At 46.4% G+C, this 139,865-nt stretch overlaps 3 protein-coding genes across 6 annotated transcripts; 2 read left to right on the top strand and 1 right to left on the bottom strand.

Annotated features, from left to right (window-relative positions):
* Nucleotides 1-20,053: 20,053 nt before the first annotated feature.
* Lnx2 (ligand of numb-protein X 2) lies at nt 20,054-90,141 on the bottom strand. Of its 3 annotated transcripts, none has more exons than XM_076923917.1 (10): nt 90,004-90,141; nt 50,760-51,228; nt 42,959-43,200; nt 41,842-42,041; nt 37,269-37,637; nt 35,561-35,695; nt 34,400-34,577; nt 30,467-30,698; nt 26,512-26,670; nt 20,054-25,547 (listed from the first exon to the last, which is right to left on the bottom strand). In XM_076923917.1, the coding sequence occupies exons 2-10, from the start codon at nt 51,167-51,169 to the stop codon at nt 25,412-25,414; spliced, it is 2,061 nt and encodes a 686-aa protein (XP_076780032.1). In that variant the 5' UTR covers nt 51,170-51,228; nt 90,004-90,141; the 3' UTR covers nt 20,054-25,411. The 3 variants fall into 3 exon arrangements, with proteins under 3 accessions (XP_076780032.1, XP_076780031.1, XP_076780030.1); XM_076923916.1 differs by lacking the exon at nt 90,004-90,141 and adding an exon at nt 89,799-89,980; XM_076923915.1 differs by lacking the exon at nt 90,004-90,141 and adding an exon at nt 89,818-89,980.
* A 26-nt stretch (nt 90,142-90,167) lies between these two features.
* On the top strand, nt 90,168-92,464 carry LOC143438231 (DNA-directed RNA polymerases I and III subunit RPAC2). The gene is made up of 3 exons (XM_076923918.1): nt 90,168-90,311; nt 90,637-91,114; nt 91,920-92,464. Exons 2-3 carry the CDS (start codon nt 91,089-91,091, stop codon nt 92,293-92,295), a joined length of 402 nt encoding a protein of 133 aa, XP_076780033.1. The 5' UTR covers nt 90,168-90,311; nt 90,637-91,088; the 3' UTR covers nt 92,296-92,464.
* A 21,815-nt stretch (nt 92,465-114,279) lies between these two features.
* On the top strand, nt 114,280-125,996 carry LOC143438232 (protein POLR1D-like). 2 transcript variants are annotated; one of them, XM_076923920.1, is made up of 2 exons: nt 114,280-114,353; nt 125,240-125,996. In XM_076923920.1, the coding sequence occupies exons 1-2, from the start codon at nt 114,337-114,339 to the stop codon at nt 125,508-125,510; spliced, it is 288 nt and encodes a 95-aa protein (XP_076780035.1). In that variant the 5' UTR covers nt 114,280-114,336; the 3' UTR covers nt 125,511-125,996. The 2 variants fall into 2 exon arrangements, with proteins under 2 accessions (XP_076780035.1, XP_076780034.1); XM_076923919.1 differs by having other exon boundaries at nt 114,338-114,420.
* The last annotated feature ends 13,869 nt before the right edge of the window (nt 125,997-139,865 follow it).

The raw sequence follows: 139,865 nt of genomic DNA, 5'->3' as shown, positions 1-139,865 counted from the left end.
AGCTCTGGGAGACGGCATGACACAGTGGCTGCCACTCCAAGTTCTCACCTGATGTGGCTTTCAGGCGTCTCCTATGCACGCTGTGCCCATTTTTGCTTGTTTGTTTGGTTTTCCTCTTTAGTTCTGTCACGCTAACTCCTTGATACTCTGAGACCTTTGAGGTTCTCATCTGTAAGCTTCCTGTCTCCTGAGAGTCATGGACTGAGAGCAGAGGTAGGTGACAAGGGCTGCTGTTCACACATCCCAGCCTGGAGGGCAGCTGCACGCCACCGTGAGACGTTTTGTGAGCCCCATTTCTTATATCAGAACGGCATCCGCAGCTCCAGGGCAGAGTGTGTCCTGACACACATCAACTACTGTGCCTCAGTACTGTGATTCTGTGACCACCTTTGCTCAACCAACCTCTCACGGGATAGCCAGACACACACACACACACAGACACACACACACACATAGACACACAGACACACACACACACACACACACACACACACACACACACACACGATTCTTTCCCACTGATCTCTGATCTGTGCTGTTGACAGTCCCTGAATAACCTCACAATAATTTGGCCCCAAGGCAGTGACTAGGGACCACAGACAGCACAACCCTGCTCCAGACCTGGACTCTCCCCTAGCCAAACCCTAAGTGACTCAGCCTTGTCCCAAGATGGTAGGCCTGCCAGGTCCAACTCTCAATAGGAATTCTTGGCACCTCTGGATGGCTCTGTTCCAGCCCACTCTTCTGGTGCTGGGTCATCCTGATGTGACAGATCCCTGGACGGAGGGTAGAGCAGGATTGCTCACTGTGGAGCTCGTGAGCATCCCCAGATTGGGGGAATTCTGTGCAGGGCCCTTCACCTGTCTGGCTGATTACCCTGTTTGTATCTTTTTAAATGAAGACAATCCCCACCATTGTCCCTCCGCTCTGTTTACTCCCAGCCCCCTTTAGGAAGAAGAAAGGCTGGAAACTACATCCTAATGGCCCAATTAGTCCTAATGCTGCTTGGTGTTGACTGTTTAGTTACCGCCATATTGTGTACAGAACTAATTGTGGGGAAAGCAAATGAATGGCCAGGAAACAAACAGACTACTAGAATATAATTACGTGGAGTGTCTGTCTTTAGTACCTGTGTGGTGGGTTTCATTATCGTCAACAGTCCCTAAGTTGCTCCAGAGAGTGGTATTTGTCATTTTCATAGAAACTTGATAATGACATTAATTTATCTTAATGGCCTGTTCTATTGTTATAAATAGTAAAATTAGCTTAAATTGTCTTGCTTTTGCTGGTTTTGGATGGCTGTAGAGGACCCCGCAGCAGCCGATGAGTAGATAATTTGGTGAGTTTGAGAGATTTCCAATAATCTGCTATGTGGGAACACGAGTAATGCCAGGGCCATTAATGTTCATTTTCCTCTAAATTCATTACTGCCCTTTTCCCTTTTATCTTTTTTAATGTCTGGGCCATTTTTCTATATTTCAAGTGGAGCCACAGAGCTATTCATGTTCAGCCGGCTATTAACATTCTGCGCATAGCGAGCGTCCTGGAGAAAAACAAGTCTTTATGGGGCGAGGAGCCTGCCTCTTCCATCCACCAGAAAAGCAGGCAAAATGGGGGCCCTCACAGTATCGGGGCCCAGGTGTAATTAAGTCGAATATAATTTTAAAGAAATTTAAATGTTTTCATTTGTGGCCAAGGTAAAACACTCATGGGAGAGCCTAAGACTGTGCAGGCGTGTTACTGACAGTCACTTCTTCCCCGTCCCCCCTGTCCATGGTGTTTGGTGGAGTTATTTAATGTTCTCTCTAAATCCAGGTCTAATTAATCTTTAAAGATATTATGGTTAATTTCATTTCGGTAAGTGAACATGTTGTCATAGCACCTCCAGCCAGCAGGGTTATTTCTCATTAAAAACAACAACAATAATCCTTAAAGTTTAGTATTTTTTTGTGTTTGGCTTCAAATCTTTATTTTGCCACAGGTCCACAAAACTGATGGCTTCAGCCTTCCAAAATTTGTCTAAGTACTTCTGCCCCAGATAACAAAGCTACCAAATAATAACAGAGGTGAGAAGAGATTTGTGTTTGGATAATGTACATCCTTTGGCTTGTAACCACGAAAAAGCACAACATATGTCATGTATGGACAGGCCATTGCAACACAAAGCAAGTTTTTCTTGGCAGTTAGAGCAGGGTGACACTGGCAGTTGAGGTTTCAAACATGCTGGGTGCTCCATCTACCCCCCATCCACCCCTCCCACTCCCGCCTCCAGTCTCCCCCCTCCAGTCTTCTCCCCCAGTGTCCCCCCCCCACTCCTACTACTGAGTTAAAACATCCACAAGATGAGGGGGATTGAGACACAGCATATTTGGTTTTTAAAAAATAAGGCTTGCATATTACAAGTTACATCCTTTAAAAATAAGAACTCAGAAAGATAGAGCTAGGTCTGATACATGCCTAGAATCTCAGCACTGGAAAGGCTGAGGCAGGAGGATTATAAACTCAAGGCCACCCTTGGCTACATAGAGAGACCCTGTCAGGGGAGATAGAGTCTTTTAGAAAAAATCCTGAGTGTTTCTGACAGTGAGCAAGATTCTCCCTCATGGTTTGTAAGCCTTGTTGGGTGGCCCCGTGTGCCAGGAAGAAACATTCAGTAAGCTGATGTCTTTTTTAAAGAGTAGACCATAAACCAGACAAAAAAGTCTCTGAAGACAGATTTCACAGTGAAAGAGCCAAACATCATTTAAAGAACTTTTCCTTTTGATGATATGAAGTTATTTTCCCCCCAACAGATACAGATTTTAAAAGCAGCGTGTTCAATAATATCACCCAAATGTAGTCCTGAGTGTGCGCGTTGCTCTTCTCGGCTCAGGAGGGATGAGGGATAATGTACTGATAATGTAATGTATCGTATCGGAGGGGCGATTCATCAAATATTTATCTCAAAGCAGAAAATGTGTCTGCCTTGTTCATTTATAAAATTATGGTTGAGGAGAATTAGGTGCCAGCCAAGTCCCTCCGTCTATGTGGGTGTTGTCACCCAGAGTGCATTAGTGTAGGCTGTGTACCTGTCGAGGAAGACACAGCCTGTTGGGGGCACATAATGGACCGCAAAAGATAAATGGAATTAGGCCATGGAATAATTAGAGTGGTGCCCACGGAGAGGCTCTAAGTAAAAGGCTCAGGGTTTCCATTAGAAACCTCCACTTCCGTGGCTGGGACTGGAGAGTTAGTGCCAGCTGGGGAGCCGAGCGGGGGTGTGGATCTCTAGGAGGCTCCTTGGGAAGAAAGGTGGGTGCCTTATGGGTCATCAAACAGAGGAACTTGAGCCCACCTGAGTCTCCACCAATCAGAACAGAATCTGAGCACTTCCGGGTAGGAGGAATGACATCTGACTGGAATTCGGTCTTCAGGTTTGGGGTGCTTGGAGATGTCTTGGGTGAGGCTGTGCTGTGAGTGGTTCCCGGAGGCCCACGACGCCATTTATGAAACCAGGCTTAGCTACCGTTCGGGTGTCGCATGCACCCTCAATACTCAGATGCCAGTCTTCTCTAAAAAAACGTCCTTGCAGATTCTCCCACAATGAGTGCTTTATGAATTCTTTAGCATCCCTTAATACAGTCAATCTGGCTTAAAAAAAATCAGCCTTGCCATGTGTCTGGTAAGTGGTTCCACACACAGGCTCCATTATCAGATCTCGTCCTCTCTCCTCCCCATGGATGACTGTTCTTATTGCCTCCGGGATTATACTAAACTTACTTCTGACTAGTCTGCTTCGGGATACACTTAGGTGGGGGCTGGGGCAGGGCGAAGACTGGAGAGATGGCTCAGCTCTTAAGAGCACTTCTTGTTCGTGCAGAGACCCCTGATCAGTTCCAAGTACCCTGCACAACAGCTGCACAACAGCCTGTAACACAAGTTTCAGAGGTTCTGACGCCCTCTTCTGGCCTCTGTGGGCACTGCATGCATATGCTGCCCATCCATACCGGCAAAGCACTCATACACATAAAAATAAAAATAATTTTTAAAAAGATATGCTTAATTGGACTGTGTGATGGTTTAGCATAGAAAGACCTTGCCACCGAGCCTGACGAGTTCAATACCCAGCCCATGTGGATGGAAGGAGAAAACCGAGTCCCACAATTTGCCTGGTAGCAACATTCCCCCAATTAAATAAATATAAAACAATATTATAGTGATTGTAGCTCAGTCCTAATTGCTTGAAAATGATTTTTCAAACCATTCTGTTGATCTGAACCTCCTACCTTGACTTGGTAATTCCCAAAGATAACTGTTTTTTTTTTTTTTTTTTTTTTGAGTGGCCAAACTTTCTACCCACATTCACTGGGGTAGGGATGCACTTTGGCTAAATTGTCATGGCTGTTGTGTTAGCACCGTGGCTTGTCCGGACAGGTCACACCAGGCCAGCATAGTTCCACGGGAGAGGTTTATTGGGGGAAAAGGACAAAAGGGGTCGACAAAGACCAAGAGGGAGAGAGAGGGGAAGGTCAGAGGACTCTGTCTCTCATCTGGACTGTAACATAACAGCACGGGTGAAGCACAGGTAAAGGTGGGCAGGTGGATGCTCGGAATGTATGGTGATTGCCATGGCAACAGCTGTACCGGTCCCTGTTGCCTATGGGTGTCTTTAAAGTCATCGCTGGATTCTGAGGTGATGTGCGACCTTAAAGCTGGTTTCTGACTGTAAAGCCAGTTCCTGATGCCAACAATGGCCGCCTACTCTGTCCCCAGCCTGTCTTCAGGGCCCCCATTAAATTCTGAGCCATCCCTTCCCCTCCTCCTTGCTTCTCCCCCAGTGTTCCCATAGCACATCTGTCCACCTCACTTATGCATTCCTCCTCCCTCCCCATCCCACATGCCCTCCCCATCCCACATGCCCTCCCCATCCCACATGCCCTCCCCCATCCCACATGCCCTCCCCCATCCCACATGCCCTCCCCCATCCCACATGCCCTCCCCTCATCCCACATGCCCTCCCTCCCCCATCCCACATGCCCTCCCTCCCCATCCCACATGCCCTCCCTCATCCCACATGCCCTCCCCCATCCCACATGCCCTCCCCCATCCCACATGCCCTCCCCATCCCACATGCCCTCCCCATCCCACATGCCCTCCCCCATCCCACATGCCCTCCCTCCCCATCCCACATGCCCTCCCTCCCCATCCCACATGCCCTCCCTCATCCCACATGCCCTCCCCCATCCCACATGCCCTCCCCATCCCACATGCCCTCCCCATCCCACATGCCCTCCCCATCCCACATGCCCTCCCCCATCCCACATGCCCTCCCTCCCCCATCCCACATGCCCTCCCCATCCCACATGCCCTCCCCCATCCCACATGCCCTCCCCCATCCCACATGTCCTCCCCCATCCCACATGCCCTCCCCCATCCCACATGCCCTCCCCATCCCACATGCCCTCCCCATCCCACATGCCCTCCCCCATCCTACATGCCCTCCCCCATCCCACATGCCCTCCCTCCCCCATCCCACATGCCCTCCCCATCCCACATGCCCTCCCCATCCCACATGCCCTCTGTGGCTCCACCACAGCTTCACCCCTGCAAGCACAGGCTCCATACCGACTCTGAAGCTGACACTGTTGGGCGCGCAGCCATTCCCTCACTGAGACAGGGTATCCCAGCAAGCCTCAGAGAACCCTCGTGTCTCTCATCAGGCACAGATTGTTGCTAGGTGTTGTTGTTGTTTGGCTGGTGTGAATAAAGATGACATAAATACCTCTTCTGAGAAGGATCTGCACTTACTCTCTTGGGTATATACCTCAGACTGGAGTTGCTGGGTCACACTATGTGTCTATAGCTTTAGCCACCGCCATGTCTAAGTCGCTGCATGTTCCCAGTGTTGGTACCATGGTGTTTTGATGTCTGTCATTGTGCTGCTGGGACTAGCCTTTTGTTTTTAAAATACTATTTTGAATTTATTCTTTGATAATTCCACATATGTGTACAATGTGTCCTGGTCACACCCACACTCAAATCTCCCTGCCACTCTCCCAAACCCCCAACCCTCAAACACTCCCTTTTGCTTTCTTTTTAAATAACCCATTGAGCTAGAGCTGCCAAGTGCGCATGTGCATGGGGAGCCACTCACTGGAGCGCGAAGCCTACCAGCAGCCACACTACTGCAGAAAACTAACTAACTTACTTCCCGGCCCCAGTGTCCATCAATTGCCAATGGCTCCTCAGCTCTGGCGCTCCTGCCCCATCCATACTACAGTGTTGACTGGCTTGATCTGGTCTAGGTCTTGTGCACAGCAGGTGCAGTGAGCTCACGGGCGCCACAGCTGTGTCATGTCCAGGAGACTTCATTCTTTTCAGTCTTCAAGCCCTTATACTCTTTCTGCCTCCTGCTCCTCAGTGTCCCTCGGACACTGAGGGGGGTTGAAATATGTGTATCATTCGTGGCTCAGAGCAAAATTTTCAACACTTTGAACACTTATAGGTCTCTGCATTAACTCCTTCTCTGACCAAGGCTGAGAGCAGCGCCGATCTAAATACTTAGAAGGCTATTTAGCAAAACGACAGTGGTAAGTTTCCCCTCTCGGACCTTTAACCTCTCCAGCCCTGGGTTTTTGGTCTCGTTTATAGTACCTGGCATGAATTCCTTCCCGTGGGGCAGGCCTTAAATCCAAACAGAGAGCGGTTGGTTACTCCACCATCATCTTAACGTTGTCCCCAGGAAGTAGGCAGATCTTGCCTGGTAAGTCAGTACTGCAGCTCGCAAGGCACACTGGGTAAATCCACCAGTGTCTCTTCACCGGCTGCATAGCCCCTTCCAGCTCCATGGAAACTAGCCAGAAAGGAGGAACATTTCCAGCTTGGCTTCCTTAAGTCCTTCAACCAAACTGACCATTTACCTACAGTGGCAGCCAAGGAGCCCAGTGCTTTTATTATCTCGTCCTTATTCTCAAATTATTATTTCTAGCAAAATTTTTAAAATTTATCGGCATTTCAAATATCACTTGTAAAGCTGGGTGTGTAGTACACACCCACAGCCCTAGTCACTCAGGAGGCTGGAGGCAGGAAAATCACGTGAGCTCAGGAGTCTGAGCATAGAGACCCTTTCCCAAAATTAAGTTTTAATAAATTACTTGTCATTGGTAATTTCTTACTTTTGAAATAGACATTTAATGCCATTTTGTTAAATTTTTAAAATAGAGCTTTGAAAAGATTCGTATTTAAACAATTGAGCCAGATTTTCTTTTTCTTTTTTTTTTTTTTTTTGTACGTTTAGAAAGTTGTTGTTTTGTGTGTATGATGTTTTGCCTGCCTGGAGATAGATTATATATATGTGTGTATGTATGTGCATATATATATATACATATATGTGTATGTATGTGCATATATGTATATATATGTATATATGTATATATGTATATATGTATATATGTGCACATACACACACATATATGCACACACACATATATATGCACATACACACATATGTATATATATATGCACATACATACACACACACACCTCTAGAGGTCAGTAGAGGGCACTGGATCTCCTGAAACTGAAGTTACAGACGGTTGTAGGTGCCGTGTGGATGCTGGGAATGAAACCCAGGTCCTTCACACAAGCAACATGTGTTCTTAACCACTGAGCTATCACCCCAGCCCACAAATTCTCTTCTTACAGAGTAAGAGGATCTATGGCATGAAGGGAGGTGTGGCAATGGGGATGGTTGCCAGGCAGGTATGACTTCTGGCAGGTTTGAACAGACTTCAGGTACCTCCCTTTTATTCATATATAAAACTGGGATGACACTAGAACAGACTCACAGGGCTGTTATTAGAATGAGGTCATTGCTTGTGAATAGCTCTGCACAAAGTCAATACTCACTAAACACCAGCACCACTGTTATCTGGCTCCTCAAAGATAACTCACGGGAAGTCAGTTCTTCCCGTGCCCTTATGTTACTCTTAGTAGCAGCGCTTATACAATTCAGGCTTACATTAGTAATCTATGCTTTTTCCCACTGGTTATTTTTTATTGTTCTTGAGCCATCAGCTACAAAACTTGTACTTTACTGTGTGAATGGGTGTTTTGCCTGCTTATGTGTGCACCATGGGTGTGCGGTGTCCACAGAGGCCATAATAGGGCATCAGATCCCCTGGAGCTGGAGTTACAGATGGTTGTGAGCTGACATATGGGTGCTGGGAATCGAACCCAGGTCCTCAGCAAGAGCAGCTGGTGCTCTCGCTGCTGGACCATCTCTCCAGTCCGTCGTACTTATAGTTAACTGGGAAGTTGAATTCTTTGGTTCAGTTTTTCCTTTTCTTAACATAATGACCTCATCCCAGCTTGGTTGTTGTTGTGGTTTTTGGATAGATTTTAAATATTCATCTTGTGGAGATCTTGGGTCTTGATGTCTATGTATAATGGTCTTTACCATTTCCAATCTTCCTACTCCCCAAACAAGAGCCTGGAGCTCAGCTTTGAAATAACTCTCTTCCCTCATGGGAAGGTGTGGTTGTGGCGCACACCTTTGATCCCAATACCTGGAAGGCAGAGGCAGGCAGATTTCCGAGTTCGAGGCCAGCCTGGTCTACAGAGTGAGTTCCAGGACAGCCAGTACTACACAGAGAAATCCTGTCTGGAAAAAACAAAATAAATAAATAAAAACAAAAAACAAAATAAAGAGACAACTCATTTCTTATATTAAGACTTCATTGCTTTCTGTGAGCAGATCTCAAAGTTGATCAACCATATTAATCTCTAAATACCTTCCTTTGTGTCCTTGTGAACAAAATTTTCTCATTTGCTATGTTTTCTTAGGATCCCCTTTTTCTTAGAAAGCGGTGGCATTCAGGTGTGTATGCTATGGTATGGAACTTGGGAGCCCACAGATGGTCTCCTGTTACTTTCTGTTCGTGGCCTGGTGAGATGGCTCAGTGGGTGAAGGCAGACACTCATCTAAAGCCCACTGACCTGCATGTGATCTCCTGGTTTCACACGATGAAAAGGAAGAACTGATTCCTATATGTTGTGCTCTGACTTGACATGTGGTGATGCCATAGGTCATGTGCATGCCTGCCCACATACACATAGCTTAAAGTAAAATCTTAGAGGCAGGGGGCAGGGGGGATGGAGGGAGAGAGGGAAAGTTTATTTTGGCTCACAGCTGTGAAATCATTTCTGGTTACTTATAGGAAAGGCATTTATCTCGTGCTTGAGAGAGAAGACAAGACTAAGGTCTTATGTCCTCTTTGAAGATACAACCACAATGGTCTGAAGACTCCCTACTAAACATCCCCAAAGGTCCTACCACCTCCCCATAGCACCATGTTGGAGATCAAGCTGCAGGCCATCTATGGGACATCTAGAGCTGGAGTCATGAGACACATGGGCTCACCCAGCTCCGAGAAAGAAAGGAAGCAGCGTGGTGGTCACAGGAGGAAGGGAATGAAGACTCGTTCTCAGTAAGTATAGAGTGTCTTTTAGGAGAAATACCGGTAACGGCGATTGCACAGCTTGTTACTGTGGCCAATGCCTCTGAACTGTACCTTCTAAATGATCAAGGAGGTAATTTAGTGTTATATATTTTTATCAGAATTAAACAGAACTGCAATAAGAAACCGTATAAGCATTGGTGTTCTGGAAACAGGTCTTTAGCTGACAGACGTTATTAGTACAATAAACAGAAGCTGTATAACGGAAATTGTCATGCTCAGGGCTAGAGAGGCGATTCACGGGTTAAGAGCACTGGCCGCTCTTGCAGAGGACCCAGGTTTGAATCCCAGCACCCACAGCATGGCTTACAGGTTTACAATCACCTTCAGCTGCAGTTCCAGGGGAATCTGACTCCCCCTTCTGGCCTCTTTGCATATTGCACTCATGTTGCGTTTATTCGTACTTGCAGGCAAACACTGATACAGTGTTTCATTTACACTCCTCACAAAATGGAGCCCAGTGATCAAGAGCCAACTTATCAGCTGTATTCAGTGACAAAACATCAGTAATTTGAATGGGCCACTGGATGTGTGTATGCCAAGGGAGGCAGCAGATACCAGCCAGGAGGACCTCTCTCCCCAACATCCTCACCAGAGGCAGTTCACCACATGCCACTGGCCAGCAAGTTCCATCCACGAGTTCAGAACAGACAGGGAGAATGATGTGGCAATCCATCCGCTGCAGCTATGAGGCCACACCTGAGTTTATTGTTTAACAGGGTGTGACCACATCCCATTCCCTAGTGTCTGCTTCTGTGGGAAGACAGGAGGCACAGTGTCACATGAACTGTTTGGCTAGTGGAGCTTGCACAGACAGCTCACCCAGAGCCCAAGGCTAAGGAGGAAGGCAACAGTTTTAGAGAGACAGCCAGGGTGGATACAGGCTGCTCCCCGAGGTGACCTGGCTACCCTGGTATTCATGGAGGTGTCTATAACTAAGCAGCTGGCCCCATCCACCTACTCATGGAACTCTTGGTGTCTGTTCCTTGCAAACTCCATATGGAATTAATTACCATTGTAACAATTTACAAGGTGGGATGTTTAGCCATGAGACTTCTGCCCACCTGAATGGGATGGATGGATGGATGGATGGATGCCATTCCTGAAAGTTTGACCCCTTTTGTTCTTTGGCCATTCTGCCTTCATCTGGAAGGGGACTGAGTATCCCTGCCCTTTGGAAGACACACCATTCAGTGAGCCACTTTGAATGGAGAATGCCTGGCCTGCTGGGCCCTTGATTTTGGACTCTCCAGCTTGCAGAACTGTTAGCTGCTGCTGCTTTGCCCTGTATTATAGCGTGTGGCAGTGTATTACAGGACAACAGAGCAAACCGACACACCCTTGCTCTCTCCAGTCCTGGACTCATGGAGACTTGTCTAAAGATCCCATTTGTAGCCAGGGAAACTGAGGCCCAGAGTGTAGGGCTGGGTCTGGCCTCAACTATCTTTCTCAGCTCTGCCTGGTTCCTCTGGACATCCTCCTCCTCCTGCCTCCCTTCTGAGCAGCACAGATGCGCACAGTGTGACTACTTCCAGGACAAGACAGGAGCCAGAGACAAGGTGTCTGGCAAAGGGGTAAAGAGCAATGGTGGCCACCCTCAGTGTGCACACAGCAGTGTGGTATGAACACACACACACACACACACACACACACACACACACACTACCCTAGGAAAGAGCTAGTTAGTGTCTCTCAAGCTGAGACAAACGGCCTGCCTAACCTCATAAAGTATGTTATCTGGTCTTTCAGCTTTTCCACCCAGCTTTGAGGTGGTTTGAGATAAAAATTCACTCAGGATAACCCAAGAACACAGCTTCGCCTCAGACCGTCAGGTTCTTTGGCTCAGCTGACTGTTGGTTCTTAACCACATTTTGACATCTGTCGATGTAATAATTCCATTCCTTACTTTACAAATTAATTTTTGAGACAGGTTTTCACTGTGTATCCCTGGCTGTCCCAGAACATGCTATGTATACCAGGCTGCCCTTAAACTCACAAGAGATCTGCCTGCCTCTGCTTCCTGAGTGCTGGGATTAAAGGTATGCACCACTACAACCATCTCCCCTCCCCCCTCCACCCCATTTTACTTTACTTGCTTGTATATAAGCAAACCACATGCATGCAGTGCCCACAGAGGCCAGAAGAGGGCATCAGATTCCCTGGAACTGGGGTGACAGGTGATTGTGAGCATCCATGTAGGTGCTGAGAACAGAACCCAGGCCCCTTGCAAAAGCAGCTTGTGCTCTTAACCACTGAGCCACCTCTCCAGGCCCAAATTCATCTTTTTTAACCCACTCAAGGATGGGCTTTCAGGTAATTTCATGTCCCACTTGGACAAGCCAAGGTGTCATCTGTGCTGCCAAGTCTGCATTGTATCAAATGCTGCCTGCCCTGTGTTTATCACCACTTGTCATGAGTTGCTTCCATCTTTACTCTTGTCTGTGGGAAGTACCCTTCTCCCCTCTCAGCCCCTTTCCTTCCTTTTGTTTTTTTCTTTCTCTTTCTCCTTTTGAAACAGTGTCTTCATTTGGGTTTCCATTGCTGTGAAGAGACACCATGACCAAGGCAACTCTTATAAAGGACAACATTTAATTGGGGATGGCTTACAGGTACTCAGGTTTAGTCCATTATCATCATGTCAGGAAGGATGGTAGCATCCAGGCAGACATGGGGCTGGACAAGCCTAAAGTTCTACATCTTGACCCAAAGGCAGCCAAGAGAAGACTGTCTTCTTCCAGGCAGCTAGGAGGTTCTGCAAATAGGTAGAACCTGAGCAAAGGAGACTTCCAAAGCCCATCCCCCACAGTGACACACTTCCTCCAACAAGGCCACACCTCCTAATAGTGCCACACTCCCTATGAGCCAAGCATATTCAAACCACCATAGATAGTATGTCACTTTGTAGCTCAGGATGGCAGTAGCCACAGAAGCCAGAAGAGTGTGTATCAGATCCTCTGGGGATGCGGACGTTGGGAACCCAATATGCGTCTTTGGAAGAGCAGCAAGTCCCCTTAACCTGTAAGCCATCTCTCTAGACACCCTTGCAAGAAAAAGAACTTGGGGGATTTTGCTGTAGAACACGTTGATGCTATAGATCTCTTATGGACACCGCTCTCTTCATTGATGTCTTTTCCTCGGCGTTCGGTGCTCTTTGTAGTTTTCTGCAATACGTCTTTGCCTCCTTGGCCTCTGTAGGCTTAACCAGCTGTGTTCGTCATTAGTAGTGAGTACGTACTGACTGAGTGCCTACGTACTTCTTTGTTAACTAGCTCCAGGTCTGCAGTGGAGGGGCACACAGTCCGCAAGGACACATGATGCAGGTTTGCACAAATTATTTTCCCATTTGAAAACCAGACTTTTACTCAGGTGGCTTCCCAATCCCTGTTGTGCTGAAGCATCCTATTTGTTCCATTAACTAGTCACAGAGTCAACTGGGGAGATGTTGTTATTAATTTCAACGGAGGGCTAAAATGTAATTCTTTCTCCATAATTGCAGGCCTATGGTCTAAAGAGCCCATGAAAGCTTTTTTCTGGGGGTTTTTTTTTTTTTTTTTTTTTTTTTTTTTTTTGGAGAATGATCAGAATTACATTGGGCATCTTTTGAAGGTGCATAATTACCAGACCCTCAATGACAACGGCATTCAGAGATCCCTATACCGTGGATGCTAAACTCACATACAAGCATCAGGCAAATTACAGCTGTAGCTACTCCGTGACAGAGAAACAGTCAACTGTCTATACGCCTTGATTTTCTGTTTGATTACAGAACTGAGGCTCCTTGTACCACACAGGACACAGCCCATGTCTTGGGGTTTGTATCACCGTGCTAAAGATCACAACTAAAAGCACCGTGGAGAGGAAAGTGTTTATTTGGCTTACTTGTCTCAGACATAGTCATCAGTGGGGGAAGTCGAGGCAGGAACTGATGCAGGAACCAGGAGGCAGGAACTGATGCAGGAACCAGGAGGCAGGAACTGATGCAGAGCTGAGGAGGGTGCTGCTTACAGACTTGCTCCTCATGGCTTGCTTGCCCAGCCTGCTTCCTTATATATCTTGTACGCCTGCCTAGGGGTGGTACCACCCACAGTGGGGTGGCCCATCCCACATCAGTCAAGAATCAAGAAAATGTCCTATAAACTTGCCTACAGGTCAATCCGATAGGGTCATTTTCTCAGCTGAGATTCCCTCTTCCCAGATGACTCCAGCTGTGTCAAGTTGACAAAAGAAATAACCAGGACAGCCCACTCCCCTCCACTTGATGCCTTTGTGGCCCCAGAGCTCTCACCCCTGACTCTTCACCTGGATCCTAGGGCTACAGATTGGAGGTAGAGTCAAGGGAGCTCATTTGCCCTCCCCGACAAGGGTGCTTGGATGTGGTGGCAGTTAATGAAGATGTCCCTAGGCTAGATCTTGGCCACTGGCGACCCCCAGCAAACTCCTGGCTTCTGATCTCAGTAGAGAGGTGCGTGAAAGAAGGAACCAATCAGCTGCCCTTGCTGTCTGCTCACAGGCATGCAGCTCACATGGCCAGGGCTGCTCCCTTTTTGTCATATTCCATGAGAGACAGAACCCTACATTTCTCCCTCCTCCAAAGGAGGAAGGACAGTAACAGAAGAGGCCTAGGGAGTGACACAGGACGAGATATCTCATGCCGGGAACACAAGGTCATCACCACCATGATTGGCAGGTAGTTGGGAAACCCTGCATGAAACCCTGAATAGAAGAGAGATGCCCACGTCCATTCCAAGCTGAAAGGAGAGTTAGAAGAGAGCACAGGACAACCAGGGCTACATAGCGAGACCCTATCTTTCAAAAGAAAAGAACACAGTGACATCTAAGTATGTTCTTAGCAGCGACTGACATGCCTGACCAAGACAGAGGAATGGACAATGCTGTCTCAAAGTTCAAACAGATTTTGATAAAAATCAACAGCCAGCACAGAAGTAAGGAGGGCTGTTAAGCCCAGTGAGCACTACCCCTTTGCAAGGCAACCAGCCATCTGCCTGTGAAGACTGTTAATCAAGAACCACATTAAATAAATTCTAGACAAGCTCTTATCCTGTACTGTGGACTGGTGCAAGACTCACTGTGTGGCTCAGACAGGTCTTGAACTCTGGATCATCATGCTTGGGCCTCCCAAGTGAGAAGAGATGTGTGCACAGACACAAAAACCAAACCAGTAGGTTAACCTTTCTCTATCCAGAGTGGTGAGCACTCCCACTTCTTCCTGAAGCATCAGTTACTGGTGAGGAGAGAGGCGCCCTGCTTTGATGGGCCGCATGCCTGGACTTCTGGCTGCCCCTGGGTACACCTGCTGCCCTGGCTGTGCCCAAGGTCAGTGAGCATCTGACAGAGAACGTTGTGCTGGGCACCCACCAGGCCTGATGGGATCCAGATCCCTCTGAGACCTGGATCTGGAGGCAATGCAGTAGCTGCTTCTGCCAAGGTCCAGGGCCTTCTCTGTGGCAGGCCACACGGAGGACCAAAGGCATTTAAACAGCAAAGCCAGTTCCTGTCCTGAGTATACAGTCTCTTCACTTATTAGAAGGGACATGGCAATATGGGCAATGTGTGTCTCGGGCTTCTCCTACCCTCTGAGCTGCACAGTGAGGGGTGGGAGCTAGTGTCAGGACTCAGAGTCAGCCAGCTTGGGTGATGGAGGTTTGGGGGACAGACAGCCTGGCCAAGTATCCTGGTGCAGGTTTCCCTAGTGAGAGACTTCTCTGAGGCACTGGAAATCCAGGCTGAAGCAATGTGAAAACCTATTCTAGAGACTCAGTGTCTCTAGTCACCAATTCTAGAGACTCAGTGGCAAAGAGACAATTCTGGAAGGTGGTGTTAAAAAAATGATGTGCTTTCTAGTTTGAGAATAAAATACAGATGGAGCAGAAGGAAAGGAGCAAGTGAAAGGGATGGCAGAGGGACAGAGGGAAGATGGAGCCAGAGAGGAACCTCACGGGAGAGCAGGCCCATGAGGCAGACTGGGCGAGCCCTTCCATGGCCTAGTCATTGCTTGCTTCTTGCAGACACTGAGGTGGCATGTGTGTGTACACTCCACATAGAATGAAGACTCTATAGACATCCAGGTTGGCAGGCACACACACACACACACACACACACACACACACACACACACACACACACACCACAGACAGCTGTCTACAGAACAGGCACTTCTGTCAAGAAGGCAGCATTTCTAAAAATCCCTCTCTCACCTTTATTCCTAGAAACAGGAGCACAACAGGGCTGGAGAGCTGGCTCAGCAGTTAAGTAAGGCTGCTCTTCCAGAAGACCTGGGTTCAGTTCCCAGCACCCACATAGCAACTCATAATTGTCTGGAGCTCCAATTCTCGGGGAACTGGCATCTTCAAACATACATGCAGGCAACACACCAATGCAAATAAAAACATACATCTTAAAAAAAGGAAAAGAAACAGGAAGGAGCTCCATCTGTAGGTCAGGCGGAGAGAACGGAGCACTGAGCCTATTAGGGAGAAGCGGATTACAGCCTGGCACACCAGAAATGCTTTCCAGGGAGGGGCTGCTTCCGCTGCAGTGCCTCTCTCCAGGGCACCATCTCAATCCTCCCTTAGCTGCCTCGGCAAGTCTAATGGTGGTGAGATCTTGACAGATATTGGAGGCTGAGCTGAAGCGGGAAGGTTGGGGCAGTGGCAGACTGTGACCAACCGGTGGACTGCAGCCTCTCTGGCTGGTGCTTCACACAAAGTCAAATAAACGAAGGCTGCCCTGGAGTGGGCACTGCTGTGAACCTTGGTCTGAATGTAGCAATGGGCACGGGGTTTCAGAGCGCTGGACCTCGCTGCAGCCCGAGCTCTGAAGCACTGGGCTAGCTGCACACTCGTACTTTAGGAGGCTGCAGGGAGGAGCACCGCATGCCTGCAAGTGAACAGCGCCTGGCACATCCTTAGCTCTCACCATTGGAACACTGAAGCCAAAGGAACCGTGCCCACATGAACTTAAGCACTTGATGTATGCTCGGGGGTTGCCAAGGGATCTGACTACAGAGCTAAGAGCTGGAAGCCAGAGGAGGCCTCCAAGGAAGTTCCCATTTAGATTTTTTTTAAAAAAGATCTATTATATATGTGTATGTGTGTGTGTGTGTGTGTGTGTACACTGACGCTGTCTTCAGAAAAGGACATCAGATCCCATTATAGATGGTTGTGAGCCACCATGTGGTTGGTAGGAATTGAACTCAGGACCTCTGGAAGAGGTCAGTGCTCATAACCATTGAGCCATCTCTCCAGCCTCACCACCCCCCATTTAGTTTTTAAAATGGGGAGTTGGAGAGATGGCTCAGTGATTAAGCATATTGATAGCTCAGGACCACAGTTCGGTTTCCCTGCACACACACGGGAGCTTGCAGCTACCTGTAACTCCAGTTCCAAGCAACTCTGACACCCTTCTTCAGACCCTCAGGCACCAGGCATGCATGTGTAGTAAAACACTCATATATAAAAAATAAAATAAATCTTTCAAAATTAGATAATAAAATGGAAAATTAGAAAGTAAACAGCCTGGGTAAAATGAATGGGTGAGGGTCGAGAGTAGTTGATCACATCTTTAATCTCAGAACTTGAGAGGTAACCTGGTCTACATAAGTGAGTCGCAGGCCCAGGCTAGGCAGGACACAGTGAAACACTGAAGAAAATAAAACCAGCAAAAGAAGCTGGTTTGACACTATGAATAAAAAATGCTATATTTATTCAAAGACAAAGATGGAATAAACCAGAAAGAGCTATGCATGGCAACATTATGTTGTACTCAAAACCAGGAGGTTGATGTAGACACACTAGTAGCCTGGGCTACACATGTGGTAGTCTCAAAAACAACAACAAAAAACCCCCACGCCCCAAATTCACAAATCAGAACACAGATTAGGTTCAGGACAGCTTACAAACTAGGGAAGTTTATCTACAGTTATACACTCGACATAATTCCCACAGAGATCAATACTATGACTTCCTGTGTCTATGAGTCCCACACACGGGATTCAACCAACCAGACAGGTAAGTACAAGGAAAGTGCCCGTTTGGAACATATACAGACTCATTTCCTAAACCATCCAGCATAGCGACCTCCCCACAGCATCTATATCATGTTAGGTGGTTGTAATGAGCACATGGAGATTCTGAGTCTTGTTAAGATGTGTGTAGATCTAATGCACATGTCCTCCCGTCTCTCATAAGGGATTTATGCACACATGGGTTTCTGTATCCTGGAACGGGGTATTGGAGATAGCCCCTTGAAGACACCAACTGACAATGCTATGCACTTTGCTGTCACTTCCTGCAGGGTAGTGTGGATTAGCAGGGCTGGTCTCAGACCGTCTATCTTGAAGGATGTTGAAGGGAGCAATGCACTCCTCACGGGAAGGGGGATGTAAGAGATGGAGGTGATTCCTGCCCCTATTCAGTGTGTGCAGTGTGGTTGGGATGTGAATGATGGCAGCCGGAAGGGCAGAGCGGGGTCCTCCTTGCCATTCTTTGGGGGCTGGTTTTGTGTAAGTGAATCACATGACTGAAATCCCCATGTTCCTTATAGATCAGATGAAATCAATCCCTAGACATACCTTTGCCAGGCTACTCTGAGGTCAGGGGAGGCATCTGTAGAGAATACCATACTCGTGGGCATGAGAGTCTTCAGAGTAGTGGATATTGCTAGCCAGAATCATGGCACCTCTGGGTTAGTCACTGACCAATTGCACATACTTATTTTGAGGCAGGGTCTCAGCATGTAACTCACCAGGTGTGTGTGTGTGTGTGTGTGTGTGTGTTGTGTGTGTGTATTTCAACAACCAGACCCTGGACAGCTCTCAGTAGCCGTACAGATTGTACAGACACAGGTGAAGATGGGGCATATACTTCTGGTGTCCCAGCTACTTGGGAGGATGAGGCAGGAGAGCTTCTAGTTTGAGGTCTGCCTTGGTGTAGGCAGCACTTGACTACATTTAGGCTCAACAGGATTGGACAGGCTGGAGTCAAATCAAGGAATCATGACAAGTTGGCCCTGGAAGCCTGAGACAGTGTAAGTAGGAGCCTGGTCATGGGAAGTCCAGGGCGGGGTCCAGGGAATGTGAATCACTTGCGTGATTCAGGCTCACGGGAATTCTGACTATCAGAGTTCTCTTTAGGAACACAGACACACACTATTGAGAGTGAACAAAACATCAAGGCAAGAGGAATCCTGAAAGTGGTTTTAAGATGGGTGTGGTGGCTCAGACCTATAATCGCAGTTTGGAGGCGCTAAAGTTGGAGGACTGTTCTGAGTTTGAGGCCAGCATGGGTTACAGTGGATACACACACACACACACACACACACACACACACACACACACACACACACACACCAGACTGGGTATGATGGTGTGCACCTTTAATCCCAGTGCTCTAGAGGCAGAAGCAGGCAGAGCTCTGAGTTCAAGACCAGCATGGTCTGGGTCAGCCAGAAACAAAACTAGTTTTCTTTTTTCCTTCCTTCCTTCCTTCCTTCCTTCCTTCCTTCCTTCCTTCCTCCCTCCCTCCCTCCCTCCCTCCCCCTCCCTCCTCCTCCTCCTTCCTTCCTTCCTTCCTTCCTTCCTCCCTCCCTCCCTCCCTTCTTCTTTCCTTCCTTCCTTCCTTCCTGATCAGATAGTTCAGTAGCTCTATTTGGGAACTGATGGATGTAAAGGTGCTAGGACAGTGCCTGGTATATAGTAGACGGTAAGAAGTTACCGAGGGGCTAGAGAAGGCTCACATACTCTTTCTTGCAAAGGATCCAGGTTCAGTTCTCAGTACTCACATCGGGCAATTCACAATTTGTAGCTCTAGGCCCAGGAGATCTGACACTTCTGGTCTCTTCTGTGGGCACTTGGATTCATATGAACACACACACACACACACACACACACACACACACACACACACACATATATATATATAATGAATTTTTAACAAAATAAAATACTGAGTTAAAAAAAAAGTTTGTCTTGTCTTTTCCCAGATGAGATAGTGGTCTCCCTACAATTTTACCCTCTAGCCAGAAAGAGGTGGACAGGGCAGATTCTTACTATAGGCAATTACTTACACTTAGATATATCTACCAGTGGAAAAGCCTGGAATAAAGGAGCCAGGTCACAGTCATGAAACACATTCACTGGGAAGTTAACGAGATTCATAAAGCTCGGTGACCGCAGATCTTGGGTACATGGAGGACTGGATGCCGCATCCTTCAGTATGACGTACCCAGTTCTCCTTAAGTGTATGTTAGTTGCCCACAGGGTCAGTATGGCTGCAGTGTGCATGCCCACCTGCCATGGGTGCCTACCCGCCATAGGTGCCCACCTGCCATGGGTGCCCACCTACCTCAATACGGACATAGTATAGCTCACAGCCGTGATCACATCAGTCCAGGATCCTGAGCTCTTGGACTAAAGGTCTTGAAGCCACTCGGGACACAAGCCCATGCGGGGCACAAGCCTATCCAGCTACTCTGGTGTTGTTTCCCTGGGGCATTAACTCATAGCAAACACACAAATTGGTTTCAGCACACAATTAAACTATGATACGACAAAACCTTTTTATTTTAGCCAGGTATGGAGGCACAAGCAGGTAAGCTCAGGTAGTCAGGAGACTGAGGCAGGAGGATGACAAGTTTAAAGCCTGCCTGGAGTATAAAACTTCAAGACCAGTTTGGGCAATTTATTGAGACCCTGTCTGGAGATGAAGAGTCAAGCCCCTCCAAGGCTCAGGGATCAGGACACAGGAGTGGTTCGTGAGCGCAGAGGGGCTGGTGGCTGGTGTGGACCACTGTTGAGATGCGTCTTCCAGAGATGATGCGCTGGCTGGATCCATGGACGCACAGTGTTAGAGGCCCACTAATATTCCATCACAAATAGGAGAAGCAGAAGCCCCACGCCTCCCTGAGAGGTGACACTTTGGTGGCTGGGGTGGGAGCGCAGAGTCACACTGCTTAGCATGTGGCCACAGGTGAGCCATCAACCCTAACTAAATGCAACAGGGAACATTCATCCCTAAAAAACATGGGAGGGGGAAATTCATTGGGAAATTCAGTGGGAGGTGGAAGAGAGATAAGAAGCAACAATGGGGGTTGGGTAATATAATCAAAATACATTATATACATATGTATATGTATATATATGAAAGTGTTAAAGTAATTTTTAAAGTCTATTAAACAATAAAGATTAAGAATGGAGTTGGCAGTGTAGTTCAGTGGTAGGGCACTTGTTTAGCATGTATGGGACCCAGTTACATATCTGCAGTAATGCAAATAAAACAAAATTATTAATAGCCACACCCATTCTCTCGATCTCGCCATTGGACAATTTGTCACTTCTGGTGGCCAGAGCAGAAGCTATCGATGCTTCTGACTTAAGCACTCTTGGTCAGTCTTTGGGTGGCACAAAAGAAACGGGTTGTGGTTTGATTCACTGAGTTAAGTGGAAAAGTCTTGATCCAAGTCTGCAAAAAACAGCCTGTGGGAGACCTTGAGGAGCTTTGAGCGGCAGCGGCTTCAGGCTGGAGGGAGGCACACTGTGCCAGCACCACGCAGCAGCAGCAGGTCTCCTGGCTCAGACCTTTCTTAGATGTGATTGACAGTGTCGCTTCTCTGTCTCAGGCACTTTGTCGCTATTAGGCATTGCACACAGACGTACAACTTTACCCCTAAAGAGCTTCCCTGTTGCCATAGAAATTAATTGGTGGTGCAGTTAAATGGAACAGACTTATGCTACAAAGTGACAGAAGAGCCTTTAGATAAGAACTCCCAAGGGCTGAAACCTTTCCTGCAGGCGGGGAAAACAGACAAGTTCCCCTTGCTACTGTGGTCTGTATGGCCTGATCACTGAATCTGATCAAATGGGGGAAAAAAGCTGAATTATAAAAAATCACTCCCTGGGAAGGTCATACAGAGCAGGGTGCCCGGCAGATGTTAAATACGTTGTTCAATGACATAAGGCATTGGCTGTAGAGAAAGGTATCACGTACCTTAAATATTCCATCTTTCAGATTTTATTTTTTGAGACAGGGTTCCTCTGTGTAGCTCTGGCTATCCTGGAACTTGCCATGTAGACCAGGCTGGCCTCAAACTCATAGAGATCCTCCTGCATCTGCCTCCCGAGTGCTGGGATTAAAAACTTGTGCCACCATACCTGGCCACCTGTAATTTTTTTTTGTATTGTCTATTTATTGTGGGCTGGAGAAGTGAGTGGCTCTGTGGTTAAGAGCATTTGTTGCTCTTGCAGAGGAGTGAGTTCAATTCCCAGCACCCACATTGGGCAGTTGCCAGATGCCTGGGACTCCAACAAGGGGTGGGTTTGGGGAGGGGGTGTCAGACACCTTCTGGCCCCCTTGGGCATCAGCATACATGTACATATACACAGACACAAAAATATACAAAAGCAGAAAAAGAAATTTTAAAAAACAAAAATATCCTTTTTGCTTCAACTCTGAAGCAAAGATTTTCAAACCTCAGCCCAGCTAAATCTAAATGGGGCGTTACTGACTGTAATGTGGGCACATGGCTCGAGGAAAGGGGAGAAACGCCCTTGGAGACTGAGATCCAGGTGTGTGAACTTCCAAGTCTAACCATCCATTTATCCGACTAAAGCTTCAGCCGTCCGAGGGCTTGTACTGCAGCCTGCTGTAAAGCGCAAAGGACTAGAAATCAAAGTCTCAAGTTCCAGAATTAGAAAGTAGAGTTAACAGCTGGAACAGAGGGAGGGTTTGGCCACTCAAAAACTAAGGCACACTGCACAGGACTCTAAGAAAATGAAACCCATTTCTTTTTAGCTTGGGCAAGCATCCTCAGAGGCTCAAGTCCCCTTAGCCATGTGGTGTCCAGCTTCCAGTGCTACCGTGCATGAGGTAGCAGAATCAACAAGAAGTGGGGCATTGGTGAGACCCTGATGTTGGGACTTGGGCCTGTCCTTTCCTGCTACCATCGTGATGTGAAGCAAGCAGCACCATGCCACCACAATATATGCTGCCTTCACACAGGCGCCAAAGCGACCTGAAATCTGGGACTGTGGACCCAAATCAACCACTCCTCTTTTAAGGTGGGTGGCTTGCCTATCTTGTTTTATGATAACAAAAGAAAGCTGACAGACACCTGCCAATCCCTCCATCCAGTTCTCTGGGTGGCTAATGAAATCCAAAAGCTGGTGTGCACAGTCTGTCAAGCTACTTGTTCCCTTGCTAGGGAAGGGAAACTTGTATTAGTGACCGTCCACTCTCAGAACCTGGGCAATGTGAAGCTCTCATAAAATCCTGGCCTTTTATGAAATTGCTCCTTCAGGCTGGAACACACTGTCAACTCCTGGACCGCCACTGGTCACTCTCTGTAGGGAGAGTACTGGTCTGTATTCTAGGCGGGTCACATTGTAGATCTGCCACAGTAGGAGTTGTAAGAGTCCAACGGGCTGTCCCCCAGAGGCTTCCAACGTGACTGAATATCTGAGAGCATGCATGGCTTCACCAGAAACGGGGCAGGTATAGAATGAGGACACAGCAAGGTTCAGTGTGACAGAAGCAATGTCAGACAGCAGACATCCTCAGTGTGAGGATGCCTGGCAGTCAGTCACTCTCCCCAGAGCAAACGGCTAACCAGTAAAGGAAACAGAAGCCACAGCTCAGGACTGACTGACACGGTCAATGCTGTGCCAAGGAAACATGAGGCAGGCTCCTGATGTAATTACAATTCAATTATTTAAAACGGTTCTAGTAAGTCACACTAGAAAAAGTAAGAGAGTAATAATGTATTCTATGTAACCCAGTATAACCCAGTGCATCCCAGACACTGTCAGCTCAGCACACGGCGTGGCCAATCTTTAGGGATTCAATAGCCGTGCACTGGACAGCCAAGGCCAGAGGTGCTGTGTATGGGGATACATAAGACAGCATAGGCTCTATGATGTGTTCTGTCTATAGGAGCAAGGGCGAGCCGGGGGGTTGGGGGGGGGGGGACTCGGGCACAGCAGGCAGTGACTGTCCATGGCTCTGTGAACAGGGACACAGTTCTTGGATGGCATTACTTCCATCCAGAATAGCCATCACACCTTTATGTAAACATACCTGAAAAATTCTGGAAGAATGCAAACTGAAGGCACAGCACAAATCAAAGTATCCAACTGCAAGTGCTTAACTGACAAAAAGTGCAAATATTTCAATAGTAACAAATCAGGGAGAAATTCCATTACAGAGACCCTGGGATAGCCAGCACCCTCCCTCGGAGATTTTCAGGAGAAAAAATAATATGGAAAGAACTCCCCTCTCTTTCTTTTTTCTTTCTTTCTTTCAAAAAATATTCACCAGACCACCAGCTTGGATATATTTTTATGTATAACAAAGTGGCAGTTATGATATCTGTTGGATGGCCACCCCCACCCCCCCAGAGAAATGACAAGTTTTACAAAGTCTTTAAAAAGTAGCAAGGTTGATTACAAAATTGTATCTGGAGAGCAGGAGACACTGTTTCACATCAACTGCACTTCAGGATCAAATTGCTTCCTAGGCTATTGCCCCAGAGCAGCTCCACCTGGGGACATCCCTCCCTTGGTGGGCTGGCTGCATGGTGACTGGGGAGCTCGGGGCTGAACAAGCCAGTAGCAACCATGGTTGCCAACTCTTATCTCTCACAGGGAGACCTGTTTGGTTTCTTAATATAAATTTAACTGGAAGAACCATTGCCATGGCTACAAAGCCCAGCAGTACTGGCTAGGAAGCGGCTCGCCCGGCCGTGCAGCATGCAGGTGTTAATGCCGTCCATCTCTCAGCTCACATGGAAGTTAGCTCTGATTTTGAATGAGGTTTCTAAATGAAACTTTTCAAGTACAAATATTAACCAGGTAAAGGTTTCTTTCCTCTTATTTACTTTCTCATTATGCTGTCTGAGGGTCGTCTGTGTTGAATAAAGGACAAACATAGTTTTTAAAACATTAAAAAAAAAGAAAGAAAGAAAGAAAAAGAAAGTTTAGCGACCAACAGCTGAAGATATTAACATCTAAAGTCTACTATTTCAGATAAAACCAGAGCTTTTTGGTCTCTTGGGGAAACTAAGGGGTTTCTAAAATACACAGGAAAAGAAATCCTCCCTTTCAACTGAGCTATGGGGTGTGTGTTTATGAAGTAATGTATTTTAATCACCTAGTCCAATTGCATAAATCGCAAAAACATCTCCAGACAAGATTGCTGATAAATATAAACTCTAGAAATGGCTTTTAGAAAAACATCTCCGAACTTTTCATCATAACAAAGCTGTCTCCTTCTGAACAGAATCCACGTGCTTCTGGCCCAGGCAATGCAGCTGTGCCAGTTACAGAGGTCGTCTCCCAGGCTGCTGTCCCTTGAAAAGCATTATTTTTGAATGTCTACTATTTTAACTGCAGTACATCATTTAAAAAGAAGTCTCGTCAGTGATGTCAGATTTATGTCTTCATTTGAGTCCTGAAGATTGCAGTAGAAACCAACCAAAAAGTCACTTTATAAACGGTATAAAAAAATCTTGAAATGTTGGCACCAATGAAGAATGAGGAAAACCTAAGATGCACCCCTTCACAGCACTGACCCTTCACAGCACTGCTTCCGGGTCAGAGAGCGCTGCGGATGCTGCAGCGAGTTGCTGTGGATGAAGGAGTTGCCAATGTAACTCAGTTCATGGCTGAGCTGCTGCAGGCGCAGAAGCCACTTCCGTCCAGCTGGGTGACAGTCTTGGCAGCCCCCGAGAGCATCGGAAATATGAGCCCCCAGGGCTGGCGGGAGCTGATTTCTGAGCAAAGAGGAAACACAGGGTGATGCCAGTGCTTTGGCCCTGTGTCTGCTGCCCAGTAGACATGCCACACAGGAGAGGCTTCCTTCACAAGCCTGCAGGAAGAATTGAGACTGGAACCCAACATCAAGACATTATACAAGGCTGCCAGGCCAGCAGATGACCGTCAGGGTGACCTTGTTCCTCTGTTCTTTCAACATGGGAACCAGAGCAGAGTGACTCATGCCCACAGTCGAAAGGCCATTGACGGCTACAATCATGTCGCCACACCTGAACAAAACACAGTCGGGAGCAGAGTTAGTGCCATTATCTCAACGGCATCACAGACACAGTCCTAGTGCTTCAGCATCAAGATCAGTTTGCTCTGGTTAACTGTCACCGGGCAGGAGTTTTATCAACTGAGAAAGGTCTGGAGTCTCTCCTTTACCAATCAAAACTAACCCGAGTCAACCTTCTCATAACTGGTGGGGACTTAAGGACATGAAGAATAACTTCACTTGTGAGTCCTTCTCTCTAAACAGGACCAAGTCAAGGCTGGGGAGATGGCTCGTGGTATGAGCACTCGCTCTCTCTTTCAAGGGACTTGGGCTTGGTCCCCAGCAGTTCACAACTGTCTATTAATTCTGGTTCCAGGAGATCTGATGCCTTCCTGGGCACCGGTACTCATGTGCACACACTACACACACCCCATTAAATAAATAAACACACAGCTCTCAGTGTTGGGCCTGCCAGCTCGAAGGTGGGGCACAACAGTCATCCAGTTGTTGAAACCTCACTACACGTGGGACACTGTATGGTTGCCCATTCATGGATCTCACATGAACACAAAGTCAGGCAGGCATGGAGCCTCAGGAAACATGAACTGGATTTATCTGGTGGCGGGATCGGCCCCGCAGGAGTTGTACGGGAAGCGCTCAGAGGCCACTGGCGTTCTGCAGCACACTCAGACGACTCGGGTTCAGATCTGGTCTAGACAAACGTCACATAGCTCCAAGGGGCAGGAATGGTAAAGGCCATAGCGTCAGACTCCCTCAGGGATCATCAGCCTCTTCCTGTGGCCCATCAGTACAGAAGGACTGTAAGCAGACACATACAGCCGGCGCATGTATGAGCGTGGCTGTGCAGAAATAGCACTCTATTTACACAACAGAGAGCAGGAGTGAGAGCTGAACTCTCAGTTAGATCATGTGTGGTATGATACACGATCTACATCATTAATGAGAAGGAGACTTACTTTAATCTTCCGTCATAGTAGGCAGGGGTTCCTAAGACGATGGTCTTAATGAAGAAAGGCTGATTGGTGTGGTTCTCTTCGTATCCACCCACGATACTGAAGCCCCAGCTTCCCAAGTAGCTTCTTCGTAAGACTATATCATGACAGCTATGAAGGGCACTGTGAAAACAGCAGAGATGAAACATGGAGGCTTCCCGTTCTGTTCATCTTTGCCATACACAAGAGATAAACAGGTTAGCTTAACTCCCTCTCACTACATGATTAATGTTTGTGTGTGTGTGTGTGTGTGTGAGAGAGAGAGAGAGAGAGTGTGTGTGTGTGTGTGCACGCGCGCTCTCACACTGGGGATCAGACCCAGGCTCCTACACATGCCAGGCAAGCTGTACTGGCCCTGTCTGTGTTATTAGTTTGACAAGCCATTCCCCAGCACAGATGTATCCTGAGACAGGCTCGCTTTCTCCAGCTTTCCTTAGGCTTCTCTTGCCAAGTGGAGCCAGGAACACATGAAGAAGGTTAAGTCAGCCCAGCTGCCAAATATACTTTAGACATCTGCACAGAGATCATGCCCTGGTACTGTTCACCCACTGTCAATGGCACCTCGATTCTAGAACTAACTGCATCTACCAAGGGCACGACGGAGGCAGTACTGCTGTTCTCGGCAGAGGGGTGGCAGGCAGTGGGGGTACAAGGCTGTGCAGGCGGTAGCTCAGGCTAGAACCGAGAGATCCTAGGTGATCCCAAGTGCCCCAAAATAAGAAAAGAGGAGGAAAAGGGAGAGGAGAGGGGACAGAAATAAATTTGGACGGTGGCCCTTTCTGGAAGCATGCTACAGGGCGGTGCTTTAATTTACAGGAGGGGCTGATGTTTCCCCCCAACCCCTGCACCCACAAGGACTCACACCTTTACAGGAGACTCTAACAAACACATTCTTGTTCTCCATGAGTACAGAGATGCCATAGGTAAAGTGTGGTCTATTTATGGCTTGGAGGATGTTAACCAAGGAGGGAGGGAACACAATACACTTGTATGTCCAGAGGTCTATAAATCTGGGAATAAGCAGCAAGTAAGAGCTTAGAAATAAACAAAGTGAAGCCCTTTTAATAAAAGTCCTCAGTATGAAGTGATATCAGATATGCAGTGATTTTCATCATCAACCTGACTGGGTCAGGAATTACCTGGGAGACACACCTCGGGGAAGATCCACCATAAGTGTGGATACCACCATCCCAGAGCCCCACCCTGAATAAAAAGGGACAAAGAGAAGGTGTGCTGAGTACCAGTAGTCACCTCTGCTGCCTCAGGATGTCATGTGACCATCTGCCTTGGGTTCCTCCTCCCTCAGAGCCCAGCGCTACCCTGTCACAATGGCCACAGCCTCAGACTGTGAAGCAAACCTTTCTCCTCCTCATGTGGCTTTTGTCAGTTGTTTGCCACGACGTGGACTGATACAATATCAAGGACATGACTTTCTGTTTTTTAATCCACTACAGATGACTTCCTAACAGAGCTGGGTTTGTCAAGCAGCATGGTGCCAGAACTCTTAGCTCATGGGTAGGCGCTTCTAGAGAGGCTTCTGGCAAGCACTGAAGCCTCACCACTGGCCCAGATTCTTGGAACAGTGCAGTCACCTTCATAGTTCTGTATCCTTTAGAGCAAGCAGGCCAGCGTCTGGTGTAGCAGGGCAGTGCAGGGGAACTCACAGGCCACACAACAGCCCGACCTACAGGTATCCATTCAGCTAAGCTCAAAGATGTCTTACTATACTGTCACTCGTCCAAAACCCTTCCTGAGCAGAGGGGTTGGCTCAGTTGCTTAAGTTCTTGCTGTGTAAGCTACGGGACCTAAGTTTGGTTCCCAGAGCCCACATTAAGAAGAAGGAAAAAAAAAAAAAAGCAGTACAAGGGGCAAACTACATCTGCATTCACAGTGCTGGGGCATGGAGGAGAGGCAGCAGAGCTAGGGAGACCCCAAAACATCACTGGCTACCAGCCTAGCCAAATGGTTCAGAGAGACATGCCGCCTCAAAAAGCAAAGGTGGAGAGCAGTCAAGGAAGACAGAGGATGTTGAACTTCAGCCTCCACACACACACACACACACACACACTTGTACACACACACACACACACACACACACACACACACACACACACACCCTCACACCACACACACTGATACAAACAGATACAAACACACAGATACATACAGATACAAACATATACACACATGCACACTCAGACAACACAAACCCTTTCTTGCTATGCCTGGAGCGCCATGAAATGCTATGAACAACAATGAGAACATGCAGCCCCCAAACCAGGTTGGCACAAAGACAGCTAAAGACAGCATCAGGGCCATGAGATTTCCCAGGAGGTCGCTACTCTGACTGATCTACTGTCGGAGGCAATGCACTGAACCCCCATAGTTTGGGCAAACAGCTTCTATCCTCTTTTTTGCTGTTTGTTTTGTTTCTTTTGAGACAGGGTCCCACTGTGTAGCCCTGGCTGTCCTGTAACTCACTATGTAGACTAGGCTGGCCTCAAATTAACAGAGATCCACCTGCCTTTGTCTCCAGGTTCCATCCTCTTCTCTTAACCAGTTTAGAATGAATCTGACTACCCAGGTATCAGCTGAACAAGAGTTCTGAGCTCCCCAGTTTAGACAGTACTCTGCAGTAGTTGGAGAGTAATCATTTATGCCTGTTTTTCAAAAAGGATTCACTATTATTCTATGTAAATGGCTGTCTCCTACATGTATGTATATGTGCCATATATGTACAGTGCCAGTGGGGACCAGAAGAGAGTGCTGCGTCCTCTGAAGCCATCTCTCCAGCCTCTGCATTCCAGGTCTGATGCACTGACAGACATGTATGATACAATAAGGTCACTTTTGCTATCATCAATCCCAGTCACAAGGTCCTGTCATGTCTGGACCACTTCTGCATCACTTCTAGGCCTTGGGATTAAAAACCAAGAAACAAAACCAACAGAAGCTCGTGGGAACGAGCCTGAAAGCTGGGTCAGGAGCAAAGAAGCACAATCCCCATGGCGTCTTTGCTGTTCTTCATGCTAGTTCTTCACGAAGCATACAGTGCGTGTGAACGCTCCTCACTGTAAGTTATCCCACGTGAGGCAGATGACTCAGAAACTGGTGCATTTTTCTGGTTTATTTTTATTTAAGAACCAGCAGCTTCATACTTGGCTAATAGTCAAATATGCTTCACAATGCTTTTTATAGATAATGAGAATCTAAATTACTTTAGACACAAATAAACAGGACAACACACTCTTCCTATTTCACCACCAGCATCAACCATCTGGAGAAAGGCAAGCAGCCTGGGGTGCCAAGGGAGGTTCCAATGTCTCCCTGTTCCCCACCAGCCAGCCAGAGAGCATCTTGCTGGTCACATCTCCTTTGTTCAATACAGACTGAGTTCTAACTGCCCTTTTACAAAATGATCATAAGTTCTTGGCTAGCCTGGGCTACAGAGTGAGATCCTGCTCCAGAAACTCAAAATTCTGCCTTTTCAAGGCAAGCTGGTTCAGTGGTAAATGCCTCCTGTCTAAGCGTGAGGATCTGAGTCTGGATCCCCAGAGCCCAAACAGAAAAGCCAGGTTCACGTGACGGTATGTGCCTATAATCTCAGCCTGTGTACAAGTGCACGCTCTGTCCCCCTCAAAACAAACCAAAACAAAAACCAACAATAAACAAAAAGACCCCTCCTTAATGGGAATTGTCTTCTTTTTACAAGAAGATACAAATACTTTTAGTTTAGTTAGATTTAGTTAGTTAGATTTAGTTGTTACTAAATCTATCTAAAACTTTTTTTTTTGCTTTTATAACTCGGTGCACTTTACCTAATCAATGCCCTTTCTATGCACTGGGAGCGTTAAACTGTGTAACTGATAAAGGTTAAAACACGACCATTCTTTGCGACAACAAAACAAGCTCTTGGTACCTTGGCAGCCCGAGCCACATGACCCAGGATGGGGACCAGCTGGCGTCGTACTCATTCTCACTGACAGGGCTTGGCTGCTCCTCGGAGGCCTGGGCGGCTTCCTCGGCTATCTGGACTTCCAGGGCTTTGAGGATGACAGCCGAAGATGCGGCGCTGGCTTTCAGCATGGCCACAGCCTCGCTGTGACTTAGATTGGTCAGGTCAATGCCATTGATGTTCAGTAACACGTCACCTGTGCAGTTGGGAGGGCCAGAAGAGTGAGTGACCTGAGTGCCACGTGACTCCCAGAAGCGCTTGCTTGCCAACTAATCGACGGGACAGCTCAAGAGCCTCGATGGGTGGAAATGGGTTTTTTACATCTTTGTACTTTTCTGTACTACCAAGGACAATTCATGGGAAACATTCTAAAACAGCTCAAAATGTAAACAAGGTCAGACTACAGAGGAACAAACTAGTTGAAGCACCTTGTGGGGTCCCTGAGTCTGAATCACTACCTGCATAGCTGTGTACACGGTGAGCATGACAGCTTCTCTTGAGCTTCAGAGAGTGCTACACTTCTTTCTCAACACCTATTTGCTCCTGTGCTCCTAGAAATAACTTTTTAAACAGATTCTATTTAATATCACACGAGTTTATACACAGAAGCAACCCTGCTCAGGGCTCACATGCCAGACTATGAGAGCAGTCACCCTTGGGCACTTAGTGAAATGAAACATGATTTGAACATCTACTTCCCTTGGTTGAAGGGGAACAACGTGTTTGTTGGTCTCCCAAGTTAAATAAAATAAGATAAAATAAAACAATACAAAGGAGACACAGGGATTATTAAAGGGTACAAGTGTAGTGTGTTGGTCCAACACTGCCATATATTCAAAAGCTAAATACTGGTCCCCAAGACATGGTTGCCCCCATGAGCAGATCCCCACGTACACCAAGTGATGCTATGTGAATCTTGCTCCCCAGTGTAACAAGGCCAGAGCCTGTGATCAGGAAGTGGAGGGAGAAAGGTGGGACTTGAGGATAAAGTGAGGAGTCTCAGGAGAGACCAAAGGGTGGAGAAGAAAGAACACGGAGGTGGAGGAGGCCGCCATGAGAGGAGACAGACCACGAGAATGTAGCCAGGAAAAACAGTAAGTAATGAGGGACATGTGGCTGGGGAATAAGTTAGAATCGCTCCAAACCTGCCCCACTTAGGCTTAGGGCTTTTAAGTAAAATAACCCGAGTGTGTGTCTTTTATGCAGGCTGGCGTCTTACATAAGGGCTAAGAAGGGTTAGAGCTGGTGACAGCACTCCTGTGCTGTAACGGCCACAAAAAGCCTCCCCTTTATTCATCATCCATCTTTCAGATTTCACTTTGTTTTGGTTTTTTGAGACAGGGTTTCTCTGTGTAGCCTTAGATGTCCTGGAAATCACTCTGTAGACCAGGTTATCCTTGAACTCAAAGATCTGTCTGCCTCTGCCTCCCGAGTGCTGAGACTAAAGGCGTGTGCCACCATCACCTGGCTAATCTTTGAAATTGTGAAAGCAACAGATTCTCATTATTGAAAACTTGGGAGAGGCTACTCCAGCCACCAAACTGCAGATGGGTGCCTAGCCCAGCTGTCATCAGAGAGGCTGATGGGAACAGGTGTAGAGACCCACAGACAAACATTAGGCGGAGAGATAGCCCAAATTGGAGATGTCCATCAGGTCTCTCTCCCGTGGAGCTGGGGAACCCTAAGGAAGAGAGAGAGAAAGAACTGTAGGAGCCAGAGGGGTGGAGGACCCCAGGAGAACAAGGCCCACAGAATCAACTAAGCAGGGCCCATATGGGCTCACAGAGACTGAAGTGGCTATCACAGGGCCTGCATGGGTCTGCTCTGTGTCCTTTGCATATGCTATGGTTGTGTAGCTTGGTGGTGTTGTGGGACTCCTAACAGTGGGAGTCCGGGTGTCTCTGACTCTTTTACCTGCTCTTGGGGCCCTTTTCCTCCTACTGGGTTGCCTCGCCCAGCCCTGATATGAGGACTTTGTACCTAGTCTTACTGCATCTTCTTAGGCTGTGTTCGGTTGGGAGGCCTGCTCTTTTCTGAAGGGAAATAGAGGAGTGGATCTGGGTGAGGCGGGGAGAGGGACTGAGAAGAATGGAGGAAGGGAAAACTTTGGTTGGGATGAGCTGTGCAAGAGAAGAATAAATAAATAAATAAATAAATAAATAAGTCCTTGTATGTCATTTTAAGTTACACATTCATTATTATGGGGGGGGGGGAATAGTTACTTTTTTTTTATAGGCTCAACAAAAAAAGTCACCATGTTTACGATGCTCAGACAGCTGGACTTCTTAAGGGATAGAGAGAACACAGAACCTGGAGCTTGTTAAGTTGTGAGTCTGGGTTTTTTTCCCTTCATTGCACTTCCTATGTGAATTCCGAATCAGGTGTTTGGTTTATTTTTTGCTGTTGTGTAGACGGTTTGCTCTGTGAACCTACGCTCAGAGCCCACTGCAGTCTAGGGCACTGATGCCCGTTAGGTTTCACTGTTTGCTGAAGCCTGGAGAGGCTGCGGGGTGCCTGCGGTGGGGCACCCGGAGGCAGAGCACATAGCTTGAGGGCAGAGCACATAGCGAGAATGTATTGACCACATTAGCTTGACTTGTGGGCCGGGAGTGGCTGTCACAAAAACAATCCTTTTGTATAGTCGTTGAGGAAAGGTGGGGTTTGGATTGTTATTTTGTATAACTCAATTCTGAGAGCATTAAAAAAATAAACAAACAGCTGTGGATTCAAACAAAACAAAACAAAACAAACTTGGAAAGGTGTTCCCACATGTATGCGTGACAATAAAACCCAAAAAGGAACTGAACTGTCACCGAAATCTACAACTGGCCAAGTAACTTAAGAAAAAATAGTAGCCTTGTTGAAATATACACCCGGTGCCATGGGCTTTAGTACTGGCCACAAAGCAGCAGCACCACGCCCTAAAACATTTTAGAGCAGTCTGAGAGCATCTGAGCCCTGCCTCCAGTTGTGGTGAGCTGTATTCCATGTGATTACCTTTGTGGGAGAAATGCCTATTTCTGTCCCTAAATTAGGTAATTCATGGTTTTAACTGATTTGGGAAAGTTCTTTACAATCCCTTGATGTGCCATGTACACAATGTATGATCTGTAAATGTTTCCCCTACTCTGTGGGTTACCTAAGACATTGCTGCCTAACTGCAGGTCACGAGACTTTGCATGTGGGTTCTCACAAGTCTCTTAGCTTTATATCAGGTCTTAAGTTCACTGTGAGCTAGCCATTGTGAGGTCAGGGTGAGAGCCTACCTTCATTCCTGCTTCAATTTTCTTCCCATATGAACCTCATCAGCAGAGACTGCTATTCTATCAAGGCAACAGTGTTCAATTTTATGTTTTCCTTAACATACTTGAGAGGGAACGTGAAACGTGAAGAAGTCAAATCTCTGAAACGAGCTTTGTCCTCTGCTCCTTCCTCGAGTCCCTGGACACACTAGCCGTGGTATGTGCACGAGGTCAGACGGCAACCTCTGGAATCCCTTGTCTTCTTTGTTGAGTTCTGGGGACAGAACTCATGTCATCCGCCTTAAATGCTTTTACCTGCCCGGCCGTCACACTGGCCCCGACACTTTATTATAACCAGTGCTGTATTTTAGTGACACGGCCTTCAGCAGTGTTTGCCATGGCTGGAGGTGAAAGAATCTCAGAGGCTCTTTTCCAAGATAAAAACAAGCCAACAGTCCGAGTAACCGCAGAGTCTCATCAGAACCGTCATCGGGGTTAATCCCTAACCTTACAGAAAAACACTATGATTATATACAAGGATACTTTAAAAGATTTTTAAAAGTCGCATTTAACATGAAACACAGTAATTACTCCTTAAAAATGCGACCGTACTTCTGAAATGGGACCTGGCTGAACTTCCAGGGCCCTGTCGTACCTCTCTTGATCCTGCCGTCTCGAGCAAGGCAGCCGTGGGGTGGCACGCTGGTCACAAAGATGGGCAGCTCACCACTCTTGCTCCCTCTGCCCCCAGCAACCGTCATCCCCAGGGACTCGTGCGGCTCCTTCCTTACAGTGACATGCTTCTCCTGGCACGTGACACACCGAGTGAGGTCCTGCGGTCCAAGGGAAGGTCTTGGGTAGTTAATAATTAACATGCAGCTGAGGAAGACAGGTAAACAAGGTGACAGTTCTGAGCGGTTATACAGGGACATTATACCTTACTCCCAAATGAGGACTGAAGCTGAAGCTCTTTGGTTTTGTTGTTGTTGTTTTTTTGTTTTGTTTTGGTTTTTTTTTTTTTTGTTTTTTCAAGACAAGGTTTCTCTGTGTAGTCCTGGCTGTCCTGGAACTCACTCTGTAGACCAGGCTGGCCTCAAACTCAGAAATCCGGCTGCCTCTGCCTCCCAAGTGCTGGGATTAAAGGCGAGCACCACCACTGCCCCGCAAGCTCTTTGTTTTTGAGACAGTGTCTTACTATGTAGTCCTGATTTACCTGGAACTCACTCTGGCTGGCTTTGAACTCACAGAGACCTGTCCACCTCTGTCTCCTGAGTGCTGGGATTGAAGACGTGTGCCACCACTGACCAGCCAATAAATGGGGATTTTAATACCATAAAAACACACTGTCCATGTGCTATCAAAGCTTACGATTCCCAGCCTCAGTGTTCACACAGCTAATTCTGTTACTATAGATAACATGCCTAACTACTAACCACAGACTTTATCATGTTTTCATGATGCATTTTTAATCATAAAACTGATGATCACATTTAAACAGGCAATCCGGGAAGAGCCTGCTTACAAGCACTAACGTGGATTGTCCTGGAGGGTCACTTCACAGGACAGATGAAGCCTCCTTGACAAGAAACTACAGTAGCTGATGTGGGAGACTACTCTCAGAGTCTGAACCCCACACACCTAGGTTCAGCTTTCCAACAGAACAACAAGCTTGTACTTCAGGCTTAAAACCAAAAAAACCAAACAAAACCCAACCAACAAAAACCCCAACTTTACACTGCATTATGACCGGCAGGCATACAAAAAGGCCTATACTTACACCTGATCAGTGTAACAGTGATCCTTAGAGGGCTCTCACCTTGTGTGAGCTTGGTCGGCTGTGCGAAGGTGGCTGCGCAGGACTGCTGCTGTGTGCTCCAGCCTCACGGCTGCCACTGCTGGGCTGGGGCTTCCCTGGTCTGGCAATTGTTAAGTTCACCCTCTCTCCGCTGGCCTGAAGAAGACAACTCATCACTACCTGTCACAAATGACATCTGTGGCTTAAAGATCGCTAGTGAAACCCATTCTCTTCTCTCTTATCGAGGCAGGGTCGCACTGAGTAACCCCACTGAGTAACCCAAGGCTAGAGGCTCCTGCCTCAGGCCAGTGAATGCTACCGTCGTGCAATGCCTGGGGACACCATAATTTTCTGTGTACTTGTTGGTCCCCTCACCAAAGCCTCATGGGCAGTCACTACCTAATGGCATGAGGGTCACAGGCTAATATTTTCAAACCTTTTACACTGAAACACACACACACACACACAGAGACATACACACACACACAGACACACACACAGACATACACACAGACATACACACACACACAGAGACACAGACACAGACACAGACATACACACAGGTCTTTAAGAGTTAAATTCTTTTGTATCAGTTTATAGATCTAACAACAGTAAATCTTTAAACTATTTGAAGGCTAGTGGCTACCATTTTAAACATAGAAGCCTGCTGTCTGAGTGAAGGTTCATACACGTGTTACACCTAAGGTCATGTTGCCCTTGCTTTTTAGAGTGCATTCAAATCACCCTGTTCGGTCATCACCACAACCCCCAACTACAAAAGATCTGACAGCCTGCTTTAAGGAACCGTGAGAGGAAGTAAATTCCTTGCCCATGACTAAAATTAACAATGTTAAGAAATTCCTTCATGGGCTGGAAAGGTGGCTCAGCAGGTAAGGGACTTCCTGCAATGCCTGATGATCTAAGTTCAATCTCTGGGACCGCCACGGTGGAAGAAGAGAACCAGCTACCGCAGCTGTCCTCTGATCTCTGTGTGCACCATGGAAGGCACACACAGGCACAGGCACAGGCACATGCACACACACGCACACATACACACAACCATGCACATATACACACTTTCATATACATACATGCAAAATTAAATTTAATATAAAAATTGCCTAATTTTCTGCTCTTCAGTTGGAAAGTAAGTGATAAACAGCGATGACACTGTACTATGAGTCATTTGCCACATCAGTGGCCTCTCCAGGGTCTAAGAGGCAAATGCTGAGGGGACAGAACCCTGCTGTTTACAATGCAAAGCTCTGATTACTATGTCACACTGTGGGGAGTGTCAAGTGGCTACTGGCCTTTCTTAAAATATACACTCATTGTCATTACTGTTAATACTGAGAGCACCAAACCAGTATTCCAACTGTCCTTGAAAACTGCCTTGACAAACTTTTTGAAGTGAACCCTTGCTCTCTTGAAATGACATAAAGCTGAGGTGTTTATACTGTACAGATGTTCCAAAGTACATGGGAGTACAGCTCCAGGCAAACAGTCAACAACTACACCCTAAACAACAGCACACACACACACACACACACACACACACACACACACACACACAGCTCTATTAGGGACGTTATATGTAACTGTGGATTTTGAAGGCTACTTTTTAGATAACCATGTCTGATTTTCCAAAGAAGCATTGCTGGCCCTGGTTATACAGCAATGAAAACAGACACAGCTGTGTGCCAAGCCAGGCTCAGTGTTGGGCATTTACCTGAATAATCTGGGCAGCAAGCTCTGGGGTCCCATGCTTCAAGTCATGTCCGTTGATGGCCAGCACCCGGTCATTGCTGTTGAGCCTGCCATCCTGCGCTGCCAACCCCCCTTCCAGGAGGTCAAGAATGAAAACGCCTGACTCATCTGTCCTTCGGACTAATTTAATGCCGAGCTGCTCTGCAGAGTCACGTTTGTGGAGCAGCACTTGGAAGACCTCGTCCCGTGGCGCACTGCCGTCGGCATGGTTGTTTGCACGGCTGCCGAAGCGCCTCTCCCGCAGCACTGTCAGATGCAGCGTGCTGCAGGGCTGGGAGAGCACGGCCCGGGCATAGTTATGGGACACGTTGCTGATGTCATAGTTGTTGACCTACAACAAACGGACAAACAAAACATCTATGGCCAGTACATTACAAAGTTTTACATTCCTAACTTGCAGAGATGTCTAAGGAAACCACTATGGAGAAAATGCTACAGGATCCCTGACCTACAGTGAAAAGGCCTCTAAGGAGAGTCTTGGAGCCGAGACTATAAGATGAACTGCAGCACAGTGTAGAGCAGTAGTTAGGGACACAGATGCCGATGGCGCTCTGCGATTACAGCCCTTGGCTCTGCTAGCTAGCTATTGGTAACCTTGGAGGGACGTGGAACTTGCCTCCTCCGGGTCCACTCTACTTCCCAGCACCAGTGTGAGGGAGCAGGCTACATTCCGGCAGGCAAGCCCATATCAAACACAGCTCTGTGGCTCACAGGCTCGCAGGCTCACAGGCTCGCAGGCTCAAGTTCCTGGATTTCAAAGCTGCTTTGCCTAATGAAACACACCTACTTAGACTAAATAAATCATTTTATTTCTTAAAAAGTTGCACATTCTGAGTGACTTTTAAAGTATATAATTACAATTCCACTCTAATTATCAGCATACATATATAATGCATATTTAATATGCTAAGTGTAATTCAATATTCATGTACTCATTAGAATGTACAGCCCTGATACAATTACAGTGACTGATCTTTGAACATGTAACATATCACTCAGGAAAATAGTCCAGCTTCAATTATCCACCTAGGAGGTGAGTATAATTTTCGTATTTATCACAATTAGAGTTTTCTGAATCCATCAGAGATAAAAACCAATGTTGTCTGAACACCTCTAATGGGAGAGCGCTGGGTTAGGCATGTGACCATCAGGAACCCGAGAGGTTTTCCTACACAAAAGGCTTTCCTCTTATCTATCTCGTATGGGCAGTTAGATCTCTTTGAATTTGGGGTATTTGCTTATTTTTTGAGTTTGACAGTTTTGAACAGTACTGCCTTGAATTTTGTTGATTTTAGTCTACGGATACCTTTTAAAATCCAGTCATCAAATCTTTAGGCATCACAGACGAGCTTTCTATTGTCCCATGTTTATAACATTTGTGCAAGCGGCAGCAATTCTGAGACACTGACAGGATTGATAACACTGGACTGAGACCAGAACTCTAAGGATGTTCCGGAAACCCTGGCCGACAGGACCCCTGGGTCCATCATCATTTTAGTGGTTCTGCTGTGGGCTGATACTGCTGTGCCCACATTTTCCAGCTTCAGACAGCCACAAAGGATAAAATGCCGGGCTGAAAGCCTGCTCTGCTCCGCAGCCATGCGCAAGCATGCAGCCTGCTTTCTCTGTACAGCAGGCTGGGAGTACCCAACTATGAAAAGACTCCTTTTTCAAGAATGCATACATGGTTGTCAGTGAGATTCTGAGCAGACTGTAATAGACTGCTTCTTGTTTTTGCACAAAGAGCACAAACAGTAAGTGCTATCGTGCGTTTTGACTAAATATGGCCTTTGTTTCTTAACCAACACGATGTAAGTCACTGATGTTTCTGATCAAACCAAAAATATTTACTTTTAATGTTCTAGAAGCTGTATCACTTTTAATAACATTGACCTGACTTATAATGAGCGCCATTTTCCCTCTGTAATTGCTCAAAGGCTGCATTGAATCTCTGAAGAGGGGCAAAAACTGTGAGAACACAGGTTCCCTTTGTAAAGATGCTACTGCATTGAATGTGTGTGTGTGCGTGTGTGTGTGTGTGTGTGTGTGTGTGCAAGCGTGTGCTTTAACATGGAAAAGTCTAGTTATTCCCATTAACTGCATGTTTACTAAGATAAAACTACAGTGTGGCCACTAGTCTGTAAATGAACCACCTTATTGCACAGGATTTTCAAATTGGCACACTTTGTTAAAAAAAAAAAAAAAAAAAGACAAAAGTATGCACTTAAAACCATTGCTAGAAAGGCTCCAAGGGGGGTGGGGGTGCAGTAAAGACAAGGTGTCAAGCTGTGTGGGAGGCGTGTAGCTGGAAACAGCTTAGCTTTAAGACTGTCTGTAAATGCAGGGCAGGAGTTAGGAAATACGAGTACAGGCCAAGTGTCCTCAGTGTGGTACCAGCCTTGTGCAGCCAGAGAACACACATAAAATGACAGAAAAGATACAGTACGTGCAAACAGTAGATCAGAAGCCGAACTTCAAAAGCAATTTGAAATTCCGTCTGTGTCAGCCACACCAGTGGCCTGGAAGGGTGTGGGGCTTGAGGACTAAAGAGAAAAACGTGGTCAAGGGGACGGACACACCAATGTTGCGGATCCCCAGTGAAAACCCCATTCGCTGTGCGAGACCTGGCCCCTTCTGTTCCAGGTCTACAGATTCCTCTGGGGACAGCTTAGTTCCTAGAGGTTGCAGGCTTGTCTTGCTACAGGAGACGACTATTCTCAACAGGACGTCACAGCCAAGTTCACCCTTCTGGTGTTCCTTGGACCAACTGAATGTCTTCCCTGTCATACCGTGACAAATCTGAACCACAAACCAGACCACTGGGCACTGTTGGAGCTCCTGGAGAAAGACTGTGCGCACAGTTAAACTTGAGAAGCACCTTCCTCAGTGTGGCAGATCACGCACAAAAGTGTGATGGAGACACCAAGGGAATGGGGGCAGTGTGGGAAGAACGGCTGGACAGTTTGCCGAGGAAAGCACACAGACCGGAGCAAACTTGAGAGCAGCTGAGGACAGAGATTTGGTTTCCCACAAGAAGGCAGGACGCTCAACCTTCCAATGGGAAGAGATGTTCTATGAAGGCAGGACAGACTTTTAGTTTTAAAATGAATCCCTAGCAGCTAGTACGGTGCCTGGAGCACTGTAGGGAAGAACTCTGATTAGGAAGTGAGGCTGCAGTTTTGGGTGGTGCGCACGCCTTTAATCCCAGCACTAGGGAGGCAGAGGCAGGCAGATCTTTGAGCTTGAGGCCAGCCTGGTCTACTGAGTGAATTCCAGGACAGCCAGGGCTACACAGAGAAATAGCCATGAAAAACTTAAAAAAAAGCCGCAAGGCTGCATGAGGTGCTTGGACCGACACTGCCGTTGGCAATGAGGGTCAGAGCAGCATCACCCTGGACGTGAACAACCTGGAGTCAGGGAGGTGAGCGGGAGGAGGATCCCAGACGGAATGCTGCACTGAAACGGGAATGACGTGGTGCCTAGATTGGAGAGGTACCAGGGAAAGAGGGAGGCAGGAGGCCCTGAAGGATCAGAGCAAAGGATAAAATGGGTCGAGGGAGACGGTCTTGTGCTTGAGCTCTGAGAAGGCAGTCTTTCTCTTGTTCATGAGTTTTTTCTCATAGAAATGATCTTTTTTTTTTCCTTTTTTAAATCACAGGGACTCAAATGGCCAGGGCAGCTTTCCTATGAAACAGGACACTCACTGTCCCTGTCCTTTCTGTAATGTCTTCTAATTATAGAAAAATATCTAGTTCTATGCTAGTGCTTTTGGGGGAAAATACCTGTTTCTTCCTAAGGGCAGTACTCTGGGGGACAACAGAGAGCAGCGACTGAACACCCAGAATTGGATGCTGGCAGGGCCTCAGGGAATGACTGTTCTGAATTTACCCAACATTCTGCAGTACAAACTTGTTTAACACAGGCTGAGGTGTAACTCAGGGGCAGAGTGCTTGCCTAGCATGTGCACAGCCCTGGGTTGAATTCCCAGGATGGGGCAAAAAATTATCACCACCAATCAGTGCTGTCTGTTACCTTCTGGCCATCAAGGAATGGAAGGACCAGTCAGACATGCAGGGACGAGATGGACAAAAAAAGCTGGATATGAAATAGAACCAATGGGAAAGAAACCTGTAGCCTGGTCAGTGGTGGCTCTGGAATAGCCAAAGAGTCCAAGCCAGATGTGTCCAGTATCCCACATACCAGGGAGCCCCACCCCAAGCACCCAGTCACACATAAGACTGGAATTAAAGCGAGAGAAGAAAATAGCTGGGTACAGTGGTGTAGACCATTAGCTCCAGCTGCAGGAGGCACAGGCTGGTAACTGAGTTTGAAGCCAACTTGGTCTACATTATCAGGATCTAGGCCAGTCAGAGCTTCAGAGTAAGACCCTGCCTCAACACACACACACACACACACATACACACACACACACACACACACACACACACACACACTCTTAAAACCAGCAAAACCAACTTTTCTATAATTCAGTTTCTACAACATCACAATTGTCTAAGTTGTAGTGGAGCTGTTACCTGAAGAATCTGGTCTCCAGCAAGGAGCCTTCCATCTCTGGCGATGACCCCATCCCGGTAGACTTCCTGAATGACGATGTTGATGAGTGGAGTCTCGTTGCCACCCACAATGCTGATTCCTAACTGGATGTACGGGTTAGAACGGTGGATCTCAATGGTGGTGATCTCTCCCTCTGGTAAACTAAGCGGCTGCTGCACAGCTGCCAAGTCAAAGAAAGGACAAGGTTTGCGTTCAGAGTCTCTCCAGCTCAACACAGGGTCTGGTAGATGAACAATGACTATGCCAGTAAAACATGGTTAACATCAGCCAAAGTTTCTTCTTCCACAGGCGCATCAGTAAATAATTACTGTATGTACTAGGTCATTGGGGACCACACACTAACAGAAAGCCACCATACACAAGTACAGATAGTGTAAGGCTGTAGAAAACAAAACAAAACAAAACAAAACAAAACAAAACAAAACAAAACAAAACAAAACAAAACAAAACAAAACGCTGTGGTCTGGTGAGTAACCCCAGAGGAGCAGAGAAAAGGACACAATTGCACTGAGTGGTAAGGGGCGAAAAGTGTCCCAGGCATGTCAAGAAACATAGGAACATGGAGGATGACTTATGGTTTCTTAGAGAAAATGAGTTCTAGAAGTAACAGCTGCCCAGGCTCTGTGTGCTTCCTGGTGGGTGTGCAGGTAGCCGGGATGTGGGTCAGATGATGCATTCCCAGGCAGTAGCCAACCGCCTGAGCCTTCATCTTTCAAGGCTCAGGGGTTTAACCTGGTTTGTTTAATTCTTAATGCTACACACATTTACTTAATTAACATAGTGTTTCGTGTACTGACTTTTTGAGTTGTTTGTGTTGCGTTTGTGGTTTTGCTGCTGATGTAAGCACAGTTCTGATCACACACATGAGAATAGCGAGTTCCAGTGGGGATGGATGGAGGACCGGCTTCCTCTAGGTAAGACTCTCGCTTTATTTCTGGACTGCAGCCAGCGAGAATGATGTGACATGCAAACCACACTCCAGTGCAACTGTCTCGACAAGACACAAGTGCATGCTGGAAGGGCAGGGGAGGAAAGGCAAGGGGACCAGATAACCAGGGAGAGGGATGGCACACGTACAGTCAGCTGCAGCGCTCTCCTCGAAGGCAGGGTTGTCCAGGCCAGGCTCCTCAGTCCACACAGGAAGAGGTGCTGGTGTTGAGTCTCTCTCTCCAGGCACGGTGCCCAAGCAGTCCGTTTCTGGGGGCGAGGTGCCTGGAGGCTCTATTACAGTGGATCCACTTTCACTGTCAATCTGTGTTTGAGATTGGTTGGTTTTCCTTCTCTCTAGGCCGACTCTCCTGTGAGAGGCTCCAGGACACCTAGGAAGAGCAGCGGTGCCTTCAGATAAGATGGAAAGGTTGGGTATGGAGGGGAGGGCGGGTGAGGTTAATCAATCAATACGCAGCAACTGCTTACGCACACGGGGGCATAAAGTACCCACAATTCAGCACACGGTTCCGATCCTAACCTCTGTACAAACTACCTGGCAGGCAAATTCAGGAAAGACATGAAGACAATGACAGACAAAAGGCAATACTCAAGTAGACACTAGTTCCTGGAAGTATCCCAAGAGTCCTGTCTGCTGTACTGAAATGATGTGAAATCTGGACCAAATGGTGCTTTTCCCAGGCCAGGTGTCTCAGCCAGGGGTGGCAATCTGCAGGCTTCTTCATGTGACTGTGCCACTGTACCTCGCCACACTTGTGGGCAAATACACACACGCACAGGGCTAAGCCAATCTGCTCTATGCTAAAACACACGGAACAAAATGTATTTCCTTAGTCTGTTAAATTTGAATTTCAAGACACGCTACGTGAACTGACTAGGAACTGCTACCATGCTTTTATTTAAGCGAATGGCAGGTAGAGGTTCATTCATACTCAAAATCAATAACACGTTCAGACAAAAAGCCCCTGTTGCTGGTCTTCCAGGAGGAGCCAGGGTACACAACACTCCTCTTCCCATACACTGGCTGCATGTGGCAACCAGGAACATGCAGTATGAAGGGTGGGAGACACGGACTGAGTCGGTGATCAGCCACGGCAGATCACACACTGAGGGTCACAGACTTGCATTCACCGACAGTATTTAAAAATTCCAAAATTTTTACCATCACAAAGTACAGGACAGACCCAGTTAAAATTGAAAACTAGCCCGGGCCATAAAGCAGCACATTTCCCCACAGAAACCAAGCATGTATATATAGATATAAAACTCTGCTTTTGAGTCCTGAGAAGGGTGAACAGGAAAGTGCTTCCCCTTCCTTCTTCTCTCACTTATTGTCTCCTATATGCTGCAACGGAGGGACACAGCTGAGTCTCCATCTTGCACTGCTGTGCAACACTCCAGGGACTGTTCTTGAGGATGTCTGACAAATATTTTTCAAAGAGAGATCAAGGAACACAAGGCCTGTAGGTGGATTAACCAGAGACACATTTGAAAGCTACCTGTGAAGGGAAACGAATGGAGGCCACAGAGCGGTGTGATTGAAGATGGGGTCCGAGCTGAGTTCCATAAACCCAGCAACCGATGAAGGGGATCACACGGGAGGACCCCCCCCCCCCCCCGCCTCCAGGAGATGGAATGAAGAGTCTACAGAACTGGGAAAGATTGTCATCAAGAACACACCAGCCAGGGGGCTCATATTTAGCAAGCTCTCAAATCATTGATGAATACACGGGCTGATGAAAAGAACAGACAGTTCATATAGAATGAACATAGGTGGCCATTATTACTCAAAAAAGCGTTGAGCGTCCTTAGCCATCTGAGACATCTCACCCCAGTGGGAATGGCCTCCACCAAGAAAACACACAAGTGAAAACAAACACTGCAAGGGTGTGGACAAAGAGAGGCCTTTGATTTGCTGCTTCCGAGAATGTAAATGTGCAACCTCAGTGGGGGTCAGTGTCAAGACTCTCCAAAAATCCAAACAAGCCCACAGAAACAACAAATGAAAATCAGAACCCAGCCACACCACTCTTGGTACACACCTCTGGTGTGCATGGCATCACCGCACCAGAGACACTTGCTCATCCCTGTTTATTGCTGTATTATTCACAGCAGCTCTGAAATAGAGCCACCCAGACATCCATTAATGATGAATAAAGAAGATGGCATGTACACATAATGAAATCTTCTTCAGCCATGAAAACTGAAAACCATGACATGTGCAGGAGAATGGGTGGAGCTGACATCACACTTCACCATAAGCTGATGCAGAAAGACGACTGCTGCACACTCTCACGTACACGCTCGTGTGTGGATATGGTCAGGAGAGTTAGCTGAACTAACAGCCCTACACGGTATACAACACCTGTCCTATTGCTACTGAATACATAAAACAAATGAATTTTAAAAATCTAAGCTTGCTAGGAAGGAAGAAGCAGGCATGCTCACACTCCTGATGGGACAGGCAAGTCCTTAACAACAGGAAACCACTCATAAAGCAAGAAAAGACTAAAATGGCATCACGGAAAAACACGGGGAATATGGCTTCAGGGGAGGAAGTCTATAGATAGAACCTTTGGGAACACCCACACTTCAACAGGATGGGCCACAGCTCAGTAGACCATGGCAGGGCCACTGTGCATATTGAGTGGAAGGCAGCAAAGCAATCAAGGCAGAGCAGAGGGCTCACAAAGAAACAGCCTAGGGAGCCAACTGCTACAAGGGACAAATGGTAGACCCAGGGCCGTAGGTGTGGCCTGAGGCAGGGCTTTGGCCTAGCATGGCTGAGGTCCTAGTTCAATTTCAGGGACACAATCTTGCAAGGCACAAGGACCAAAAAGTGTCAGTCTGAGCTGAGTGATACCTGGTATGCACGCCTGTGCTCCGAGCACTCAGAGGACAGGGTTAAGGCAGGGGGTCCACAGAGCGATGGAGGCTGGGGCCCAGGCCAGAGCACTAGCATCTCTGTCAACATTTCTGTCCTAGTGCGCTCTCTCTGCTGTGATAAACACCTCAACCAAAAGCAGCCTGGGGAGGAGAGGGTTTATCTCGATTTACAGTCACTAAAAGAAGTCAGGACAAGTACTTGAGGCAGGAAACTAGACACAGGAACTGAAGCAGAAACTGCAGAAGACTCTTCATGGCCTGCTCAGCCTGCCTTTTATACAATCCAGGACTCACCCACCCAGGGGCGGAAATGCCCACACCAATCACTGATCGAGAAAATGCCCCCAGAGACTTGCCTCCAGGGCAAGCTGATGGAGGTGGCTCCTCAGTTGAGGCTCCCTCTCGCCACAGAACCTTAGCTTGCGTCAAGCTGATGAAAAGCCAACCAGCAAAAAAGCAAGTACTGGAAATTACAGAGTCTACGTGGAAAACTCAATTAGGGCAGCTTGACTCAAAGCTGGGTGTGTGAGAATGAGGAGGGGCTGCTAATGGGTTTCAGACTCCTTAGAATCTAGACGACGCACAGCACTGGGAACATACAAAGAAGCACTGACACACACTTTAAAGAGGCGAGTCTCACATGTGAAATGCAAAGCAAAGCTGTTAAAAGGCCAAGGATGAAGTAATTCAGAGACAGCACAAGCACAGCCTACTCAGAGCCATGTCCCTTGCTTGGTACACACAGAACTGAAGCGCAGGAGGCTGCACTCTGTTAGTCCCCGTGTAACAACCTTGATGTGCACAAAGCTCCTGTGTCCTCACGACTGTTCTATTAATACACATGGGACACTTGAAACCGAACTAAGCCAACATCACAAAGCAATTGAATTGCAGGGGTATGGTCCAAACACACTCGGATCAGATTTCAAAGGCTTTTAGCATTTTCCTCAACAGCAATACTAAGTTTATTTGTGTGGAATTCTTTTTAAGTCCTAAAAAAACAAATTGAATTTGTTCTACCACTATGAATTCAAAACACCACTATGGAATATCAGGGCTAACCAGACCTAAGTGATCCTTAAAAACAAAAGGCTGGGGTGGGTGTGGTGGCATGTGCTCGTAATCCCAGCATTTAAGAGGCACAGGCAGGAAGATCAGTTCAAAGCCAACCTAGCTGTACAGAACTCAAGGCCAGCATGGCTATGGAAGGCCTTCTTAACATACATACATACACACACACACACACACAATCATGCAACAACGAAACCAAGCTGGGCATGGTGACCCCTTTAGGAAGAGGCAAGTGAATCTCTGAGTCTAGGTCCAGCCTGGCCTACAAAGGGAATTCCAGACCAGTCAGGGCCATCCATGTTCTTTGGAGACCCTGTCTCCAAACAAACGAACCCATATGAAAACAAAGCAGGTATGGTGACGCATGTTTAGAATCCCAGTGCTGAGGTTACTGAGCCAGGCAGCCAGGCAGACCCCTGACGCTTGCTGGCCAGTGAGAAACCCTGCCTCAAAAACAAGCAAACAAAACAAAGAACAGGTGGGCAGTACCTCAGCAACACCACACCACACCACACAAGGCTGTCCTCTGGCTTTACATGCACGCGTACACAGACCAAAGTAAAAGGACCCCAAGACCTTCAAGATCCAGGTGTGAGAGAGGGTCGTCCCAACAGAGCCAGATGTGGGAGAGGGTCATCCCAAAAGAACCACGTACGACCCAGCTATTCAGAAGCCGAGGCAAGAGAATCATTTGAATTCGGGAGCCTGAATCTGGCTCAGGTAACACAAACAGCAAAACCCTTCCGCATCTTTGGAAATGGAGCATTCAGCAATAACACAGACTCCAGCTTGCACTGCAGGGGCAACCTAGTGCACATGAGAAACTAGCACAGAGCATTTAAAGCGGTAAGTAAAGCCAACAGACTCGAAGTGCACACACAGCTGAGACCACACTGGCCTAAGTGGAGCTCTGAGGCAGCAGTGGTCAGGACAATGCAGTCAACCACAGGCTGGGAGCTGCACTGGTCCACACCAACCCAATTAAAAAGAAACCAAAGGGTTCAGGTATCAGCAAAGAGCCAAAACAGAAGCCTTCCTTTCCTGCTGGCTATGCAATCTTGGCTCTCTGAAGAAATCACATGTAAAATAATGTGTTTTATGCTACGGGGGACACCATTCCCTGCTACTAGGTGCACGGGACCATTAGGAGACATGGCACAGCAGAAGGCACTACACATTATCAGCAGTATTAGGTGGGGAGATGGCAAAGGGATGTTTCCTAAGCCCCGTGCTAGGAGACTGAAGCAGTGGCTTAGGATCACGGAAAATGGTAAAGACATACAACACAAACAGAAATCAATTTGACAGAGAGCAAAAGGACCTAGCAAGGCTACCTGAAGTCTCCCCTCCATAAAAGCAATGAGAAGACTGGAGAAATCATCAGAACCTACTACTTCTGAATTCTGGATACCAGCAAAAGGTCACTGCAGTCTAGAAATAATTGATTTAAGAAAGGTGGCAAGTGGGCGGGGGAGCTGGCTCAAGTCCTGTCTGAGCTTGGACCCCAGAACCTGTGTAAAAGCCTAGCGCTAATGGGGTACCTGTAATCCTAGAAACTGGGGACGGGGTTCACCAGAAGTGTGCAAGGCCAGCTAGCTTGGCCTTCACAGCAGCGGACAAAGAGATAGACACGGGCAAATAATTGTGCTTGTTCTCAAAATTAAAACTAAGCCAAAACAAGCCCGACTGGCTGAGTGCTTGTGTAGCAGATCAGGCCCTAGGTTTAACTCACAGTACTTATAAACATATAAAATAAAGCTAGGCATGGTGGCCCATGCCTGTGATTCCAGCATTTGGAACTGAGTTGAGGCAGGACTGGGGCTCCATGCCTGCCGGGGCACAGAGTAAGAAGCTCCCTCAGAAGGACTGGTGCTCAACGAATGATGTACTGCAGCACAGAAACTCCCCAGTGCTGGGCATGAAATGCAGGGACAGAAAGTGAGGTCCAGGCACAGGACAAGCAGCAGCAACAGAAACTGACCAAAGGAAGCCCAGTCAGACAATGGCAAATTCGTAAAAACTCGAGAAGTATGGAAAACCACTTCTGCATGACTAAAGGCAAACAGGAGAGTACAGTTCACTGGAAACAATAAAGAAGCATACACTGTCACAGGGAACCCCAGTGCTGAGGAGCACGGTGAACGAGAGAGGAAACTCACTGAGCTCCACACCACAGAGAGGAGTCGGCAGACTTAAGACACAGGCTGCTTGAGATTATCTAGGCTGAGAACTTCTTAGCTTATCCGGTGCAAAGAAAAACAGATCCGAGTCTTGCTGTAAACCAGTGCACAAGTGCACAATTTGCTTGCTCCCCAAAGAAGCACTTGTATTATCGCTCGTTTTGAATGTTAGGTGTGGAGACGGGCTGGAGAGACTAGAATGAGAAGTGCTGTACATACAGTGTTGTTTGGCAAGTACCCAGCACAACTGTTTGGTCATACATGTTTGCTAAGACACAAAAGAATCCGACCTCAGTAACAGTTTTGAGACACATAAGAAAGCTAGTATGAAGGTGTCATGATGGTACTTTGTGTGCTAATTTAAAAAGAAAATAAAAGATGCATTACAGAGGAAAAAAGACAGGAAGGAGGGAAGGAAGGAAGGAAGGAGGGAGGGAGGAAGGAGGCAGGGAGGGAGGGAGGGAGGGAGGGAGGGAGGGAGGGAGGGAGGGAGGGAGGAAGGGCCTAAACTACTATTCACACACAATCAGGCTTGACTAAAATTAGCACATTCAAGCCTCGGCCTCTGCCTAGGACCGTATGTGCTACTCTACATTAGACCCATACTGTTCGACGTGCAATGTGCTGTTGGCCAAAGTCAACACGAGCACCTAAGTTGTTTCAACTGATGTGTGGAAACAAATACACGTATTTCTGTCACTTGATGTGAGTCTAAAGACATGGGTTGTTATTTACCTCCTCATATGTGTGAGCGAGTGTATCTGTGTGGGTGCCCATGAGGAGGTCGGAAGACAAGCTGCAGAGTCAGTTCTCTCCTCCGTCCTGTGGGTTCTAGGGATCGAACTCAGGCTGTCTGACGCCGTGGTAAGTGTCTTTATTCAATGAGCCCTGGGGCCAGCTCAGGTTTATATGATTTACTTCAAAGGCCAAGTCTTACTAAAATCAAATTGTAAGACTCAGCAGCTAGTCATACAAATAAATTACTTAACGTTTTAAACAAATGTTTATTAGAACAAAAATCACCCCTAAACACTTCTGCCTCTAATTCCTCGTGCTTACTCAGTCAAGGCTCGCAGCACGGAATCTTCAAGAGCTCGGCAACTTGAATCAGCCAACTCACTTCCCCCCTTCCCCACCGACCAAGTGCTGTCTTCACTGACTGAGTCAGAGTTTGGGGTATATTTACCCTTCACCTCCCTTTTTGTTGTTTGTTTTGTTTGAAACAGGTTTTCACTATGAATACCAGGGTGGGCCTAGAACTCACAGGGGCCTGCCTGCCAAAGGCCAGTGCAGCCCTGAGTGCTTTCACCACCGTAGGTAACTGGACTGACTCCGGTACCAACCACGCACAATGCTACAGTAAAAATCTCCATGTGCAGCTCTTCCTTATGGAGACACACTAGACAAATGAATTGATTTGCATTTAGCTCCTTTCTTGGTTCTTTCCTTTGATGCCAACCCCGCTTTGCAAAAAGACTCTAATGTCACCCATTTGAGTTTAAATCGCTTGGTATGGTGAGGAAAATATTACTAAGTGGTACTTGCTTATTGTGGCTTCCATATTCATGCTTTTGAGGTATATTGTTAAATATGAACCAATGCTACTTATTTATCGCACCTCTTATTTGATTGGTTCATGTATTTACTGGTGCTCGTCCCCCTGCGTTAGCACATCTGTGCTAGGATTATAGGCTCAAGGCACCATTCCTGGCCCCGTGTCTGTCTGTTGGTCCTAGTGGACAACATGTATCTATGATACACGTCCTTAGTGCCTCTGCCGCCCTTGTGCTTACCTGTTTTTAAGATGTGCCTCTAGGTCACAGCGCTGCATTACATCTTGGCACACGGGAGAAAATGGACACAGGACCAGTAATTTGTCCAGAAGCTTATGGACCAGGATGCTAGATTTCTTACACAACTTGAAATGAAGCCTCTTGCGGTCCAGCGGACAGAAATCCTTCTCCTGCAGGAAGTTTCTGAGGCACTTGTGGCAGAACGTGTGTCCACAGGGCGTGTCGAGCGGCTGGAGCAGGGGCTGGAGGCAAATATGGCAGACCAGGTCATCGTCTACCTCCCCCTGGTAGTTGTACAAGTGGTTCTCTCTCGCCCAGTGCTGCTGGCCACACTCGAAGCACAGGGGATCTAGGGAGGAGGCCGAGGAGGCCTGCTCCACAGGCACCATCTCATCACTGGTTGTTCCCATTGTGAATCGGCACTTCCTGGAGGCTCATGGGGCCAACATTGGCGGGGGTGTGTGTTTGCCTAAAGCCAAGTACAAACAAAAGTGTATTAGAAACAAACTAGAAATAAAAATAATAAAGGAAATTAATTTTCCAGGTGAGTGAGAAAGGTTCTCTCTGCCAAGCTCTGGACGTGTATCACCCAGAAGAACAGTAGCACCAGTACGAGCAGCCGACCTGCTCTGCTGACTGGTGCACCCTAGTACCTCACTGTCCCCTGGGACACTCAAGGCTAATTAATCAATTATGTTGCCTTGTTCCACCGACTAGCGTTCCCCTGCACATCGATGTCCCCCGGGGCTCTCAAGGCTAATCAATCCTCAGGGCACCAACAGTGTGGCGTTTGTTATCGGCTCACTTACAGCTCCTCACTCTGCTTGAGCTGAGCTCTCAATAAAGGCAGTGTCTCCTAAATGCCGTCGAGGATAATTCTGTTTGTCAATTAAAAGAAGAAAACTTTGCTCCACATTATGGGAAAAATACAATTCAAAACATGCATGATTTGAATACTCTCCCTACACAAAATAAAGGGAAAGACACATTTTACTGCACATCAAAATAACATCTCTGCAAACTCTGGAAACCCTTTTTATGCCAAAGGAAAAAGTGTTACAATTCAATTAAACACAAGAAAGAGGCTATAAATTAGTTCTGTCTGTCATCAGCCCCACTTCCACTTGGTCTTATTACTTAGAGCAGCTAGCTGTCCGTGCACGCCTCCACTAACGTGACTCAAGATCCCCCACCTGCTTGTCTTCTGAAGGCCTTTTGTCCTCGATGCTAAGGCACTAGGGGTTAAGAACTCAACTCCAGAGGCAACAGCTCTCTGCCTCCTTCTGCAGATACTGGCAGAGCCTCCAACGTTTGCTGAAGAGTGAATGCGGGCAGGAGAGGCAGAGCAGACAATTATAGGCCATCATAAAAACTGCATGCGATGAGCACTCTAAGACGCAAAGACAAGGGCAGGAAAGGATAAGAAAGCGGGAGAGAGTGAGAGAGAAACTGGCATTTGATTGTGTTGGGCTTTGTGGGTTTGGTTTTTTAAGGGGGAAAAGAGCAACAAAAGACAAAACCCATTAAAAACTGCACTGCTGAGTTATGACAGGATGCAACAGGCAGAGCAGGGATGTGGGTGTGGGATCAGGGCGTCTCAGGAGAGATGATGCACAGCACACAGCCACACAGGCAGAGTGGAGGACATGGCAAACAGGCAGAACATCTCGGGTATGAAACTACTTGAGAAATCTAAAACTGAGAGCCCCTTCCCAAGAACAGAAAGGGCAGTGCCATGTGGACTCTCTGTGCTTCAACAGTAGTGGTTTCTCCACACCACATGTCAGCATTTGCTATTTATTTATTTAGTGTGTGTGTAAGCATGTGTCTGTATGTGCATACAAGTCACAGGAACGGGCACATGTAGAGATCAGAGAACTTGTGGGTATCAGCTTTCTTTAAGCATGTGAAATCTGGGGGCGGACAGGCTTGGAGGCGGACACCTTCACCTGCTGGACCATCTTGCTTGCCCCATGACTGATATTTAATATAGAGTATTCATTTTAAAAACAACAAAAATTGGTCAGAGTGGTGCACACTCATAATCCTACCACTTGGGAGACTGACGCAAGTTCAAGCCCGGCCTGGACTACAGAGGAAGACCGTAAATGTACCTACATCAGCAAGTAGAAACCAGTATCAATTTTGAGAGACTTAACAAGAATGGCCATGATTGGGAGCAGGATTCAGGCAGGACAGCTTGACCCAACCTCAGATAAACTGACAACGGTGCCTCCCTTTAGTACTGACAGCAAGTACTTCCTGTGGTGGCTCGTGGGTCCTGGTCTCCATCCTTTGAACACGGCAGCTTTTCTGTCAGTGTAGGATGCGAGAGGTAAAGGAAAGCAACAGTGCTAACCCAGAATCCCTGCAGCCTCTTGTTTCCCAGCTCATCTGTAAGAAACTCTACCATCTTTTGCTCTCTGATGTGGCAGTGTTTATTCTGATTTTTCTTCTCCTCAAGAAAATATATGGTACAGCTAGCCTCCCACGTAATGACTAAGACAACACTTAAGACTATTGTTCCAGCTGTTCCCCAAGTCTCTATCTTTAGTTCTTTATTTTCATTTTAACACAAAATCTTTTCAAAAGGAAAATTAACATAATAACAACTACGTTATCTCCACCCACAAAACATGTCTTTGCTGCCATGAAATAAGTGCTCATTTGAACTTGCAGCACTAATTAGAAGCACAGACCCAGAGTGGGCCTGGGGGTCAAGTCCTTGCTGGCCACTGACCAGTCTGGAGACCTTCTGTTGTCTGTCAGCTGCTGACAATGGGCCAACAGGAAGATCAGCGAGCATCATACGTGGTCAAAAGCATTAGCTATTAATACAATAAAAGTGCAGAACCAGCCTGCCATCTGCTTACAATTGGTAAGAGAAGAAAATCCAAGTTCTTCCTCACTTCCAAACAGTGAGTAGTGAACTAAGTGATTTCAGCAAGAGAGGGATTTCATGAGGTGAGTTCTGTGGAAGGGAAAGCAGGCCTGGCCCCACTTTTCCAAATCCTCAATGCTCCCCTGTCAGCGAGCCTAACAGGGTCTTTCCTTCCTTTCTGCCAGAATCCACTATGAGCTTTAAGCACTTCTTAGGGCTAAGCCATGTGTCTGGGTGTCCCCTAAAGGCCCTAGCGTTGGGAGCTTGGTCCCAGCATGATGGCGTTGGGGAGGCGCCTAACGGAAGTGTTCAGGTCACTGAAGACATCCCTGGCAAGAACTGAGCAACCTCACAAGACCTCACTAGTCCCCACAAAAGTGAGTAGGTCCAACAGACTTGGGCTGCAGAGATGGAGCCTTGCTGATCTTGCTGAGGACCCCACCGCCCTGTCCCCACTGCCCGCATGGTGCCTCCCAGCCATCTGGAACCCCAATGGCTCAGGCTCCCTCTTCCGGCCTCTGCAAGCACACACGGTGCATGTACATAAGTGCTGGCAACATCTGGTGCTACCAATTATGCCAAGTGGGAAACATCTGTAGTCCCTTTGGCTCACCAAGGCGGCATCTGAGCAGACCCTCCCTCTCATCCTCAGCACACTGTCCTCTGTGGAGTCCCCTCTCTGGAACCCTGCCAACTCTCGGGGTGACTCCTTCCCCATCAGCTCTTACAAGCTCCTACCACACCTTCATTTTAACTATTTCTATATGGTGTGTTTGCTTATGTGTCTTATTTTGTCTCTTCCAGGAGGGGGAAGGATGTTTCTTTTTAAAAATTTCTCCATAGCTTGTAGAGAGTCTCAGGCATCCTGGTTACCCTGTCACCCCCTTTATCTCCTTCTCACCTCTTGTCCCCACTCCTCTCTACCAGTTCCTTTCCCACACTCATGTCTTTTTGCTTCATCTTATGACCCACTGAGCTTATCTGGGGTCACCTGTGTTTGGATCTATCCACTGGAGCCCGAGGGGTTCATCAGTGGACACACAAAGACACCCACTGTGCTTCCCCCAGAATCGCTCAGTAGCCAACAGGCAATATGACCGACTGCTGACAGGCTCAGTCTTGTGCAGGCCCATTGCAGGAAGTCACAGTGCCGGAAAATCATGGCTGCCCTGGCTGTGTCCTGCAGAAGACAGTGTTGCACAGCCCTCCTCCCTACTCTTCTGTAATGTCCCTTTAAGCGTGGGTGGGACAAATGCCCTGTTTGGGACTGCCACTCAACCAAAACTTAATTCTTAGCATCTTGAGCAGCCATGTTCCTCTGCATTCACTGGCCCTCGTTGCCAAGTGAAGCTTCTCCGATTAAGGGTGGGAGCAGCAGCTGTCTATGGCTGTAAACATAACCACTAGCAAGGAGCCTGATGCTGAATCAGTTTGGCTAAACAACAGCAGTGAGCTCCATTTCCACTTCTTGGCACATTCTATGCGCTAATAGAAATCTTACGAGAGCTTGAAGTATGTGACTGTGTAAGCGCACAGAAGGGAACTGTGTCTCCACAGAGCAAGAAGCACCGGAGCTGACCCTGAAATTTACAAACAAAGAGCAAATGCTGCTCCTTTATCTCAAAGGCTAAGAAAAAGATTGCCCATGATGCCACACCAAGCTCCCTTACAGTTCACACGGCAATCAGCTTTGACAGCTGCCTTTCAGGAAGCACTGGCTGTGAAACTGTTTGACTCAAAATCCCTTCACCCACTCTGCAAGTTCAGCAGTGTATGAAAACAAAACAAAACAAAACAAAAAAAACATGCAAAAACAAAGCCGGAAACTTCCCAACTACCATAGGGCACAGTGCCTACAGCCCTGTGCATCATACAGGCCTGGGCATCATACAGGCCTGGGCATCATACAGGCCTGTGCGTCATACAGCCCTGGGCATCATACAGCCCTGTGCGTCATACAGACATGGGCATCATACAGGCCTGTGCATCATACAGCCCTGGGCATCATACAGGCCTGGGCATCATACAGGCCTGGGCATCATACAGGCCTGGGCGTCATACAGCCCTGTGCGTCATACAGGCCTGTGCGTCATACAGCCCTGGGCATCATACAGACCTGGGCATCATACAGGCCTGGGCATCATACAGGCCTGTGAGTCATACAGGCCTGTGCATCATACAGGCCTGTGCGTCATACAGCCCTGTGCGTCATACAGGCCTGTGCATCATACAGCCCTGGGCATCATACAGACCTGGGCATCATACAGGCCTGTGAGTCATACAGGCCTGTGCATCATACAGCCCTGTGCGTCATACAGACCTGTGCGTCATACAGGCCTGTGCATCATACAGGCCTGTGCGTCATACAGACCTGTGCGTCATACAGCCCTGGGCGTCATACAGCCCTGGGCATCATACAGCCATGTGCGTCATATAGCCCTGGGCGTCATATAGGCCTGTGCGTCATACAGGTCTGTGCATCATACAGCCCTGGGCATCATACAGCCCTGGGCATCATACAGCCCTGGGCATCATACAGACCTATGCATCATACAGGCCTGGGCATCATACAGCCCTGGGCATCATACAGCCCTGGGCGTCATACAGACCTGGGCTTCATACAGGCCTGGGCATCATACAGCCCTGGGCATCATACAGCCCTGGGCATCATACAGACCTGTACATCATACAGGCCTGGGCGTCATACAGACCTGGGCATCATACAGCCCTGGGCATCATACAGCCCTGGGCATCATACAGCCCTGGGCATCATACAGGCCTGTGAGTCATACAGGCCTGTGCATCATACAGCCCTGTGCGTCATACAGACCTGTGCGTCATACAGCCCTGGGCGTCATACAGCCCTGGGCATCATACAGCCATGTGCGTCATATAGCCCTGGGCGTCATATAGGCCTGTGCATCATACAGGTCTGTGCATCATACAGCCCTGGGCATCATACAGCCCTGGGCATCATACAGCCCTGGGCATCATACAGCCCTTTGCATCATACAGGCCTGGGCATCATACAGCCCTGGGCATCATACAGCCCTGGGCGTCATACAGACCTGGGCTTCATACAGGCCTGGGCATCATACAGCCCTGGGCATCATACAGCCCTGGGCATCATACAGCCCTGGGCATCATACAGACCTGTGAGTCATACAGGCCTGGGCGTCATACAGACCTGGGCATCATACAGCCCTGGGCATCATACAGCCCTGGGCATCATACAGACCTGTACATCATACAGGCCTGGGCGTCATACAGACCTGGGCATCATACAGCCCTGGGCATCATACAGCCCTGGGCATCATACAGCCCTGGGCATCATACAGGCCTGTGAGTCATACAGGCCTGTGCGTCATACAGGCCTGTGAGTCATACAGACCTGTGCGTCATACAGCCCTGGGCATCATACAGCCATGTGCGTCATATAGCCCTGGGCGTCATATAGGCCTGTGCATCATACAGGTCTGTGCATCATACAGCCCTGGGCATCATACAGCCCTGGGCATCATACAGCCCTGGGCATCATACAGACCTATGCATCATACAGGCCTGGGCATCATACAGCCCTGGGCATCATACAGCCCTGGGCGTCATACAGACCTGGGCTTCATACAGGCCTGGGCATCATACAGCCCTGGGCATCATACAGCCCTGGGCATCATACAGCCCTGGGCATCATACAGACCTGTGCATCATACAGGCCTGTGCGTCATACAGACCTGGGCATCATACAGACCTGGGCATCATACAGCCCTGGGCATCATACAGCCCTGGGCATCATACAGGCCTGTGAGTCATACAGGCCTGTGCATCATACAGCCCTGTGCGTCATACAGACCTGTGCGTCATACAGCCCTGGGCGTCATACAGCCCTGGGCATCATACAGCCATGTGCGTCATATAGCCCTGGGCGTCATATAGGCCTGTGCATCATACAGGTCTGTGCATCATACAGCCCTGGGCATCATACAGCCCTGGGCATCATACAGGCCTGGGCATCATACAGCCCTGGGCATCATACAGCCCTGGGCGTCATACAGACCTGGGCTTCATACAGGCCTGGGCATCATACAGCCCTGGGCATCATACAGCCCTGGGCATCATACAGACCTGTACATCATACAGGCCTGGGCGTCATACAGACCTGGGCATCATACAGCCCTGGGCATCATACAGCCCTGGGCATCATACAGCCCTGGGCATCATACAGGCCTGTGAGTCATACAGGCCTGTGCATCATACAGCCCTGTGCGTCATACAGACCTGTGCGTCATACAGCCCTGGGCGTCATACAGCCCTGGGCATCATACAGCCCTGTGCGTCATATAGCCCTGGGCGTCATACAGGCCTGTGCATCATACAGGTCTGTGCATCATACAGCCCTGGGCATCATACAGCCCTGGGCATCATACAGCCCTGGGCATCATACAGACCTATGCATCATACAGGCCTGGGCATCATACAGCCCTGGGCATCATACAGCCCTGGGCGTCATACAGACCTGGGCTTCATACAGGCCTGGGCATCATACAGCCCTGGGCATCATACAGCCCTGGGCATCATACAGCCCTGGGCATCATACAGACCTGTGCATCATACAGGCCTGTGCGTCATACAGACCTGGGCATCATACAGACCTGGGCATCATACAGCCCTGGGCATCATACAGCCCTGGGCATCATACAGGCCTGTGAGTCATACAGGCCTGTGCATCATACAGCCCTGTGCGTCATACAGACCTGTGCGTCATACAGCCCTGGGCGTCATACAGCCCTGGGCATCATACAGCCATGTGCGTCATATAGCCCTGGGCGTCATATAGGCCTGTGCATCATACAGGTCTGTGCATCATACAGGTCTGTGCATCATACAGCCCTGGGCATCATACAGCCCTGGGCATCATACAGACCTATGCATCATACAGGCCTGGGCATCATACAGCCCTGGGCATCATACAGCCCTGGGCGTCATACAGACCTGGGCTTCATACAGGCCTGGGCATCATACAGCCCTGGGCATCATACAGCCCTGGGCATCATACAGCCCTGGGCATCATACAGACCTGTGAGTCATACAGGCCTGGGCGTCATACAGACCTGGGCATCATACAGCCCTGGGCATCATACAGCCCTGGGCATCATACAGACCTGTACATCATACAGGCCTGGGCGTCATACAGACCTGGGCATCATACAGCCCTGGGCATCATACAGCCCTGGGCATCATACAGCCCTGGGCATCATACAGGCCTGTGAGTCATACAGGCCTGTGCATCATACAGCCCTGTGCGTCATACAGACCTGTGCGTCATACAGCCCTGGGCGTCATACAGCCCTGGGCATCATACAGCCATGTGCGTCATATAGCCCTGGGCGTCATATAGGCCTGTGCATCATACAGGTCTGTGCATCATACAGCCCTGGGCATCATACAGCCCTGGGCATCATACAGCCCTGGGCATCATACAGACCTATGCATCATACAGGCCTGGGCATCATACAGCCCTGGGCATCATACAGCCCTGGGCGTCATACAGACCTGGGCTTCATACAGGCCTGGGCATCATACAGCCCTGGGCATCATACAGCCCTGGGCATCATACAGCCCTGGGCATCATACAGACCTGTGCATCATACAGGCCTGTGCGTCATACAGACCTGGGCATCATACAGCCCTGGGCATCATACAGCCCTGGGCATCATACAGGCCTGTGAGTCATACAGGCCTGTGCATCATACAGCCCTGTGCGTCATACAGACCTGTGCGTCATACAGCCCTGGGCGTCATACAGCCCTGGGCATCATACAGCCATGTGCGTCATATAGCCCTGGGCGTCATATAGGCCTGTGCATCATACAGGTCTGTGCATCATACAGCCCTGGGCATCATACAGCCCTGGGCATCATACAGCCCTGGGCATCATACAGACCTATGCATCATACAGGCCTGGGCATCATACAGCCCTGGGCGTCATACAGCCCTGGGCGTCATACAGACCTGGGCTTCATACAGGCCTGGGCATCATACAGCCCTGGGCATCATACAGCCCTGGGCATCATACAGCCCTGGGCATCATACAGACCTGTGCATCATACAGGCCTGTGCGTCATACAGCCCTGGGCATCATACAGACCTGGGCATCATACAGCCCTGGGCATCATACAGCCCTGGGCATCATACAGGCCTGTGAGTCATACAGGCCTATGCATCATACAGCCCTGTGCGTCATACAGGCCTGTGCGTCATACAGGCCTGTGCATCATACAGCCCTGTGCGTCATACAGCCCTGTGCGTCATACAGGCCTGTGCGTCATACAGCCCTGGGCGTCATACAGCCCTGGGCATCATACAGCCATGTGCGTCATATAGCCCTGGGTGTCATACAGGCCTGTGTGTCATACAGCCCTGTGCATCATACAGCCCTGGGCATCATACAGGCCTGGGCATCATCACAGAGAAGCCAAAAAACCTCACTTTCCACAAAAATCTGCCCAAGAATGCTGAAATGGCTCCACTCGGAAGGAGAGCAGCTGAAGCGAGGGACCGACAGACCCTGCAACAGCTAACCAGCCACCAAACTGTGACACAGCTGTACCATGGAGTACTGCTCAGTGATAAAAAGAAATAGAGAATCCACTGACTCTCAGAAGGGCCCGTCTCTTTTGAAAAGAACAAAAACTGAACAGAGCAAAATGTTGGGATGAGCCTGCCTGCTCCAGGTCAGTTCTTAAATGTCCCCGACAGGCCCATGTAGTAAAGCCCTGGCCTTCAGCCTGGCCACTACTGAGAGATGGCAGGCAGGTCCTTTACAAGTAAGGCCTGGTGGTGCCCTGGTCCCTCCTTCACCACAGAGGGAGCATTTCTGCTCTGACATGGAACTTCCACCCCTTGCCCAGAGTAACAGGCAGAGAGAAGTGCAGCTCCAACACTGTGTCAAAATAATGAACTAATTGTCTCTGGTATCAGAGAGCAACAGTGAACTCAAGCAATGATGAGGAGGCCTTCCTGGAACATGGTTCTACCCAGGGCCTCTCTGCCTGAAGAAGCATCTGGACCCTTGGCTTATTTAGTATGTTATATGGGAGTTTCACCTAAATTCTACTCTTAATCAACTTTTCCTTCCTAACACATAATACCGAGAGCTAGGAAACCATCAAAAGTAAGTTTCAACAGCTCCGCATTATGGTTTTCTCACTTCTGTCCCCAAACTACTTCAGTGCAGCCAGCTACTCATCTCCTGCCCCTCCCAGCAATATTTGAGGAATCACTTAAGTATCTGAAAAATCACTTTTTTTAAAATTTTATTTTATGTATATGAATACACCGTAGCTGTCTTCAGACACACCAGATGAGGGCATCAGATCCCATTACAGATGGGTTTGCCACCATGTGGTTGCTGGGAATTGAACTCAACCTCTGGAAGAGCAGTCAGTGCTCTTAACCTCTGAGCCATCTCTCCAGCCCGAAGAAATCACTTTAGATTTATTGTTAAGTTGGTGTTTGTCATTAGATGTGCCCCTATTTAAGAACCTACAAAATTAGTAAAGCTGCACAAACAAAATGCTAGACACTATGAAATTAAAGCCACTTGGGCCACGAGGTCACTGCACAATGCACTCCTTCATTACCACACTCATCGACTGTCCACTGTGTGACTCCCCAGATAACGCACCCTGGTGCCTTGGCTTCCTGTCCTTAGCCAGTAGGTGTGCCTAACTAGTTAGAGGTTATACAGACAGACAGACAGACAGACAGACAGACCCACAGCGATTTAAACAATTTTATTTGTCATCATCGTTACTGTGTGTGTGTGCAGGAGCATGTGTGGAAGCACACCCACACACCGTTCCACAACACATTCGTGGAGATCAGGAGCGGTCCAGATTGGTCTTTCCCTCCCACTTTGGATATGAGCTGAACTCAAGTCATCAGACTGTCATTCAAGAGACCCTGAGCCATCTTACCAGCCCGCTCCTCAGCAATCTAATTCAGAAGGACTTATCATTTTCTTTCTTTTTTAAAAAATTGCATTTATTATTTTATGTATCTGAGTTTTTTACCTGCAATGTATACATGCAGAGCACACATATGCCTGGTGTCCAGAGGCTTTGGATCCCCCTTGAACTGGAGCTACAGATGGTTGTTAGCCACCATGTGTGTGCTGGGGGGAACTGGATCTGTGTCCTCTGCAAATAGCAAGTGCTCTTAATCACTGAACTATCATTCCAGCCTCAATTGTTATCGAAGTTCAAACTCAGCTATACATGGAGTTTGAGGCCAGTCTTCTCTATATTAGATCCTGTCTTTAAAAAGCAAAAACAAAACACACACACACACACACACACACACACACACACACACACACACACACAGTTTCTGTGGAAAGAATGCTATTGCAGAGAAGCCCACAGCACATGGCTCCTTCCCAGGGCAGGCCTGCCCTGCCACCCTGCTGAACAGAGGCATTCCTAACATCTCAGACAATGCCACAGCCTCACTAGCATCCCATAACATACAGTGGAGTGGGGGAAGGGAACTGTGGCATCCATTGCCTTGGTTTTATTGCCATTATCTGCCAAGGTGACATACAGGTATTAAATGTTGCTTTATAAGACACTCAAAGGTAAAAGTTCAAATTTTAATCAAATAATCGCCTACAGTTGAAAGATGAAAGCTTTCAACTGCTTAACTCCTAGAAGAAATCCTTTAAACATTATCTTCAGATACCTGATAAATTACTTAAGGCTTGTCTCAACTTCTACGTCCTATAATTTTGACTCAAAATTGCACAAGGTAGGAAAGGTCATCAAAAAAGTGCTGATTTGAGTTAGGGCCCTAGGTTCAAAACTTCAGCTCTGCCACTCATTAGTCATCCATCCAAGGTGCCACTCAAACACCTGCAAATCTCGGCCGGACCCTGTGAAGCAGAGATGGCATCGTGACATGTGATCACTGTGGAGTATTGTCTCACTGCCATGAAACATCTCAGGGCTAAGGTAGCACTGATGGGAGAGGGTGGTGGGCTGTCCCACCAGACTGGTGACCAGGAAGCTCACACAGGACCCCTAGCTCTGTGCCGCCAGGCCTCACCAGCCCCATCACATGACACCTGTAAAAGGGCTGCCAATCTAGAGCACTAAGTCACTCGAAGACCAAACTCCATCGTCTAGAAACATGCTTTCAGCACACATTCCTTTCATTTTGGCCCAAAAAAGAGCACACATTTCTCCTTCCTGCTATCCTGTGGCAGCTTTCCTTTCTCTCTTGTGCTTGTTCTATTGTCACTAAACATCTGACCTGAAAATTCCTATTTTCACAGCTAAGGGCCACATACTAAGGAATGGTGGGGTACACAAACAGACACTTCAGTATGTCCATCACGGCAGTAAGATACCACAATGTAGACAAAAATAATTTTCTCAGCCGTGCAGTGGTGGCGCATGCCTTTAATCCCAGCACTTGGGAGGTGGAGGCTGGTGGATCTCTTGTGAGTTCAAGGCCAGCCCAGTCTACAAAATGAAAGCTATATAGTTAGACTCTGTCTTGAAGAAAAATTACCATTTAAAAATAATAATATTTCTTTTTTTCTTTTTTTTTCTGAGACAGGGTTTCTCTGTATAGCCCTGGCTGTCCTAGAACTCACTCTGTAGACCAGGCTGGCCTCAAACTCAGAAATCCACCTGCCTCTGCCTCCCAAGTGCTGGGATTAAAGGCGTGCACCACCACCACCCGGCAATAATATTTCAAAATGACTCAATGACACTCATAATTAAAAGAACCGACTTATGCTATTCAGTTTGTTCCCATTATAGCTTACTGTAGACGAGAATTATCTGATCAAAGGCTTTGGGCCCGACTTCAAAGGCATCACCATGATTCCCCACAACAGACCAGGGGCTCAGGTCAGGGGCCCTGCAGGCCTAGTACTTACTCTGAATGACTTGCATGTGCCAGCAGAGGGCCTGCGGATGAGTAAAAAGTCACAGCTCTACAGTGGGGGTGGGGGTGGGGTGGGGGGGCTGTCTGAGGGTGGGAGAGAAAATTCTCACTCTGTCACAGTTCAGCATCCATACAGACAAGCCACAGACACAACATCCTTTTAAAATATACATGACTAATGTTCCATGATTGGAAATAGAATGTTTGCTGTCAGGCTAGAGATACAAAGAGGCTGGATGCACCCCAATTACATTAATTTCCCAATTTTCAGAACCCATTCAAGCCTCCAGGTTTTATGTTATTATTTCACAAATGACTACACCAATTTCCTTTTTTGACAGCTCTGTTAGGTAACTTTCACAAACAAAATATATGTCTCCACTCCCTCTTTCGTCCCCCCTCCCCCAACGGTCTTCTTCCCACTCATTCAGGAACTATGAAGTCTGTCATGTTGGTGCATACCAGCAGTGTCAGCATTGGAAGGCTCAGGGGAAGGGTTGTAAGTACAAGGCCAGCTGAAGCTGGAAAAGTAAGACCTGCCTCAAATGCCCCTCCGCCAACAATCCAGCCCAGACTCTTCAGGGGCTTCGCTTAGTAGTGATAAAGGTTTAAACGTACGAGACACTCCTGCGTTTTGGGTGGCGTATTGGTTATCAATAGCACATGTGCACTTCGCCTTCTCAATGCCTCATGACGCAATACGCATGTGTTCTTACCACTTGTATCTCAGCTTTGTATTTCAAACGCTGTAAACTCGAGCCATACAGATCACACAGAGCAAGAGGAACAGAATCCTGAAGGGCAGCTAGTTTTGAACAGGGTAGTCAGGAAGGCACTGGGTTAAAATTCCTTTACTTGAAAAACAAAACAAACAAACAAGCAAACAAAAACCCCAAGCACCTAGACAGTTGCCTGGGATTATTTTCTGTGTGTGGGTGGTTTGCCCACACGTGTGTCCGTGCACTACATGTATCTGGCTCAGGCCAGAAGACAGTACTGGACTCCCTGGAGCTGGAGTTATACATGGCTCTGAGCTGCCATGGAGTGCTGGGATGAACCTGGGTCCTCTGCTTAGGCAGCTGGTGCTTTGAGCTATCTTTCCAGCCCCCAGAAAATATTTTTCAAAGGTAAAATTTACAGATAGAGCAATATAAAAGTAGCAGGGATTGAAACATTTCAGAAAAAGAAAAAGATACACTGCTCACAGGAATCAAGACTCTGCTCCTCTCTCGAGCGGTGGCTCTCGACTCTCAGTGCTGTGTTCCTTTAATGGCTCCTCATGTGGTGGTGACCCCCAACTATAAATGTCCGTTGCTGCTTCATGGCTGTGATTTTGCTACTGCTATGAATAGTAATATAAATATCCCAAAGGAGTTGCAAGCCACAGGTTGAGAACCACTAATCTAGAGGATAGTTTGTGTAATACAAATTCTTTTTACTCTGGCCTGGTTATTTTAGGTGTTTTTTTGTTTGGTTGGTTTTAATTTTGCCTGTTTTGTTGTTAGTTTGTCCACAGGAAGTAACTGGACAGTCCTCCTAAAAGAGGAGTAGGTAACTCAAGAACCAAAACAGTACCATCCATGAAAGTCAGCAGAACTGAGGAGAAAAAGCAGGGGAGGGGCAAGGGGGAAGGGCGGATGTGGCTGTTCAACTTCTGCCCACATTAGGACAGTCACAACCTCCAAGCTAACCAATGTAGTGGCTGGTGGGGACCCTCTGGTCGGAATGGACGCTCTTACATGCAGGCCTGACAGAAACACTGGGGGTGAAATGAAGGTGGGGAGGATAACCCTTAAGAAAGAATACTTTTATTTTAAAGTTACTGAGACATGAACTTTGTTTATGTGGCCAGTAGAACTGAAGAAAGTTAGCCAGGGGGGTGAGATATTAAGCAAGGGCTGTGCCAGGAGGCCCCTAAGAAGATACAGAGACATATGTAATAAAGCTTTATGAGGGAGAAGTCCGGTTTGCTGCTGTCAAGTGCTGAGGATGACAAAGGTGGTGAGGTCCCCACCTCTCACACTCTCATTTCCTTCCAGAGTGTGTGATTTCTACCTACCCCATGTGGTGCAGTTTCTCACAGAACTGCCTCTGCCCTAGCTCCTCTCCTGAGTCTCTCTTGAACTTATTCCAGGAACTGTTGCTTTCACCATCAAAACTCTGTGTCAAGGTCACCAGTGAATTCCATGGGGCTAAATCCATTGCTTAATTCCCAGTCCTAATCTTATTTGACTGGCCTTGTCTGCAAGATTTGACACAACTGATTATGTCCTTCTGCATGAAACCCTTGCGTTTGGTTTCTCCAAGTCACATGCTCCTAATTTCTCTCTAGTTGAGCTTCCTCGGCTTTCTCTTCATCTCTAAGGACTTCTCACTGGGAAGTATCCCAACATGGGGCAAACTTACTTACCTACTGCCTGTCGGGGACTTTCCCTCACACTCACTCATGTGGTTTGTACACCCGCCTCCTGAACTCCAGTCAGTTCCACTCGACGATGAGCTGTCTAGCCAGTGTCTCTCTCTCGGAGGTTGTGTAGGAACGTCGGCTTCCCACGTCTAAGCCCGAGCACCCCCCTTAAACCTGCTCTCTTTCAAGCTTCTGTCTCTGCCACTCAATTTCTACCTTTCCAGTTGTGTAGGCCAAAAATCCTGGAGTCACCCTGACTCTTCTCCTGCCGTCGGCAAATCCTACGTTCCTCGAAGCAAACCGTGCTGAAGTTGCCTTCAACATGTATTTGAGATTGAGTCATTTCTCGTTGCAGCTCTGACCAGCACGGCTCCCTCGCCTCATCGCATGCTGGGACTGCTTCAGGAGGCCTCTCTCGGTTTCGACCTTTACCCTTCACTTTATTTTTGACAGAGTGATCAGTTAGACGTAAAAGCCAACAGTGTCAATACCTTCAAGGTCTTGTTGAGGACTTTCTGCTTCCTGTTTTTACTGCATAAACAAAGAGGAGAGGGGAGGCAAGCAGCATAAAGACCCTGCACACCTGTCTACAGAGGAAAAGAAACAAAGGAAAATGAGGACACTGGGTCATGAAAACTATTCCAGTGACAACGGCTTTAAAATCCCTTAGCCCCCCTGTGACACAGCAGACACTTACTAGCTTAGCTTACCATCCAGGAACTCTGGGGCGTCCCCATGAGTGTGGTGTGTGGATGCACCACAGCAACCTTTGCCTTATGCAATAGTGAAGAACACACCCCATGCAGAGGCATGATGGGAAGTGTGATAAATGAAGAAGCTTGACCAGGGAGAACACAGCTCCACCTCCACCTGTGTGGCCACCAGGGGACTAGGTCCCTACCCTCCTGGGGAAGCTCTCAAACGAGTGGACTTGGGGAGGTAACAGTTACTGACTGCTCACTGTGTGACAGGCCGAATGTGATGAGATGAGGTTACAGGTTTAACCCACATGATGACACCAAGCTGGGATCACTGTTGCCCTTTTCCTTACTGTTCAGACGAAGAAACTGTAAGAAACAGTAGCCAGCTTATAAGATCCCAGAGCTGTGGTTGATGAAAATGGTACTCAAATCAGGGAGTCTGACTTCAGTGATTGGGGGACACACACAGATGTTATACAAACAATACAGAGATTGCACATGGTATGTTTTATACACACATATGTACCACTACATATACATATGTAAGAATATATTTTACATAAGTAACTGGATGTCAGAGACACATTACCTTTTTTTTTTTTGTTTGTTTTGTTTTGTTTTGTTTTGTTTTGTTTTTGTTTTTTTGTTTTTTGAGACAGGGTTTCTCTGTGTAGCCCTGGCTGTCCTGGAACTCACTCTGTAGACCAGGCTGGCCTCGAACTCAGAAATCCACCTGCCTCTGCCTCCCAAGTGCTGGGATCAAAGGCGTGCACCACCACCGCCTGGCACATTACTTCTTTTATACTGCTAGCATCTGGGTGACAAGTTTCAGAAGGAACCACATATCCCTATTTATACAAAGGCCACAATGCTAGAAGGAAATTGACATTACTTATTAAATAATACACTTTTTAAATGTGTATGCATGCTTTGCCTGCATTTATCTCTGTGTACCATGAGTATGTCTGATATCCATTGATGGCCAGAAAAGAACATTATACACTGAAGTTACAAATGGCTGTGTGCCACCAAGTGGGTGCTGGGAAATAAGTCTGGGTCCTCTGCCAGTGGAGACAGTGCTCCTAACTGTTGAGCTCTCTCTCTAGCTCCTTTTACAACCACAAAATTTAACAGCTGTTTCTGCATTCAGATAGCAAAATCAATCTGAATGGCCATAGAACTGGGAAACAGCTCAAATTCTGAGCATTTGATCAATTTCTCCAAAATCACTTTTAAAACATTCACTTGCATTTACCTCAGTTTTTCAGATACAAAAGGGTCTGCAAAGAAAGGTTTTAACCAGACTCAGAGCTTTCTTCCTAGGCTTCACACATAGAGACCTCAATCAAGACTATTTCCTCATTTAAAACAAAGCCATCATCTATGGCAGCAAATGTTAATCACTAAGCATCTAGACTCTCGCCTGGTCTTTTCAGGTGAGTGGCCCCAGGCTACACACATAACCGGTTACAAGCCACTACCTAGATCTCTCCTAGCACTCTCAAAGCAATCTGAATTTGTGTTTCTAACAAACATTCAGTCACATAAAGGTCAACTGGCAATGTATATTTACAAACAGTGATAAAAGAAAAATTAGAAGCCATAAAGTCATCAAATAGAAATAGCCAGTACTTGTTTTTGGCAAGTCCAGAAAGCTATTTAATTGGTGGGTGTTCTCTGCTTCCTGGTTGTGACATGAATAGTCTCAGCCACACTCTGGGCCTCCCATAATCTAAAGTGCTCTGTCCCCTGACCATGAAAACTGAAGGTTCTATCATAAGCCAAATGGTTCCTCTCGTAAGCAGTTTCTGTCCGAAGCCTCAGAACTAGGTGGCAGCAGGGCTAGGAGAATATCCACCTGCCATGTGGACGGAAAAGATGAGACGCTGCATAGCCAAGAATCAATCTGATCGATGGTTCTTGCAGTTTGGGTCAGAGAAGCTACAATGGGTGGCTGTTACTACAGAGATGGCTAACTGATCAGTGAACCCACTGACTGGACAAATCTTGGTTCTAAATAGGACTTCCACCCAAACCTCAATGGCTCAGGGACAATGCAGAAAGCAGTAAGGGCTGAGGAAGGGCTGAGTGACGTGGAGCACTGCATCCAGGCACGCTAGGAGTGCCGACCTCTTGAACCCACGGCAGTTTTGATTACTTGACAAGCCCCACACAGCTGGGTCTCTCAATATCCAGGATGGAGGGAAAGGTGGCTCACAAGTCCCTACCCTCCACTTTGAGGACATATGGGCAGTTAGTGGTTGATGGGAGACAGTAAGACAGTTTCAGGGCCTCAGATATCAGTGTGGTGCTCATGCTCCTGTAAATAATCCTGACTGGGGACTCAGGGATGCAGCCTTCAGGAGCCCATTGTCATAAACAAGCAGAAGACATGCAAGTAGGAAGAAAACGGACTAGGAAGGGGACCAATCAGTGTGTGTAGGAGGGGACAAGGGAAAGGGCAAGAAGAGTATCAAAATATGTTAAATATACACACAAAACATCATAACAAAATCAATATTATATATAATTAATATAAGCCAATAGAATTAAAACAATGAAATTTATCTTAATAGACTTTTTTTCCCACAAATATAGGGGGGAAAGTGAGTATTTAATACCTTTTTTTCAAACTAAAGTGCTATAATTTGGACTTCAAACCCAAGCAACACCTATCCAAATATTTAAACTTTCGTGCATTTGGCTAATGGGAGAAAATACCATCTGAAGACACAGAAATGCTGGCAATCTTTTGGATACTGTTTCTATGGCAACATCAGGATGAAGAACACACAGCATAGACTGTGTCCTTAAAACCACGTTATCTTGTTTCTTCCTATCAGTTAACTAGCACAGTACACGGCAGGTACAGAAATTAAGCACCAGAACATTCACAGCTCATTCAACAAATATTTGTTGATTATATGCTGCAGGCTGGGCACCGAGCTTGAGAGATAGGGTTACTTTGGCTAAGCAAATAGTCCCTGCCCTCACAGAGACTTTAATTAATCAGTGACACAACAGAAAGATAGTGTGAGGCACATACAATTTAAATTTTTCAGTAGCCACATTAAGGGGAAACAGATGGTATCCACTACAATATGTAATGATACTTTGTCTAATATATCCAAAAGTATCAATTACTATAAATCAACATGTAAAAAGAATACATGCTAGGATTCTGAAATCTAGTATTTATTTTAAATTTTTATAGATTTGTTTGTTAGTTTAAGACAGAGTTTCTCTGTATAGCCCTGGCTGTCCTGGAACTCACACCATAGACTAGGCTGGCCTCGAACTCACAGAGATCCACCTGCCTCTGCCTTCCGAGTGCTGGGATTAAAGGTGTGCACCACCACCGCCTGGCTAGATTTATTAAATTTGTATCTTATGTGTATTAATGTTTTGCCTGCATGTATGTATGTGCATCATGTGAGTGCCTGTTGGATACCCTGAAACCGGGGTTATGGATGGTTGTGAGCCACCTATGAGTGCCTGGATGAACCCATGTCCTCTGTAAGAGCAACACATGCTCTTAACTGCTGAGCCATGTCTCCAGCACCGCATCATTCTGTTTATGTCACATTCCAATTGGTACTAGCTACAGTTTAAACACTGGATAATCCTCTATGGCTCTGCTACTGTCCTGGACAAAACAGAGAGACAGAGACAGGGAGAGGGAGAAAGAGAGAGAGAAAGGGAGGGAGGGAAAGGGGAGACAGGGAGACAGACAGAGAGACAGACAACTATGCATAGTAGGAAAAAGTTCCTTCTTTCAATAAACTCAGGACTGACTCTCAGACTAAGCACTTAGAGGAGCAAAGCATATGGGCACAGAAACCGAGGCACACTGTAGAGTGAGGGAGGGAGCCTTGGGCAATGCAGTAGACGGCAGGCTGCCTGACGATTAAGTGTGTGTAGGATTCTCCCTCAACCTCATACGGCAGAAGACTGAGTAAAAGTGGCCAATGGGTCAGGCGTGGCTGACTCCGACATTCCTACCTCCTCTGAGTTGGGTGCATGTGTGGTCAAACTGCAGGTGGTGGCTACTGCAGTAGTTTTCTGAGTGCAGAGCCCTTTGTTCAGCTTCCAAAATATTGCTAATACCCAGAATCATGGCTTCCTGCCTCTGCAGTTTGGCTTGGGACATATCTTAAGTTTAAGACAAGTTGAACCAACCTCAGGAGGAAGGAGCATGTGAAACTTCAGCGGGCTAGACCTTGGTTACTTCCAAAACAGCGCACAATATTAACTCTTTCCCAGAAGCACAGAGGACAGAAAGCTATAAAAATGGAAACTGAGGGCCATGGCCGGAGGTAAGGTGTTGAACAATTGGCACCAAGCAGGCTCTATTTTTCTCCTTCCCAAGCACCACTTGAAATACCAGGCTTCACCAAACCGGACCATGCTGGCCTTTTCCTCAAAGAATACAGCCTTCCCAGGAGCTGTTCCAGGAGCACAGTCAGACACACACTCTTTCATCTAAACATTCCATCTTCCTTCCTTCTCCAACAACCCAGAACCCCTTCCAAGGACTTTAGTAATCCCTCACTATTACCGACTGCTCCACAAGCATCACTTTATGTAGTCATTCCTATGAACAAGCCCTCTGAAGAAGCAGCATCAGGTTATAGATGAAGACAGGGCTGAGAGGTTAAAGGTCAGGCTGAAAGTGACTCAAACTCTGGCCAATCTGATCCCTGAGTCCATGTCCATGGTACCTAAAACTGGGAAACTTCCCATAGTTCTCTTCCTTTTCCCTGTCAGTAAAGAAAGCCATGCCACAGCAGAAAGTGATACAACCGAGGAGAACCCACATGATGTAGGATCTAGCTGAAGACCTCATGATAAAAACTATGATCGGCTCGAGGAAAGGCACATGCTGCTAAGTGGATCGACACTGCTCTGTAATGCACCTTCTCAGGTAGGTTATAATTTTATGTAATTAGCAGGAGAGAGAAATCCTCAACAATTCTCAGACAGGTGTAAGTTCACACACTCAGGATAAACATCAGCCAGGAAAGAGCGACAAGACAGAAAATAATGACCCTTCCTAAGCAAAGGCCACTCATATTCCCAACAGCTTATCATGGGGAATTAACACACAGCAAGCTATCTTGATCTGAACCCTCAGAGAGGGTGCCACAGGTTACCCAGGTGCCAGCTAGGGAGTCGGTGTCTTGACTGGCATTCTGAGACAGGCTGCCCCAGGTTTCCCATGTGTCCATAGGGGAGTCATCCACAACTATGCTTTACTGTCATTTAAGCTCCCTGTCAATCCACAGCTTCCAAACCTTCCCCGGCAACGCAGGAGTCTCTGATGTCTTTCCTTCACAGGTGAGTGTGGCCGTTCTAAGGCACTGTCTAATCGTGAACACAAACTATTCATTCTTTTTGGGTAGTTCTTTTATTCAGCAAAGTCTTTTGTTGGTGTGTTTTTTGAGTTTTTTCTTTTGGTCAGGGTCTCACTATGCAGCCTTGGCTGGCCTGGAACTCACTACGTAGACCAGGTTGAACTTGAACTCAAAGGGGGCTGGGATTAGCCACACACCCACCATTCCCTGCCCGGCAAATGTTTGAGATCCATCTCCTCTGACAGTCTTAATCAGTGTTCCCTCCAGCTGCTTAGGAGTTCCCCATGACGACACGCTCCTTACAGATACACAGCTGGACTCTTCCCCATCTTTGGTGATTATGAACAGGAGCTTCCATGGACCTGTAGTTCCCTTTCTCTTGAGTGAAAACTTCAAAGTGGAAGGGCTGAGTCACAGGGCGTTTGCTAAGTCTCCTGAGCAGTCATAGACCTGCCCCAGAGACTCACACTTCCAAGGATAAGCTCATATTCTTAGCCAGCATTTAATGTCGTCAGTCTCTTAAACTGTAGCCACTGTGTAAGCTACCGGTGAGCAACAGACATTTTGATTACTTTTGAGTTGAATATTTTTGTTAAGGCATAACAGAATATAGTTATTATAAAGAATAAAGTAAGATAAATAAAACCTTATAAAATATATAGCAAAAAGAGAAAGTATAATGTTAAAACTTTTAAAAACTCCTTAGGAACTTTGAAATTGTACTTGTTTGTTTTACATTTATGGATGTTTGCCTGTGTGTGTGTGTGTCTATGTGCCTGGTGAGTGCCTGGTGCCTGCAGAGGCCAGAAAAGGGTGTCAGGACAGCATGGAACTAGAGTTACAGATGGTTGTGAGCTGCCAGGTAGGTTCTGGGGAACAAACCTAGGTCCTCTGGAGGAAGAACCAGTGCTCTTAGCCATCTCTCCAGCCTTACTATAACTTTAAGTACTTATATATTAATTTTGTGGTACTTCTTAAGTCATGTGACTGAAACTATACTTCCATTTAGCACCTCATTAAAAAATTACGTTGTCAAATATTAGCACTGCTACTTAGGGAACAAGCATCAAAATAACTTTTCTCTCTGCTTATCTCTCACTACTTACACCACCAACAATTTATGGCTTGCTTCATTCATAACTCAAACCTGGACACTGTCGTCAGTCTCTCTTAGAAATTTCATTCCTATTTTCTACATTGTAAGAATTGAAACCTTTTCCAACACAGCTCTCTTAGAATTGAAGCTAATAATTGTAAATACATTCTGGGGAAATAAGGTTAGGACTTCAACCTTAAACTAAAAAGCACCTTGGTAGGACCACGTATTATGAGCAAGGCAGCAGAGTGTCCTAAAACCAAGAGCAAATCACTACTGAATACATTACAGCCATTCTCAATACGGCCTTACATAACCAATGCCATTACAGAACCCAGTGGGTGACTGTCCAAATTAATAAAGTACCATCTGCCGCATAACAAAGAAATAGAGACAACAGCAGGTTACACAGACCCAGACCTCTCTGTTCACGCAGCTACCCATGTAATATGCTAGGGGACAGCTCACCCCTCAATAAGTAGATTTTAGTTTCCTTCTACACAAACGCCAATGATTGAGCATAGTTTTAAGAAATGCCTACTGACTAGCCTGACAGCAGTACACCATAGAGTAACAAACTTTAATTTAGTAAAGAAAAAAAACTAGCGGGCGGTGGTGGCACACGCCTTTAATCCCAGCACTTGGGAGGCAGAGGCAGGCGGATTTCTGAGTTCGAGGCCAGCCTGGTCTACAGAGTGAGTGCCAGGACAGCCAGGACTACACAGAGAAACCCTGTCTCGAAAAACCAAAAAGAAAGAAAGAAAAAACTATTGCGATCACTGTACTCCCTTCATGTGAAAGCGGATACTGAACTCTAATACAGATATTTTGCTATCGCCACTTTACGAACAGCCAATTTGTCTAAGTTTTCTTTAAAAACAAACAAAACAACAACAACAACAACAAAACCCTCCATACTTTTCGAGCCACTTGCAATAAAACTCAGCTAATGGCTGCACGGTGCAGATGTTCCTGGGGGGGGGGGGGGGGCGCAGAGTCCGACCCTACATACCACACAATCAGAAAGACCAACACCAGGGAAGCAGGACACACCGGGGAAGCAGGACACACACACCGGGGAAGCAGGCAGGCAGGGGCTCAGTGGACGTCCTGACTTTGTAAACAGCCCACAAATCTCACTCATCATAACGACACTGAACATGGTAAGAATGTTCCGGAATTAAGAACGGGAACAAGAACACACTATGAGCAGAGAGAGGGCTCTTCCTCTCCATGGCCTGTCTACAATGGCTTTGTAACACTACAAGCTCACTGAGTTTCTTTTGAAAAATTACCTATGAAGATCTCTTACCCAGTGTTCTATCACTGGATAACTTCATGACAAAAAATTAAAGTATCTATTGCTTCACAAACTAACTGAGAAGGAAGGAAACAAGAGAAGGGAGACAGAGGGAGGGAGGGATGGGAAAAGGAAGGGAAGGAGGCCTTGACAGAACCGCTCATCTAAGATGCTTGTGCGCTGTTGTTACCCCTGCTGGCACTAGCTAGCTCCTGTGCTGCCATTTTCTACTGAGTTGGTGAGGGAAAGTCTTTCCTGAAAACTCCATATAAAACACAGTTCCATGCAGGTGTGCATCTCTCTGAAGTGCTGGAAGCAGGGCCTGATGAAACAGAAGTCAGCCCTTGCTGACAGCCTCAGCCACAACCAACCAATCAGCCTCTCCCCTTCCCCACCCTCCCAGCACCATCTCAAAGTTAGGCAGTGAGCTGAAGCAGAGCCTTTGTTTGTTTGTTTTGTTTTGTTTTGTTTTGTTTTGTTTTTCGAGACAGGGTTTCTCTGTATAGCCCTGGCTGTCCTGGAACTCACTCTGTAGACCAGGCTGGCCTCGAACTCAGAAATTCGCCTGCCTCTGCCTCCCAAGTGCTGGGATTAAAGGTGTGCGCCACCACCGCCCGGGGAAGCAGAGCCTTAAGAAGGCAACAATCCCCTGACACAGATGAGGAGAGACACACACTCTTGCCATTTTTGTAAAACTTTTTCTTCCTCCTCTTCCTCCCTCTTAAAAAAGTATATATAAAATACATTTTAATATTATTAGTTCAATATTAGTATTAAATTATATTAATATTAATGCATACTAATATATAACAATTAATAATAAAAATATATTGATAATTTAATGTTTTAATAAATATATAAAATATAATACACACACACACAGAGTGAGTTCCCAGGACAGCCAGAGTCCCCGTTGCCCTTAAACCTACTGTGTAGCCAAGACTAGCCTTGAACTCTGATCCTCCTGTCTCCAGTTCTCCAATGCTGGGACTCCGGGCATGTACATTTCTGAAGAAATTCACTCCCCTCCAAGTCTGATTGAACTCAGTGGAAAGACCACTTTCTAAAATGTACAAAACAGTGCTACAACTCAAAGATGTCCTGAGTGCCCCTGACAAGCATTAATGCAGAGGAGTTAATGTGCAGAGCTGGTGAGCCCTGTAAACCACACCAAGACATTTTTTCGGTTAGCAATCAGTAGTGTCAAACATGGACATTTTAAATTAGGCACAGTTTGTACTATAGTATTCTCTAAAACATGGCCAAAGTAGTTATTTTTTTTTCCCATGATTGATTGCACCATGTATAGATAATGTCCCAATTTCTTCTGATTAAAATTCATTTTTGTGCTTGGCACTCCTCAGCCTTTTCTGAGAGAGTCTGACTGCTCAGTTCAGGCTGGCCTTAGCTTTGACCTTGGTGGTCCTCGTATCCCAGCCTCTCTGAGTGCTCCATGTTACAGTACTGAGATTGCAGGTGTGTACAGCTGCCCTTGGCTTCAGCACTGCCTTTAAACAGAAGAAAGCATCCATGTGCAGCGGCATGCGACTATAATCCCAGCATGTGGGAGGCTAAGGCAGAAGGATCTTAAGTTTGAGGCTAGCCTGGGCTACACTGAGTCAAGTCAGTGTAGGTTATATATAGGAAGACTTTGCCTCAGAAGATGGAAGAGAGCTTTGGATGTAGCCCTGTGGAGCAGTGTACTTAGTATGCCCAAGACCACTGGTTTGGATTTCTAGTACAAGCCCCGCACCCAACCCAAGAAATTCAAACAGTCATTCTTGTCTGTATCCATCGAAGAAAGTCCTACATGTAATAAAGAGATGAATGCTGGGTTTGGTTTGGTTTTGTTTTAAGTAATGGAATTTAGTTGCAATCTGGAAACTAAAAGGTTTCCAAGTGATATTTCAATTGAATAGGCAATTTCAAACAAATGCTGATCTAATTTAAATCAAGGTATACGATAACATGTTTTAAAATATCTACACATGGGCTGGAGAGATGGCTCAGTGGTTAAGAGCGCTGACTGCTCTTCCAGAGGCCCTGAGTTCAATTCCCAGCAACCACATGGTGGCTCACAACCATCTGTAATGGGATTCAATGCCCTCTTCTGGTGTGTCTGAAGACAGAACAGTGTACTCATATACATGGAATAAATAAAGAAAGAAATCTTAAAAAATTCTACACATATAGAGATGTATATGCAAGACGTCATACAGCAAACAAGCCTGCTGGGATATAAAAGGACAGTGAGCAATACCTATGTGCAGACGGGAACTTCTCATGTGATACACTGTAGCAGAAACAAAGAGGTGTGTGCTAAAAGAAAGAAAGTATAAGCCAGCGGAACTAGGCCCTACAGACATGGGTAAAATTAAAGACAAAGCAAATAAAGACGATGTCCACAAGAAAAGAAAAGTAAACGAGACAAACCCAGAACCCTCATGATGTGCTGAGCCCCAGACCACACACTACTTTATCTCTGCTTCATTTGCCTGGTTTAAAATGAGTATGTAAAACACACCCAGATATGTAAAATCGACCTAAATAAATAAATATGTAGACAAACCTCATTCACTGGCAAGTTACTTCATACTTAAAACTGGGGGAAATGCAGCCAGTTTGCTGCTAGTATGACTCTTTTCACAGGAGACAAATGTTTACTGGGTCTACTCAGAGTCCTGTTAGCATCTGGAACCAGTGCATGCCTAAGGATCACTCAGCAAGCAGCTCTAGCCACACCAACAGGGTAGGATGAAGTCTTGTTTTTCTTGTATTTACTTCTGGCCCTGGGGAAATCTACTATCACCCCCTTTGTTTCTAAAACTGCACCAGGACGTCGGCTGATGAGTCATGGCTCACACGCAGCACACAAACGTTTGCACATCAATTTTAAGACCGGCTAAGTTACATATTGCAGCTTCTGTGAAGTGTCATAGATGAACTTTAAGAACCGAGAGATTTCAAAACAAACTGCAAATTCAAGAACTGACAGCATCATTTTCCTTGCTCCCCTAGTAACTGGGGGGGTTTTGTTCTTCTTAATTCAGAAGAATAGAAAGTGAGTTTGAGATGCTGACAGACACAACTAAACAAATGCCTATCTTCACGAGAAAGCGAAAACTCCTCTAGAATTGCCTTCCCCAGATGCCTGGCTTCTCTTCATTCCTTCCTACGCTTGCTCTTCAACCATTTCTCTTGTGTGGGGAAAGCCCCATGAGAGGGTGTGCAGAGGGAAGAGAATGTGGCTGGGGGTGGACGTGTGGCCCAGTGGTAGAATGCACAAGGCCTGTGCTGGCTTCCAGGAACTTTCTGTGGCAGAGCTGCTTACAGGGTTCCTTGGTGAAAAGGACAAATAGCCACAAGGAAGTGTGGAGACCACCTACAGATTGGCCACTAGAAATAGATGGCTGAGATCACCTTCTTATCAGGTGACATTCATCATTAACTCTCTGTAAATGTGCTTACCTGTATATGTGTCTAATAAACAGCACATGACGCCCCCTCCCCACTCAGTGAGTACACTCTCTATATAAAAGGATTCCTTGATCTCAGTCTGCCACACTCTCACCATAGCCTGGAACGTACTACATACTCAGTCCAGTAACAGAAGGGAGGATGCCATCACAGTAGCAAGGAAAATATAATCAGATACATAGCTACCACAGGACTTGCATAATTATGAAATCTATTTCCACTTAAGACTGCTCTCTACCCACAGTTTCTAAGCTTCACCTCAGCCCCACAAGGCTGTCTGCATTAGTGTCAGCATGCTACATGTGGAGTGGTAAGAACTACCCTACAGTTTTGCCTCCTCAGTACAAGTTTCAGTTAGTCTCAAACCACAAGAAAGCAACTTGAAGCATGTCAGGTTTGGAAGGTTAAAGTCACACTGAGGAACTTGATCACAGCACGTTTCGAAGCCGTTAACCTGATAAGCATCACCTGACAGCCAGGCATGACGTTTAAGAGTCCTCTGGTTTTGGAGCTGAAGGGCTTCTTGACTCTGAGGCACTCACCCATTAACAAAGAGATACCTTTTTACTGCAAACGGGGGTTACCACAAAGAACCACAACTGGTCAAAATGCAGAATGTGTGGCTGTGGAGTGTCCATCTCCAAGTGGAACACCTCTAACACAACCCTTACAACCTAAGGCTCAGAGGACATTGCAGAAAAGGGAGTTAGAAAGAATCTAAGGACCCGAGGACCAGGAGGACGGCTGTGAAAAGTCTTCTGGCCATAACAGGAATGCTGTACCCACAAACTCTCACCAGCCATGGCTACCTACACAAGACCTGCCAAGACCATACCAGTCTACTTGCAGATGGATGAAGGGTAAAGGAGTCACAAGGCACCACCCCAGCTTGAATAGCCACAGCTGCTGAGGGAGGGAGAGTCAAATGTTCTTCAGAGATGAGCTCCTTGGTAGGTTGTCCCTTTCAGAGGCCAACCTTATACCCATGTACACGTGGACAACTCTAACTAGACTCAAACAGGTTACATCATCATCATCGAAGAGGACATAAATTTGAAAAGGAGACGTAGGGAATGAGCATACAGGAGTCATGGGGAGGGAAGGGCTCATCTAATAAAATTCTCAAAAAAAAAAAATTTTTTTTTCCTGAGCTCAATCTCTAGAACTCACATGGCAGAAAGAAAAAAAGAATCAACTCCTAAAGGCTGTCCTATAATTTCCATATGCATTCATTACATACTCACAAGTTTTTGTGGGTTTTTTTTTGTTGTTGTTGTTGTTTTTTTTTTTTTTTTTTTTAAAAAGAGAGTACTCTGATTTGGCTATCTGCATTCATCATCATTTGTCAGAGGTATAACAAAATGCTTGAACTAGGCTGCCTTTATGAAGAAAAGAAATTTGCCTAAGTTCACAGTCACAATTCTGGAGAGTCAAGACCATGACTCTAGTGAGACAATGCTGGTCTTCTGGGGTCAGTCTCGGTCAGTCTCTCTCTCTTTCTCTCTTTTTCCCTCCCTCCCTCTCTCCCTCCCTCCCTCCCTCCCTCCCTCTCTCTTGCCTTCTCTCTTACTCCAGAAGACCAGAATTTCCCTCACAGATAATGACAGGCACAATTGTGAGAAGGCATGACCAGCCCAGCTTACACAGGAAGACAGAGATGCTACTCAAGGGACTTATGCTTTTATGACAACTTGATGTCTTAATAAAAAAAAAAATCCACTCCAGAGCAGAGAGGACAGCTCAGTCTACAAAGCTCTTGTCTTGCGAAAGGACCTGAGTGTGACCCTAAAACTTATACAACAGTACTGGGAATGGTGGCATGCTCTTGGAATCCCAGTACAGGATTCCTGGGGCTAGCTTGTCAGCTAGTTTAACCTGGTGAATTTCAGGCCCATAAAATACCTTGACTCAAAGAAGGCAGTTTCCTGAGAATGACAACTGAGGCTGTCTTTCAGACTCCATGTGTGGGTTCCTACAGAAATAAGTATTCAAAGATGTGTAAGAATACATGTGTGTACACACATGAGAGGGAGGGAGGGGGTGGGGGAGAGAGAGAGAAAGAGCAAGAGAGAGAGGAGAAGAGAGAAGGGGGGAAGTCCAGAAGACCAGCAATCCCTTCAAAAACTTTTCTCCAATCGACATTGGCCCCATCTCTTAAAACGTCCACTACCACACATAACACCATCCTCTTTATTCTCCAAAATGCCATTCATAGGCTGTAGCCAGGGATTTCTACTTTGTTGGTTCCTCTTTCTTCCACTCTTCTCCACTCATTTTCTTCCACCCTTCTAACTCCGTAACACTAGATAGAAGAGAAAACGGCTAGGCAGGAAAAGAAAGAGATACCTGAACAAGGTCAGGGGTTGGAAAGGAGGCAACTACTTCCTGCTGATTTGATCTTCCCCTTCAGGATATTTAATTTCTTCTTTCTTTGCACGTGACTACTTAACAAACGAGGACCAACAAAAGCCAACAGACAACACCAACCCACCAACAACTCTTAGGGCCCAGTATTTATATACCTTCTGAGAAGTCTCCAGAATTCCAAACATCACACAGTCACAGAAACTATCTGCAGCTGGCGAACTCACACCTTGGCAGAGCACAAGGCAAATGGTAGCTAGCCAGAGTAGACAATCTAAAGCAGCCCCATTTCCAACACCCGGGATTAAAACAAAAACCTTCTGTGTTTTTTAAAGAAACAAAATTTCTAGGGGCTGGAGAGATGGCTCACTGGTTAAGAGCACTGACTGCTCTTCCAGAGGTCCTGATTCAATTCCCAGCAACCACATGGTGGCTTAAAACCATCTGTAATAGAATCTGATGCCTTCTTCTGGAGTGTCTGAAACGAGCAATAGTGTACTCACATATAAAGTTAACCAAAAAAATCTTTAAAAAAAAATAAAAATTCCAAAATTGTCACCATGATCAGCTAAAAATAAAGAAATAAGATATGTTCTTCCTATAGTTTCCATACTGCGGTGATTAATAACTGTCAACATGACAGGTTTGGAACAATTTCAGAGGGTTAGGTCCATGATCATCATGACAGGAAACGCAGCAGACAGGAAGACAGGCACGGCACTGGGGCAGTACCTGGCAGTCTACATCTGGTTCAAAAGTTTCAGGCTAAGATTGGGCCTGGAATGGACTTTTGAAACCTAAGCCCATCCCCAGTGACACACCTTCATCAAGGCCACACCCACTCCAAGAAGGCATACCTCCCAATCTGCCCCAAACAACTCCCCCAACTAGAGATCAAGCATTAGAGCATATGAGCATCTGTGGGCCATACTTAGTTAAGACACCACTTCTAGTTTAGGTTAGCCTCTAGGCTTGCCTGGGAGGCATGTCTAAATTAGATTTGTTGAGATGAGAAGACACACCCTAAATACAGAGGTGATGCATCCTGGGCCTAGACTGAAGACAAAGACAAAAAAACAAAACAAAAAAAACCAAACAAACAAACAAAAAAAGGGATGTGCATGAACACTCAGGTCACCTTGCTTCCTGACTCTGGATGAAATATGATCACCCACCTCAAGCCCCTGCTGCTCTGACTCCCTGTCACGATGGAAAATAACCTAGAATTGTGTTCTCCATTAAGCTGACACCTATTGCTTTCTTACAAAAAATTATATTTGCAAAATAAACCCTGAAAGGTTTCTTGTGCTATTATTATTTCCTCAAAGGTAGAAAAGTCATTCAAACATGATATAATACCTGGAAAAAGAGTAAGCCACCATTTCAGAAAGATTATCTCTATTTTTAATAACTGAAATCAGACTATTTAAGCACATTAGCTATCTCTTCTATATTGGAAGCACAAAGCCTAAAATCAGAGAAATAATTAGAGTCAGTCAGTGCATGCTTCACACGAGACCCGCTCAGCATGCTTTGAGATCTGTTGAACAGTGCCCACAGATGCAGATGCTGACCAAGCACATTACATACCCATAGCAGCGACACAGGACACAGCACTGGCTCTCCCATAACTAGCTGGTCCTCACTGATTTTATTTCAGCTTCTGTTAAACCTAGACAGTTGTTTCCATATAAGAAACAAAAAAGATTGAAGAATCTATAAAACAGTACACAGTGATGCATGGTTCTGGAACTACGCCCTAGCCTGGTCCCTACCACCAACCACCCCCTTTCCCGAATTACAACTAGTCTATGTATTTCAGAACTTCTACTTCTATAGCTACAGTCTAAGAGACCTGGGGACAATATTTTATTTGAACCTTAATCTTACATCATATATAAAAATAGACTCCAAATAGATTAAAGACCTCACTGTAAGACCTGACACAATACAACTTGGGGGGGGAGGGGAAGCAGAGAAAAGGCCTCATGAAAAATATGACCTCAAAGGTACAAATAAGGGCTGACCAATGGGTCACACCAAGCTGAAAGTCTTCTGCACATTCAGGGAAACAGCCGATAGTGTAAAAAGGCAACTAAGGAATGAGAGCCAGTGTTCGCAAACCAGATCTGCCAAGGAGTTAAGATCCAAAATGCATCCAGAACTCCAAGTACGCAAAAGTGGATAAAGAACTGGAAAGCAATGATATACAAATGGCCACCAAGTATGGCAAGATATGCCAAGTCTCTTGTCGCAGAGATGAGATCAAGACTGAAAGGTGCTGCCTCAGATCCATTAGGATGGCTCTGAGCCAACAGAGCAGAGGCTGTAAGTGCTGGGGAGGCTGCAGAGAGATGGGGGTGTGCACTATTGGCAGGGCTGTAGAATGGTACAACCACTGTGGAAAACTGGAGGGTCTTTAAAACTTTACAAAGAGAACGGACACTTCATCTATCAACTGCATTCCTGGTGTATGACACTTGCATGCTTATGGTCATAGGAGAGTCATGCAAAACACCGAAGAGGTAGAAGAAGCCAGAATTCTGTTGGCACATAAGTGGCTAAACAGAATGTGGTATATTCCATATGGGAAATTTTTCTGTCATTAAAAAAAGGAAAGAATTTCTGTCACATGCTACAACACAAATGAACCCTGAGGTCATGATGTTGGCAGAGCAATCTGTTTGCAAACATTCCCCATCTCCCAAATGAGATACCTGAAGTTGTCAAATGCACTGAAACAGAAAGGAGATATGCATAGGGGCTTGGAGGGTGGGGATGGAAAGTTGTACGTGGAAAGTTTCTATCTGCAATGCAAAAAAACTTTCTGTGATGTGGTTCACGATATATTAAGCACAATATACTTAAACACACTTAGGAAAAAATGAAGCGCATAAAAGTGTTCCATTTGCACTAGTTTGGCAGGATTCCTTTCAGTACACCATTGTAAATTAAGCATCTGGTTTGACGCATGTTATAAGTGCTAAATATTCCATCAGATTTCAAATAATAAGGGACATAAAATAGCGTGAACTCTCAGTAGTAGTTTGTAATGGCACAATAATGCATTTTGTGAGGCACTTATGCAGACTTCAGTATGCAAAAATCCTTAAGAACGTGTGCCGCTGAGAACAGTAAAGAGAGGCTGTGGGGTCAGTGGGGCTGCCCTGTCTGCTATGTAATTAATATTAAACCATTTTTTACCGACTGGTGTGGGAGAGGAAGGAAGAAAAGGAGCAGAATTAAACCCTGAGGCTCTCCTGAAAGAGATTTAAAAGAATGGAACTGAGGACCAGATCTCGGCAGACCTGAGACTCCAGCAGCAAAGCTGGGGAGGGGAAATCACAGAGGTCACTTCAGGTTCCTACCAGCTTGCCTGGGCATGACCTAGACAGAGGTTGAGTTAAAGTTTGTCAAAGGTGAGGGCTTGGAATAATGCGTGATTAACGAGACTAAACCCCTCACTGAGACCAGCCAGGCACATAAGAGCAGGCCCATCCACTTCCCTGGCCTTACCCATTGCTGCTCCTTCTTCCTCAAAGTGGCACCACCTCCAATTCCTCTAGGGAAGGTTTATCTTTCTAAGGCCTATTCATCCACATAGCCCTCTAACTAAACTTACAAAGGGAGGTGTCAGTGATACCCTACTCTGCAGGGTAGGGGCTAGTTCCCGTCATCGATTTGACAGATGACACCCTAGATAAGAAACATGTAAGCCTATTCTATCATTTCAAGTGTTTGTTTAAACCCACGTTTTAAAAAAAGAACAATAGGAAATGCATTATTTTAGTGTTGTTATCTCATCCAATGTAACCAAAATTTTGCCAATTCAAGATCTAACAACATAAAAATTACTGAGGATTTTATGGGTTTTGTATTTTACACCATTGTATTTCTCGGCACAGGGCAGTCCCATTTCAAAGCTCTACAGCCAAACATGGCTAGTTGGTCCAGTACCGAGAACACAGACCTGCACCACGTCAGAGTGCTTACTAGCGTGGAGCTGTGTGATGATGTCTCAGGTCAGTCAGTGCCCGAACGCTGTAGTCACAGAATGGACTAAGGGGAGTGAAGGGGCAGAAGGGCAGCTGAGAGAATTCCAGGACTGAGAAAAGGCAGTGCAGGGGCGAAGACAAGCGGGAGAGAGGCTAAGGTGCCAGTGACAGCAGATGCCAGATGCTTAAGCCAGGGCTCCAGATCAGGCCATGAAGACAGCAAGCCTAGCGGATATTACTGCCACAGGGAGGGGCAGACAGGAGAGGTTGCAGACAGACTGGCAAACTGTCTCTTTGAGGACGATGGGAGCTGCCCTGGAAAGTGTGGGCCTACGAAAGGGCTGGTGGGTGATTATGGGCAGAACAGGGACACAGGTTTAATGGGATATAAGCCCCTAATGTGGAAAACACCATGGTACCAAATGAACGCCAAACCACGTTGGAGCTGGAGGCCACTGGAGCTGACGAGCTGAGGAACTGGAAGGCCAGGGTATTTAGTCATCCCACTCCCAATGATTATCATCCACGGAAGGTCTTCTAAGACTTGAATTTCTCCAAAGGTAGAAGCCCTGTTTTTGTGTCTCACAGCTCAGTGCTGATCACGTGGCATATGCTTAGAGAGCTGGCAGGCAGAATTAAGTTGAAAAGAGAAGTTTACATATTGAAATCACACAGAGGAAAACCATGCCGATGCTCATGGCACTTAAAGATGACTCAATCGGATCCATGGTTACTTATGTGGTTTAACCAATAAGGATTCTAATGAAGAATTAAAATTTAAATTTAATTGAGGCTTTGTAGCTAAAATCTGATGGGCTGGGTAAGTATTTCTCAGATTTACTAATAGTCAACACAAAAATCTTTATTATAATAAAGTACAACACTAACCTAAGATTATGACCCTCAAAATTTGGTTATAAACTTTTCATCACAGCCCACTTTTGAGTACCATGCTATTTAAAAAAACCTACCTTAGTCTCTCTCTAGGGTGCCCTGGCTGTCCTAGAACTCGGCATTAGTTTCTACTTCTCATTTCTACGCAGACTAAAAAACTTCAAAATTTCCACTCACAAATTTTCTCCTGAGGGAAATGGCCTGATGAGGTAGCACTCTACAATGCCCAGTACGGGGCAATAGAACTATCTAATACCTAGCCTTCTCTGAACACATTTCTGTCTAGATCCCCCCAACCCGCCCAGTTATCTGTACAGAGTTATCAGAGGCTCTCCCAGGGAGCTCTCCCAGTAACCAGGGAGCTGTGGCCAATAACCTATGAACAAGGTAATGCCCTGTGTGTCATGCAGTTAATACTGAACGATGACACAAAGGTCATCTCTCCATTGGAGAACTTACCACACCCCACAGCTGTGGTAGTGAACTGTGAAAAGCGAATAATCACAGCATCTCAGTGGAAACAGCCAGCTCATGACAACCATCAGTTCTCACCCGTCTATCTTCTTAAAGGCTTGCAAATACTGTAGGGCTTCTTGTCACAATACATTCTCTTTTGTTTTCCCTCTGACCAAACATATGCAGAAAGATAGACCAAAGTTGGTGGACTCATTCCTTCATGTGTACACACACACACACACACACACACGCGGGTTTTTTTGTTGTTTGTTTTGTTTTTTTAACATATCTGGGGAATTTACAGAGACTCAAACAGATGGGACCTTTGCTCTAGAAAGCATACAATCTAAATTATAGAAACTGTAACACTTTGGTTTTTTTCAAGTCACACAAACTGGGCTTGGGGGAGGGGGATGTCACTCTGCAACAGAGAACTGAAAAGTCCTCTGAATCACTTATTAGGCTCCCATCTTCTGGATGCAACCAGCCCAAAAGTTTACATGGCCTTAGATCTTTCTACTGTTTCTGCTGCCTAAGGGAAGCTAAAGGAGATTTGGTTTCTGAAACTTTCTAGGACCTTTAACAGTCAAGCTTAGACCTGGAGAACTCTACAATTGCAATCCTATGTGTGAGGTCTGTGCATGTGTGTACATGTGCGTGTGCGTGAGAGTGTGTGTGTGTGTGTAATTTTTCAGCTGGCACCACTTTTTAATAAGTTAACCTATAAAGTAAGATCCCTCCCATCCTTCTTGCCTATAAGAAGGCAGATACAGAAGGAATTGTAGCTCAGGAGGCAAGGGGAAATGTTACACAGTTCTGTATAGTAAGAAGGATTTGAGCTGGGGAGAGAAAGTGGGGCTGGGGCTGGGGCTGGGGGAAGGGATGGGAGAGTAGTGACCAGAAAGCAGAAAAAGAGAAGAAATCAGAGCCAACTGGTATAGGAACCTGGGATTCTCCTTTGATGATGACCAAAATCAATCTGGTGGAGTTGGGGTCTTTATATGCAGCACTGGCTATCCTGAAACTTGAAATACAGACCAGGCTGGCCTTAAACTCTCAGAGATCAGCCTGCCCCTGCCTGACAAGAGCTGAGATTAAAAATGTGTGCTGGCACATGGAGGTGGGATTTTGTTATTTAATTTTTGTAATTTGGGGGGTTTGCTTATTTGTTTAGACAGGGTTTCCTGTGTGTCCCTGGCTGTCATGGATCTCACTCTGTCAAACAGGATGGGCTCTAACTCAAGAGATCTGACTGCCTCTTCCTCCCAAATGCTGAGACTGAAGGCATGCCATCACCACTTGGGCTGGTTTTGTAAATTTTAAAGACAGAATTTCACTATGCACCCACAGGCTGGCCTCAAACTCATGGCAATCTTCTTTTGTCATAGTCTCTGGAATGAATGACATTACAGTTGTGTGTCTCCACACCCAACTCCAAAATGCACTTCCGACACCTGCTGTTCCACATGAACACCCCACCAGCACTGCTCTCTAAACTCCACCTCCCCCATCCTAAAATCTCACAGCGTTTACCACACACATCCAAAAAGACTTTAAGCAAATGCTTTTTCTTTCTCTCTTCTTTCCAGGATTCTCTTGCGATGTGTATCCAACTCGGTTGACGTGTCAATCATCCGAGTGGCCACTTATGAGAGTGAGCCTGAGATGGACTTCCCTTACTTCACCATCAAGTGTTTTAAACTGCTCCTTCCACCATGCCTCCGCCTCACCAATAGTGTTGTCATTAAAGGAACAACTAATATTTATTCAGCACTTGGAATGCGCCACAGACTGTGGCAAGGGTATTACATGCGTAATTTCACTTGATCCTTAACCCTTACTAAATAGTACGATGACTACTTCCTGCCTGTTAGGGAATCAAAACTCAGGTGGAATAGTAATTTGAAAGGCAACTGGAAGAACCTAACCCCTCTTTTGCCTCCATAAGCAGCTTAACTGGTCCACACCCATGCTCCCCCCCCCCCAAAAAAAAGCCAGGAATCACAGGGCATAGTGGCATAGGCCTTTAATCTCAGCACTCTGGGAGGCAGAGGCAGGCAGATCTCTGTGAGTTTGAGGCCAGCCTGGTCTCCATAGTGAGTTCCAGGTCAGTTAGAGCTATACAGTGAAAAAAAATCCTGTCTCTAAAACAAAAACAGAAAACCGGCAAACAAACTAAAAGAACCTAGGATGATCTTTCATTACTCCTACCCAGTCAGTCATCTTGGGAGTCCACACCTCCTGAACATGCACCAGCTTTCTGCAGACTGACAACAAGCTTTGGCTGAGTTTTTTTACTGAGACATAGCCATAAGTGTTTTTATTTCTCCGGGTTTTCAAATCTCATCAGACTAAAATGCTAAAGAACAAAGAGCGTGTAATAAAACCTTTGCAAACCCTGATTATATGCACAGAGACAATACAGTAGCAGCCCCATTCTGTCTCTCACCTATAGTCTGGACCCCACCGTCCTTCAGTCTGTTGCAGTTAACTTTATGGAACACAAATCTTACCACAGCATCTTCCTGCTTGAAAATAACACCTCACTATCACCGACTGGATGAAGTGTCCAAACGTCTTAATGTGATATACAAAATCCTTACTTTTTATCATTTCAACAGACATCTGAGGGTCTAGTAGTAAAACGTACCATGAACCCTGCCTAAAATGAACAACAAACCAGCCCCTGACTGCCATTACTTTAACCCCAAACATTGTGTCCTTCAGATTAACTATATGCAGGGCTGATAATGTCACATTCTACAGCCATGAGCATTTAGGATGTTCCCAGAAAGAGCCTGTGCCAATTTGAAGATCGCCTAGGATTTCTCTGTCACATTCTAGGCAGAAGTGATTTTAAGTTCCCACATTGCTTTGTTCAAATTACTCTCAGGTAGTGGACTAAGAAGTATACAGACAACTTCCGACAAGAAACGATCCCTTTCACCAAAGTCTTAGAAAGCGGTAGACACTGAGTAGCTAAATGTTTATACAATGAAAAGGTTCAAACTTCAAGATTAGAGAAACAGAACACAGACTTGGTGGATGGACTGAATTAACAGCAATGTGACTCCAGAGCTGTTTGACTTGGCCTACATTTGACCCCTTTGGGAAAACTCACATGGAATTTGGACAGGCTAAAACGGCAAAACCTCCTTAGCTCTGGCTCAACAATGATCCGTCGGCCAAATAGGACACTAGATTCCCCCACGTTCCTTCTTTACCTGCCAAAGTCCTTTTTTTCCCAAAGGTGTGGGGGAGGATGTTCAAACCTATCAAAGCAAACAGGATTGACCTACTGAGATCTAACTTCGCCTGTGCTGTGTCACTGTACAGGCTAGAGAAAAAGCAAACTGTGTCCTGGGAAGGAGGCCAATTTCTAAGTAACTGTGACTACAAAGAATGTGACATTCTCAAAGTGAAGGCAGTTTGGATAAACTGGAGCTCACAGATTCCTCCAACTATCCTTGCCATTGGTTTCTGTGATTTTTTTTTTTTAAAGAAAAATTGGCAGGGTGTGGGGCACACGCCTTTCTAACCCTACAGCACTCAGGAGAGAAGCTGATCTCTGTGAGTTCCAGGCTAGCCAAGGCTACAGAGTGAGAAGAGAAAAACTGATTCGATAAAGGTAGGCGGAAGCGTCCTTTCGGCTCCTGGCAAACACACAATCTTAAATGCAAACAGAAATACTAGAACACTCCATTAAAAAGTCCTTGTGCGAAACGTGGCAGAAAGCTTTGGAAAGCCAGCGATGTCCTTCCCAAGAGGTGCTTTTGTGCGCAAATGCTTCCAAATCGGGATTCATATTTTGGAAATTATATACCCCCCCCACGCTCCCAAACATGTCAAATCTGAAGAGAAAGGTGAGAATTCCCCCCGCAACAGGCTGGGACGGGGAGGAGGGTCTCTCTGCTCATCCCTTCCAGGGAACAAAACCAGAGGGCAGCTAGCTAGCGCCACTCTAGCTCCCGACAACGTGCAGACGCGAAGTGCGAGTACTCGTCCCCAAACCTCCATGTCTTGAAAAGCGAGAGGCGCGCAGACCTGCACCGGGGCTCCTGGAACCCGCACCCGCCCCGGGCCGGGCCAGACCCCAGGCGGCCCCCAGCGGTTTCCCAGATGCTCCCCTCTATCCAGACGCCACACCCCGTCACCGCCCGCACCTGAGGCGAAGTAACTCACTGAAGGAAAGCGACGGGCTCCCCGTGGGCGCGCTGACGAGGACGCCGCCGGGTTCCGCTCCGCCGGGACTCGCCGCCGCCGCCGATTTCCTGGCGAGAAGCAAAGTCCGGCCAAGACTTTACTTCTCAACCGCCCCTGCTGCCTTTCCCCTCGGGGGCGAGCGCAGAGACCCAACCCGACACGCACCTGAGCCAATCAACGGTGGACGAAGGCGGGACTAAGAGCGGGCTCGGAGTCGCTCGACCAATCAAGGAGTTTGAGGGGCCGGGACGGCCCTGCTCATCACTCCCGAGTTAGAGTGAGCGCGTTCCGCCCTCCGCCATCGCTCCCGGCCGGATTCTCCCTCTTCAGACACACAGAAAAGACGCTCGGGAAGTGTCCGCGTGCACCCCTGGAGCGCCGCGCCGCGCCGCGCCGGGCGTGGGACAGCTGAAGAGAGGGGAGGGCTGCGGGGCCAGGCTGAGGGAGAACAGGTGGCGCGGGGCGGCTGACGTGTAGGTGTGCTGGGCGAGAGGACAGCTGGCTGGGGCGGGGACCCAGCCTGGCCAGGGTCAGGTGGGAGCTGGGAGGATGCACCTGAGGAGAAGGGCGGCTCCTTGGGATCAAAGGGAAAATTTGTTGCAAATCCACAGCGCTGGCTCCGGAGGAAGAAGGGCGGTGCTCCAAACTCTCACTTCTCTCCCAAAAGAAAGACAAAATGCTGCCCTTGCACCTAGTGGAGATGTACATTTGCACCCCAGGGAGAAAAAAAACAAACAAACAAACCACAGTATCGTCAGGAAAGTCATCTCTGCACAATAGTCTCTCTGCTTTTTCAAGGTTGCAATGTGCCTGGTGCTCCAGGAAAGACCCCTGGCGACTCCAGCCCGGGAATAGCCAGCCCTAGGGCAGTCTCGTTCCTGGAGAGTCTAGCAGGTCAGAGATCCGACTCCGACCCTAACTAGCAGGTGTCTCGGGGCGACAGGTGAGAGAGAGCCTGTGCTCTTCAGTGGCACTCGGGGACAAGATGTGCACCGCAGCCACCTAGCTTCCGCAGTTCCAGGTGAGCGGTCCAGCCGGTGCCTGGGCGTGGTCGGGGGCGGGTTCTGCTTTAGCCCCGCCCGCCAGAGGGCCCTGCCGCGCCGCTGCGGCTCCGCCCCCCTCCTTCCGTCATCCGCTCCTTCCGTCGGTGGTTTCTTCCTTCCTGCCTTGTCCTGCACCTTTCGCGGTATGGGGAAGAGCTTCCTTTTCGCCCGCGCCACCTGAGGATTTTCCTGGAGCCGCCTCCCGCAATGGAAGACGATCAGGAGCTGGAGAGGTAAGGATGGGGAGGGAAAGAGTGGAGTGGGGCGGCGGGTCGGGCCAGAGAAGCGGGTAGCGAAGGGGCACGCGGCCGACTGCGGCCCGGCGTGGCGGCTAGGCCTGACCCCAGGCGCTGGGGAAGGGAGGAGAGCGAGAAGAGCCGGGCCGGGTTGGGGAAAGGGAGGAGCCGTGGGTTTATTTGTAACAGAAAAGCCCAGAGGGATGCTAGCCATCCGGGAGGGGAGAGAAGTTGGGAATCGAGCTCTAAGTCCCAAACTGCCATCCCCACTAGAACTGCCTCGTGTAAGGTCACGCACTGGGCCAGCCGTCCCGAGTGGCTCTCCTGGCGTGTTAAGTTGGCTAAAGTTACTGCAGCTCCTCTCTGAGCTCGTAAATTCTCTCTGTCCACCAAATTCTCCCTTCTGTTAAACTTTTCACTTCCTTTCACTTTAGTAGTGTCCTTACCTCTTTAAAACGGAAGCTGTAACTGAGCCTGCCACCCTGATAACTTGTGGTTGCCATTTTTATGCTAAAGTAATCTTGTTTTTTATGCCTGTCAACTCCCTTTTAATCTTCCAGCAGGGCCTACCCTATTGTAACTCTGCCCCTTTCTTTTGCTCTATCTGAAGATTTTGTAACATTTAATTTTCTGAGGCGACCCCTCTCCCCCTTGCAGTCAAATGAAGTAGGGAGAAACTAGAGTTAAGTATTTTTGACTAGAAGTGTGGAGGCAGGAAAATGAGGCTGTGAATCTTAAAAAGTTAATCAGAAAACGATATTACATATGATCTCATTCTTACAAAAAAAAAATATGTGTGTAGAAAAATATCAGGATTGAAGACCTCAATGGCTGAAGGCGAGAGGAAGACAGCCCTGGAAATGGTCCAGGCAGCTGGAACAGATAGACAGTGTGTGACATTTGTACTGCACGAGGAGGACCATACACTAGGAAATTGTCTACGGTACATAATCATGAAGAACCCGGAAGTGGAATTTTGTGGTTACACTACAACCCATCCTTCAGAGAGCAAAATTAATTTGCGAATTCAGACACGGGGTGCACTTCCAGCCGTTGAGCCGTTTCAGAAAGGCCTGAATGAGCTCTTGAATGTCTGCCAGCATGTGCTTGTCAAGTTTGAGGCCAGCATAAAGGACTATAAAAATAAAAAGGCAAGAAAAAACGAACCCACATTCTAGTCCCTCATGCAGGGTACAAGCAGGACCACCCTCAGGATGGTGCAGGACCCAGGATTTGTGACTGCAGCATGTTCTGTCCTGTAGGAAAATGTGGCTTTAGCTGTTGGCCCACTACAGCTGTTGGAGTCTACAAGTATATTTGCCTAATAAATTCTCTCTTTTGCTTAAACTAGTTTGAGTGGTTTCTCTTCCTTGAACCTAGATGAACCCCAAGGATGGTGTCACCCCTTAATTGAACCAACACTAAAAGTGAACAGACAGATAAGTGGGGCAAGTTAGGGGTTTTGATCGAAGATCTTAAAAAGACTTTATTCCTATGTGGTTGAGGTGCTGAGGGAAGGAGAGGAAATAGAATGAGATCCAGGAAACTGTAATTAAAAGGCTGGAAAGAAGATTGACAGAGGGACTTGGGTTTTTTTTGTTTTTTTTTTTTAACTTATATGTGTACACAAACATGCCGTACACACACATGAGAGTCTGTTCTCTCCTTCCAACATTGGAACCATTTGATGATTGTTGGGCTTGGCAGCAAGCACCTTTTCCCACTAAAGTTTTTTATTCATCTCACCAGTTTTTTATTCATGTAAGTGCACCTTTTGATATGAGTAGTAAACTACCTTAAGGATGAAGAGAATATGAAGTACTCTTCAGAATTTTCATTTTCCAAGAGAATTTGAGTTGGTGTCAAGCTCCATCTTTGTAGCATTTGTAGGATAGATATCAGTTTACTGCTTGAATTCCAGAACACTAATGAAATATATAGTCACATGAGTAAACCAAGTTTTACTAGATTTTGTGCAGGCATGTTTGTGTGGATATGTATTGTACATATGGAGAAGTTAACCGTAAGGATGGTTTATCAGCAGCCATCAACTTACTTTGGTTGGTTTTGCGACAGTTTCACTGACTAGCCCTGACTGACTTGGTAAGCTTGCCTCTGCCCTAGTATCACATGCTGGGGTTCAGGGTGTTTGTCAGTTGGGCTAGGCTACCCCAGGAACCCATGTGTATTTGCCTCCTGAGCACTGGGGTTGCAAGCTTAACCACCCTACCCAAGTTTTTTAATGTAAATTCTGGAAATTAAAATCAGATCCTTAGATTTTGTAGCAAGTGATTCAGGAACTGAGCTGTCTCTTCAGCTCCAATTTTAATTATTGGGAAAACTGGAACTACCAGGTAACATTTTTAGTCTTTAGGTAGGTGTACCAATGGAGCCCAGGGTTACATAGAAGATAATATTTGATAGAAAGTCAGGATTTGGAGGAGGAGAATTGTATATGAAAGAAATGACATTTTGGGAAACTTAAAATATTAACAAAGCATATCAAATCCAAGAGTCATCTAGTTTATCTCTTTAATCCTGTCTTGTAAGTATCCTACCCAGGTGTGACTTCATTCATCCTCAGTATTTGTCAGCCCTTGAGTGGAGTCACCTCATGCTTGAGAGCTTTGTTGCGTTGGGGTCTTTGGTGATGCTTGTCTTCAGTCAGAACTTCATTGTCTGCCAGGGGTGATGGTGCATGCCTGCAATCTTGGCATTCGAAAGATGCAAACAGGAGAATTATAAGTTGAAGATCGGAATGACTGTATAACAAGAGCTTGCCTCAGAAACACATCTCTGATATACTTAAGATATGAAACCCTTGCCACACACCTTTAATCCCAGCACTCTGGAGACAGGCAGGCGGATCTCTATAATTTGAGGCCAGCCTGGTCTTCAGAGTGAGTTAGGAAGGCCAAGGTTACTCAGAGAAACTCGAAAAGCCAAAAAAGAAACCTTTAAGTTAAATTTGACCTCTTCTACCCTGTCAAGAGCCTGTATTTCCTACACTTGGCCTACTTTATAAAAAGATACTTTTGTATTCATTGAGTGCCTGGATTGTACCAGGCCTTGAAAACAGATAACAGTAGGAACTTACTTGTTTTTTTGAAAAAGGGTTTCTCTGCAGCCCTGGCTGTCCTGGAATCCCATGCCTGGATTTGAAGGCATGAACTACCACTGCCTGGCTTGGCAGTAGGAATTTTTCAAGTCATAGTTCTGTGAAAGACACAAATATGGGGCCAGATAGAGAACTTGAGAAGTATCTGCTTTGAGCACAGAAACCAGGGAAGGTCTCTCAGAGGTCATAGGAAAAGAAGGTAGTGCCTGTGCAGAGAGAGGAAATGCATGCTTGGGGGCAACTGGAAGCTGGTCCTGAATAGAAGCTAAAAGTCGGAGAACTGAACGATTCACATAATTTAGTATAGCAGATAAGGAGAAGGGCCCATTTTCCTGATTCATTGAGGAAAAGAGCTGGAGTACTGTGTTATTTCAGTTACAGTGTGGGATGATAGGGCAGATGTAGCAAAGCCAGACCAGAAGCAACCCAGAATGTTGATACACAAACAATAGGGAGAAGGGTGAAGTCCTCACAACGGGATGTGGAAGATACAGAACCAGATGTTTCCATCTCCCGTCTAGGATTGAGGCCAATTACTAGTACAAGGAGCTTAGAAGTCAACTGCTCTGTTTTGAAGATTGCAGGCTATGGGAGCGATCTAAGCTGAAAGTAAACTGAGTCCTGATCATAAAGATGTGAGTCAACAGAGGCTAGAAATTGATAAGGAAGGGGCCAGTAACCAAGCCTCAGACAACTCAGTGTTCAAGTGTGACTAAAGAACAACTGATGAGATAGTAAAATCTGCTGGAAGAGAAGCTGTGGAAGCCAGGGAAAGTGATGCTGAGCAGGGAAAGTGATGCTGAGCACGCCAGCCCTGCAACTGGGGCAGAGAAGGTCCTTTGGAATTAGCACAGAGGACACTAGACTGTGGGCTGAATTCATCTGGGTCTAAGAAGAGGGGTGGCTTGGTTTGAGTTTTCCAAAGATAAAATATACACGGCCAGTAGAGCAGTATGTTCAGGTGGCAGCCAGGATGATGAAAACTCAGTCAAGAGAAAGAATACTGTAGGGTGGAGAAGATTCAAGAAAACCAATCTTGAAGTAGGAAGATTGGAAGATGTAAGAAAGTCCAGTTAGAAAAGACAGTGTATCAACTGGTGAGCACCACTGGATCTCACAGTTTCATTGCAGTAAAGGGTTGTCACTCATCCTGTGGCATGCAGTGTAAATCCGTTTAGGGTGGCCATAAACAGACTCACATAAAAATGCCTGTAGAAGACAGATGGGCTCAGGGAGAAAATAGGATATCCAGGAGTGCCACGTGTGTGGGTGGAACTATGCAGACCATAGGAACTAAAGGAGGGCTGAGAGAGCTCTGGATGTTGGTGCATCCTCTCAATACCTGCAGGCAGAGGCAGGTAGAACTCTGAAGTTGAGGACAGCTTGATCTATATAGTGAGTTCTGGACCAAGGCTATGAAAGAAAGGACAGGGAGAATGAGGGAGCCAGATTTGTACTTGAATCATACTTATATAAACTGAAAAGTCCTCACTACCCCACTTGCTCTCTAATGACATTGTGCTCAAGCCACTGCAGTCTTAATGATTCAAAACCAGAAGTTCTGTTCGGCTGTAAAATCCTTTGCCCTCAAAAGAGCCAATCATTAAATAATGTGCCTATATATCAAAGGCTTTTAATATCTAATAATTCTGAGTATCAGGCTTAGCACTTGCCATTTTCACAGCACTTTACAAACCAGTTCTAAATTACATATAGCAGGAACAGCTAAGTGCCCTAATTAATTGGCATAATACAGCTTTGTAAGTATCTCTGTAGAGAAAAAAATGCGTCTACATAAAAAGTGATCCATTTAGTTGTGACCCAGAGCATCTTGCATTTCAAGGGATAGGAAAGCATGTTGGATTCCTTGGCCCATGATTGACTACGCTTCTTTTCAGTTCATTTATTGAGATTATAGTCTCCAGGGGGAAGGAAAAGAGTAAAATGAAAATATATTTGAAAACAATTTTAGTTGGAAAGAAATTTTTTGAGGATGAGGTTTAAGACAGGGTCTCTGTGTAGCCCTGGCTGTCCTGGAACTCACTCTGTAGACCAGGCTGGCCTCGAACTCAGAAATCCGCCTGCCTCTGCCTCCTGAGTGCTGGGATTAAAGGCGTGCGCCACCACATTCAGCTAATAAAATATTTTAAAAGATTATAGTCTTCCAGGTCTTTAGACAAAAGTCATACTTTTGGTTAACTTCATTTATAGATTCCAGTGATCTTTGGAACATCCTTCAAATAGAGCCCCCAAGAGATGCTTCTAGAGCCACCAGCTTACTTTCAAAGACCTATAATAACTCCAGAGCTAGCCTTTTCTGATCAAACTCCTAATATTGTGGGGGTTTTTTGTTTTTTTGGTTTTTTGGTTTTTTTGCTGCTTTAGATTATATAAGACATTGTGATACAGTTGCTGTTTGCGTCCATTTATTTCAAGAATGGAATGCTTATCACACCTACCCTACACTGGACCTCACACTGTCTATACAGCAAGTAAGGCCTGATAGCACCATCTTGAGAAACAGAAGGAGAGAGTCTAATGAGTCTGTTCTAACAAGCCTTCTGTGGTTTGGGCAGGGCAAATGAATTGTACATAGGAAAAAGTAGACTTTGTTTTTTAATGTGTGGTGGTGCATAGGTAAATGCAGAACATAAAATGTAACAGATAAGGGCTGGAGAAGTGGCTCAGCTATTAAGAGCACTGACTGCTCTTCCAAAAGACCTAAGTTCAATTCCCAGCACCCACATGGTGGTTCACAACCATCTATAATAGCATCTTATGCCCTCTTCTGGCACCCAGGTGTACAGTACATGCAGATAGAATACTCATCTACAGAAGAGTACATAAACAAATCTTTAAAAATTAAGAATGTAACAGATAAGACAGGATTGAGGCAGTCGCTATTTTGTGCACTCCCACCTACTCTTGGGATGGGAACCTAGGCACTGAGGACAGAAACAAGGCAGGTGTGGTCTGCTTTCCATGATCTCAGGAAATACTCGTTAGTAGATTGTGAAAGAAATATCAGTGTTCAGAGATGTATTGCTTTCCTCTTTCCCAATATAAAGGAGCCATTAGCTGGGCCTGGTCTCTCATGCCTAGTAGTACTGAGGTAGGAGGGTCTCAAGTTCATGGATAGCCAGGACTACTGCAAAAGATCTAAGCCCAACCTGAACACCTCAGTAGAGACCATGCTCAAACCAATGGGGATGGCTTCACATGTAGTTTTGTGGTACAGTTCTTGCACTAGCATGTATAGGTCTGGAACTTGATCACCACCAGGGGGTATGGTGGGGGGAGCAACAATGAGTCTTGAGTCAGTACATGCCATATACTGGTTTTTCATCCCATATCTGTGTGGGGAGAACAGTGGAGCCAGCAGTGAGTTCAGACCATTTAATAGAGCGGGTGTGGTGGTCTAGCACCATAGATGTAGGATTGGACACTTGAGCATCAGAAACAAGAAACTTGAAGGAAAAAAACTTAGATTCTCTATCATGGTAAAGATACAGAGAGAACACAAACTTCTCTGGGGCCTGTATTCATGCTCACTTACTCTGAGGCTTTTCAGCCACTCCCTCACAACCAAAACCAGTAAGGCAAGATTTACCTCTCCCAGGGCCTGTCTTACTAATAAGAGTTAAATGATTCAACTGCTCTAAATCCATCTCCTTGCCAAACATGTCGGAATAATTGGTATCTTTTAAAGAGGATGCAAATCCAGGGCTTCCAGGTGTAAAAACTAGGGATAGAAAGAGAGAGGGTCAGGGAAATGAGCCAGCTGCTGCTAGCTGTTGACATTAAATTGGTCTCTTCAATGGAGACAGTTCAGCCAGGCGTGGTAGTATGCAAAGCTATCCCAGCCCTTGAGAAGCTGAAGCAGGAAGATGGAGAATCTGAGGCCTGCCTGGGTCACAAAGCAAGACCTTTCCTTCAAAATATAAGAGAATATTTTACTCATTTGTTAAATAACTATTGAGCACGGGAATATAGCAGGAAGCAAGTTGGCCTGCATGCAGCTTAGTTCTAATGGCACAGAGAGGCAATAATGTTGATATTATCAATCAATATTAGCGATTAATGTGATTATTATATCATTAGATATGTCTAACACACTGGTTGGTTTGTATATATTCTGGAGTGAAAATCGTGGAACAAACAGAAGCTGAGTAGCTCTGTGACTCCTTTAGCCCCAGGGAGCATTGTAAAGAGGTCTGGTGGGCTCCAGTCTATTAAAGCTGTAAGAAAGGCCATTCTGAAATAGCATCCCTATTAATAGACTATGCATAACAATCAAAAATAAGTGGATTGGATTTCTTCTTCAAGAAATTAAGACTGCTGAAACACTCACAGTCTTCCCCACACTTGGAAATGAGAAGGGAATGACAAGGTAGCAGATGGGTACCTGGTGCAGTGCCAGGTGTCTGGAATGTTGGTTGGAAGCCAGGGCTGAATCTAGGCCAGTGAGCATAAAACAGCATAAAATAGACCATGTGTAGGCCTTAGTCAGTAATTCCTGTTTCTTGTAAGTAATCTTTCTACCTGCATTAAAGAAAAAAAAAAGAAGAAGATCCAGCTGGGCGTGGTGGCACACACCTTTAACACCTTTAACCCCAGCTCTCTTGAGAAGCAGAAGCAGAAGCAAGCAAGCAGGAATCTCTGAGTTCAAGTCTAGTCTGTGCTGTATAGAAAGACCCTGACAGAGACAGAGAGGAGAGAATAAAAAGAGCCCATGAGAAAAATCAATCTGCTTAGAACATCTAAGGAGGAAGAGACAACTAGGTTGCTTAACTATGTGAGCTTGGTTTTCTTTCCCATTTCAAGGGCAGAGAGTCTTCTCTGTGAGTCCTTTTTCAGTATTCTATGAGGGCCAAGAGTGTGGACTGAGGTGAAGGCCTTGTGGCCCCACCACTTCCCTGCTTGTGGATTTGGGTGAGTGACTAGGCATTTCTGAACTTCTGGTTTCCTTATCTATAAACTGGGTGACTAATAACACTCACTTGGTAGGATTATTTTAACGAATAAATGATTTAAAACAGCACAGTTCTTAGAGGATACACACTCTCAGATGTCATCTGCTGTGTTAGTAGTTAGTCAAACCAGGTAATGGTGGTTACACTAATGTCGTCCACAGGCTGTGTCTTGTTATCTATGGGCATATCAGGGCTGCCTGAAGTCCTGTCTTTCAATACTGTCACTGTAACTGTCTACCATCAGTCACTGGCCTGGCTAGTTTTATGTCAACTTGATGCAAACTGTAGTCATCTTGCAGAAGAGACCCACAATTGAGAAAATGCCTCCGTAAGATCAGGCTGTAGGGCATTTTCTTAATTAGTGCTGTGGGAGGGGCCATCTGTTTGTGGGTGGTGCAACTCCTGGCCTAGTGGTTTTGGGTGCTATAAGAAAGCTGGCTAGCTTGATGATGGTAGCACACACCATTAATCCTAGCACTCAGGAGGAAGAGGCAAGCAAATCAGATCTCTGATTTCAAGGCCAGCCTGGTCTACATAGTGAGTTCCAAGACAGCCAGTGCTACACAGTGAGACTGTCTCAACAAAACAATAAGAACAAAAGAAAAAGAGAGAGAGAGAGAAAGAGAGAGAGAGAGAGAGAGAGAAAGAAACACCCAAAAGACAAAAAACAAAAGGAAAAGAAAGCAGACTGAGCAAGTCCCAAGGAGCAAGCCAATCCAATAAGCAGCACTCCTCCATGATTTCTGTATCAGCTCCTGCCTCCAGGTTTCTGCTGTCTTCTATGATCCGCTGTTCTATCAAAGTGTGACTGAAATAACCCTTTTCTCCCCAAATTGCTTTTGGTCATGGTGTTTCATCACAGAAACAGAAACCCTAAGTAAGATACTCATCTTTCATAGACACCTGACTTGTTTCCTGTCTCAGGACTTTGTCCCTTGTCCTGTTCTTGCCTAAGGTTCTCTTCCCTTACACTGCCCACTGCAAGGCAGTTTGCTCAGGAACACCACCCTTGATTGTGGTGGTGATTGCTCATTTCCATGTAGCTAGTTACCCCAAAATCTAGGGACTGGAAACAAACACTTCTCCATTTCTGTGGATCAAGAATGCTGGTGGGGCATAGCCAAGTGCATCAGAGTCGAGGTCTCCCAGAAGACTGCAGCATGCAGTTTTGGGGCTTGCATGGAGGGGGTCCTGTTCCCGGGCTGACATCAGGGGCTGCCTGGTAACAACTGCAGATGAAAGGGGACACCACTGCTCTAAAGTCATCCTCTGTATTCCCTAATCTCAGAAGTGATACCTCACCAACCCACTGGTAAACATGAATCAGTATGTCCAGGCTGTACTGCAGAAGTGGTTATTCCCAGGATTACTCGAGACACTGGAAAGTGGAAACCACAGGACCACTTTGGAGGTTGCCTACTGCAGTCACCTCTAAAACAGCATCTTTCATCCTCAAAAAAACCTCCCTCACTTTGATGGCCTTCACAGCTTTCGTCATTCAATGAGTCGGGATGGACTTGTTTATTAACTATAAACTGTGGAGGCAAAGAGTTCCTGGTTTGCAGTGAATGAATAAAAGTGTGTGGTGATTGTCAGCTCCACACAGGGAGGAAAAAAACCTAAGCCTGATAGTGATCGTTCCTAACATGATTTCACATACTCATCAGCCAACACTTGTGAACTCAGGAAGACAAAAGCGGACGTTTGTTGATGAATCATCTGTGTGCAGGAGACACTCAGAACGCTAGGTATCATTTCTTGTAACTCTTGATTGCAAGCTCTTTTCCCAAACCTGACCCTGCAGGTTGCCCCGCTTCTATAGTACTTCCTGCCTTCAAACTTCAGTACATGTGTGTGTATATAAATATATACAGATATATAGCTACATATGCATAATTTACATATTTTATTGGCTGCTCTCTCTCTTCCAACCCCCCCAACTCACACACAATCCAGTACATACTGTAGCATTCAGTAGCATTCAGTGTAGAGATTTTTGTCTGAATGTTCACTGATGTATCCATTAGTGCCTTGGAACAGTGCCTGGCCCTTAGTGAGTGCTTGGTAAGATGAACTCTTTTTTTTTCCCCCCCTTATTAACTATCTCAAGAGCTGAACTTGAATTTCAAAGGTTGGAATAACTATTGGGCCAGTCTGTGGCCACATGTCTATAGCACCATAGTTTGTCAGAAGGACAATTAGAGACTGGCCTGTCCGGGAGTTCACTGAGTGGCCATAGTTAGACAAAGAATGTCAGGGAAGTGACTGTGTGAGAGGATTCGTGCAGACCTGATGGACATGGCCAGGTAGGTGAGTCCAGCCTCAGCAGAGAGTTGGTCATTGACTCTAGATTTGGAAAGTGAACCCAAATGAGTACTCTCTCATTAATGAGAGCTGATATGAAGGCACACTTGGTTTTGTGAGTTGCGTTTTCTGCTTCATACACACACACTCTGGTCTCAGAGTTGGAGGCTCACAGTAATATTATAATAAAATACAACAAGATGGCAAACTATGTAGGGTTATTCAAATGTTAGTTCGTCCTTGCATTATAATACAGAATTTCAGAAATTCCATTCATTAGATACAGTCTTGAACCTTAGAAAGACAAAACCAAGAATCCACTGGGGTATTTGTGATGAACATCTGGACACGTTTGCTTTACAATAAGATGAACAGACTCTTGCATCCCTCTCTTGCATCCTCATGGACATTTAGTCAATATATGTTTGTTTCTCTCTTAATTATAAATTTTCTGTATTCCTGAGAATGTCATTCATGAATATAATGAAATATATGCCCTCCACCCCCCATATTACCCCTAGCATGTTCTCCTCCCAATTTCATGTGCTTATTTATTCATTTTTTTGATAACTCATTAAGTCCATCCAGTCTGTACTGCCCATACATGGGTGTAGGACCATCCATTGTAACATGAGCGACCTACCAATCGCAACACCCTCAGAGAAGAAGAAGCCTCCCTTCCCCAGTAGCTATCAAGTGCCAGTGGCTCCACATTAAAGATGAGGCCTAGAGAGCGCCTGCTCTCAACTATGCCGAAATCTTGACGGGCTTGATTATGCGTGCATAACCACAACTGCTATGAATCCATGAATGGAATAGCCTTGTCATGTCCAGAGGCAGCATTTCGCTGTATGCCTCCCTGTCCTCCGGTTCTTACAGTCTCTCTGCCTCCTTTCTCAAGATATTCCCTGAGCTCTGGCGGGGAGCTGAGGGTGGTGATGAAGAAGATATCCCACTTAGGGCTGAGCACTCAGTCTCAGCGTTTTGATCAATTAATGTGTCTGTGCATTTACTGCTGCCCACTGCAAAAAAAGGAAGCTCTTCTGATAAGGTTGAGAGCATCCCAGATATTGCTATAAACATAAATATCTAGAAAGCAGTTTGACAGTGTTAACATTTAGCGCACTAAAAACAGCAGGTTCTACCCTTGGGCCTGTGATCTCCCCAGTTATGGGCTTGACCAAGATTACAGTACCAGACATGAAATTCCTGCTGTGGAATGGCCTCAAGTCCAATCAGAAAACGAGAGCGACCCTCTAACAGTACTACCACAATTGCACCAACCTGCGTATGCAGGTTGGTATTGTGGCATGCAGTGCCTTGTGCTGGGTAAAGTTACTGTTGCCTTTTCTCCCCCAACAGCCTGCATAGATAGCACCTTCTGACACTGAAAGCTAACCAGCAGGAAGGAAATTTTTTGTTTGGTTTGAGATTGGTTTTCCTAGCCCTGTAGCCAAATAGGGTCTTAGCATGTAGTTATTCTGGAAGGTAGCCAAGGGCCATGGTAATAGCCTGTGTTGTTTTAGAGACCTCTGGAGCCTGCCTCACCAATAACTACTCATAGGGAGGTATCTCAGTCATTGCACTGCAATTTTCATCTGATAACCTGTGTCTTCTGGGAATAGCATTGCATAAGTGTTAGTTTCTAAACCAACTGGGATCCCAAAATAAGTTGTAATTGGAACTCAGAGTTCAAGGATCACGCATCTTTGAGATTCCTCATTTGAAGTGGTTTCAGATCCTGGTTTGCTTGCTTACTCTGTTCTGCATACTTAAGCATAAATCTTGGTGCTAAGAATACTTAGCAGGATTTTTCTTCAAAAGTGATTAATCTATGAAATTGGAGACATAAGTTTCAATTAGCACTGCATTCCAGAGATGAGGCATGGAGTTCGGCCATCATTTTCTTTGTCAGAGTAAATGAGTTGGATTTATGTTCTGTATCAGATTCTGGGATCTAAGCTTTCGGGCTTGATGTTACAATTTTATTCCTGCCTTCATGTGCAGATTGTACTTTGTCTGTAAATGGATAGTGAAAATGGGGGCTTTAGAGGCTATGATTAGGAACCTTGATTGAAAATGTCTTCTCTTTAGAAGTGTCAGCCTAAGGGTGTGTCCCTGTCTGCTGCCCAGACTTGAGGCAGGCAAAGCAGAAGGTTCCCTTCCTGTTTGCTTGTTCCAGTGGATAGGCCTTATCTGAGCTGTGTGCTTCCCAGCAAGCCAAGACTTGAGAAAGCCAACTCGGCTTATTTCTAGAGAAAAGCAGATGGCCTACCACCACGTAGCTCTGACTGCAAAATGAGTCTGACTCAAGTGGGGAAACCAGTTTAACCCTCTTTTTAGAGTTGATGGCTTCCCACCTAAAGGAAAGGAAACTGAGGCCTATACAAGTTAAGGGAGCTGACTTAAGTCATACAGCTAGCAAGTCTTAACCATGCAGAGGTCAGTGACTTAGAGTCTGCTTCAGAACCCATGTAAGGCTTTAATAGTAAGACTTGGTTTGTGAAAATACAATTTTTCAATCTTATTAAGCTTTATGGGCATCATCTTTAAATGAATTCATCTTAGCTTTTTCACTTACATTTTTCCAGAACACCTCTTGAACAGCCTCAAAGGTACAGAATTATCTTCATGAATAAGTAAAAATAAGGTCAGAGCATTGACCCTTACTGTTAACCTAGGGCATATCAGGACGGCCCCAAAGCCTTAGTTATTCGTCACTGGGGGCGGGGGTGGGGCAACCAGGTCATGGGTTCTTCCGGGAGTCCATGAAGTGACATGCTGTAACCACTGTGTGTGTCATGAGTATTAGGTGTGTACTTTTCTTAACAAATGTACATCCGTCAATACTCTATTGAAATTATACCTACAAAATGGTTACTTTTAAAATCTTAAAATAGCATCTTTTACATATTCAGGGCCTTATTATTGCATTACTATATGTATAAGTATATATATATATACTATATGTATAATTATATTATACATATAATATATATGTATAATTATATTCCCCATAGAAGCTCTAAAAGGCTGGTAGGAATGTCTCAACCTAAGACTCCATAGCTTTGTGATCTTCAGTACCACAGAAGCTATCAAGCGGCCCGACTGGGACTCATTGTCTAATCAGTGTTATAGATTCTGTCTCCTCTTCTTAGGTAATTTCAGTATATCCTCAGTTCAGAACTAATAGAGACTGTGTGGTCCCTGGTCTCACAGCACCGAGAAGCCTGTTGAGGCCAGTTATTGGCTAGTTTTGCTCAGTATAGATTTTCCAGATAAGAAAGTTTGCTGTGCAGCTTGTGTGTTTCAGAGTGCCCCACAGTGGGCATGAAATAACACTGAGACAGTGTTAGTGCGGGTCCTTGTGCTGTCCTCAGGGATTATGACAATGTGCTAATCTGTCACAAGTTAGGTTAGCCTTTTGAGTCTTCTCCCTAGAGTGCCTGGCAGCCCATTCTTACTTGGTGGGTGAGGGATACTGTTGATAATTTGCCATTAAATATTCCTCCCAATCAAGTAACTATTTACTCTTGGACAAGTGAACCTCTCTGAACCATAATCTCCTTGGCCTTGTATGACAGTTAAGCTAACTGACTTCTCATGGTGACATGTGAGTAACTTTGATCTTGCAGTAATAAAAATGTATAATAGTGCATTTAATGAGTCTTTACCAGAGCAGTTCAATTCATTTGGGGCTTTCTCATTATAAATTATATTAAACAGAAAGCTGTAAATACTTAGATTTGGGGCCTTCTTGAAACCCAGTGTACGTAGGGACAAACACAGACAATTGATACATGGCCTGGTTTCTGTGAGCTGTATTCCAAGCGAAGTGTATCAGGATGAGCGGTTCCCAGCACCTGCAGCAAAAAGGAGCTTCCCTGGCCAGTGTGTACAAAGTGTGTGACTCGGGAGAGCCACACCACACTGTTGGACAGCCAGTTGGTCTTTCACTGAGAAGTAGCCCTGTGGTCTCCGTTGTGCACCTGTTCTGTTTTTAATTCCATCCTGGATGCTGCTAGCACAACTCCATCCAGTTCAACTGCAGCTGCTGCTCTTTCTTAAGGCTGGTTTGTGTTTCAGTAGAAGAGATGGTTCTAGGATGCGCAGCTGTTTAAAGCATGGCATTAATGAAGAGCTGGAATATTGTGTTGAAGCATTTTAAACCTTTTAAAACAGCATCTCTGTATAATAGAGCTCCACCTAAGTGTGTGTTGGGTCTTGGTTGTCATATTGCTGGCTTCTGATGCCCCAGACACTGCCTTGCCCAGGTGGTTTCTTCTGGTTAGCAGTGGCTGTGTGATGGGATAGGGCCATGAGGACTAGTGTAATCTCTAGTGGACTCGTCAGCCTTGGGCTTTTCCACTTGAGCTGGTTCCTTCATTTTATTTATCTCTGAACCCTGTTTATTGTTTATGTTTTTATTTTAAAAAAGGGTCTCACCGTGTAGTCCTGACAGGGCTAGAACTCACTATGTCATCCAGGCTGGCCTCAGACTTGCAGCTCTCCTTCAGCCTCAGCCTTGGAACTGTAGGTGTGAGCCACCATACTAGCCCTGCCGTTGAACTAAGCATGCAGATGAACATGTTTGCATTGCATCAGAGCCCCACAGCAGCCCCCGGCTTTGAAGATAAATGTTTATATCCCTTTACTTTCTAGTCATATAGTCCTGGACACTTGTGCAGTGGGCCATCTTTAGAGGACCACTGTGCTCCAAGTTAGGCCGTGTGTGTGTGTGTGTGTCTGTGTGTGTCTGTGTGTGTGTCTGTGTGTGTGTCTGTGTGTCTGTGTGTGTGTGTTTTCAGCTTTTGGATTCTGTTAACCTATATTATAGAAATGGAATTCTCTCCAAGCTCTGCTATGTGTGTTAAGTAGGATGTTCCCTTAGTTGTGAAAGGGGATTTGGAATTGCCTTGCCCTACTTAAGTTCATTCTATATGAGTTAATACCTGAAGAACAACTTGAAACTTGACACAGCAGAGCTTAAGGAGTCAAGAATTTGCTGACTTGTTTTAGTAAATTATTTGCAGAGTAGATGTTTGGGCTTAATTCTCGGTGTGCAAATCATTTGTATATGTGTTCTGCTTTTTTAATCTCTGCTGCTTTTGTAGAGAAGATTAACATATCCCTCAAAGCAGTGTTTGACACCCAATGTTTGGAAGATAGAAGTGTTCGATAGTCTTGGCAATCCTTGCGGCAGATCAAAGCACCCCGGCTCCGGTGTGGCCTCCCCGGCTCCAGTGTGGCTACATGCTGAGTTCCTGAGGCTCTTTCTTCATCATCTCCTCAGCCTTTTCTCCTCTCCTCATGGTGTGTGGCTACACGTGCTTGTTCTTTATTGTTATGAGTTGTTTGCCAGCAGGTGTGTGAGTGTATCACTTGTGTATCACAGGCGGTGCCTGTGGAGCGCATAAGAGGGTGTTAGATCCCCAGTAACTGTAGTCACAGGTTAGGTGTGAGCTGCCCCCTTTGGGTGTGGGGAACCAAACCCAGGTCCTCTGCAAGAGTAGCCAGTGCTCTTAACCGATGAACCATTTTTCCAGCCCAGACTTTTAATGTTAGATGTACAGATGTTTTGTATCTGAGTTAAAAACCACTCAGTTCAGTTGATAATCGGTACACTATTTACCTTAAAAACAGCAGACTCAAGGGACTAGTTTCTACGTGTATTAAAACATGAAAACACTTTTGATCTTTCTCTTATCTTGTTTTCCATTCCTGGGCTTTTAGCTCTGGGTATAATTTATAATCACCTGATGAATCAGTGGCTGAGATCTGTGGGGTGGACAGCTTGTTTTCCAGTGTATGCCGCAGCCTTGACACGCTGAGGGAAACAGTTCCAGCAAGCTGACCAGACCTTTCACTGACTGCCATCCTCAAGGCCGAGAGCCAAGAGCTCTCAGCGGGTTTAGGACAGTCTGCAGGCCTCTGGAGAACAAAGCTCTTTAAGGATGAGGAGAGTGGTTTACAGACCCAGCTTTCCATGAGGTGGTTTTTCTTGTGTCTGTTATGTTTAGCAGAGGGATATGCCAGACTTCTGCAGGAGTTTAAGAGAACTGCAGTAGCAAACTCAGTGAGACTTTTCACTGTGATATTTTCTTTGGTGCAGTTTCTGTACCTTTTTCCTGTTCGAATTGAGCTGCTGCTCGATAAGAGTCGGACTTTTATTCTGTGTCTCTGCTTTTCAGTCGATAGTCACATTTCCTATCCTCTGTGCAGTTCAGACAGCTGCCTTATTGGCTACTAGCTCTTGAGGGTGGGGAGCGCTAGATAGTGACTCTGTTCCGTACTCATTTTTCTAGGCTATAAATCCCCCCACACACACACACACTTTTTGTTCTGTCTGTACAATTTTGTTTTGTCTTGTCTTCTTGAAGAGTAAGCAGATACTTTCATTGAATAAAAAGGCTCAATAATTATTTTGACCTTATTTCTCTATTTGGATATATTTCTCCCAACTAATATTTCAATAGGGCATATACATAATATTTTTCAACTTAACAGTTGACCTATCAGACAGATGGGTTATATAATGAATGGACTGTTCTATTTTGAGTTTATTATTTCCTAAGCAGCCTCACACTACCACCTTACAGTTATTTTCAGTAAGAAATATTTTCTTTATATGCACACACATGTATATATGGTGAAGTAAACAATAGTGACTATTTTCTGTATCATGATTTAGGAGTAAATATTTGTAAGAATGCTTCTGCTTTGAAAATGAGGTCAGTGTACATACGGTCAAGCAGGTGGCCTATAAACTGAGCAGTGTTTCCTTTTTAAGAGCTGAGGTAGAATCAACCCACACAAACTGTTAACTGATAACTCCCTCTCAGCAGTCACCTACGAAGTAACTGCAGTGACTGAGAATACAGAAGTCCAGGTCCCATGTCCCCATGAGTGTTTCACTTTAGGCGTTTGAGTTGTATACACACACACACACACACACACACACACACACACACACATCCCTTTGCATGGCTCCCTCTGTAGACTAAGTTCTAGAGGTTTTCCACACCTTGTAGTAGAGCTGTGATGAAAGGGTCAAGATCCTTGGTCCCAGAATCAGCCTGCCTGGTTATATCACAGGCACCAGTACTTCCCTGTATTGTGACCTTAGGTGTGTTTTGCAGCCTCCTGGGTTTCTTTTTGCTTCCTTCTCTGTGGGTTGGCACAGAGGAGCTGTGAGGGTTAGGCATAGGTAGGATATGGTGGATGCATAGGTACTGTGGTCATTATTTTGTATCCCATCACGAATAGTGTATATTATGTCAGTATCCATAGAGAAAGTGCCTGGAACAAAGTGGGTAGCTTCACAGATCCAATATAGTGTCACTATTACCGGGGCCCTGAACTTAGTGTAGCTCATAATATAGAAAATATCATGACCATGTTTTGACCTGCATCCTTGAATGAGAAGAGCTTTGTATTAAGAAAATATTTCTGGCCCCACGTAGTGGTGTGTGCCTTTGATCCCAGCACTCGAAAGGCAGAGGCAGATCTCTGTAAATTCAAGCCCATCCTAGTCTACGGCAAAAGTTCCAGAATAGCCAAACCTACATAATGAGACCCTATCTTAGAAAAAAAAGAAAGGAGGGGAAGGGAAGGGAGGGGAGAGCAGAGGAGAAGATTGCCCAGTAGTGCCAGCCTTCCTTTTCTTGTCATTGTAGTTCACGGTTTTAAAGGTACAACTGACTCAGTCAGTATAAACTAAGGTTTGCATCTTAGATGGCCCCCAAAAGGTCCATCTGTTAAAGGGTTGACACCCAGCTTGGTGCTTTGAGAGGTGGAAAAACCTTTAGGAGATGGAGCTTAGTGCAAGTTGGGGTGTGGTACTCCCCACTCTGTAGAGGGACAATGGGACCAAAGTCCCTTCCTCTTCCTGTGATGCTTAATCATCCCTAACCAGCTGTGGTTTGCCACATGCTATCACCATCTGTGCCACCTTCCCCAGCTCTAAGAGCAGCAGGACAGCTGCTACAGCAGACACAGAGCTGCACTCAGCCGAGGTATCGGAGCTGTGTCAGGATTCTGCACTGTCAAGTCAGCTGACACTGATGCTTCCATTTCAGTAGCATTCTCTAGGAAATGGTGTCTGAGGACTGTCTGCATGGATGAATGAGTCTTCTGCTTGTGTATAGTGAAGCCAGACCGAAGTGGGGGCCTGTTCTCTCTGATGGGTCTCTGGCTCCCTAGGAAAAGGGGTGTTTTCTAGATGCGTCCTTGCTGAGTCCTTTGGACAGCTCAGGAGGATCAAAACCCTCCATCATAGAAGGAATAACTCTACTTGGCCTCATTCTGCATCTGACTGTAATTCCTGCCATCACTTGGATCAGTGGTGTGTTGTTTTCTGCTGGTACATGGCTACTGCAGTCAATTGCTCGGCCAGGGGCTCTGGCTGTTCTTCATCTCTGGCCCATGTCACGCAGGGATGTGCTTTGCTGTTTTGCTCTGTCTGTTGGCTTCTACTTCCGTGTCATCTGTTGTCTACTACTCTGCTGCAGATACAATGTCTTGATTTAATTAACTAATATAAAGTAACAAATAACTGATATACATTCATTTTGTATACCATGCTTTCAAGCAGTGATTTTCAACTTAAGGGGTACATCCCTTTGGGGTCAAATGAGCCTTCACAGGGGTCACCTAAAACCATCAAAATACAGATACTTACATTATGATTTATAACTGTAGCAAAATTACAGTTATGAATAGCAATGGAAATAATTTTATGGTTGGTCAGTCACCACAACATGAGGAACTGTATTAAAGGGACGCAGCATTAGGAAGGGTGGGAAGCACTGCTTTAAAGTCTGTCAAGCACCATGCAATGGTATAGTCAAGCTAGTTAGCTTGCACATTGTTTCACATGCTTTTGTGTGTGTGTGGTGAGAACTCTTGAGACCTTCAAGGATTCAGTGCTAGCTGTTACAGTCGCCATGCTGCCCATCGGCTCACCTGAACTCTTCCTCTGGGTGTCATCACCCCAGACTCCCCTTCCTCCTTCCCTCCAACAGACCTGGTTGCCACATTCTGCCGTCACTTCTCACCTTAAACTGTTTTAGCTTCCAGTATAAGTAAGATGATGGAATATTTGCACTGTAGCATCCTTCCCATTTCCCTCGTCAGTGTCTGGTCTGTGCTGTCACAGGTCACAGTGTTTCCTTTTTACTTTTAAGGCTGAGACAAACTGTGCACACAGGTTTGTCCTTTGCCGCACTGATGAGCACAGGTTGAGTCCATAACTTTGCTAATGTGAAAATGCTGTAGTGAGCATGGGGTAAGACACTTGCCAACGTAACAGTATCTTTCCTTTTCTGTTGCTGTGATAAACCGCTGTGACTAAAAGCAACTTAGCAAGAGTTTAGATTGACTTATGGTCCCAGAACAGTTTGAGCCAAATTCAATTCCTGCCACTTAACAACCTTGTGAGGCAGCTAAGATGGTCACCATCACTACAAAAGGCAGCCCTCTTTGACTGGTTTGTCTGTCGTTAGGTAAGCAGTACTTTTCTTTCTCTTTGGTCTGTATGGACATGAAATTAAAAGATTTCAGTAGCGCTCCATTCAAATTCGTGGCATGAGTGTTTTCAGAAACTAAGCCTGACATACTAGCATACATGCCTGTTATACACACGCCTGTTATCCCAACTCCAAGAGGCAGGCAGAGCTCAGTGAATTTAAGGCTAGCCTGCTGTACATAAGTTCAGGCCATCTAAGGCTGCAGCGTGAGCTCCCGATCCTCTAGATGACTTTCTGTATATACACCACACATTGAGCTTTAAAGTCCGTACGTGGGTCTTCCTTTGCAGTATAGCAGTAACAACAGCGCTTGTGGGGAGAGGCCTGGCTCACCTTGGAGGCTGTCGTATTGACCAAGCAATGGCTACATTTAGTACAACTTATTCCATGCCTCCCTGTCTTGTCATTTTGGACGGTTATGAGTTGGGGTCTTACATACATCCTTATAGCTGAGGTCGACCTTGAACTCCTGGTCCTCTCCTCACACTCTGAGGTTACAGGTGTACACCACCACAGTCAGCTCAAAGCTCATTCCCTGAACTCCACTCAGCCTTTCCCATGGCTTTAGGCGGAGTGTCATTGTGTATCCCGGGCTGGCCTCACACTCCCCGGACTGGACCTTCCTTTCTCAGTCTCCTGAACGCTGGGCCTCGGGCACAGGTCACCACACCTCCCGGACTGGACCTTCCTGTCTCAGTCTCCTGAACGCTGGGGCCTCGGGCACAGGTCACCACACCTAGACCTTCATCTTTTACCTATGAATAATTTGTTTCACTTCCTTTGCAGACTACCCTAGTGTTCCAGTGGAGTTTAGCTTGTTTTCCAAGCCTTTACAATGTATACTTTTTTCCTTGGATGCTGACAGGTGCCCCACATAATCAAATGGTTTTCTGAAACTAAGTTCAAATATTCTGAATTTCTTCATCTATGTCCTTAGATAGTAAATCATAAAGAACTGGTACTATGTCTTGTTTACAGATCCACAAGACCTTGTCAGTAAGTTACTCAGCACTGCTGGCTCCTTAGAAGCTGTGGGTGGCATTCTGCAGGTGTCCTGTGGAATTCCAGTCATCTGCTCATGGTTTTTTGTTCAAGACAGGACCTCTCTCTGTAGCCCTTGAAATTACAGGGATCCTGTCCTCTGAGATGCTAGTGTAGGGATTCCAGGTGTGAGCCACCACACCAGCTTCCCTCACACGGTCCAGTCAGAATTTTCTCTGGGCTTCCAGCCCTTTGAGAAGATCTAGCCGACTGCTTGCTTTCCTCTCCAAGTCCTACCCTGCCCTGTGGGAGGGAGGTCAGGTTACTCTGGTCAGCTTCTCTTGCATTCTGCCCAGAAGGTTCTCACCCGTGCTTGACTGAGTTGCAGACTTGAGGAATGGTAATGGTCAGGGCCTGTCAGAGGGCAGCAGTTAGTGGTGCAGGTTCCTGCTAGTTCCCTAAGAAGCCTGTTTTGTCACCAAGCCCTGCTTGTTAGAACATGTCCTTTATCTGAACCTGTTTTCCATCCACCATGTGACATACACTGTACTTCAGAGTTAGCTGATCAAAGGTAACTTCTTAAAGATTTGGGAAGGCATGAACCCTTGTGTTCTTGTCCCTCAGCTCTGGTGTCTGCAGGTCACCTGACTCGGTTCAGAGCCACTTTTTGAGGCACAGCTGTTAGTCCTTTGTTCATTATTATTTACCTTTCATTTCCTCCTTTGTTTAGTTGCCTTAAATACTTACTGCTGCACAGAAGGACATCATATTAACTCAAGAAGTGGGGGGAGGGGCTGGTGAGAAAGGCTACCAACCTTGATCTGAGCGGGAGTCCCCAGCACTCACATGCAGAAGAGAAGTACTTCATACAAGTTGTCTCTAACCTTCCCATGCATGCAATAAATGTTCAAATTTTAAAAGAAACACACAGACCCAGTTACCTCAAAGCTCATTTAGTTGATTTCGGTGCTAGGTGACTCTGACAGGCATGCGGCCTCGCTCCACAGAAGGCCGAGTCACCATCATGGCAGACACCGTTAAAATGAGTGCAGGACGGTGTCTGGAGTTGGTTTTAAAATGGTTAATGTAGAGCTCCCTTTGTAGACCAGGCTAGCCTTGAACTCACAGCTGCACTTGCCTCTGGCTTCTGAGTCCTGAGATTAAAGGTATGCACTGCCATGCCTGACCATGAGTGGAGGAAAGAGGGTGCCCTCACTAATGATGGGAAGAAATATTTACCATTGGTGGGTTAACTGGCATTTCAGGCTTGTTTAGTTGCTTGGTCTCTGTTGTTTTGGGTTTTCTGAGACAGAGTCTCACTGCAACTGGGTTGTCTCCAAACTTACAACAGTCTCCCACAGCTGGTTAGACTGTATGTATGTGAGGGAGAGGGAGAGGGTTGGGGGGCATCAAACCTAGCCCGTGCACCTCATGCATCTGGGGCAGCCAGGCGCTCTGGTCTGAGCTGTGGCCTCCGCACCGCTGTTTCTTTACTATTGTAACATTTTAAATGCACACATACACACACACATACAATTCATATCTTTTAGTTGTTTTTTAAATTAAGATGAAACAGATTTCTTATATTAAAGATATATAACTTAATAATTTATATTGCAATTTCTAGTTTGTCTCTACCCCCATAAAATACTTTCTTTTCTTTAATTAATTTATTTAGTTTACATTCCAATTAGAGTTTTTCCTCTCCTTCCTCTCCTATTCCCTCCCTCCCTTTCCCTCCTCTCCCTCATTACCCTCTCCCTTTCTCCTCAGAGAAGGGGAGGCCTCCAACGGATATCAGCCCTCAGCCTATCAAGTTGCAGTAGGACTAGGCACATCTTTTCCTGTTGAGGCCAGACAAGGCAGTGCAGTTAGGGGAAAGGGATCCAAAGGCAGGAAACAGAGTCCAGGGTAGCCCCTGCTCCAGTTGTTGGAGTCTCACATGAAAAGCAAGCTGCACATCTGTTACACATGTACAAAGGGCCTGGGGAAAACACTTCTTTTTCAGAGCTGGGGACATAGTTCTGTGGTAGAGTACTTACCTAACATATAAAACCCTAGGTTTGATCTTCAGTAACATGCACACACACACACACACACACACAGAAGGGAGGAGACAAAGTTTCTGTGTAAGTTTTGTATTGAAAACTAATCGCCATTTTAAAGAAAGTTGTCCCAGCAAGGTTCTAGTCATGCAAAAACGATTTCCAGAGATCTGTGTGTGTCTGGTTCTCAGACATCTTCTCTTTTCCCAACAGGAAAGCCATAGAAGAATTGCTGAAGGAGGCAAAGCGTGGGAAAACCAGAGCAGAGACAATGGGTCCGATGGGCTGGTAAGTGCCTGCATAGACTCCTTACAACTGGGAAAACCAGAGCAGAGACAATGGGTCCGATGGGCTGGTAAGTGCCTGCATAGACGCCTTACAACTTATCCAATAAGCCACCTGAGGGCCGCCGCAGGGGTGATGCCAGCCTGTCGTTCCTGGCTGGAGATGACAGGATGTGACTAGAGGTTCTCAAACCTTGGGAGCTGCAGAAATCACCCCGAGGCTGGTGTGAGCAATGTTGTGGAGGGCTGAGTTTCGAGGAGTCCCCACAAGGCACCGTGGCCAGAGGGTGTGTGTAGACAGTGTGGGATGGGGTTTATCATTTATTTGGTTCACAAAGCCCTAAGAGTTGGAGATATGTCTGCCCAAATAGCAGTGATACCTGCAATCATCATGCAGTAATGATGCATTTACCTTGGAGTTTCTGTACAAGCTGGAGTTTGTTCAAACTTAGTAAGAGTGGGTGAGATGACTCGGTGGGAAAAGGCAAACTTGCCTGACAAACTGACTTCGATCCCAGGAACCCTCATGGCAGAAGGAGAGAACTGACGTCCTCAGGTTGTCCTCTGACCTCCACATACACACAAAATAAAATATAAAATAATGCCATGAGCAGAGGAAGGATTTCACCGTACGACCTGAGTCTAGTCCATTAGGCATGCTTGTAGTCACAGATGCAATGTCAGTAGCTGCTCTGTAAATGCACGGACAGTGGAGCTTCCCTACAACTAACAGTTCAGCACAGAGGGACCCCAGGGGAATCACAAAGTGGGACTGTGACAGTGGGGAAGAGCAGGCACCTGGGGTCCCGTATGTCTTGTTTTAGGTTGTGACTGTGACAGTGGGGAAGAGCAGGCACTGGGTCCCGTATGTCTTGTTTTAGGTTGTGACTGTGACAGTGGGGAAGAGCAGGCACTGGGTCCCGTATGTCTTGTTTTAGGTTGTGACTGTGACAGTGGGGAAGAGCAGGCACTGGGTCCCGTATGTCTTGTTTTAGGTTGTGACTGTGACAGTGGGGAAGAGCAGGCACTGGGTCCCGTATGTCTTGTTTTAGGTTGTGACTGTGACAGTGGGGAAGAGCAGGCACTGGGTCCCGTATGTCTTGTTTTAGGGTTTGACTGTGACAGTGGGGAAGAGCAGGCACTGGGTCCTGTATGTCTTGTTTTAGGTTGTGACTGTGACAGTGGGGAAGAGCAGGCACTGGGTCCCGTATGTCTTGTTTTAGGGTTTGACTGTGACAGTGGGGAAGAGCAGGCACTGGGTCCTGTATGTCTTGTTTTAGGTTGTGACTGTGACAGTGGGGAAGAGCAGGCACTGGGTCCCGAATGTCTTGTTTTAGGGTTTGTTTCTTTTCTCCCCCTAGTGGATTTTTTTCTCTTTGAGGTTTCCATACATGTATACAATGAGATTTGATCATGTCTGCCTCCGGTTTCCCCCTCCAGTTCCCCCTTGTGTCCCACCCACTGCTCCCCTCCCAACTTGTCTCTTTTTTTTTTTTTTTAATAACCCACTAAGTCTCTAGTGTGCTGCCCAGATGTGTGTGGGTGTGGGGCCATCCACTGAAGCATGGGAAACCTAACACCCCCCAGAAAAGACTGCTTCTCTCCCTCCAGCGGCTGTCAGGTTCCAGGAGCTGGTCAGTAAGGCGTGGTACCCAGAGATCACCTACCCCATCTGCGCTAGGGTTTTGTCTGGCCTGCTCCCCTGAGGGTGACTAGCTGCACATCTGCTTCCAGGTCATGAGTGTGACAGCCATGTCATGTCCAGGAGGCGGCATTTCAGAGTACTCCTCCTCTCCACTTCGTAATTTCTTACTTTTAAACATGCCTGTTTTTCTTATTTATTTTATATGTGTGGGTGATTGACCTGCTTGTTTGTCTGTGCACTGGAGTTACAGGCGATTGTGTAAGAGCTGGGAACAGAACTCCAGTTCTCTATGAACCAGCCAGTGCTCTTCACCACTGAACCATCTCTCCAGCCCTTGGTTTTGTTTTTGAGATGGGTTTCTTGTATCTTAGATCACCCTTAAACTCCCTGTACAGCCAAGAATGACTTTGATTTTTTTTTTTAATTGTGTGTGTGTATGCATGTGTGTGCAGGTCCCCTTGTGTGTGTGTGTGTGTGTGTGTGTGTGTGTGTATGCATGTGTGTGCAGGCCCCCTTGTGTGTGTGTGTGTGTGTGTGTGTATGCATGTGTGTGCAGGTCCCCTTGTGTGTGTGTGTGTGTGTGTGTGTGTATGCATGTGTGTGCAGGCCCCCTTGTGTGTGTGTGTGTGTGTGTGTGTGTGTGTATGCATGTGTGTGCAGGTCCCCGTGTGTGTGTGTGTGTGTGTGTGTGTGTGTGTGTGTGTGCATGTGTGTGCAGGTTCCCTCTAGGAAAGAGAGGGCATTGAGCCCCCTGGAGCTGCAGTTGTAGCCTGCTTTAAGCTGACTGTGCTGGGAGTCAGACCATGGTCTCCTCAACAAGAGTAGTGTGTGCTCTTAACCCCTGCGCTGAACCTCTACCACTTTGACCTTAAAATTCTGATCTGCCTGCCTCTACCTCCCAAGTGCTAACATTACAGGCAGGAGGCTGGGCTCCAACCCAGGCCAGGCAAATACTCTATCAACTGAGATACATTCCGGTCCTTTGTGTTGTAAATGTAGATTTTAAACCATGCACATCATTTTCTTAAATTAGAAAGCTAAATTAAATCAAAATAAAGAAAAAAGTTTCTAATGTCTAAAAATAGGCAAAATAAGGCAAATAGACCCAGTTAGGCCATTGTGTGGGGTTCTTGGCCCATGGGTACACAGAAAGGAAGTGTCTCAAGTAATCTAAAATTTGACTACATTTCTAGGAGACCCCCCCCCAAAAAAAAAAAAAAGTAAAAAGCAAAGAACTTGTCTCCCTCATTGTGGCATTGATGATACTGAGATTAAACCCCATGGCCGCCCATGGCTCCTGAGTCTGTCCGTGGAAGTGATGGGCACTGCCATGTTCTCTGCCCAGCCTTACAGAGTAAGGAGAGTTAAGGTAAAAGTGAGTCTACACTGAGCACCAGGACGTCAAGGATGAGGGATAACAGTCAGAAGCAAATGCCTCGCCTGCCATCCTCAGTTTGAATTGGAAATGTCCATGGGAGGCTGTGCTGCACTTTTTTTCAGATAACACTTTTTTTTTAAGTTCTAAGACACAGAAAAGCCTTAGAAATACTGACTGCCGGCCTTCAGCAGTAAGGCCTGTGGGAAAGTACTGTTTCTCGCTGGAAGGAGACTGGGGTCCTTTGCAGGACCATTGTTCGCACACCTGAAGCGGTGCTCACAGTAAGCCAGACTTCTGGGTTAGAGACCCTACTCTGCTGGCAAGATGGCCTTCATTTCTCATACCAAGATTTCCAAAATGCCTACAGGCTTGAGTGGTTTGCTAGAACTTTGAACACTGCTAAAATCTGTTACACTTATGGTTATAGGGTATTACAGGGAAGAGTTACAGATTAAAATAGACAGGACAAGAGCCTAGAAGCATGGGACCTAGGAGGGTCTAAAACCTGAAGCCTCTCTGCCTCTCTCCTTAAGGAGTCAGAACAAGCTGCCTCCCGACATCAGTGAGGGGACTGGAGTGTTGCCAGCCCAGGAAGGGCCCATGAATCTTCATGTGCAAAGTTTTTACTGTGGCCCCATTGTGTAGGTGTGGTTGACTGATTCATTACATGGTTGACTGATGGTTTACATGGTTGACTGATTGATTACATGGTTGATTTTTTTTTTTTTTTAAGTTTCCAGGTTGACCCATATCACATGACCTAAAGCGTTCACCTTACATCAACGTAGTTGATATCTCTTGTGTGGCCAGCCCTTCTCCAGGACTGGAAGGTGCGGCCAGCTCCACCCTCAACAAAGACATTTCTGTCACGTATGATGTAGATTACTTTCCAGAAGCCGAGAGCAAAGACAAGTCCTCCCTTTAGGTCAAGCCAAACTCTTACTCCACAGGAATAAACACAGTAAGATCTGGAAAAGCTTGTCATACCAGAAAGAAAAAAAAAAAAAAAACTGTCAAAGACTAACAGCAGGTTGGAAAGTCTCTGGAACCAAATTGAAGTCAAAGATAGAATAATTCGATAAAAAAAAAAATGAAACTATAATGATCGAATCACTTAAAACCCTTAAGGTTGTGTGCTGGCTAGTTTTATGTCAGCTTGACACAAGCTAGCATTATCCTTGAGGAGGGAACCTCAATTCAGAAAATGCCTCTAATAAAATTGGGCTGTAGGCAAGCCTGCAGGGCATTTTCTTAATTAGTAGTTGATGAGGGAGGGCCCAGCCCATTGTGGACCTGGGTTTTATAAGAAAGCAGGCTGAGCAAGCTGTGGGGAGCAAGCAAGTAAGCAGCACCCCTCCATGGCCTCTGCATCAGCTCCTGCCTCCAGGTTCCAGCCCTGTTTGAGTTCCTGTCCTGACTTCTTCCAATGATAGAAGTATAAGCCAAATAAACCCTTTCCTCCCCAACTTACTTTTGCTCACTGTGTTTCGTCCACAGTGGTAACCCAACTAAGACAGGTTGTGAGAAATGCCACATTACAAACCCTAGTGGTCCCTCTGAAGAGTGCCAGGAGCCCAAATCACTGATCACAAAATGCACATGGAGAGGTTCAAATACATCTCAGCACTGCCAGATAGCTGATAAAGTAACACTTACAAAAGAGCTGCATTCACCCAGGACATTAGTAGATATCTTCAAGACAGAACAAACAAGCGTGTACAAAGTCCTAGATTTGATTCTCAGCATCTCCCTCAAAAGCATTAACCCAGCAAACGTATGTATGATAGAACAGAGTATAGTATGCCAATGGTTTGGTTTGGTTTGGTTTGGTTTGGTTTTCTGTGGGACTGGAGGTTGAGCCAGGGCCTCATGCATTTCTAAGCAAGCACTCTGCCACTGACCATAGCCTTAGCCCTGAACTGTATAAGGCAAACAATCCTGCTGAGGAGAACTTTGACTAATGCAACTAAAGGACTAGCCAGTAACAGATCCTCGGATTAGACTGGAAAATGCTCGTTAACAGTACAATTACTTCTGCCATGAATGTGCTAACAGGGTGACACCGTGAAAAGATTGCTGCAGCTGTGGGACAGCCAGAAATGTAAAGTCGTATGACTACTTTGAAAGCAGTTGGCAGTTTCTCATAAATATACACTTACCTGTAGAATCTCCAAGCAGATTACCAAAGAGAGTTTAAAATGGAAATCTAGGGAGAGCTTCGCACAAGGGCGTTTATTGCAACTTTGTTTATAGAAGCCCCAAACAGAATGGTTGCGGCAAACTGCCTGGATGACTCTCAGTGGCATTACGGAGACTGCAGACACAGAGCATGGTGGAGTATGGTTCCACTTATTTGGCATTGGGACATAAGCAGTTGTTGGAACCTAGGGGCTAGAGAAGGACTCTGAGAATGTTCTCTATCTTGACTGTGATAGAATCTGATTTCCTGTGTTGGTCGAAGCCCAGAAAACTAGTCGCTTTAATAAATAAACTTGGGGACTAGAGAGGTGGATCGGTGGTTAGGAGCACTGGCTGGTTTTCCAAAACCTGGGTTTGCAGCACCCACCTGGTGGCTCACAACCACCTGAAATGCCAGTTGCGGGGGAGGGACAGCTGGCACACTCTTCTGGTCTCTATAAGCATGTATATGGTGTACATACTCTCATGCAAGCAAACACTCATACATATAGAATAAATCTTTTAAAAAGAGATAAGCTTATGTAAATTTTATGCAGATTATGCCATGGTAAAACCTGTTTTAAAAGAGGGAGGCTGGGGACATAGCTCAGTGCTAAAGCACTTGCCTAGCACACCCAGAGTTCTGTGTTTGGTTCCCCAAAACCATTTACAAGTTCCAATCTTTGACTGAGGCTGTGTGAAAACCGTTAGTGGCTGCTGAGTCTGTCCAGTGAAAGGGAGTGGAGCATGGTCTGAGGTCTGCTGTTGTGATAAAGCATCATGAACAATATCGGCTTGTGGGGGGGAGTTTGTTTCATCTTGCGGCTCTCGGCCATAGTCTCTTCACTGAGGGGAATGAGGGTAGGAGCTCACACGGGCAGGAACCTGCAGGCAGGAACTGATGCAGAGGCCATGGAGAGTGCTGCCTACTGGCCTGCTTCTCCACACTTACTCAGCCTGCTTTCTTACAGAACCCAGGACCCTCCCACATCAGCCGTCAGTCAAGAAAATATCCTCCAGACTTGCTGACCGGCCGGCCAGTCCTGTGAAGGCGCTTCTCAATTGCAGTTCCTTTTGAGATAGCTCTAGCTGTGTCAAGTTGTGGGGAGGGCACTTGTGCTAAATGAACCACAGTGATTATTGTTTATGGTGCTGGGGATAAAGCCTGTGTATGGCCTCACATAGCGCTAGGCAAGCTCTCTTCTACAGAGCCACAGACAGCCCTCACAGTGGGGAAGCTTCAGAGAGAGAGACACAGAGAGAGAGAGACGGGGAGACAGACAGACAGGGAGAGAGAAAGAGAAGAAGAGGGAGAGAGAGGGAAGAGAGAGAGAGGGAGAAAGAGACAAAGAGAGAGAGACAGGGAAAGAGACAGACAGACAGGGAGAGAGACAGAGAGAGAGGGAGAGGGAGAGAGACAGAGAGAAGACATCATGGTCAAGACACTGAGCCAGGGGTCTGGTCAGTCTCTAGTTAGAACTACTACAGAGGGCAGAGGGGCATTTTGAATGACGTTGAAGATTGCAGTCCTAGCATCCAAGGTGTGGATCAGGACACAGTGCAGGAAATGCAGTGCCTTTAACAAGTGAATTCATTAGAAGGAGAAAAGAAGGGTTCTATGAATTGATAGATTTGAGGCACATCAAGTAAGGTGCTTTGTCGGGATTCTTATCTATAATAACTGTTAGTAGGCTGGAGAGATGGCTCAGCAGTTAGGAGCACTTGGCACTCTTCCATGGGACCTGGGTTCAGTTCCCAGCACCACATGTCAGCTAACACAGTCATCCCTAGCTCCAGATCAGGGATCTGATGCCCACTGCTGGCCTCTCGGACACCAAGCACACACACGGTACATGGACATGCGTGCAGACGGAGCACTCATACACATGAGAATAAACAAACCTTTAAAACTTTTAAAAGTAAAATAAGTCTGAAAAGACATGTGAGTGCTGGGGCCGCTCAGATGCACAGGCACCTGCCTTGCAAGCATGAGGACCTGAGTTCGAGTCCCAGAACCCATGGAACAAATGCTGGGTTTGACAGTGGCTGCTTGTGATTCTAGGGCTGGGGGGGGTAGTAATGGGGCTTTGCTGGCCAGCCAGCTTAGCCTAATTGGTGAAGGGCAGGCCAGTGAGAGACCTTGTCTGAGAGGACATTTGGAAAAATGACAATTAAGGTCGCCCCCTGGCCTCTGCATGAATGTACACACATTTGAACTTTCCAGACAGACAAGACAGACACACACACACACACTTTTTTTTTTTTTTTTTAAGACATGAAGGAGTGAGGGAATGGCTCAGTGGTTAAGAGTGCATACTGCTCTTGCAAGGAGCCAAGATTGACTTCCAGCACCACAGCAAGTGGCTCAGAAAAACCAGTATCCAGCGCCAAGGAATCGGACCCTGTCCTGGCTTCTACGAGCACCGCACCCTTTCACACCCACAGACGTACATAAACATAATAAAAAAACAAAATAAGTGTTTTTAAAATATGTGAAACAACTAGAGCTATTTGAAGATATTAAGGAGATTCATGGTGGGTTTTTAGTCATCATAATAGTCTTGCTGTTTTAATTTATTTTTGTTACTGTGTAAGCATATGATACACATAAGCATAGGCCACACATGAGGTCAGAGGTCAACTCTGTACACTTGGTTCTCTGCTTCCACCTTTACCTGAGTTCTGGGATCCAGGTCATCAGTCTTTTTGTTTGTCTTTGGTTTCAAGACAGGGTTTCTTTGTGTAGCCCTGGCTACTCATTCTGTAGAACAGGCTGGCCTCGAACTCACAGAGATCCAGCTGCCTCTGCCTCCCTCATGTTGGGATTAAAGCTTCCCAGTGAGGGTGTCACTCTTATCTAACAAGCATTTTACCTGCCAAGCCAGATTCATTTGGTGTGTTTACAGCTTTATCTACAAATATCCAATCCTATGTCAGATTTTAACTTCTGTCATTCAGAAAAAAACTACTGATGTTTATGTCCCACTGTTGTGATTTTGGAGTGGGATCTGGGCAGTGGTACTCTAAAGACACACCCAGGTGACTCTAAAAGTGCACGCATGTTTGAAAAGACATTAATCCTAGTTCACTGAAAAGAATTGTAACTACCTGCTAGGCAGATTCTAAAGTGGCCTTGCCAAGGCCAGGAGCAGACAGCACACGCACACTCAGTGGCTTGGCTAGGTCTGAGCCTCTGGTCTGGAGAACAACCTGCACACGCACACTCAGTGGCTTGGCTAGGTCTGAGCCTCTGGCCTGGAGAACAACCTGCACACGCACACTCAGTGGCTTGGCTAGGTCTGAGCCTCTGGCCTGGAGAACAACCTGCACACGCACACTCAGTGGCTTGGCTAGGTCTGAGCCTCTGGCCTGGAGAACAACCTGCACACGCACACTCAGTGGCTTGGCTAGGTCTGAGCCTCTGGCCTGGAGAACAACCTCTGCACACAGACCTTAAAGGAGCAGAGAGCTGGTTGCTCACATGTAAACCATGGTTTGGTTCTCTAAGTGCATAGAAAGGCTTTATTTGTAAGTAATGGTTTTGAATTTTTAAAGTAGAATGTGAGTGGGATTGTTTAATTTGGGATGTTCCATAAGAAAGATCATAGAACCTTGAGCAGCTGCCAGCAGAGGCTACTGAGCTAGAGGAAGTAGGGGGGGGGTGCCATTTTTATTTTTAAAGAAAGGGACCACTTGGTGCTAGGCACTGCCTTGGGTATGTTTCAGCAAATGCACTTTTGAGGCTCTTGTTGGGAGCCCTTGGAAGTGAACCCTTGGCCCATATGGCTTACGTTAGTGGGCATCTGAACTTGCGTGGCTTCTTTGTCTGCAAAACCGTTTTTTGCTCTGCCCACATTCATGGCAGCTTCTCTGCAGCCCAGTTATCTTTCTGATGTGATGCCTGAGGGAGAGAAGCAACAGTCGAGGGTCCATGAAGCAGCAGCCTGTGGGTTCATACCCGGTTGTTTTACTGTATACGCTGGGAGCTTTCCAAAAGGGGTTGGGGTTCATCTGCAGGCAGAGAGGAAGAACCTACCTTATCTCTGCTGTATTCTATGCTGTTCACTTTCAGGGCCTCCCACCCACTACTCAGCTAAATCCCCAGCAGGTCAATAACTGGGAAGGAGATCACTTCCCAGTCTCTATTGAGATGGGCAGTTTTCTAATCCTTACGGACTTGCTGCTTGCTAGTGGGTAGTTCCTGCAGCAGACCTGAGAAAGAGTTAAGGAGACTTGTTTTTCTAGCCTTTGGCTTTTTTACGCTCTGGTGGATAGACAAACAGGAGGTGATCTCAGTTGAGTGAGGAGGCTGGGAAGACTGTACATTTGTCACAGATAAGCCCTTTGCGATATTTCAGGACCGCAGAAATCCAGACTTTGACTTTATGCTTCAAAATTATGGGGCCCAGAGAAGTTCATTGAGACCCCACCCCACCCCCAGCTGACTCTGCTGAGGGACTGGAACATTGTCTTGTCGACCCCTGTGCCAGCCAAACTGCCGTACTTCTCTTACTGCCTGATAACACTGAGCCCAGTGCTTGCTGGTCCTGCTGGCCAAGTTCCTCTCCTGTCTGTAATGGAGATAAACCAGAGAGAGCCCTGAGTGTGCTACTGTGCAGTCATGGTCTGTACAAGTGGTCCATGTGCTGCAGCCCGGGGACCTTCAGTCCGCCTCAACAAACCTTTGAATGCCCACCTGCTTCTGTTCCCCTCAGTATTCTCCCACAAAGCAGAGATCTGCCCACTGAGAGCCTGGTTTGTCTCTGTTGCACAGGCCTAGTATAATATCCCACAGACAGAGGTTTTGAAAATAGTAAATGCTTTTATATATACATCCTGACACAGGCACACATATTCCACTGTTTCTCATTACTTTTAGGTACAGTGTTGGGGACACAGTAAGCCTCGGGAGTGTTTAAGTAATTAAGCAGTGTCATTTCTCAGATGGCCACACACTGAGGCATTTGATTGCCAGGTTGTAAATGCACTACCAAGAGTAATTATGGTAGCTGTGGTGGCATTAAACAACGACATGAGTTGTAATCAACCATAGCTTTGAGATAAATATCACCTCACTGCATGGAGGGTCTGCCTCTGCCCCAGCCCTTCCATTCATTCTAGACTCATAGTCTCCAGACTCGTAGCCTCTATAGTACAAAGGAGCAGAAGGTGGGCTGCCCTCGCTGGGGGCGGGGGGGATGGCTTTGTCTGCATAGTAGGGGCAGTGAGCTGCATTGCATTGCGTGCAGCTTGCTCCACAACCAAGCATCTGTTTGCTCTAAAGATAATTGGTCATCAGCACTCACCAGGGCTTGTCGTGCTATACCCACCTGAGGCAGTCAGTGTTTCTTTGCCCTGACATTGTCCGTGCTGTGACTGTGGTGTGACTGCTGTGGTGGTGACTGTAGAGTCTAATGAGGTAGCACTGTAATGTTCAGGCACAAGGCCATTTTGTCATCTTTCCAGAGTCTTGTTGTATAGCCTTGACTGACCTGGTACTTGAATTGTTATGTACCCCAAGCTGGTCTCAAAATCATGGCAGTCCTCCTCCCCCAGCACTACATGGCAAGGAAAGCTGAACAAACTCAGGAGCTGGTTCTGTGGACCTGAAGTACTGATGTGGATAGTGGGTCGGCTGGGGAGGGACTGACTCTCGCATTCACGTCTTCTTCCCTCTTGACATCCGCAGGATGAAGTGTCCTCTCGCTGGGACAAATAAAAGATTCCTAATCAACACAATTAAGAACACATTGCCCTCCCATAAAGAGCAAGACCATGAACAAAAAGAGGGCAGTAAGGAGCCTGGCAAAAGCCAAGACCAAAAGGAAGCGAGTGGGCAGAAGCACAGAAGCCACTCCTACAAGCGCAGCCTTCACTCAGCCCGGGGCTCAGTGGGCTGCTCTCCTCCGAGGAAGCGGGCCTCCCGGGACAAGTGTGACCCACGGCCCAGCAGGCGATGAGATGGAGCTGCAGGGCCAGCCCAGCCCAGCACTGTGCCTGCCACTGGGCGCAGCAAGGAAGACGGGAGGTGGCGGGCTGACACCCCAGAGTGACGTTCTCAGTGGGTCCTTTGTTTTAAGGTGACTGTTGGTACTGTGTTGTTGTTCTTATTGCTGTTATTGTTGTTAACAGGAAAAGAAAACTTTACTAAAACAAATCCTAACTACCTTATCCTGAAGCTGTCATGGTGAGAGCGAGCTGACTCCGCACCGCCGTGCACACCCATGCTGTTTTTATTCATGGTGAGAGCGAGCTGACTCCGCACCGCCGTGCACACCCATGCTGTCTTTCTTTATCTACCTTATGTGGAAGTTCATTTCAAAACAAGCAGTTTTAGAATTTGAGATTTTGAGGTTGTTAAAAACTCCTAGTTTTTTGATGTACTGCACTTTTGTGGTCATTTCCCAGAATTTCTCAAAAAATAAATAAAATACTTTGAAATGCTATGCTTTCCTCTTTTGGGCATCAGATGGTAAGCTCACGGTCTGAAGAACTTTGTGGTTTCTGAGTGACTGGAGTAAGGAGTCCTCAGGAAGCCCTGGGCCTCGTGCTCTGTGCCAGCTCACAGAGGATGAGAGAATGGCTCTCGTTCCGTTCTCGAGCTCAGCCCCTAGATAAAGTAGAGTTATATACTTACTTTTAAACATATGTGCTTTGGGTGGTTCCTTTTAAAGAACCTGCAATAGTTTCACAATTATTTTACCAATAGCTAACAAGCCCCTCTGTGCCGATCTTTGTGAACAGGCATGGCTGAACTCCAGAAGATGATGGTTGTTGGGCCTGAGGATAGGGCTACACCAGACCAGTGGGGGAGACCAGCAAGCCCTGCCCTGACTCCCACAGCATGTGAAGTAATCAGTCACGTTTTCATCCATCCTCGAGTCAGCACTCACCCGGAGAATCGGGCACAAGAGCAAGCACAGGCTGATGCTCTGCTCCATCTCACTGCTGCCCCAAACTCTGGGCTAGGGATGTCAGCCATAGCTGAAGCTGTGTGGTACTTACTGAGAACAACATTTGCTTCCTCCCGAACATTCCTCCCTCCCCTGAGGGCTCCAACCTTCTGTATTAGTGAACTGTCTAGTTAATGGCTGCAGATTCAGTTTCATATAAAAACACCAACAACAAAACCAAAACCATTTGTTCCAGTCAGATGACTCGGTAGGTAGAGTTGCTTGCCACAAAGCCAATGACATGAGTGCAGACCTTCAGTCCCTAGATCCTACCCAGAAGGAGAGAGAAAACCCTTACAGGCTGGCCTCTGATCTCTATGTGTGTGCATGCACTCACAACACACACACACACACACACACACACACACATACACACAGTTACCTTCGTGCACACAAGTAAACTCAGACTTCTATGTGCGTGCACATATACATACACTAAATGAATAGGAAGGTAATTTTAAAGAATCTCTTAAAATTCAAAAATGTCAATTTAATAAATTTTAATGACTCAAATATGTGCATTTCAAAAATATTACCAAAAGATAACAATAACATTTGAAATGTGTTAAATGGGGATTAATGGAAGATGAGATATGTATTAAGATGACAGTAATAGACACTATTCAGCATAAACAAATAATTAGACTGAAAGATAGAAAACTGATGCAAATTCAAAAGGCAAAGTCCACTCATAGTTGGTGTCTATAAAGACAGGAAGAAGTCGAGAAAAATATTTGCAGAAATACTGACAAAAGTTTTCCAAATATAACGAAACCTAAGCCCAATTGATAGCTCACACCTGTAATTCTAACTCTTTGGAAGATGAGGTAGGATTGCTTTGAGTTCAGGACTAGCCTAAGTTACAGAGGGAGTTCTAGATCTGCCCTGGGCTTCAGGTGAGACACTGTCTCAAAACAACATAAATAAAACTGGAAATGCACACATACAAAAAGCTCAACAAACTCTAAGACTAAGAAACACAAAGACACACGTGATGGATGACCTCGATTGTCAGCTGGGTAGATTAAAAGGTGCCCAGGACATTAATGAAGCACCTCTGTGTGTATATCTGAGAGGGTGTTCCCAGAGACGATTGGTTTCAGTGGGCAGCCCACCATTGATGTGGGCTGTACCATCCCATAGCTGCAGACCCAGATAGGAATACAAGGCAGGGAATGAGAAAGCACAAAGGTATGCCCATTTATTCTCAGATGTTCTCTGTCTCTATCTTCTCTCCCTCCTAAAGTTCTTCTATTTGAATATTATATCACATCTAAGAATTCTCCTCAGTCTCAGAGGAGGCTTTGAGCTCAGGCTCACTAATGCTCTTGGAACTATTGAGACTATGGGGGCTCTTGGAAGTAGCCTGTGTGTGTTTTGTGTTTATGAGCCTTTTGGAGGCCAGAACTGAAATCTGATGAAAGGTGGGTGATTGATGTCAAGTGGGCACAAGGTAGATCTATTCATCAAGCTGGTTCGTTAAAGTGATTGGCCTGAGAAGCACCTGGGAGATTCTTGATGCTTACCTCTGACTATGTATGTGAGGGGGGTTCTAGAAAGAGTTAACTAAGAGGCAAAGACTCCCCCTGAACCATCCCACAGGCCAGGAACCCACAGGCTAGGAGAGAATAAAATTGGGCAAAGGACAAAGCTTTGGGTACAGGCATTTTCTCTCACCTTCCTGGCTCCTGCAAGGTAAACTCTGACCCCCACCTCACCCTCCTCGTCATAATGGAATGAACTCTGAAACTGATCCAAACAATCCTTTCCTTCCTTACAAGGTCTTGCTCACCACGGTACTAAAAGTCTGTTTAGCACTATGGCTAAAACCCAAACAGCTTTAAATCATTGGTAAAGAGACATGACAAACAGCCAGAGGAAATTAACAGTACAGGCAGGAAAGCAGAATGGTGAAGAGTGTCATGGCAGGGTGTGGTGGCTCCTACAAGAAGCCTCCGAACTTGGGAGACTAAGGTAGGAAGATAACCAGGAGATTGAGGTCAGCTTGAGACACATAGTAAGTTCCAGGCCAGCCTGGCTACAGATCGAGGCCATGTCTTAAGACAAGCAAACAAAACGTCATCGGGTGAGATAAAGCCACCAAAATGCAGAAAGAAATTGTCAGCACAGAATGCAGCACCCCAAGAAGAATTGTTAAAGCAAAATGCCTTTGCTAATGTCTTCATGTTCTGTTCTCAGCATCCTCCCCTGCCACTGCACACAAAAGGTTTCACCACCCAAGATCGGCTCCAAGCTGCAGCTGCCACAAGCTCAAGCTTGTGACTTGTGAGGGAAAGTACTGGGTAGAACCACAGAGAGGCACTGTAGTCTTGGGATTTTTTTTTTTTTTTTTTTTCTCTTTTACATGCTTTTTTTTTTTTTAAGGTTCCGTTTCTTACAAAAGTTACACATATTTTTTTTCTTCCTAAGAGACAAATAAAAAGAAGACAAATGTATAAATCACACTCTTTCTTTACATGATTTTTAAAAGGTGAATTCTTAGTAGTAAATCTTTATAGACGGGGTCTCATATATCCCACACTGGCCTCAAACTCTAGTTGAGGATGACCTTGAATTTATAATCCTCCTGCCTCCACTTCCTGGGTGATGGGATTATAAACACCACCATACCTGGTTTATACAATGCTGAGAGTCAATCACGGCCTTACGCATCTACATGCCCTACCAGCTGAGCTACACTACACAGCATATGGTTCTGGAGGAGTGCCATAGTTCAAGAAAACTTAGTCATATATCAGAAGAGAGTAATTTAAACTCTTGATTGGAAATACATATGCTTCTCTATATAGAAGACACTGTAGCGTCTTCCAGGACTATTGACTAAGAACTAAGTAGCTACCAGAATTTTAAGGAGTTTACTGTGAGAGCCAGGTGTGGTGGTGCACTCCTTTAATCCCAACACTTGGGAGGCAGGCAGATCTCTGTTAGTTCAAGGTTAGCCCAGTGTAAATAGTGGGTTCCTGGACAGCCAGAATTATAGAGATTGACCCTAGTGGGTGGAGAAGTTACTTGTGGATCCAGAGAGATGGCTTAGAGGCTGAAAGCACTGGCTGCTCTTTCAGAAGGACTGAATGAATTCTCAGCACTCAGGCAGTTCACAACTGCCTGTAACTCCAGCTTCAGGAGGAGTCTGATGCCCTCTTGTGGTGTCTAGAGGCACTGCACACACGTGTGGTGCACATATAGACCAAAAGGTACACTCACAGGCATTCCCATCATACCCATGCATGCGCATCTCACCCACACACATGTGCAAACACATGCACATCACACTTGTGCACACACACAGTAATAATAAGTTAACATGAAAAGTCAAGGCAGTACAATTCTGCCTCCTTTTACAGTGATAGCTTCATCCCCCTCCTAAAAAATATGAATTAGGCTAGAGAGATGGCTCAGCATTTAAGAGCACTGACTGCTCTTCCACAGGACCTGGGTTCAATTCCCAACACCCACATGGTGGCTCACAAACATCTGTAACTCTAGTTAAGTATTTTTTATGGATGAGTATACTGTAGCTGTCCTCAGACACACCAGTAGAGGGCACCAGATCTCATTATAGATGGTTGTGAGCCACCACGTGGTTGCTAGGAATTGAACTCAGGACCTCTGGAAGAGCAGCCAGTGCTCTTAACAGCTGAGCCACCTCTCCAGCCTCTTGACAAGGACTTTCAAGGAGACTAGAGAGAAGATTGTGTAACGACGTCAAAGAAGACACAAGTAAAGTTGTAAATGAATTCAAAGAGGATGCAAACAAATAGCTGAATGAAAGAAAGCCATACAGGGTAAGAAAAAGGAATTCAGTCAAAGGAAATGCTGAAAACACACATTGAAAGTTTAGAAATGCGAGACACCATAGACAGCTCCAGCAATAGAACAGATAGAGTGGAGGCGGGGCTATGAGAGACGCAAGACGTGAATTAAGAAAACAGGACACACTTAAACCCGGGATACAATGGAAGCAATCCTAAGACAGATGTGTACAGCTGTAAGTACCTTCATTTTTTTAAAAAAATCTTTTTTTTTTTAGTTGTTAAGCAAGGGAGTGAACTTTGGGAGCAAACATATCATTCATTGTACACCCCCCCCCCCAGCCATTATTAACTGACTTGCGCAGAGTCAACCATATTTTAGCTGACTCATACTTGATGTCTCTATCTTCGCCATGTTGTCTAAACAACGTGGCCTGTGTGCACCTCTGTTCTTTACACATGTCCACTGATGCATTTGCCATCTTCCCTTCTTATCCTGTAATCCCAAGCTGAGCGTCCTCAAGAACGTACCTGCTCGGCTAATGGGACTGGTCACAGCGTTCATCATCCGAAACCCACCTCCCTTCAGCTGAGACTGCTGTAGGCAGATCTGTCCAAGAAGTTGTATACCCTCCCCCATCCGGTCCCCACAGGTGAGAACGAACCTTTACCTGCATCCTGGCACCATCATTGCCTGAGTCATAGGAGATGGTTTCATGGCAGGACAGGCAAACTGAGAAAACCTGAGGTTACTGCCCCACCCCGCACCCCAAACCCCACCCCCACCATGATCAGCTCCTAAACTAAATATTCCTGGAGAAAGTCTGGATTCCTCTTTGTCTGAGCAAAGCTGTTTTAGTGTCGCTGCATGTTCCTTTGGGGGAGAACCAGGATGACACAGCCTTCCTTATTCAAGGGGATCTGGCCTTTTAAAGCGTGTAGTACATTCCTTCCCCAAGCCTCAGGCAGCTGTCAGGTCTGAGCTCTGAAGCTGGGGAAGGAGGATCATGAGGGACTGGGAACATAAAAGAGGATGCAGGGAACCCCAAGGAGATTCAGCATATGCCGTTCTGCCTGGTGAGCGTGTTCTCTATCAGTCTCAAAGGCATATTTATAAGGAATCGCACAAAAGTGGCACCTTACCAGAAATAGCTATATAGAGAATCACACCTTGCTCATATTTATGGCTGATTTGTGGTTCCCTGGATATCTGGTAGCTGCTGTCTTAGCTGACTTATTCTGGCAATCCATACTGGATTGTCTAAGTCTTTCTATGGCCCTTCAGCCTTTATTCCTATCACCAATATACACAATCCTGTAACTACCACTGTAATTGGAAGCCCTAATATCCATCAGTAAAAAACTGCAAACCTTAATTTTGCAAAGCAGATTAAAAATTAAGTGGAGCTGGGTAGCCATGGTGTACACCTTTAGTCCCAGCACTCAAGAGGCAGAGGCAGGAGATCTCTGTGAGTTCAAGGCCAGCCTGCTCTACAGAGCTAATTCCAGGACAGCCACAGCTACACAGAGAACCCCTGTCATGAAAAGCAAAAAATAAAATAAAATACATAAAAATAAAAGTCAAGTGGGAGAATGTGTGTTAGTCAGATTGTGGGTTTTTTTGTTTGTTTGTTTTTTTGTTTTTCGAGACAGAGTTTCTCTGTGTAGCCCTGGCTATCCTGGAACTCATTCTGTAGACCAGGCTGGCCTCGAACTCAGAAATCCACCTGCCTCTGCCTCTGCCTCTGCCTCTGCCTCTGCCTCTGCCTCTGCCTCTGCCTCTGCCTCTGCCTCTGCCTCTGCCTCTGCCTCTGCCTCTGCCTCTGCCTCTGCCTCTGCCTCTGCCTCTGCCTCTGCCTCTGCCTCTGCCTCTGCCTCTGCCTCTGCCTCTGCCTCTGCCTCTGCCTCTGCCTCTGCCTCTGCCTCTGCCTCTGCCTCTGCCTCTGCCTCTGCCTCTGCCTCTGCCTCTGCCTCTGCCTCTGCCTCTGCCTCTGCCTCTGCCTCTGCCTCTGCCTCTGCCTCTGCCTCTGCCTCTGCCTCTGCCTCTGCCTCTGCCTCTGCCTCTGCCTCTGCCTCTGCCTCTGCCTCTGCCTCTGCCTCTGCCTCTGCCTCTGCCTCTGCCTCTGCCTCTGCCTCTGCCTCTGCCTCTGCCTCTGCCTCTGCCTCTGCCTCTGCCTCTGCCTCTGCCTCTGCCTCTGCCTCTGCCTCTGCCTCTGCCTCTGCCTCTGCCTCTGCCTCTGCCTCTGCCTCTGCCTCTGCCTCTGCCTCTGCCTCTGCCTCTGCCTCTGCCTCTGCCTCTGCCTCTGCCTCTGCCTCTGCCTCTGCCTCTGCCTCTGCCTCTGCCTCTGCCTCTGCCTCTGCCTCTGCCTCTGCCTCTGCCTCTGCCTCTGCCTCTGCCTCTGCCTCTGCCTCTGCCTCTGCCTCTGCCTCTGCCTCTGCCTCTGCCTCTGCCTCTGCCTCTGCCTCTGCCTCTGCCTCTGCCTCTGCCTCTGCCTCTGCCTCTGCCTCTGCCTCTGCCTCTGCCTCTGCCTCTGCCTCTGCCTCTGCCTCTGCCTCTGCCTCTGCCTCTGCCTCTGCCTCTGCCTCTGCCTCTGCCTCTGCCTCTGCCTCTGCCTCTGCCTCTGCCTCTGCCTCTGCCTCTGCCTCTGCCTCTGCCTCTGCCTCTGCCTCTGCCTCTGCCTCTGCCTCTGCCTCTGCCTCTGCCTCTGCCTCTGCCTCTGCCTCTGCCTCTGCCTCTGCCTCTGCCTCTGCCTCTGCCTCTGCCTCTGCCTCCCAAGTGCTGGGATTAAAGGTGTGCACCACCACCGCCCGGCAGATTGTGTTATTTCAACAAACCACCCAAGGCAGCTAACTTTATAAAACAAGAGTTTAGCTCACAGTTTGGCTGAGAGCCTGTCCCTCTCCCATCCCCCCACCCCCAAAAAAGTGCCAGCTACCCTTCTACCTGTAGGATTAGATTTTTCAAAAATCTACTTTAATAAGGGTTCTCAAATGCTTTGACCCCTTTACTAGCCCACCGCTCCAAGGTAGGGGAGGAAGATGGTAAACAGGACAAGGGGATGTGGACCTGCTTACAACAGTTCTTTGGAGTGATTCCCGTCCCTGTTTGTCAGGATATCAGCAGTCCAGTTCAGTAGTGTCGGAATAGCAGCAGTCTAGTTCAAAGGTGTCACCAAACACAAATCAGCAGCCACGACACGATCCAGTAAAAACCACCAGGCCTCCTTCAAATCGGCCCAAGTCAGGGGGAATGACCAGAACCAGTCAGAATCACATGACACAACCAGAAACTCCCACTTCAACCACTCACGGTGCTCTTTTCAATAACCAACCTTTAACAAGTGCCAAGGTTTGGCTATCTTAATCCTTGATGTGAATGTCATACCCCCATGACCTCCCACTAGACCACACCTCTTAAAGGTACCATTCCCTCCCATACAAACAGCTCTGTGAAGAAAGAAGAAAAACAGCCTGGCTGGGGACCTCAGGATCCAAGGAGCAACTGTCCCCGCCCCGCCCCCCTTTACTTTTGAGTCATTATATCCCTCCCTGGCTTGGAAATGAAACAACCAGAGATCAGGAAACACCAGAGGCTGGCTATACACTGGAGAAGCTCATCTTTGTGGCCTGCCGCTTGCTTCTCTGTCTCGCATCTGAAGTCTTCCTGACTGTGCCTGACCCAGAGCAACTTCTGGCGACAGAGGCACTGACTGTCTCCCAGCAATCACCGGCTGAGAGGTCCTTATTCCCAGTCACCATAGAGCTGCTGCTTCCAGAAGAGAATGGTAACTGATGCACAGTGGCAAGCTACAATGACCCTGTTCAGAGAAATGCTTATGGGAAAGGACATGCAAGGGATTGATTACTTTGAAAATATTTTCAGAGTTATTGGCAACTTTTTGATTCTTACACAGATGAGAGGCACTTCCCATATTCTCCAACAAGACTCTTAAAGGTGTCAGAAGACAGTCAGTGCCTATCTCTTGAGAAATATTGCCACTGGGCTTTAAGATGGTAGTAGTAGAAGTAGTAGTGGTTATTTTTATTTTTTTGAGACACGGTTTGTGTTCAGCCTTGGCCATCCTGAAACTCACTCTGTAGACCAGGTTGGCCTCGAACTCACAGAGATCCACTTGCCTCTGCTTCCAAGTGCTGGGATTAAATGTGTGCACCACTACTGCCCAGAAAGATTTATTTTTACTTATATGTTTCCCTGCACATATGTATGTACATCACATGCATCCCTGGGAGGCCAGAAGAGAGCATTGGATCCCCTGAAACTGGAGTTACAGGCAGCTGTGGGCCACCATGTGGGTGCTGGGAATGAAACCCAGGTCCTCTGCATGATCAGCCAGTGCTCTCAACTGCTGAGCCATCTCTCTAGTCCTGACAAAGTTCTCTCTCTCTCTCTCTCTCTCTCTCTCTCTCTCTCTCTCTCTCTCCCTGTCTTTCTCTTTCTCCTGAACAAAAGCTAGAGTTAGAAAAAAAGCCAACCCACAAAAAACTGATTTAAATCTCAAAGTATTTTTATTCATTTAAGTCCCTCTCCCCCTTCTTCCCTTTCTTGAGCAAGCCCACTTGACAGGGATATTTTACAGTCTGTAGTACACAGCATTAGGCAGAGCAGTCCCCTGCTCTTTTGAAAACTCAATCTGAGTTATTTACAATGAACTTAAAAACCATGAACTCTAATGAAAAAGCTTGACAGATTTGATGTATGACAGACGAAAGTTTAAGACAACAACAACAACGTTTTGGCTATGGAACGAAAATGTGCGCCTTAGCCCCTCAGCAACACGTCAGGGAGCACAGCAACCAAAAACTCCTACAGTAAACCAGCAGACAAAGGAGATGTAAATGTGTTTTCCATCAGTGGGATAATGTAGCAGGAGGGGGCTGCAGTCTCTCTCAACAAACAGAGTCAGGGCTCCGTGTGTGTGTGTGTGTGTGTGTGTGTGTGTGTGTGTGTGTGTGTGTGTGTGTCTCGCGCGCGCTGGTATTACTACTTACTACGTTCATTTTGGGCAGCTCCAAATGATTACTTTTTTTTTTTCCAGCCCTGGACAGATAGATGTTTCCAATACCAGACTTGTGATATTTGCATCTGAGCTCCTTGCTTGTCCAGTGTCTCCACACTGGTGCCCTGCAGTTTCACAAGCACAGTCTTCCACCAAGTGTTTCCTTTGACCACAGACCCTTGATTTAAAAAAAAAAAAAAAAAAAAAAAAAGTCTTTTTCCCCCAAGAGGAAATTCATCCACTCTTCCCATGTCAAATAATTGTGTCCTGACATTTGGGCCTTAGAGCCTTGAAACGATCCCCCCCAAGTTATTTTTCCTCCTATTTATGTCTGTCTGAAATCCTGTTTTACAATAATCATTCAAATGACTTCACTATGTGGTCACTAAATGGTGGCTGTCTTAAATAGGACTAAACAGCCAGCTCAGTACAACCTTCCCACTTAATACATGAGAAAGGTCGAGAATCCAGATGAAAATGTATCCAAAGTACAACTGGACAGGACGCTTCTCAAACACTTTGGGCAAAACAAAATCATAGACTTGTAGGTCGTATTCCGTGCTTGTGGTTTTCTGCAGCAGCGTTTGCACCTGCCTTCTTGTTGTGGTTTGGTTTTCTTATTAAAGTTCTAGAAACAGACCTTACGTGTGCCAGTGAAGTAATCTATCTCTGAGTTACCCCTCTAGTGATATTCGAAATTGTTTCTTCCCATGAAATAAAGGGGTAAAAGTCACAATCATAAATCATTATAATTATACATTATGATAAATTACCATAACTTATAATTATATAATATAAATATATGATATATTCTATATACATATATAATTATAATATATCATATTATGTTATATATATTTATATATTATAATATATAATTTTATGTGATTAATGATCTCAAGCTAATTAATATTAAGTTGGTGACTCTGCATTATAAATGCAAAATGATTATTTAACTGAGAGAAACTCTGAAACTTGAGTTTTATTCCTTGTATAACTTCTTGGGCTCTCCTGCTTAGTTTATTCTCTGTGATAACATTGTTCTTTGGTTTGTTTTAATATGTAATTTTCCTCTTTATTTTTATTTGATGGGTGTGGGTATTTTGCCTGCATCTATCTCTGTGCACCATGTATGTATAGGCTCTCAGGGCCAGAAGAGGGCCTCACATCTCCTGGGATTGAGGTCAGACAGTTGTGAGCCACCACATGGTGCTGCACCTCCACCCCAGACCCTCTGGAGCAACACCCAGTGCTGTTCACCGTTGCGGCGTCTCTCCAGACCCCTTACTATGAAAACTATAGAAAGAATCCAGACAGAGGCCCATCTGGATTAGAGTTGACTAAACAACCATTCATGTGGTTGTTTAGTCAGTTATGAGTCCTCTTAGCCCTCAGCTAACCACACCACCGCTGGGCCATTGGGGTCTAAAGTATAAAAGACATAAATTCTTAAAGTAAGGATCGCTAGCAGTGTATGTCTAAGGGGAACATAGATTTGGAAAGACTGAAAATAGATAATGAACTTGCCAGTTAGAAATATATATATATATATATATATATATATATTCTAAGTGTATATAAATACATATATAAACATATATTTATATATATTTTTAAATTAAGACAGGGTCTCACTCTATTGTAGCTGTTCTAGCACTTCCTACATATACCAGGCTGGCTTTGATCAGAGATCTGCCTGCCTCTATCTCCTGCGTGCTAGGGCAAATGGTCTGAGCCACCATACACAGCAAAATTATATTCTAAAGAAAGAGTTGTTTGGAGGCTGAGAAGATGGATCAGAGGTTAAGAGCACTGCTGTTCTTCCAGAGAACCCGGGTTCAATTCCCAGCACCCACACAGCAGCTCACAACTGTCTGTAACTCCAAGATCCAACACCCTCACGCAGACTTACATGCAGACTAAACACCAATGCACATAAAATAAATAAATTATTTTTAAACATCACACCTGGTGTGGGATGTGCACACACACACACACACCTGGTGTGGGATACACACACACACACATACCTGGTGTGGGATACACACACACACTCACACACACACACACACACACACACACACCTGGTGTGGGATACACACACACACACACACACCTGGTGTGGGATGTGCACACACACACACACACACACACACACACACACACACACACCTGGTGTGGGATACACACACACTCACACACACACACACACACACACACACACCTGGTGTGGGATGTGCGCACACACACACACCTGGTGTGGGATACACACACACACACATACCTGGTGTGGGATACACACACACTCACACACACACACACACACACACACACACACCTGGTGTGGGATACACACACACACACACATACCTGGTGTGGGATACACACACACACACACATACACACACACACACGCATACCTGGTGTGGGATACACACACACACACACACACACACACCTGGTGTGGGATACACACACACACACACACACACACACACACACACACACACCTGGTGTGGGATACACACACACACACATTCCGAGTATGAGATATGCTCTAGGTGACAGTGGTTTTTTTGCTCAGGCTAATCTTTCCCTGTCAGTTACATTCAGCTTTGTATAGAGAGACTGATTAACTATCCTGCTCGGCTTCACTAGTCCAAACCCTCGGCAATGGGTCCTGATCCTGAGTTTAGTCTCATAAAAAGTGTGTGTGTGTGTGTGTGTGTGTGTGTGTGTGTGTCTGTGAGAGAGAGAGAGAGACAGAGACAGACAGACAGACAGACAGACAGCAAGCCCTTGGGACTCACCTGTCTCTCCATCTCCAGCTAAGGACACAAGCCTGTGCGATCACATGGGGATTTTTTTTTTTTTTTAAGAAAGGAAATTTTGCTGACATAAGTGTGTAATTTATATATGTGTATTATTTATTTATTTATTTATTTATTTATTTTTCATGTGTATGAATGTTCTCCTGTATGTATATGTAGTATGTGCATACAGTGTTCATGGAGACCAGAAGAGGACATCAGATCCCCTGGTCCTCAGATTGTAGATGGTCGTGAGTCGTCATGTTGGGAACAGAACAAAGTTTACAACAAAACAAAACAAAGACTGACTGATGTATTCCTTCCCTGTAAGGAAAGATGATAAGTAGCCTTGCCACAGCCTTAACATTTTGAAAAGGAATGGTAGAAGACAGGAAGTTTCTGTCCGCTCAGCTGGGGGCATGGCTGCACAGTAGGTCGCTGGGGTGCCCTCCCCTCCCCCACTCTCCTTTACTGGGAACTGAGCTCCTTCCCACTTCCACAGCAACTCTGCTTCACCAGGGGGCCAGCAACAGGGACCGTGGGCTGGACCCATATGAGTCAATCCTTCCCTGAAGTTGGTTGTTAGGCATTTTGTCACAGCACTAAGAACATCTCACAGATAAGCCTGGTGGGCTGGGGGTGGGGAACAGAGAGGGCTCATCCTGCCCTACCTGGAAAGAAACAACACACTGGTTCATGAAAGATGCACACAGGGTTTCTTGGCCATACCTGAAGGACAGGGTCGCAGATGACCACAGAGGGTCGCAGATAAGTCGTTCCCTCTGATTCTTGTGTCACCTGTGAAACTTCACACAAGGAACTGTTCCCAGTGATGGGACTTCCAACAGCAAACACAGGAAAGTTCTCAAAGACTTCACAAGACCTCCACTCTAAGGAGCAGGCCTTGTGAGGCCACCCAAGGAGCCTGGGAGTATCAGTGCCTTGGAGTCTCTGACCTCCAAGCCTGGGCATCTACTATCCTGTCTCCCTCTGGGGAAGGGGGGAAGTGGGGGAGACAGCAACCGGATCCCTTGGCTGCTTCTTTAACTTACACCATATTTTTCCCCCTTCAGGAAGATATAATAGAAAACAACATTCATCCTTTCTCATAAAGCAGCCGGACAGGGGTGATAGGTTAAAAGTCTTCGTTTTGCAGCAATTAGAATCTACTTTTCAAGGCCGAGAAAAGGAGCAAGCTGGAACTTGGATGCCTCCTCCTTGGGGCGACCACTGTTAACAACAGGAGTTGGTATTTTTATCAATAAACACTTACAGCACTTTACAGTTCCTGTTTGTCTATGCCTGGGTGCCAGGCAACTGACAATCAACCGTGCATGTCTGACAGACAGGGATGCACGGAGACCACTGCAGAGAGAGAGAGAGAGAGAGAGAGAGAGAGAGAGAGAGAGAGAGAGAGAGAGAGAGAGAGAACTGCTTTCATGACTACACTTTGCTTTAAGATCCTCAAACACAAATGTTTCCAGGGCTAGCCTTAAAACAACCCCTGTTAAACAGGTGCCCTGTAGCACAGCGCTCTGCCCACAACAGTTCATGGTTTTGCAGCTCAGCAGCCTGAGCCCCAGGAGCCCCGAGTGCTGATTCAGTTATTTGGACAGCTTTTTCTTTATTTGTGATAATTAGTGCAAACTCGTGTCCCAAAGGAGCAGAGGTTTCTCTGAAGCTTTTCACACAGGGGCAAGAAGATGATGAAGAGAGAAGCCGGTCAAGGGAGGCCCGACCAGTGAATTGTTCCAACTATAT

This window comes from Arvicanthis niloticus, chromosome 24, assembly GCF_011762505.2.
Source record: "Arvicanthis niloticus isolate mArvNil1 chromosome 24, mArvNil1.pat.X, whole genome shotgun sequence".
Classification (NCBI taxonomy): Eukaryota; Metazoa; Chordata; class Mammalia; order Rodentia; family Muridae; genus Arvicanthis; species Arvicanthis niloticus.
The sequence above is the reverse complement of the archived record's forward strand: the minus strand, read 5'-3'. Positions and strand labels throughout refer to the sequence as shown.

Bases quoted from the DNA above. Each gene is read 5' to 3' on its own strand.
- Lnx2 (XM_076923917.1), bottom strand. From the start codon at position 51,169: ATGGGAACAACCAGTGATGAGATGGTGCCTGTGGAGCAGGCCTCCTCG. The intron at 37,638-41,841 runs GTAACAGCTCCA...CGTTTGTTGTAG, and splicing joins CTGGAGACCAGATTCTTCAG to GTCAACAACTATGACATCAG. The intron at 26,671-30,466 runs GTACCAAGAGCT...CTGTTTTCACAG, and splicing joins ATGTGGCTCGGGCTGCCAAG to TGCCCTTCATAGCTGTCATG.
- LOC143438231 (XM_076923918.1), top strand. From the start codon at position 91,089: ATGGAAGACGATCAGGAGCTGGAGAG. The intron at 91,115-91,919 runs GTAAGGATGGGG...ATATGTGTGTAG, and splicing joins GACGATCAGGAGCTGGAGAG to AAAAATATCAGGATTGAAGA.